Below are 125,394 nucleotides of genomic sequence, written 5' to 3'. Positions count from 1 at the left end.
ACCAAACTATATTAAATATGTTTTAATTATCTAGTTGACATTGTGCTGATTACTTACATAGTCCTTGAGTCTCAGATGCTATAGCTGGCCTTTGGAGGTGCAGTGTCTATTGAGTGTAGAAACAATAAATTATCTACAAGTCATCAGAGCTCTCCATCCAGAGCTGATATGCTCCTTCAGATGGTGAGCAGAAGCATTAGAAATAGAGAAAACATTGCAGCCCTGGTCTAAGGTTTTATTTCCTTTGGGAAATAATCACCATAAGCAGAAATAGGTTCAAATAATTTTCACTAGCATTGGGCTATGGTGCTCTGTTAAGAATAAAAAGTAAATTAACATGTTAAGTTGAGAGGAATTTTCATAATTCTGACAAACTACAGAATGAAGTCCCTGTCCTGACCCTAAACGGACACAACGTTGTCAATAAGAAAACATTATTTTATGTATTTCCTCAATCACAAACTGGGACTTATAGTGATGGAGGTTTTGTAAATAAATACATCAGTTTTTATCCTGTGTTGGTGTTTGTGAGACCAATAAGATTTAAATGGCTACCATGCAGAGGAAGAAAATCCTATTCTTTGATGTTTGTTCAAAGAATGCACAAGAAGCCCAGGCGAGGGATGACATTTGGAAAACTTTTGTCCATTACTCCACTAAGTAATTCAATTTAAGTGGCACTAATTATCTGCTAGCACTAACATGAGAATCCCAAAATCAGGATGAGGTTCCAGTACTCCCTGACTGCCTGTTATTTTCTAAATGACAGGCTTGTTTTTGAGCTTTATATTGAAGTACAGCAATGTTTTGGGTTGTAGTGTTTTTTTTTGTTTTGTTTTGTTTTGTTTCTTGTGTGTGTGTGTGTGTGTGTAAAGAAATACTTATGTCTTCTAATATGCTTCTTCCTTTCCAGAAAACTTCTTAAGCTGTATCTCCCTTTCATCACCAAAGCAGGAAAGATGCTTTCATCTTCCATCTCTAGTTACACTTCTCTCACTTCACCTTTAAAAAGAAAAAAAAAAAAAAAGTCCCCTTTTAGTAGCAGTGCTGTTCAGAACTTTGTTGGGCAATTCTTTGCCCTTAGTGATCCCTCTGCCTCCTAAAAGGAAATGAGTAAACTCTATAATTGGAAATCACCGTGATAAAATAGCCATACTTGGCTTGTGGGGAGCCACAAAAACAAAGAAATACTATCCAATATTGGCCTACATCATGTAGCACCGGCAGAAGAGAGGATGTAAACCAGAAAACAGAGCATCTCTCACAATAGAAAAGTAGCAAATATTCTACTAACACCTTTGATTATTTTTTTGTTTTGTTTTGTTTTACCCCCAAGAGAAATATATAAAGAGTACAAACAACAATGACAAAAAAAAAAAAAATGCAGGGGACTTTTAAGGCACCTTCCCCCCCTGGAGAGCCTTTGTAGCACTGAGGACGGTTATCAAAGGGGTTGTTGCAGACTTAATTTTCCACACTGACATTTTTGAAATTGTTCCTTCAAAGCACATGGCTGTTGAATTTCTTTGGGCTAAATGATGCTTTTCAGTAAGATCATAATTGCTCTTCTGTATTTGCATTGTTGAAGATCTCTTCCTCCAGGGTCCATAACACTTTGGAGGCAGTAAATGAAGAAAGTGCATGGATTTCTTAATTGTTGTTACGTACTAAGGGCATCTCAAAGTGGCTGCAGCAGAGAAAATAATAGAAAAGAGAATAATTTGTTGTTACTCATACAGGTTTCTTTATATTCAAGAGATGCTGTGTTTGTGATTGCTCATCTACCTCTAAAAAGCCTTTCTACGGCTATCTTCCAATTATAATTGTTTATCTTACATCCGTTATATAGGGATTAGCTATGCAAATAACACAGACACAGCTCTTTCCTTAGTATCTTTTAATCATAGTCTTGAAGACCAGAAGACAACTTTATTGGTTTGAAGTTCAGTCATCTTTTTCCATCACTTAAACTTCTGATTTTGGCTCTACTTTATTATTTTAGTTTATGTTAGACTAGGAAAAACTGTGCAAAACTGTTTTTAACTAATAACAGCATACCCAAAATAAGCTTGGTTTCAACCAAAATGAGTACCTAGGCAGCCTTTTGCACAGGCTTGAATCTGTTTTAAATCACCCATCTTCGTAGACCTTGTATATACAAGATAAATAGGAGTTAAAAGGCTGAGTGTAGGATGGGCTCTGCATTTCAGCATGGTGTTGGGGCTACCTACAGACAGGAAAGCTAAAAATGCAACAGCAATAAATAAATAAATAAATAAAATGGGAGGAAAATTAAGACATACATATTTATAGACTAGGTAGTTATTAAGAGTTGGATCTAAATGATATTTTTTTCATACCAGAGAATGATTCTGTATATTCCTGTCTTGCAATTAAATGGTCCTTCTTTCCCACTCCTGCAATCCTTTTTCCTTCTCCAAAGCCCCAGTGCTTATGACCTTGTCTTCAGGAAGTAACAGCTGAGCCTTTTTTAACATCAGTTTAAGTAGCTGAATTCAGGGCTATTAAATCTTTTCAGCTTTGTTTATACAAGATTTATAGACACAGAAATGTTACAGCATATTTAAACACCATGATCAGTTCAATTGTCCTTATATTTTTGTTTAATAAATACACAGTGTTAACTCTGCTTTTTCATGTTGGGGTATGTGAATGCATGTGTGTGCAAGGAAATTCAATGAGCTGCAGTGCTGAGAGCAGCAGATTATTTCTTACTCTTCTCAAGACAAATAGCTGTGATTACTGTTCACACATGGAATACAGGCTCTTAATGTGTGTCAGACTCTGGATTCCCGGTCTGCAGCTTTGACACCTGACATGGATATAACTTTGGTATTTTTAAATTTCTGTGATGGACTTTGAGCGAGGTTCACAGCCACCATGATGCTCCCTTCATGTTGTTGGTTAGCACCTCCATATAGTGAAGACATTCACATGGTGGACCTTACAAAATCATAAGCAGATTTACTGAAAGTACACACCCATATAAAAATATTAAGCCTCTGTTTTGTGTATTGAAATAATCTCTGACCAGATATAACTTCATAATGGGTCATATCAATTGACAGAAAGAATCTTCAATTAGTCTACAGGCTTTGATTCTGACGTAGAAATGATGATGACCTGAAACAAAGTGCTTTTTTTTTTTTTTTTGAGTCATGAAAACCTACTAGAATTTCAGAATTCTAGATAGTGAATTGTTGCTCTGGAGGTACAAAGTGCTGTACAACTGCTGTTATTACATCTTTTATGTATCATTATCATTGTTACAATTAATGTGTTTTTATGTGGAATTTGGTTTGAAAAATCAAGATCTGGTTGATTTTTCTAGTGTGTAGCTGAAAGCTCAGCACGTGGCATTAGTTCCATGATTCAGCTTTGGAGACTGCTTCCTTATATATTTTGCTTCCTTATGTATTCTATTGTAAGGACTGCTTCCTTACAAGCTGACTGACACTTTTGTTTTCGCTGGCTATTGCAGCACAAGCAGCACATGTAGTCTATTTTATTTGGCTATCCAGGGGACCAAGATCTGCTTGACCTCTGCTTTCATCTGGGTTTGTTTGGTAAAAGCAAAACTTGGCTTGGTCCAGTGCAATGTTGAGTCACCCCCTGCCAGTGAAGGCTATTTAATTTTGAGCAATGCTTTCTACATTGTAATGCTAAAATGAAATGTTGCCAGCCTGAAGGATGAAGTGGTATTCTTTTCCAGAGATGGTTACCCTAATGTTGGGGTGAAACATCAGCGGTGATACAGCAGTCCCTCTGTTATCTTCTGCAGCTGCTCTCAAAGCAGCAGGGTGGGCATAGCCCAAGGGGTGCCACCTCTCTCCATCCACCACTGTGGGAAGGGGCTTCCCTTGCAGTGCCCAGCAGCAGTTCGGATCCAACCGTCTCCAAACCGCATGGTCTTGGTGAAACATGAGGGAAGAGCCAGGCAGCATCAGCAGTCAACAGAAATAAGGAAAGCAAGAACCTGAAAGCAACAGATTGAGTTTTCCCTCTTTCCCTGCTACCTGGCTGCTGCTCAAGCCCTCTCTCATATTCTCTTCACATCAGCCTCACTCCACACTTACTTCTCCAGTATAACCTCTCTTTTTTGCTCTAATATCCATGTATCGCTTCACCTCCAGAGTAAACCCACAAAAGGAAAAAGTAATAATCACAGAGCTGATGCTTGCCATCACCTTGCCTGTGCAGCCGGCTGGGCTATAAATGTGTTCTGTGGAGTACTTTGCAAGGCAGGGATCTGTCCCTGAGTGCTTGTTAGGCACCTGAATCCCACCACTCATTAAAAACTTTATGCCATCTGAGGATGTTATTAACACTAATTGGTGTAACTCAGCTAAATTCACTTGACATGAGGGCATCGACACTCTTCAATGCTCAAGAATCACTCTGTGTGTAACAGCACTTTGTGCAACTTCTTCGCATAACTTGTCACACCTGCCAGATGCATTTGCAATGTCATCAAAAAGCCTCCCCTAACTTTTGATCATGGTAATGATTCAGTACGAGTTTCCAGTGAAGAAATTTGCTTTTCTTAAATAGGTTTCAGAATAATGCTGTCATTCATGGTGCTCACTTTACTGTTTTTTAAAGATCACTTTGCAGAACAAATTTCCCTGGGACAGCAATATGTGAACAGAGATTAATGTTTTACATCCTGGAACAAGTTGTTTCAGCTATGCCCAAATCTTGCCAAAAAATAGCAGAGCTGAATGAAAATTATAGTATGAAAATGATAGCACTTCCTTCTCCTGCCAAATGTTTATTTCTAGCCCTGTGTTCTCTTTCCCACAAGCGATGGAGTCCACAACAAATCACATTTCATCTTAACCATGGAAAAAGAGATTCAAAGACATGGCATCTTGTCCTTTTAAAGTACTACTGAGAACAAAGCTTTAACAAAAATGAATGGGACAATACTCGTATTTCACTAGAATCTATGTAACGTATGAAGGATGGATGCACTTCAGCATTAAATAATTACAGGCATATTTCTGCTCATAGTTACCTAAATTACTTGAAAGATGGGTGAAATCAGTACAGTGTTTTTTGTTGTTGTTGTTTGTTCATTTGTTTTTTCTGTTTTGTCTAAATATAACTGATGATGAGCTACTTGAATAGGCTTTTGGTCTGTTCTTGAAGTTTCAGTACTTTTCTCAAGGTGACTGATCACAATTTACAGCAATGGATAGCAGCAATTCCTAGAAAGCAGACATTGCCATTGATTTTGACCTAAGCTTTCAGCTGGCAAGCCACCAATTACTTCTATAAAGGTTTCAGCCTCTTGGCATGGAAGTACACATTGTGCCGGCCCTTTGGCAGTCTGAGATGGCAGGTATAGCTGAGGTATCAATTCTGTTCTCCTGATGAAATTCACAGGCAGTTGCTGCTGCAATGCAACATAAAGGTCTGCTTTGGAGGTTTTTGATCATGACAGATTTATTGAACTTCCCAAGCAGAAGACTTGAAGTGCATATATTCTTTAGCAGTAATACCCATTTGGCAACCAACACAATAGATGCTGATTGATGAGTTTACAAAGAAATCTACTAACTATAAGCTGTGCCCAAAAATTCCCTCTCTCTTTGGCAAGAACTGATCAAATGTAAAGTAACACAAAAACAAAATATCAAAGTGTTATGAGGCAAATGTTGAATGAAAATCTAATTGAAATTCACTATACAATGTTTGATCATATGTGTAGGCTCAGAGATTTTAGTGCAAAGTGAAACATTTGTTTGCACAAGTTTGGAGTCTTTTCTGTTTTGGCCTTTTATTTATTTATTTATTTATTTATTTATTTCCTGGGTACTGAGAAATTTATCTAGCTTACAGCTTCCAAAGATACTGTACAAAGGCTTCTAAAACTACCACTAATCGCAGTAAACAGATTAGCAAAATCCTTTCTTTGCTGTGCAAAGATGTTCATCAGACATCTGACTCAACTACCTGGAAGGCTATTTGTTGTTACCTGGTATCGCTGGGAACTCCAGATAATGTTATTGCTAGAATTAAACTCAACAAATAAACTGCTATCATGCACCAAAACGCAGGCACACAGACAGGATAAGGAATATTTCTATGACACATAGATGAGGCTTTCTTTAGGTGACACAGTATCTTTAAGTCATTTGCTCTTAATTGTATTGGTTTGGGAATTTTCAGTAGAGTGAGCTAGGAAATACTGCTTGGCCTGTGCTCTCAGGAAGACCTCCTAGGAAGATAGTCCAGCTTGTTGCTGCCTCTGCCTTGCTGCCTGATTTTTGTTGGTTTCTTAGACTCTAAGTTCTTGGGGACATGCTTCACTTCTGTTCTGCATTTGTGAAAGTCCTTGCACCATGCAGTCCAAGGCTTGCATTCCTACAAAGCGTATAAAGAAAAAAGCCCAGAGGTCAAGTAGTAGCATCTGTAGAGTGTGTAGAATTCCCCTAGTAGATTTGGGACTTTCTGAAGGAAGTTTCTATATGACCACAGTAACTTTTACATGATTTCTAAGAACTATGAACCTTTCCTTTTATTTTTTCCTGCTTTATTTCCATTGGCTTTTGGCTTTTTCACGTGCAGTGGTTGTTCATAATATTAAGCCCTAACAGACAAGGCAGTGTAATGCTTCTGAAAATACAACAGATGCTTGTAATAGTATTGCCTTCTCTGCAGGGACTTCTATGAACTGATTCCCTGCTACGCTCAGCATGTTAACATCCAGGAGCAGAATATTGTTTGTTGAATTTATAATGGGGCCAAGGATTCAAAAAAAAAAATTGATCCACGGGGCCTTGTAACTACAGGAGCTCCAAACTATATGTTATCAAGCTGCCTTCTCTTTGCTGGTTTTCAAATGCAACTCAGTTTGCATTTATGGCCTCTTCTGAATAATCTTCACCTGGTATATCCTTAGTAAAAGACTGCCAAGAAGAATAATTATCAGCCAAGTACTGACATGTTCGGGAATATTCAGCACAAGGTTTGGAGCGTTATTAAAGTTAATGACTTCTTCTGTCACCCTTGAAATATGCATCGTCACTCTGGAAACTTCTATGTCCTGGAAGGTGTGCAGTGTAATGAGATGTGTAAGCGAACATGAGTCAGGCAGAATAGCATACATGATGAATGAAGAAAATAAGTTCTTAGGAAAGCCTATGATGCTAACAGAAGGGACATAAAAATCTCTTTTCCATGGGTGAGGTGGGAAAATCACAGAATCATCTAGGTTGGAAGAGACCTCCAAGATCACCTAGTTCAACCTCTGACCTAACACTAACAAGTCCTCCACTAAACCATATCACTAAGTTCTACACCTAAACATCTTTTAAAGACAGCCAGGGATGGTGACTCCACCACTTCCCTGGGCAGCCCATTCCAATGCCTAACAACCCTTTCAGTAAAGAAGCTTTTCCTAATATCCACCTAACTTTCCTGGTGCAACTTTAGCCCATCCCCCCTCATCCTGTCAACAGACACATGGGAGAATATACAAAGCCCCCCACCTCACTACAGCCTCCTTTAATGTACCAATAGAGAGTGATGAGGTCGTCCCTGAGCCTCCTCTTCTCCAGGAGGAACAGTCCCAGCTCCCTCAGCTGCTCCTCATAAGACTTGTTCTCCAGACCCCTCACCAGCTTCGTTGCCCTTCTCTGGACTCGCTAGAGCACTTCCATGTACTTCTTGTAACAAGGGGCCCAAAACTGAACACAGTACTCGAGGTGCGGCCTCACCAGAGACAAGTAGATGGGGACAATCACTTCCCTAGACCTGCTGGTCACACTGCTTCTTATACAAGCCAGGATGCTGTTGGCCTTCTTGGCCACCTGAGCACACTGCTGGCTCATATTCAGCCGACTATCCACCAATACTCCCAGGTCCCTCTCTGCCTGGCAGCTTTCCAACCACTCATCTCCCAGCCTGTAGCTCTGCTTGGGGTTATTGTGCCCCAGGTGCAGGACCCGGCACTTAACCTTGTTGAACTTCATACAGTTGGCCTCAGCCCATCAGTGCAGCCTATCCAGATCCTCCTGCAGAGCCTTCCTACCCTCGAGCAGATCAACACACGCACCTAACTTAGTGTCATCTGTGAACTTACTGGGGGTGCGCTCAATCCCCTCATCCAGATCATCGATAAAGATATTAAAGAGGACTGGCCCCAGTACTGAGCCTTGGGGGATGCCACTAGTGACCGGCCTCCAACTGGATTTAACTCCATTCACGACAACTCTTTGGGCCCAGCTACCCAGCCAGTTTTTAACCCAACAAAGTGTACACCAGTCCAAGCCACGAGCAGCCAGTTTCTTGAGGAGAATGTTGTGGGGAATGGTGTCAAAAGCCTTGCTGAAGTCAAGGTAGACTACATCCACAGCCTTTCCCTCATCCACCAAGTGCGTCACTTTGTCATAGAAGGAGATCAGGTTCATCAAGCAGGATCTGCCTTCCATAAACCCACGCTGACTGGGCCTGATCACCTGCTTGCCCTGTAAGTGCCACATGATGACACTCAAGGTAATCTGCTCTATGAGCTTCCCTGACACTGAGGTCAAACTGACAGGCCTGTAGTTCCCCGGGTCTGCCCTCCGGCCCTTCTTGTAGATGGGTGTCACATTTGCTAGACACCAGTCGACTGGGACCTCCCCTGATAGCCAGGACTGCTGATAAATGATGGTAAGCGGCTTGGCCAGCTCCTCTGCCAGTTCTCTCAGTATCCTTGGGTGGATCCCATCTGGCCCCATTGACTTGCATACATCCAAGTGCCGTAGCAGGTCACCTACCATTTCCTCATGGATTATGAGGGCGACATTCCGCTCCCCATCCCCTTCCACCAGTTCAGGGTACTGGGTACCCAGAGAGCAACTGGTTTTGCTGCTAGAGGCTGAGGCAAAGAAAGCATTAAGCACCTCCGCCTTTTCCTCATCTTTTGTAACTAAGTTCTCCCCCACATCCAGTAAAGGATGGAGATTCTCCTTTGTCCTCCGTTTTGCGTTGATGTATTTGTAAAAACATTTTTTGTTGTCTTTAACGGCAGTAGCCAGATTGAGCTCCAGATGAGCTTTGGCCTTTCTTATTTTGTCCCTGCACAGCCTCACAACATCCTTATAGTCCTCCTGAGTGGCCCACCCTCTTTTCCAAAGATTATAAACCCTCTTTTTTCTCCTAAGCTCAAGCCACAATTCTCTGTTCAGCCAGGCGGGTCTTCTTCCACGGCAGCTCGTCTTTGGGCACATAGGGACAGACTGCTCCTGAGCCATTAAGATTTCCTTCCTAAAGAGTGCCCAGCCTTCCTGGACTCCTCTGCCCTTCAGAACCACCTCCCAAGGGACTCTGCCAACCAGTGTCCTGAACAGCTCTGCCCTCTGGAAGTCCAAGACTGCGGTTTTACTGATCCCCCTCCTGACTTTGCCAAGAACTTTCTACCATTTTGTGGTCACTCTGCCCAAAACAGCTCCTGACCAACACATGTGAGCAGAAGGTCTAGCGGGACACCTCCCCTGGTAGGCTCACTAACCAGCTGCATCACGAAGCTATCTTCCACGCTCTCCAGAAACCTCCTAGACTGCTTTCTCTGGGCTGTGTTGTGCTTCCAGGATATGTCTGGGAAGTTGAAGTCCCCACAAGACCAAGCGCTGACAATTTCGCAACTTCTGTCAGCTGCCTTTAGAATTCCTCATCTGTCTCCTCATCCTAATTCAGTGGGCTATAACAGATCCCCACCAGGATGCTTGCCTGGTTGGCCTTCCTGCTGATCCTAACCCATAGGGACTCAACCTTATCATTCCCAGCCTCAAGTTCTGCGACATCAAAACTCTCTCTGATATAGAGAGCCACACCACCACCCCTTCTATGCTGCCTGTCCCTTCTGAAGAGCCTATAGCCAGTCATTGCAGCACTCCAGTCACGAGAGTGGTCCCACCATGTTTCCGTGATGGCAACCAAGTCATAGCCTGCCTGCCGCACGATGGCTTCCAGCTCCTCTTCTTTGTTACCCATTCTGCATGCATTAGTGTAGATGCACTTCAGTTGGGCCACTGCCTTCTCCTCTGGCCTAGTCATTATTCCCCCTGGCACACCTCCAACAAGCCTTATTTCAGCCCCATCCCCCTTCTTACCTAGTTTAAAGCCCTCTCAATGAGCCCTGCCAGCTCCTGGGCTAGGATCCATTTTCCCCTTAGTGATAGGGACCCGTCTGTGGCTATCAGGCCAGGTGCCGAGTAAAGCGCCCCATGGTCAAAAAAAAAAAAAAAAAAAAAAAAACCCAAGAAAAATTCTGTGTTGGCACCAGCCTCTGAGCCATGTGTTTATCAGGTGGGCTTTCTGTGTCCTCTCTGTACCCCTCCCTGCCACTGTAGGGAGGGACAAGAACACCACCTGTACTCCCACCCCATCCACTAACCATTCCAGTCCCCTAAAGCCCCGTTTGATAGCCTTCAGGCTTCTCTCTTCAATGTTATCACTGCCAGCCTGGACTATCGAAAGAGGGTAACAGTCAGAGGGGCAAAGCAGGTTGGGAAGCTTTCTGGCAATGTCCCTGACCCTGGCCCCAGGGAGGCAGCAGATTTCCCTACGGGTAGGGTCAGGCTGATAAATAGGGCCCTCTGTTCCCCTGAGAAGGGAGTCACCTACAGTGATTACCCTTCTGTCTTTCTTGGTGGAGGCAGTCTTGAGGTGTGGAGTCAAATTCCTTGCCCTAGGCATCCTCCTGGGCAGACTTCCTACCCCAACCTTACCCATTGCTCTCTCAAGCTCCAGGGCCTCAAATTTATTATGTAAGGGCACTTGGGAAGGGAGGGCCAGTGCGGGGGGGGGGGGGGGGGGGGGCGGGTATCACCTGCAGCGTCTCCATTCCTCCTCAACGCCCAGGTCCCCTCCCCTCTGCCCGACTGCGACAGGGCAGGGGGCCCACCCCCATTTGGGGTGTCTCACTCCAGTACCTCTCCTTCAGGCCCTGCAGGGAGTCACTTCACTAGTCTATCTCCCACTCACACTCACTGATGGCCCTCAACCTCTCCGCCTCCTCCCTGAGCCCTGCCACCAGGCGGACCAGGTCATCCACCTGCTCACACCTCACACGCACGGTGTCTCCGCCGCCCTCAGAGGGCAGCAACAGGCTCAGGCACTCCCTGCATCCAGAGACCTGAACTGCCGCATTGCTGAGCGGGCAGTCAGTCTGGGTGGTTACAGACTTCCTAGGGAGAGCTCTCTGCCTAGTGTAGACCATTACGCCCTAGCTAGTGGATGACAGCCGTTAGAGGAGTTGTTCTTATGGGCGGGGGGATCGCTCTGCCCTCCCTGCTCGCCCTGCCTGCACTAACTACCACGCCCCGCCCTGTTTGCCCGTCCAGGTCGCCGCGCCCCCCCCGGGGCGACTTCTGAACGGCCGCGGAGGGGGCGCTGCCGGCTCCGCCTACGCCTCGTCAGCCTCCCTCGCGCGGGCTGCCGGGCCCTGGCAGTTCCCTCGGCTGCCTCGAGTGGCCTCGATGCCGGAGGAAAAGCTCTCCCTGTCCCGGTATCCCGCTCCGCTGCAGAACGCGTCTGCCCCGGAGCCGATCGCCTCGGCAAGTGAAAATGGGGTAGGTTTTATTTTCTACCGTCTTGAAAGATTTCTGGGAGTGCAGGCAAGGGCTTAGAGAGAAAATATGCATGAAAAATGTAAAGGTCCATGAAATAAATTATAAACAACTCGTTTCCAACATTCAGTCCTTATATAGCATTGTTTTGTCTTCTCCATCTCCCAGCCATTCTCTCCTGATTTTTCAAACTTTTATGTGAATAAAGTATTACCCCTATACTGAAGCCAGGGATAGAAGAATGGGGGCTTGCTTAATCGCAATGATGATTTCTAAATAAAACAATCGTACTTACTGAAGTGAGGAATGGAAGAACAGGGGCTCGCTTAATCGCATTAAAATAGATACTGCTGAGTGCCTTTGCTTACTGCTGTGCAAATTAACTGAAACAAGGAGTCTTGAGGCCCCTCACAGAGGATGTTTCCTGACAAAATGGGGAACCTGTCTCAAAAACCAGCTGAGACCAACCTTGTGGTTTGGACAAGAGACAAGGAGCGGTTATGTCTGTACAAAGGCAACAAGTGGTGATGAAGAAGAGTTATCAACCTTCATTCCCGTGATCCCCTGATGATCACCACCAGAAGGCACTATGCAGGTGCAGATGGGAGGAGTTTATGGAAATTACTTCCTTGAGCTAATTTTAATACAAAGCAGAGATAGGTTATGAATATGTATAGGTGTATTGGGAAACTTAATGCATATGTAACTCTTTACTGCATATAACCAAAGCAAGTTGCCGTGTTAGGGCACTCATGCCTTTGGGAGCTATCCCGCATGTGCCCGGCTCTAAAATAAACCACATACCTACTTTATGACTCATTTGCTTTGAGTTGTAGAGTTCTTCCACGAATCAGTACTACTCTGACAGGCTTTGTAGCTTCAGTCATTGTTCTGGTCCAGAAAACCCTTCCTTCCCTGAGGTCTTTGGTCATAAAAATAATTCTCAGCCATATAAAGCTTCAGCAGAGCCCACAGTTAGCCACTGGATTCCTGCAGCCTCATTGCTCCACTTGCAGGCATTCTTGAGCATTCACCCTCAGCAGGTTCTCTCCAGTTAATCAGCTCTGCACTGAGTCCCAGCCTTGTCTTTGCACATGGCCTCTACCTTTCTGAAGGGGCATATAACAAATGTATTTGCCTTCATAGCTGAAGGGAAGGGAACACTGCATCCCCCCAGCTACAATTTCCTATTTTTTCATGATTATTTTTTAACTCATATTTTATTCCTTTTTCCTAATTTTTAACTCAGATTTTTCTCTTACATTTGGCTTTTCCTTATTATTTTTTTTCCCAGACTGGTATCTTTAGACTATGATTAAATGGATGCAATGAAATGCCTTTCATGTTTTGTTTGTTTGTTTTTGTTTTGTTTTTAATTATCAAAAACTCTGACTTTTGAAAGTGGGATCATTCTGTAATACTGTGCAACTTGAAATTAATGTTTCCAAGAATAATGCATGATGCTCATTTGCCCTTTGACAGATTGCAATTTAAACATTTACATGTTATAAAATTTTCAGTCCTGTACTTTGGAAAATCTCCACTCCCAGTGTAAATGTGTGCAACGTTTCTTCCTTATTGTGTTTGATTTTTATCTCATCTTGCTTAAATCTGAACTTTCTCCTTTTGGTACATATGACTGCCTCTAGGGTTCTTGAATATGTACAAGGACAATACATGAATCTGGTCTAAAGCTCTATTTGATCATATCTTTTTAACAACCCTAAATACTTTTTTGGAAATCCTGGTCTTTCTGTGATGAAAATGGCAGGGTCTGGGAAGAACACCTTATTCCTATTTGTATCAGCATCCACTTCTAGAAATAGTTGCACAACAGTGGGTATATCAATATAACTAAAGCCTTGCATTTTTCTGGTGTTGTCAAGATGTTAGGTGTCATTTTCTGGAGACACAATTTTGCTTGTTAGGTATATATAAAGTATAAAACACCATAAGCTTTTGAATTTAGCTAGGGCATGTACTTGCTATTGTAACTACAAATAATGCTAGCAATACCAGTAGTACCAGCTACTACATGCAATTATTAATTGGCTACTTACCTCATCCATATGCAATATACTACATGAACCCTATTCATCATGCATTCAGCTAAGACCAGAGTTATTTAAACACTCTGGTGCTTTAAATCAATCCACAGATACACTGGGAGACTTCCACATCCTGCTCATCCTACAGAGACACAGTGTCCAGCATAGCTTTTCCTTGGTCCTTGTTTCTGGCGCTGTTGGATGCTAGTCAAACTGCTTATCAGTCACACACTCAAGTTCCTCATTATCTCAGTTCCACAGCTACAAAATACAAAAGTTATAAAGCAGTCTGCCAGTGCTTTGGCCAACACACACACTATTTAGCTGTAAGTACATACATTCCATTGGTTTATGAATACTTCCTGTCTTAAGAACAAGTTTCTTTTTAATAAAAAAAAATAATAATAATAATAATTAAACATGATTTGTTGAATCTCTGTGGGTGAAATCCGCATTGTGCTCTGATGTGCCTTCCTCATGAGAAGCTGGCAACTCATGAAGAGTGGAGTTCAGGGGCATTGGGCAGCTTGTGAATCTGAGCTTTGTCCTTTTGTATTACATTTGATGCCTTAGCACCATACCTTGAAATTTAGACAATTCACCTTCTAGTAATTTCTTCAGAGTTGTTTGTGTTTTGTGTTGTGTTTTGTTTTTGTTTTTTTTCCTACAACTCCTCCATCAGACCCCTTCTAAGTGATGGTTTTGACCTGTGAAATTCATGAGAGGACTATAGTTTTCCTTTCTGCACCTCAACTCCTCTCTTTTCAGGCTAAGGCTGCGTAGGTCAGAAACTAGTGCCATGTGTGTAAGCATGTGTCCTGGTTTCAGTTAGGACAGAGTTCATTTTCCTCCTAGTAGCTGGTAGGGCGCTATGTTTTGGCTTAGGATGAGAGGAGTGCTGATAACATGCTGATGCTTTAATTGTTGCAGAGCAGTGCTTACACCAAGCCAAGGACATTTCAGCTTCTCTCTCTGTCCTGACAGTGGGCAGGCTGAGGGTGCAGCAGAAGCTGGGAGGGGACAGACTCAGGACAGCTGACCCAAACTGGCCAAAGGGGTATTCCATACCATATGGCGTCATGCTGAACAATATATAGGGGTGGGTAGCTGGGGTGGGGAGGCCGGCTGCTCGGGGATAGGCTGGGCATCGGTCGGTGTGTGGTGAGCAAGTGCATTGTGCATCACTTGTTTTGTACACATTATTATTAGTAGCACTATCACTGCTGTTGTTGTTATTGTTGTTGTTATTGTTGTTGTTATTGTTGTTGTTATTGTTGTTGTTGTTGTTGTTGTTGTTATTATTTTTCTGTCTCAATAAACTGTGTTTATCTCAGCTCACAGGCTTCGTTTTCCCGTTTCTCTCCCCCATCCCAGAGAGGGAGGGGGAAGGGTCAGCGAACCGCTGTGTGGTGTTTAGCTGCCCGCAGGGTTAAACCACAACAGCATGTTCAGCAAAAAATGCTAATAATCCTACGTTGTCTTTTTGTTTTCTTTTTGGTGAGGCCCTGGAGAATCTGCATGAATAGAAAGCCAGGTAGGCATAAAACAGTGAGGAATGGATCCCCTGGCTTGAATACTAAGCAGTAGCTCCAGCCTGAGTGATGAACCTAGGCTATTAAAACGATTCTTTTACAAGAATAAGGTATGTGTTCTCAGGGTGTCTCTTTAGTACTGACCATTATCGCTGTTAATGATGCATTTGCAGGGAAGTTTAGTGGACATTTTGGACCCAGTTCAGCCTAAACACAGCACCATCAGCTTCAGTGGAATTCTGCCCATCGAAATGAAGCCTGAGTTTTTTGCACCATGTTTTACAGCATGTGCTGCTTCGACGAAAGGGAATTGCAGTTGTATGCTGGCTTTTTAAAATGTTTTCACTCTTGAAAGAAGCCTGATTGACAAACAATATGAGCCATTGAATTATAACGCACCAGATTTTACTAAGAACACTCTAAATATGCAAATTTATGGGAGGGGAAGCAATATTCTTGCTCCTATTTAGGATGGGCTTGATAGACAGGAATAATTTTCTTGTCACTTGTTAAAGAGAAGAATTATTAATTCTGCTTTGTCTGTAGAAAGGCAAAAGCCAGCAATCATATTACAAAGTAGGTTGCGTAAATTGGTTGACTTTCAATGCTTCTCTCCCCATCACATCGTATGAAGAAGAAAAGATTTCTTAATGGTGCCAGGTTCCATTAGAACAGTAGCGCAACATAGTTTTAATTGACACATACCATGTCTCAGGAAAATAACAGGCCAACTCCCTGACTATTCAATTACCATATAAATAAGAATAGACATATCTCCCCTCATATCAGCATCATGATTTTTTGTTGTTGATGAAAATATGTTAATAGGTAAAAGCAGCTTTTCATTTGAATAATGACTTAATGCTTCTGTGAACTTCAGAACCTCAGCACCTGCTAGGGTGCTGCTGTGGTATGTAAATCTGGTCAGGGAAATGAAGCATGCAAGTCCTCTGCTGTCTTTTATTCAGAAGACTATCATTGATGGGAGACAGGAAAAAGACCAATGATGCATGCTTTACGGTGTAGATCAATTTTCTTCTTTGTGCATAGCCAGGTGGAGCTCATCCTTCGAAGGTACATGCTTCAGATTTACAAGATCTCTGAGGAAACAACCAACACTACCCACGTGACTTGGCCATAAGAGAGGCACCAGATTTGAGTCAAAACGAATTACATGTGGGGCCCAAAGTTCAAACAGGTATCGCTATTCAAGTTACCGTCCTATTAAGGAAGAAAAAAAATAAAGGCAACATCATGCTCCCCCAACCTCATTTCTGAAATAATTTTATCTTGCACATTGACTGCTTAATAAGAGTTTTGTGCATGCGAAAGGAGAGAAAGTGCTTTGAGGCTGAACCCTGTATCAGTGCAGCATCCCAATCTGCAGCTAGATGCTGTGATAAACGGTAGCATGGGGCTCTGCAAGTAGTGGTTATCAGATAAAACTCACTGTTAAGATTGCACACTTGTGAATCAGCTGTTAAAAATAATGCTTCCACTAGATGGAAGGCTATTCTTTCTGCTATCTCCTCATCAATTCCCCCTACTCAGTGAGACTCGGACCTGAAAGCTACTGTGCTGTAATTGTACCCCTGTGTCACTTGGGAAGGCACTTACATTGCATTGGCAATTCACTCTGCAAGGACCATTTGATTTTCAAAAGGTGTACTTAGCATACCTGTCTGAAAAATCCAATCTGTTAATTATTAGCTCCAGATGATGTATGTGTCACACTGAAAGCAGGAAAAAGCATCGGGCTTTGCAGAACAGTAATTTCACAAGAGTTCCTCCAAGTGAATTCCTCAAAATGTCTATGTCTTTCTATCCTTCTGACCATGGAATAAGAATCTATGTCCATTTGTACTGTGCACTTGGAATGGTTCAGATAAAGGAATGTGTAAATAGATACCTTTGCTTGTATTTGCTGCTGTAGCCTTTGTGTTTCTCTCCTAAGGCTTGTTACTGCAATAGTCCTGCTATAACAAAAGGACCTCTTTTCTTAGTTTGGCTTATGAAAGGGCATTTTAACAGGACTGTCCTGGAAATGGAGTAAGATTCAGTTTACCCGCCATCTTCATCAAATAGGAGAAAAAATAATAGGGTTCAAGCAAGCACAGTACTGATATATGTATGATATATATATATGTATATATATATATATACACACATAAGTGCCAATTTAAGTTCTTTTTACATTCCTTCTGAATTTTTGTTCCACTGAGAGTACACATGGATTCCTAATTTCATTCAGCCATTTCAAAAAGCAGATGATACTCCATAATAGCCTACATGGAGGTTTCAGTGTAATAGATAGAAGTCAACAGAAGCCATATGGAACATGAATGAAATTGCCTTGCTTTGTTGTCCATTATCTAGTGGTCTAGTTCCATATGGTGATTGAGCTCTGTTTACATGACTTTGATGATGTAGGCATCTATTTTATTGGAATTGTTAATGAATTAATAAAAATCTACTGCCATATGTGCTGATTCTACAGTTTGCTGTTTTATTTGCATTGGAAACTGTTTTGGGAAGAACTCTTATCTAAATCCTGTTCTGATTATGATAGTGTCCTTCTATACAGAGACTCAGGTCACAGTTGCACATCTAATTTGTGAGAGAGGAAACTTGATGAAAACTGATACAAAGCTTTTGGTAGAAATTCAGATCCAAGCCGTTCATGACCTGACATAAGCCAGCTCTTTATGTTCCATAACTTGGGGACAAATTCCAGTTAATGAATGCATGTCAAAAAGCAGAGTGCAAGTCATCACCTAATGCATAATTTAGGAAAGTGTTAAATATGAGGTAGAAAGATTCATGAATAGGCTTCTGGACAAAAGCTGAAGAAATTGATAAAAAGAACTTGGTTCCAAGATTATTCATTAGTTGTTAAAAAACTTGGAAAGGGGTTTAAATCTCTCTCTTTGGTTGAAGACCAGATCTTTTATGCCTTCACAAGGGACAGATTTTGTCATGTTTTCCTACCAAGAAGTGTGCAACTTTTTGAACACATGGTACACACTGAGAGGTGGACCAATGTGCTTCTTACTGAATTCTTTGGTTGCAGAAGGTATCTCTCAGAAAAATCCATACCTGTCGTCTTTCTCATTCATTCCTTATTTATCTCTGCCCTCAAGGAATTACCAGATAAATTACATTTATCGTCTAAAGCAAGAAACATATTTGTGCAGCAGTGGTTTAGAGGTACTTGTGGGTCATAAAGTACTACTCTTTCAGTTAATCTATGCATCCTAATTAACTTCTTTCAAAAAAGCACACACTCTATTTGCCAGAGTAAATGGTTTTGCTGCATAATGTGGTAATATTAACCCAGCAACAGAGGATTTGGCCCATATCAGCATTTATTTCCTTTAAAAGGGAGTGACTGAAAAGAGCCTGTGGATTCACCGGACTGCTAGTACCATAGCTCACTAATGCTAATTACTGTGGAATTTCCTGTTTGAGGAAATCCAACTGTGAGTTCATAAACATGTGTGAAAGCAAATGGAGAGGAAAAACAAAATTCAGACAGCTCTTCAGTCACTTAAATCTTGCTTTCGAATCACAGCTTTCTTCCTTTATTCTGTTCTGTTCTGCAGCAATGCAAGCTACATGAAGGAGGGAAGTATTAAAGAAACAAAACCAGAAAACAAGCGGTTCTTTTTTACTGACATGTATATTATTTTTACTCTAAGTGGTATAACAGGAATTTCTTCTTGTGTTTTAAATTATGTTTTTGCTTTATTACCCATACTGTAGTACTTCACTGCCATTTTAGAAATTACAGATTCATTCAAAGAACACTGCTGAATACTGAATTTGTGTATTTATGTTGCATTCATTGTGGTAACTTACAATTATACATCATAAATAACCCTAATAATAAGGAACACAGTAACCCATATTAAGTAATTTTTGTGTTAGAAGGCTCTCATTTGCAACTTTTTTAAAGCAAAGTGTAACAATAGTGAATTACATTCCTTAAGTGAAACTGTATATAAATTACAGATTTGTAGATGACAAATAACATATTTTGTTCTTGTTCATATAAAATGAAAGGATAGGATATACACACATTTGAGAGTCAGATTGGGTACACTCACCCGTATCATATTCTCTTATTATGAAGAAAAAAGACTGCATAACTTAATAAGCTTAGCCTGGTAAGCATTAGCCTGGTAAACATGCCACAGCATTACTTGAAAACATGATTTTGCTGTTTTTGTTGATCTTTTCTCCAGTTCCCATAAAGTCAGCTGCCCTCAGTGCTGAAACGTATCTTAGAGACCCATGATGTAAACCTGTTGCATTTTGAGATTAAAAAACAGGCCATCTTTTACAAAGTAAAAACACATAGCCTGATATTACTACACTATTTTATCAGTCAAAATTGCTTTCTGTGTTGAAACTGTAGTCTATACTTAACTTAATACTTAGCTTTCAATCCTAGCTACGATCCTGGAATATTGATCATCTACCAATGCAGTTAAAACACCACCAGTGGTATACACCTTATGTGGGCATTCAGCCAACATAAGATGATGAGCAGCTGAGACCAAAGTCTTCCAGTGACAATTCTACAGTCACAGAATCACAGAATTTTCTAGGTTGGAAGAGACCTCAAGGTCATCGAGTCCAACCTCTGACCTAACGCTAACAGCCCTCCACTAAACCATATCCCTAAGCTCTACATCTAAACGTCTTTTGAAGACTTCCAGGGATGGTGACTCCACCACTTCCCTGGGCAGCCTGTTCCAGTGCCTAACAACCCTTCAGTGAAGAAGTTCTTCCTAACATCTAACCTAAAACTCCCCTGGCTCAACTTAAGCCCATTCCCCCTCGTCCTGTCACCAGGCACGTGGGAGAACAGGCCAAACCCCACCTCGCTACAGCCTCCCTTGAGGTACCTAAAAAGAGCGATAAGGTCACCCCTGAGCCTCCTCTTCTCCATGCTGAACAAGCCCAGCTCCCTCAGCCGCTCCTCGTAGGACTTGTTCTCCAGGCCCCTCACCAGCTTCGTCGCCCTTCTCTGCACCCGCTCAAGCACCTCGATGTCCTTCTTGTAGCGAGGGGCCCAAAACTGAACACAGTACTCGAGGTGCGGCCTCACCAGAGCTGAGTACAGGGGGACGATCACCTCCCTAGCCCTGCTGGTCACACTGTTCCTGATACAAGCCAGGATGCCGTTGGCCTTCTTGGCCACCTGAGCACACTGCTGGCTCATATTCAGCCGACTATCCACCATCACTCCCAGGTCCTTCTCTGCCTGGCAGCTCTCCAACCATTCCTCTCCCAGCCTGTAGCTCTGCTTGGGGTTATTGCGCCCCAGGTGCAGGACCCGGCACTTGGCCTTGTTGAACTTCATGCAGTTGACCTCAGCCCATCGGTGCAGCCTATCCAGATCCTCCTGCAGAGCTTTCCTACCCTCAAGCAGATCGACACACGCCACCTAACTTGGTGTCATCTGCGAACTTACTGAGGGTGCACTCGATGCCCTCGTCCAGATCATCGATGAAGATATTAAAGAGGACCGGCCCCAGCACCGAGCCCTGGGGGACGCCACTAGTGACTGGCCTCCAACTGGACTTGGCTCCATTCACCACGACTCTTTGGGCCCGGCTATCCAGCCAGTTTCTAACCCAACGAAGCGTGCGCCAGTCCAAGCCAGAGCAGCCAGTTTCTTGAGGAGAATGCTGTGGGAGACGGTGTCAAAAGCCTTGCTGAAGTCAAGGTAGACCACATCCACAGCCTTTCCCTCATCCACCCAGCGCGTCACTCTGTCATAGAAGGAGATCAGGTTCGTCAGGCATGACCTGCCTTTCATAAAGCCATGCTGACTGGGCCTGATCGCCTGCTTCCCCTGCAAGTGCTGCATGATGACTCTCAGGAGGATCTGCTCCATGAGCTTTCCTGGCACTGAGGTCAAACTGACAGGCCTGTAGTTTCCCGGGTCTGCCCTCTGGCCCTTCTTGTAGATGGGCGTCACGTTTGCTAGCCGCCAGTCGATTGGGACCTCCCCCGATAGCCAGGACTGCTGATAAACGATGGATAGTGGCTTGGCCAGCTCCTCTGCCAGTTCCCTCAGTACCCTTGGGTGGATCCCATCCGGCCCCATCGACTCGTGCACATCTAAGTGCCGTAGCAGGTCACCAACCAGTTCTTCATGGATAATGAGGGCCACATCCTGCTCCCCATCCCCTTCCACCAGCTCAGGGTACTGGGTATCCAGAGAACATCCGGTATTGCCGCTAAAGACTGAGGCAAAGAAGGCATTGAGCACCTCCGCCTTTTCCTCATCTCTTGTAACTAATTTTCCCCCTGCATCCAGTAAAGGATGGAGATTCTCCTTAGTCCTCCTTTTTGTGTTGATGTATTTATAGAAACGTTTTTTGTTATCTTTAACGGCAGTAGCCAGATTGAGCTCCAGATGAGCTTTGGCCTTCCTAATTTTGTCCCTGCACAGCCTCGCTACTTCTTTAAAGTCCTCCTTAGTGGCTTGCCCACTTTTCCAAAGCTTATAAACCCTCTTTTTCCTCCTAAGATCAAGCCACAATTCTCTGTTGAGCCAGGCCGGTCTTCTTCCCCGCCAGCTCGTCTTTGGGCACGTGGGGACAGACCGTTCCTGCGCCATGAAGACTTCCCTCTTGAAGAGCGCCCAGCCTTCCTGGACCCCTCTGCCCTTCAGAACCACCTCCCAAGGGACTCCACCAACCAGTGTCCTGAGCAGCTCAAAGTCAGCCCTCCAAAAGTCCAATACAGCGGTTTTACTGGTCCCCTTCCTGGCCTCGCCAAGAATAGTGAACTCCACCATTGCGTGGTCACTCTGCCCAAGACAGCTCCAAGACGTCCTCCACCAGTCCTTCTCTGTTTGTGAAGAGAAGGTCTAGCGGGGCACCACCCCTGGTAGGCTCACTAACCAGCTGCGTCAGGAAGCTATCTTCCACGCTCTCCAGAAACCTCCTAGACTGCTTTCTCAGGGCTGTGTTGTGCTTCCAGGATATGTCTGGGAAGTTGAAGTCCCCCACGAGTACAAGAGCTGATGATTTTGCAACCTCTGTCAGCTGCCTGTAGAATTCCTCATCCGTCTCCTCATCCTGGTTCGGCGGTCTATAGCAGACCCCGACCAGGACACTAGCCTTGTTGTCCCTGCCGATCCTAACCCAAAGGGACTCGACTTTGTCATTCCCAACCTTGAGTTCTACAACCTCGAAAGACTCTCTAATATAGAGAGCCACACCACCACCCCTTCTATGCTGCCTGTCCCTTCTATAGAGCTTATAGCCAGGCATTGCAGCACTCCAGTCATGAGACTGGTCCCACCACGTCTCCGTGATGGCAACCAAGTCGTAGCCTGCCTGCCGCACGATGGCTTCCAGCTCCTCCTGTTTGTTACCCATGCTGCGTGCATTGGTGTAGATGCACTTCAGCTGGGCCATTGCCTTACCCTCCGGCCTTGCCATTGTTCCCCCTGGCACAGCCCCAACAATCCTAGCCTCAGCCCCATCCCCCTTCCTACCTAGTTTAAAGCACTCTCAATGAGCCCTGCCAGTTCCTGGCCCAGGATCCTTTTTCCCCTAAAAGATAGGGACCCGTCTGCGGCCATCAGGCCAGGTGCTGAGTAAAGTGCCCCATGATCAAAAACCCAAGATTTCTGCGTTGGCACCAGTCCCGGAGCCACGTGTTTAACAGGTGGGCTTTCCGTGTCCTCTCTGAACCCCTCCCTGCCACCATAGGGATGGACGAAAACACCACCTGCACTCCCGCTCCATCCACTAACCGACCCAGTCCCCTAAAGTCCCTTTTGATAGCCTTCAGGCTTCTCTCTTTGATGTTATCACTGCCCGCCTGGACTATCAAAAGGGGGTAATAGTCAGAGGGGCATACCAGGTTAGGAAGCTTCCTGGCAACGTCCCTGACCCTGGCCCCAGGGAGACAGCAGACTTCCGTACGGGTAGGGTCAGGCCGACAAATAGGGCCCTCTGTTCCCCTAAGAATCGAGTCACCAACAACAATAACCCTACTGTCTTTCTTGGTGGAGGCAGTCCTGAGGCGCGGAGTTGACCTCCTCGCCCCAGGCATCCTCCTGGGAACATTTGCTACCTCTTCCTCACACACCGGCCTCTCAATCTCTAGGGCCTCAAACCTGTTGCGTAAGGGCACCTGGGAAGGTGGGGCCGGAAGGGGAGGGCATCGCCTGCGATGTCGAGCAGGGACCTGTTTCCATTCCTCCTCAGCTCCCAGATCCCCTCCCTCTGCCCGACGGGGACAGGGCAGGGGGTCCGCCCCCATTTGAGGAGTCTCACCTCGGCACCTCCCCTTGAGGCCCTGCAGGGAGTTACTCCAGAAGTCTATCTCCCGCTCACACTCCCTGATGGCCCTCAACCTCTCCCCCTCCTCCTTGAGCTCCGCCACCATGCGGACCAGATCATCCACCTGCTCGCACCTCACGCACGCAGTTTCTCTGCCTCCCGCCGATGGCAGCAACAGGCTCAGACACTCCTTGCATCCGGTGACCTGAACTGCGGCATTTTTTAACGGGTAGTCGGTCTGCGTGTGTACCGACTTTCTGGAGAGCGCGCCGTGCCTGGTGGCGACCATTATCGCCTAGTTACGGCTGTTGTTAACGAGGTGTTGTTTGTGTGTAGGGGGAGCGCTCTGCCCTTCCTGCGCGCCCTGCCTGCGCGAACTGCCGCGCTAACTGCCGCGCCACTCCCTTCTGACGCGCCACGCCCTGTTTGCCCGCCCTGTTCGCCGCGCTCCCTAGGGGCAGCTTTTGAACGCCTGGGGAGGGGGCGCTGCTGGCTCCGCCTTCGCCTCGTCAGCCTCCCTCACGAGGGCTGCCGGGTCCTGGCAGCTCCCTCAAGTAGGCTCGATGCCGGAAAAAATTAGCCCTGCCTGGCCCGATCCCCCGCTCCGCTGCAGAACGCGTCTGCCCCGGAGCCGATCGCCTCGGCAAATGGCAATCCAGTCCTTGCAGTTATCGCTGCCCTAATTTGAACTTTGCTGTGCAGGAGATCTCAGTGAGTCGAAGTTCCCACTCTTCAAAATTTCTAGATAACCTCTTCTCTACAAATTGAGCTTAGGGTGATAGACAGGTTTCCATCTAAAGTTCTTTCTAACCAACCTGTTTATTGAAACATGCAGAAAGACACAGAAGGGCTAAGGTACAATCAAGGAGAGTTTCATGCCCAGTGAAGGATATAGAAGTACAGTAGACCAACCAAAAATTTGGACTTGCCTTCCTCTCTTCCCATTGGTACTACTGCTCTGAGGAATTAAATGCCACTCCCAGGAATGACCTCACCATAGTCATTACCATCTGGAAGAAGGCAGTTGGAGACTCATATAAATTGGTAGCTAATTAAGAAGGTGGCAAAGTCCACAGAAAGAGATCTCTTTTAGACCAGACTAACATAAGCAAAATAGCTCTCATCTATAGGACAACCTCTCACCCATGAACTTCACTTCTACATCTCATTTTGAGATGGCAGTTGTCTGCAATTGCACAAGCAAAATGATTTTGTTTTAAAATAATAAGGTTTATTCTAAATCCATTGAGTAAAAGTGTTAATAAAGAGAAAACTGGAAGCAGTGTTCTTAGCTGTTCTTTTGTGGTTGCAGACACAATGTTAAAATAGTAAAAATACAAGTATAAAACAATGCATTTGAAACATACAAAGCAATGTCAGAGCATTCAGGTTGCATGCATAAAATTGTTAGAAATGGCTCAATCTTCAAAATAGGATTAAATAAAAAAAATAGGATTCATTAAAAGAATAGAGGTAAGCAAACAGCACTGGGTGCACTGGGAGTCTCCGCTCCACCAGGACGCACACCAGTTACATCAAGTAGCTGATTTTTATGCTCCTAGACTAATACATATTCATTACTACTTCTAAAAAAAACCAGGTTATTATAATTAGCTTCCAGGGTCCAGTCCCTCCTACTGGAGCATGCACATCAGTCTCCGGTGGTCCCTCTGGGGGTCTCTAGGGGTCTTTCATGCTGAAGGCTCGTAGTCTTCCTCTCCAAGTTTTTTTCTCCTCCTTCCCCTTTGTACTCCTTTGGCACCATATCAAGTTTATAGAACATTCCCTGCAGGTCTTGTCTCCTAGCCGTCCTTCAGCTTCTTTTTTCTTCTTCTTAATCTCTTGGCCACCTGGCCAGATATCAGAGGCTTGCATAGTATCCCATAACAGTCACTAGTTGTTATCAGTTGTTCTGAAACCCCCAGACATCAAAGACTTCATACAAACACAAATAGCTTTCTTATTGACACTTCACGAGTAATTAAAACATTCTTCACCAGCCATTCACAGGGACAGTCAGACCTATAGCAGTGTTAAATTAATCTCAAAGAAGACAGAAAAAAGGCTGTAACTGTTAGAAATAGAAGTCTGGAATAACAAAAGCAAACAGGTTCATAAATTTGAGGAGTATTTTCTGAAGACTTGATAAATTGACTAGAATGAGGGGGAGACTGGGACACACTGCATCTGTGGTTCAAGAATTAAATTGCCAGTGCAGGGCCCAGAGGCAGACAGGACTGTTCTTTGTGGACACGAATTGTTAAAACATTCCTAACAAAATCATGAAGGCATGATTGTAAGTAAATCTGGGAACTAGGCAATCTGAATGCACAGTTTTTCAGAAGAAACCTTTGAGGCAGGCTTTGAAGTAAAATAAATAAATAAATAAATAAATAAATACATACATACATACATACATACATACATACATAAATTGGCTTTTTCAGCCTGAGGAGTAAGTCCAAAATCAATCATAGGCCTGCTGTGCTTTAATTTCAGGTCAGACCTAGTAGCAACAACAGCTCAGGAAAGACTCTGAAAAGTCCAGAGACTTCAGGGGGGATTTGGTGAGAAAATGAAGTGATCCAAGCAACTACAGGCTCTTTTAACTGATCTCATTAGTACACAAAGCTTTAAAACAAATGCTGAATGAAAATCTAATTAAAGATGTGGAGGTAAATGCAAAACTAGTTAAAATGCAGCAGAGCTTCACCAAGAATAGAATATACCATACTAAGCCAGCATCTTTCTCTGATAAATCATTTTTTCAAACAATGAAAATATGGTAGATAAAATCTGTCTGGACTTTAATAAAACATTTGAGAGGATGCCATGCGAGAAAATATTAATTAAGATGGGGAGATGTGGATGAATGTAAGGCATGAAAAGTAAGGATAATAGCATGTGCTGAAAGGGAAACTCTGGATGGAAGGCGGTTACTAATGCAGTTCCATAGGGACTGATCTCAGAACTAATCTTAGGTAAACTTTTATTGGTGACCTTGGCACAGAAAACATGAGTGTGCTAATGAAATTTGCTGATGACATCAAGCTAAGACCTGCTGTTACAAAAGAAAAGGACTGGAATACCTCATGGAAGGAATTGTATGAGTCTGTTGACTGGAGAAAGAAATGACATGCAATTTAATGGAAGAAATACAAAGTCATGCACTTAGCAAAAATACTTATTAATTCTAATAAAGTAAGGAGGAGGCTTCTCCACACAGACAGAAGACAGAAAAGAAACTGCATCAGTCAGAGGCAGAAGGGAATCCACAGCGAGCTGCTTTTTGTTTGGAAAAGGTGGCACAAGCAACATGCTAGAGCCATACAAGCAGTCGTTCTGGTCAGAGCTGGCATTCCCATCTCTGACAGCAGCCAGCAGCAGTAGTCAGAGAAAAGGGGAATCCAGCAGTATTTTCCTGGATCTGTGGAAGCAGCCGGCAGTTTGTGACTCAGTGATGTCTTTGTGCCTTTTTTCATGCCCCCTTTTTTTTTTTTTCCCTCCTTCCAGTGATTTAGCTTACTTCTTACTCCCCCCCCCCGCCTCTTGTTGGCAATGACTGTTTCCCAGCATCAGTCTGAGGGAGTAGTTAGAAAATGGCATAATCCAGGTGAAAGTGTGGGACAGATCAACCTAGAGCATTTAATTAGGATGCCGATGGTACTTTGTACCCTATCCTACCTGTTTTGGGACTACATCCACTTGGGTAGCCTAGAGGAGTTACTGGTGTCATACACTTTGGAAAAAAAAGCTATGTGAAAATGATGAACGTCGGTCTTTTGTATACAAACTGGAAAATTCCTTTGGGCAGATGTCTCCTGTTTGTTCTCCAGACAGATGGAGCAGTGCCACTGCACACTCACAGAGCCCCTCGGCACATGCGGGCCTTGCAGCAAGGGGCTGCATTTTTGACTTTTCCTCCGCAGATCGCTGGAGGCGACTCACACAGGTCCGATCCCCCTGAGCTCTACGTCAATATGTTCACTGCTCCCTGCTGCACTCAGATGGTGCTGCTCAAACACTTGATAACCGATTCCCCCCAGTAGTAAAGAGGCAGTAAAAATGTGATTATTTCCATATCTTCCTTCTGCATATGGTTTTATTTTCCTCCTCCCCTCTGGAAATCCAACTAACTCGGATACCGACTACTCTGATACTCGGTTACCCCCAGACCCACGAGCATGCAGGAGGGACGCTGAGGGACCCTGGGGTCACAGCAAGCCCAGCCTCAGCTCCTGCTGCCTCCAGCAACCCTCAGCAGGAACAGAAACCGAAAGGCCCCGGGGCTTTGCCATGCCCCTCGCAGCCCCAAGCCGAGCCCGAGGGGCAACCCCTGTCTTTCTCTCTCCCCTCCTTACCCTCCCTTCTCTCCCTTCCCTCCCTTCCCCTCTGTCTCAGTCTCGGTCTCTTTCGATGGCGGACGCCCCCGCGCTTCCTCCCGGCGGCCGGAGGCGCCCTGCCCTCGGCCTTCGCCCCTCCTCCGGCCGCCCACAGGTGAGGCCGGCCCCGAGGCCTGCTGCTGGCCGGCAGGAGGACCTGCGGCGCCCGCCCGTCGTGCCCCCGCCAGGTACGTCAGAGCCGCCGGGCCCCCGCCGGCCGCCGCCACCTGGGGGCAGCGGGAGGGAGCGGCCCCCGTCTGGCCCCTGCCCCTGGGGCCCCAGAGGTTGCCTGCCGAAGAAGGGAGGGAGAAAGCGGCTTGGGCTGACCAGGGCGGAGGGAAGGAGGATGGATAGGGTTCGCTTTCCAGCCAGCCTCTGCGGTGGTGCTGGCCTTTGGGCGAGAGGTGCCCCGTCGGAAGGTGCAGCGACCCGCTGGTCGGGCTGGGGTTCTCTGCCAGCCTTTCTTCCTTGTGTGTGTATGCTAGGGAGGCAGCCTTGCTGTTCCCCTGTGCAGTGTTTGGTGTGCCCCGCGAGGACACACAAGAGGTTTTTGTGCGGGGCAAGATGACTGTTTGGAAGCTAAAGAAGCTTTTAGCTTCCAGTATGACCAACTGGGAGCATGAATGTGCTCGTTCTGTGGGATGCGTCCATTTCTACAATATCCCACAACAATAGGATTCAAAGTTCATAATGATGGATGGGGTCAACAGTCGCAGGCTTTATATGAGGCTGTTGGCTTACAGCTGTGCTTGCTCCTCAGTCACAGAACTGAGCCTTGTAGCTGTTTACACAGGGATATGACTCAGCCCAGGAGGATTTTCTATGTTCATGCAATGTCATTTTTCCGGTTCAATGGTGGGTGGGTGAATTTGTGCTCTTGTGGTCATGCCCCCTGACTTCATGGAAGGACCAAAAGCTTCTGTGTGGAAGAGCTGTTGGAGAATTGGAGCTCATGTTTGGGTATAAGATCTCGCAATACACAGGGTAAGCAGGGGTAAAGATTACAGTAAACGTTGTGTGGTTGTCTGGACATGACAAACTGAGGGTGTAGAAATTTAACACTGTAACTAGAAGCCATAAAATCTCATAAAGAATGTCTTTAGCTATATACTCATATATTGTTCTTTTAGGGCTTCTTTCCTCCTCTTTGTTACCAGTCCTTTGAAAAATGAATTCCTCTTCATTGCTACTATAATATGTATTTATTATTAGTTTAATTTTTCAGCACTCTTTTTGTATATGTTGCATCTGGCTTTTCTGTGAAATGTGAAGGGGGCTGAATTCATGTTGCACATGAATATTTCATTCTGACCTTTCCAGATGTCTGAGCAATGATCCTGTGACCTTGTTATTGCACAGCAAGTTTTCCAGGTAGGAGGCAGAGCAGGGTTTTGTTGATACAGGTTTAACCTCAGGTGGGCCGTGGTAGCCCAGGAGAGTGTTCTGGAACTGATGCTGTGGGTGAGTTGCCACCAGCATTCCTGCAATTCCTTCCTTCCTGCCCCCCTTGGAAACACACCCTGGTAGAAGTTGTCCACGAAGAGGCTGAAAATCTCCAACAGTGGCAAAAGAGTTTAAGCCCTTCTTTACGTGCTTGCACTGCAACTAAACAGCTCATCTCAATCTGAGAAGAAGCCCATTTCCAAGGAAATACCTTTCCCCTTCCCACAAATGTGACCAGGTGCACAGACAGGAGTCCCCTGTCCTCTGTGTTGTAATGATGGCCTTGCTGGGATGTTGGCAGTTTTTCTTTTTTAACACAGATGAGCTTTTTGCCTGTTACTCAGTCCCTGCGCTGAATGATCACTAAACTGCTTTTTGTCTGGTCTTTCCCCTTTGCAAGTCCAGCCTAGGTGGCTGGGTACAGGAGTGAAGGCTCCTTCTGGAGCAGCAGCCAGGGCCTTTGAAGGTAAGGGCCTCACTACTTTTGAGGAGTGACCTCTGCTTTTGTGAGGTGTTCTGGGATCTATGTGTGATTTTGCTGCATGCTTGTTATTGACAAGCATGCCATATATGTTGTCTAAAACAGCATGCCATTTTAGCCTCAAATTTAGCAGTTTGCTGAAGAGGGTTTTGAATGCATCTAAGAAAGGCTACAATGATTCTGTGACAAAATAACTTTTAAAATAAAGTTGCTTTTACACAAATTAGTTGCTGTTTCGATGGCTTCAGACAAAAATATGCAGTCATACTAAGTGGAACTAAGTGTATTATGTGAAATGAAGGTGACTTCCTTGTGTTGGTTTCTTCATTGTTAGAGCAGGAATTCAAAAAGTAAATAACCATGGTGAGATGTAAACTGGATTTTTAAAGGTATTCTGGTTTGAATAGATGCTTAATAGTAGTACAGCTGGGGAAATGCATAAACAATATTTTTGTACTTATTAAATTTTAAGCTTTACTGTAAGAATATGGATAGAGCCATGAAATCATTCTTTAACTCAGCTGAATGAGTGTTCTGTATGTTCATGTGGCTATCAGCTTTAAATTAATGCTTTTTTTTCTTTTTTTTTAAAGGGAAATTGTTCAGAGTCAAAACTGACCTTGGTGTAAAGTGTTTGTGTGTAGAATAGCTGTAGGTGTTTATGCTGTGCTGACTGGATTGGTTTAAGTTTGAAATTCAGCTATAATTGAACAGTCATTATTTAATACTCATTGAAATTAGAAATCCAATTTTATTTAAAATTGATTTTTGATTAGAATTACCAATGCTTCATATTTTTGTGGCATTTAACAGACCATTATAACTCTAAGATAAGGATTGTTGCCCTCCAGACCATACAAGTGATTGTCCAAAATGTTGCTATGGCTACGGATGTAGCTCTGAGAGGTGGAAATGAAGGAGTCTAGGTGGCCTGCTGCTCACTATGTTCAAAGTTGGGGTTTCAGATTTGTTGCCAGCCTCCACACTTTTCAAGAAGGGCAAGAAAGAAGACCCTAGCAGTTACAGGCCTGTCAGTCTCATGTCAGTGCCTGGTAAAATTATGAAGAAGATTGTCCTTGAAGTTATTGAACCTAGGGGACAATGCAGTCATTGGTCCTAGCCAGCATGGGTTCATGAGGGGTAGGTCCTGTTTAACAAATTTGATTTCCTTTATCATAAGATCACCCATCTAGTCGACCAAGGGAAAACCAGCTGATGTGATCTTTTTGGACTCAGCAAAGCTTTTGACACAGTTTCCCATAGGATCCTACTAGACAAAATATCCAGCACACAGCTAAACAAAAACATCATATGATGGGTGAGCAATTGGCTGACGGGCAGGGCTCAAAGGGTTGTGGTTAATGGGGCCACATCAGGATGGTAGATGGTCACCAGTGGGGTCCCCCAACGCTCCATTTTAGGGCCAGTCCTCTTCATAGAATCATAGAATATCCTGAGTTGGAAGGGACCCTTAAGGATCATCAAGTCCAACTCTTGACACCGCACAGGTCTACCCAAAAGCTCAGACCAAAGCACACTCCCTTCCCCAAAAAATGTTCTTTAAATTAATTTTCTCCTTCTCTTCCCCCCCCTGCACCCCAACCCCTTTCTTGCCAATAGTCAGAAGGTCACTGAGTTCATGCTGTGTTTTAAATTTACACTGTTGCTGGATGATCAGAGCAGATGTTGGTACTATGCTGCTTTCATAAATTTAATTTTATTTCATTTCAATGTTTTTATAAACAATTTGGATGTAGTACTAGAAGATGTTTGAGCAAATTTGCTGATAACACTAAACTTGGAGGAGTTGTGGACTCAGATGAGGTGGAAAGGCCTTGCAGAGAGATCTGGGCAATTACCCGCTGCATGATGTTTAACAAGAGCAAGTGCCGGGTCCTGCACCGGGACTGGGCAACCCTGGCTATATGTACAGACTGGGTGATGGGACGCTGGACAGCAGCCCTGCAGAGAGGGATCTGGGGGTTGTGGTTGACAGTAAGTTGACTATGAGCCAGCAGTGTGCCCTGGCAGCCAGGAGGGCCAACCGTATCCTGGGATGCATCAAGGATGGCATTGTTAGTTGGTCAAGGGAAGGGATTGTCCCGCTCTACTCTGCACTGGTGTGGCCTCACCTTGAGTACTGCATGCAGTTCTGGACACCACAGTACAAAAAGGATGTAAAACTGTTGGAGAGTGTCCAGAGGAGGGCGATGAAGATGGTGAAAGGCCTAGAGGGGAAGATGTGTGAGGAGCGGCTGATGGCACTGGGCCTGTTCAGCCTGGAGAAGAGGAGGCTGAGGGGAGACCTCATCGCGGTCTACAGCTTCCTCATGAGAGGGAGTGGAGGGGAAGGCGCCAATCTATTCTCTTTAGTGACCAACGATGGGACCTGTGGGAATGGTGTTAAGCTGAGGCAGGGGAGGTTTAGGCTAGACATCAGGAAGAGGTTCTTCATCAAGAGGTTAGCTGCACACTGGAACAGGCCCTCCAGGGAAGTAGTCACTGCACCAAGCCTGTCTGAATTTAAGAAGTGTTTGGACTGTGCACTTAGTCACATGGTCTAAAATTTTGTGTAGACTTGTGTGTTGCCAGGAGTTGGACTTGATGATCCTTATGGGTCCCTTCCAACTCGGGATGTTCTACGATTCTATGTAATGATACAGGTGTTATCATGGGAACCACATCTGACTGGCCTATGAGTCAGGCAAGTTGCACAGGTTGGGCACCCTTTGCTTTCAAAGGAAAGAAGAAATGACTTGCATTTGACAGTTTTTCTGCGCATTGCCTGACTTTATTGGTCCAGCAGAACTACAAAAAAGAAGCAGATATGTGCATGTGTAGGCGTGAAAGTTGCAGATAGAATTTATATTTTCTTCTTGAAAAATGTCTTTTTTAAAAAAACAGGCTGTGTGAACAGTATCAAAATTTTAATGGAAAAATAAATACAGCAAAAATGATTTGGAAAATGTAAACACTTTTATTTATTCTTTAAAGAAAAAATAAAAAATAGTACTATCACTCACATATTCTAAGGAAAAGTCTGAATTAGCAATGTCTAATCAAAAGGCAGTGAAAGATGGCAATTGGCCTGGGCTGCAGGCACACTGCTGGTCATGCCAAGCTTTTGGTCCACCAGAAACCCCAAGTTCTCTCTGCAGGGCTGCTCTCAGTGAGTTCTTCTCCCAGTCTGTCCTCATGTCTGGGATTGTCCTGACCCAGGTGCAGCACCTTGTGCTTGGCCTTGCTGAACCTCCTTTAGGCTCACATGGGCCCACTTCTCAAGCATGTCCAAGTCCGTTTGGATGGCATCCCTTCCTTTGCTTGCATCAACTACACCACTCAGCTTGGTGTCACCTGGAAACTTTCTGAGAGTGCACCTGATCCCACTGTATTTGTCGTGGATAAAGGTATTTGTTACTGGTCCCAAGACAGACCCCTGAGGGACACCACTCATCACCAGCCTCCACGTGGATGTAGAGCCACTGTCTACCGCTCTCTGGGTGTGGCCTTATAGCCAATTCCTTGCCTACTGAATGGCCCACCTTTCACATCCATCTCTCTGCAACCTGGAGATCAGGATGTCATGTGAGCCCATGTGGAAGGCCTTACAGATCTGTCAGTCAAGGGAAGTAAGCTAGGATCAGCTCTCCTGAGGGAATCAGTCTGTTCATTTTTCTTATGTTTTCTCTTGGTAAACTTTTAAGTAGTCTTAAAATCATTTAAGAGAAAAGTTTTATTTGATAACTTACAAAGTATCCCATTGGAAATTGTTGGCAGAGGCAAAAATAGTTTCTGGATCTTCGATATTAGCTCTGAGATCATCCACTTTCCTCTTCCATGTGTGCAAGTTTTGCCTGTATGAGTATGTTAATGGGAAGACAATCATCTCTTTGTCAGAAATCTTGTTCTCCTATGCAGCAGCTGGAGCAGGAATACATGGAAAGAAAAATTTCTCTTCTGAGCCTGTAATTAAAAATGTGTCTTTACACATGCATAGGGATAAAAGATGACATTTTTGAGGCAAAGTCATCTCTGGTGTTCCTAAAGGCTTGAATAGTAAGCTTAGGAAGAGTACTGATGTTGTAACAAACTGTTATTTTGTATCCGTATATAGTCCTTTAATTTAAATAAACAAAAAACATGGTAATTCTGTTGTAGGACATGTTATTGACACCAGTGTCTGTCATCATCAAGGCTGAATCTCAAGATTAACTGCACAGCATTCTGTGTGTTGATGTGATGGAATAACTGATAACAATTGTAGGTTGCTGTTTCTGCATCCAAGCAGTGTAAGAGGATGTAACAGCCAATGTGCTGATAGGACGGAAAAAAAAAAGTGAGACGGTGCAATCTTGGGTTTCATTTCAAGCTACATTAGTGGGCACAGATTTTCTGCCTATTATCCCCAGTTGGGACTCATTCAACTTCTCTCCTATCTCATCTCTTCTCTCTTATTTGTTCAAATCCCATTTCTTTCACTTAGCCTTCTCAGTAATCCTTCCTGAATATCAATCTTATGCACACACTTCTTCTGAGGTTGGAAAATTTCAGTCCACAAATCAAGTTGTGAAGAACTGAAAAAAGGATCTCAGACTTGAAAGTTTGAAGTAACATTAATGATAGCGACTAGGCTGTGATACCAATCCTGTCTGTAATAAAGAAAATCAACAGCCATGTAACTTCATTGCCCTTCAGTGATGTCTACCTCAAGGGATGTTTCTTTGACTTCTGCATTCTGAAGATATCTTTTATACTTTATGTTAATATATTCTAGGAATATTTCTTTTAGCTGTAAATTCTTCACCTGGCATTTTATATATGCTGTGCAGTGCATATATTTCACTAGGCTTTTCAAACTTTGAAATTGAGCTTTCTGGAGACTTTGAGCTTCCTTCTCTACGTGGCTGCTGCAGCCAGCAAGGAATGTACTGCCTTTGTCATGATGTTCCAGGGCTATGCTTGTAAGGTGAATATCAGATTTGCAAGAAGATCATTCACCAGGAATTCCTTGTAGGGGATAGTTGGTTTCTCTTTTCACCACAGCTTTCAAAAACACGATGATCCTGAAGGTTTTTTCCAATCTAAATGATCCTGTAATTCTCAGGTATTTAAGTGCCCATGTGGTAGCCCTTGCAGGGGTTTGCTGGCCACTGATGGGCTCTCACAGATGGGCATGTGGAACTTAGGCTAGGTGTAAAAAGGGATGTACAGGAAAATGGTACAAGGTCATTTACAGAAAAGTGGTCTTTTTTTTTTTTTCTCTCTTTTTCTCCAGTGAATAATCTCAGTAAATATCCAGATCTTGTTGGTGTTGTTTTGATAATAAATGACCTACACTATTTCTGTTTTGTCTGATGTTGCTGTCTTAAGTCTCTGCTGCTTTATACAACACATTCTGAAAGTAAGGCTATTGAGTCGATTTTTACTTATAAGAAGGCATCAAATAATTAGGGAAGAATGCATAACCAACATTTAAAAATTGGAAAGATTGAGATGTTTCCCATCATATAGTTTCCACATCCATCTTTTGTTTTATCATTCTGTATTTTAATTTGCTGTGCAAGGCAGAGAAAAGCACAAAAATGATTTTGTTTACTATATACATGGGCTTTAATATGTTCATTCATACTGTGCATTAAAATTAATAAAAGCAATGAAAAAAGTTTAATGGGCTTTTTTTCTCAGAATCTGTCTTCTCTTCTGGTAAATGTTGCTAACAAAAGTGTGTAGTGTCATTGGAAGTTCCATTTTTGGAAGCTGCCCCGATCTCTAGAAGCTACCTGCTTGAGTCTGGGGCTGAAACTCAAAGATTTGGCATGTTCCTTATAAAGCTGGCTTTAAACAAAGCCTTTACAACTTAGGCTGATTTCTGTAGCTTCAGAGAATACCGACGCTCACAGCAACTCATCTATATCTAGCTTTAGTATGTGGTAGTCTGGACACCATGGTAGCTTCAGCTCTAAACCTCAGTTCAATATAACTATGAACATTTGCATGGATATGGTGCTTATTTACAACTATTGGATGAACTATGAACAAATGTAATCTATTTATTTTATTATTTTCTGAAAAATATACCATTGGTTTACTGGATTTTACCCTGTGTTTTAGAAGATGAGAATTGAAAGCTTCAGCATGCTTGTTGAGTCTTAGCTGAGAGTATGATGGGATGCTACAGGGTCCTCTGCTGAAGCTGAGCACCATGGGGGAAGGAAGATGACTCACAAAAGAAGGTGGATAATTCTTGTGTTCCTCAGAAGAAAGTTTTAATATAAGAACTGATCTTCTGCTTGGGAGGAAAATGCCTGAGGAGATCTTACCCCAGTTCAGCTGAGGTCAGTGTGAGTTATGGTGCTGATTTCCCCAGAGACAGAACTTTGCGCAGTGTATGCAAGAATGCCATTAAACAGGTAGACAAGCTTTTATGTTAAACTTGGAACTCAGAAACAGGTGGTACCCAAAGGCTTTGTGTTGTCTTACCTGCTCCGGTGTGTCCACTGGGTGATGTTGTTTTGGCAATGTTTTTATGACCCTGCCTAATGGCAAAGAAATTCTTCTGAGACAGTGTTCAGGTAGCAGAATGAGTTGCAGTTGTTTGCTGCTTTATTTTTCTCAGCATCTGGACCTGTGATACGTGCTGTTTTGCTTGACAGAAAGATTAAGCGGACTTGACAAACTCACAGTTGTAAACTTACCTTTACAGTCAGAGCCCTACAAGTCAGGATAAAATGTATGTTGTTAAGAGCTACAAAGGAAAATTCTGAAGGAAAAAGGAAAAAAGGAAATTGTGTTTGATTCAACAGCTGTCTTGTGGACTTTGGATGTAGTGTAGTACTGCTGGTGTTACAAAAACACAAGTAATATAGGTCTTTTTTATGAGTGTCTTAAATTTTATTCTGAGTATGTTGGCCTCGTTGATTGTTTACTGTTACCAGCTGACATCCTGTCTGTAAATATTTAATGTTGTATTGCAGTTAACATAGAAAGAAGAGCTGCACTGATAGGAACTGAAAGCTAGTGGTTTTTAAGCAATTTATTATAATTAGCTTCACATATTTCATTTGCTTCTTGTTCCCTCTGACAACCTGGTAACTGTTCTCATCCCTTATTTTCTTGTCCCTTAAAAAAGATTTCTCTTCCTTTTGTGAAAGACCCATGCAAAGGAGCCAGTAAACTACTGAAGAGATGGTGAAGGTGTCTCAGTATAGAATGGTACCTACCAACTAAGTACCATTAAAAGTATCAACTAAAAGAAAGAAATTGTAAACCGGGTGTGGTGGTTTTACTCAGGTGAGCAGCCAAGCTCCACCACAACCACTCTCTCACTCCCCCTCTCCTCAAAGAGGAAGGGGGAGAAAATACAACACAGAGAACTCGAGGTTTGAGATGAGAAGGTTTAATTAAAGGGAAAGGGAATGGGGAGAAAAAGAAACAAAAGAAACAATAATTCTGCGTGGAAGCACAGAGAGAGGGGAAAAAAAAATATTCTCTACTTCCCATCAACGAGCGATGTTCGGCCATGTCCTGGGAGGCAGGGCCTCAAAACGTGTAGTGGTTGTTCAGGAGGAACAGCCCACTCCCCCATGAGAGCCCCCCTTTTTATTGCTGAGTGTGACATCAGGTGTTATGGAATATCCCTTTGGTTGGTTTAGGTCAGCTGCCCTGGCATTGTTCCCTCCCCATCACTTGCCCATCCCCAGTCTGCTGGCTCTTGGGGGCTTGGAAGGAGTCCTGATGCTGTGCCAGCACTATGCAACAATAGACACAACACTTGAGTGATATCAGTGCTGTTCCAGCTACGAGTGCAGAGCACAGCACTGTGTGGGCTGCTGCAGGGAAAAGGTGACTCCAGCTCAGACAGACCCAACACAACCTCCACCCCTTATTCCATAACATTTGTGTCACAATCAGGTACAGTTTAGTATATAGATGCTCTCATCACCATTGTTCTCTGTCCATTGAAGTATTTATATGTCTGTACTTCCTTTCATTCCATAGGTCTTTTCCCAAAATGTTCATAAAAACTGTTGATGGTTTCAGCTTCATCTGTCAAAGTGGTCACTCAGGGCAGGCAAAGTTGGTTTTCTTGACACCAGCACCAGCTTAGCTCATCACTGTTGCACTTGCCTGGTTCCTTGTGAAGTTGACCTGTCATTGGTTCTGCAGTGTCCTCCTACAACACATAACTTGGATTACAGATTAATTTTCTCCCAGTGTTAAATCTCCTTGAGGCACACACTTGATATCCCCATCCTTCTGCATTACCCACCAGGTATACCCTGGTCCTTGGGTGAAGACAATCCCACGAGTGGGTTTGCCTTTTCCCATGGCAGGGGAAACCCACACCTCCTTCCCCTTCCACTTTTCCACATGCACTACAGTGACTTTAGCTTCTCCCACAGTGTGTAGGGGTTTTGTTTCAGCAGGACCAGGACAGCTGTCAGACCCCCTGTTGTTAACTAGCCAAGTGGCCTCTGGTAGATTTATATCCCAATGTTTCCACGTCCCAGCACCCAATGCTCGCAGCATAGTTTTTAACAGTCCATTGTACCTCTCAACCTTCCCAGAGGCTTGTGGGTGATAAGGGATGTGATACACCCATTCAATGCCATGTCTCTTGGCCCAGGAAGTAACCAAATTGTCTCGGAAGTGACTCCCATTGTCAGACTCAATTCTCTCTGGTGTACCATGTTGCCACAGCACTTGTCTTTCCAGGCCCAAGTAGTGTTTCGGGCCGTGGCATGGTTTACTGGATATGTTTCCAGCCACCCAGTAATTGCTTCTACCATGGTGAGTATGTAACATTTACCTTGGCGGGTTTGTGGGAGTGGTCCGATGTAGTCAATCTGCCAGGCCTCACCATATCGAAATCCAAGCCATCTCCCCCTATTCCAGGGAGACTTTACCCTCATGGCTCGTTTGATTGCAGCACAGGTCTCACACTGATGGGTAACCTGTGTAATGGCCTCAATGGTCAGGTCCACCCCTTGATCATGAGCCCATCTGTATGTGGCATCCTTCCCTAGATGTCCTGATGTTTCATGGGCCCATCGAGCTACAAACAGCTCACCCTTATGTCCCCAGTCCAGGTCCACCTGAGCTACTTCAATTTTCGAAGCTCGATCTTCTTCTTCATTGTTTTAATGTTCTTCGGAGGCACGATTCGTAGGCATGTGGGCATCTACATGACGTACTTTTACAGCCAGGTTTTCTACCTGGGCAGCAATGTCTTGCCACAGGGTAGCAGCCCAGATGGGATTACCTCTGTGCTTCCAGTTGTTCTGTTTCCATTGTCACAGCCACCCCCACAGAGCATTTGCCACCACCCATGAGTCAGTGTAGAGATACAGTACCGGCCATTTTTCTGTTTCAGCAATTTCTAAGGCCAGTTGTATAGCTTTCACTGCTGCATACTGACTCGACTCACCTTCCCCTTCCATGGCGTCCACAACTCGTCGTGTGGGACTCCACACAGCAGCTTTCCACTTCTGATGGCTCCCTACCACACGGCAGGATCTGTCAGTGAACAACACATACTGCTTTCTGTCTTCTGGCAACTCATTGTGTGGTGGTGCCTCTTCAGCACGAGTTACCTCTTCTGTTGGTGCTCTGAAATCCCTGCCCTCTGGCCAGTCCATAATCTCTTCCAGGATTCCCGGGCGGTTGAGTTTCCCCATTCGAGCCCGCTGTGTAATTAACGCTACCCATTTACGCCACGTAGCGTTGGTTGCATGATGTGTAGTGGGGATTTTCCCTTTGAACATCCAATGTAACACAGGTAGCTGTGGGGCCAAGAGGAGTTGTGGTTCTGTACCAACAACTTCTGAGGTGGCTTGAATCCCCTCATATGCTGTTAATATTCCCTTTTCAGTTGGAGTGTAATTGGCTTCTGATCCTCGATAGCCTTGGCTCCAGAACCCCAGAGGTCGGCGTCAAGTTTCTCCTGGGGTCTTCTGCCAGAGGCTCCAGGTGAGCCCATGCTCCCCAGCTGCAGTATAAAGTATGTTTTGCACAGCTGGTCTGGTGTGGACAGGCCCAAGGGCTACTGCACGATCTATTTCTTGTTTAAGTTGTTCACAAGCCTGTTGTTGCTTGGGGCCCCACTCGGAAGAGTTCTGTTATTCTGAAAAGAGTTCCTCTTTCAAGTCACTCGATATAGAGGACTCACAAGCTGACTATAGCCTGGCACATGCATTCTCCAAAATCCCACAAGGCCTAGGAAAGCTTGTGTTTCTTTTTTGCTAGTTGGCGGAGACATAACTGTTATTTGTTGATCACATCCATCGGAATGTAGTGACGTCCATCCTGCCATTTTACCCCCAAGAACTGGATTTCCTGTGCGGGTCCCTTGACCTTATTCTGTTTAATAGCAAAGCCAGCTTTCAGGAGAATTTGAATTATTTTCTTCCCTTTCTCAAAAACAACTTCTGCTGTGTTACCCCATACGGTGATATCATCAAAGTACTGCAGGTATTCGGGAACGTTCCCCTGTTCCAGTGTTGTCTGGATCAGTCCATGGCAAATGGTAGGGCTGTGTTTCCACCCCTGGGGCAGTCGATTCCAAGTATACTGAATGCCCCTCCAAGTGAAAGCAAATTGTGGCCTGCATGCTGCTGCCAGAGGGATGGAGAAAAATGCATAAGCAATATTGATTGTAGCATACCACTTGTCTGCCTTTGACTCTAGTTTGTACTGGAGTTCCAGCATGTCTGGCACTGTAGCACTTAGTGGTGGTGTGACTTCATTCAGGCCCCGATAGTCCACCATTAGCCTCCACTCACCATTAGACTTTCGCACTGGCCATATAGGACTGTTAAAAGGTGAGTGAGTCTTGCTGATCATTCCTTGGCTCTCCAGATGATGAACTAACTCATGGATAGGAATCAGGGAGTCTCGGTTGGTGCGATATTGCCGCCAGTGCACAGTTGTAGTTGCAATTGGCACTTGCTGTTCTTCAGTCCTCACCAATCCTACAGCAGAAGGGTCGTGTGAGAGACCAGGCAGGGCAGACAGCTGCTTAATCTTCTCTGTGCTCAAGGCAGCTATGCCAAAAGCCCACCGGTACTCTTTTGGATCCTTGAAGTACCCTTTCTTGAGGTAGTCTATGCCGAGGATGCACGGAGCCTCTGGGCCAGTCACAATGGGGTGCTTTTGCCACTCATTCCCGGTTAGACTCACTTCAGCTTCCAAGACAGTTAGCTCTTGGGATCCCCCTGTCACTCCAGAGATAGAGACGAGTTCTGCCCCTTGGTGGCCTGATGGCATTAGGGTACACTGTGTGTCTGTGTCCACTAAAGCTTTATATTTCTGCGGTTCTGGTGTGCCAGGCCATTGAATCCACGCAGTCAAGTAAATCTGGTTGTCCCTCTCCTCTACCTGTCCAGAGGCAGGGCCCTACTAGTCCTGGTTGGAGCATCTATCAATTAATTCTTCCAAATGTGAAGCAGAGGTTTCTTCATCAGGGTCAGAAGTAATACTAACCCTTCTACTGCCTCTGGGGGACTGCCCAACAGAAACTGGGGCAGCAATCCTCCTAGGGACCCCCTTTGTTGCTGCTGTATCTTTCCACAGCTCATGTACCCAAGCAGGTAGGGCCAAGGTTGGTTCACCGTCCTACTTACACGTATTTTCCCCGTGGTCACGTAAATAAAACCACAAGGTACCCCGCGGTGTGCATCCTGGATTCTCCCTTGTTTGAGCTGGGGAGTGCTGGCGCTTGATGGCCAAAAGATTCTTCCGTCTAGGTGAGGAGGAAGCTATGTGTTCTTCTAATCGTTAGGACAGTCTCTCCACAGCTGAAATGCAGGCCCATAATGGGCCAGAGAGATTTTATTCATATTTATGAAGCTGGTTGGACACGTTATCCACAGTTGGCCCCATCCCCTCCTCCCAATCCATTGCTGCCAGTATGCTGGCATGTGATGAGGGTGCAGCCCGTACAAACTTCCGCCACATGGATGTTGCGCATTGGACTTCATTAGGGTCTTTAGGTGCCTGGGCGTTGTTTAAATCACTATATAGCATCTCCAGCACAGCTAATTCCTGCAGGTGCCGGAGGCCCTTATCCATAGTGGTCCATTTGCTTACTTGGTATACAATATCTTCCTTGTGGGGATACCCTTCTTTCACAGCTGTTAGGAGTCACCTCCAGAGGCTGAGAACTTGTGCCTCTCTCCCAATTACTCTATCAATGAGCCTTTCTCTAGAGAGGGATCCCAGCTGCTTGGCTTCATTGCCTTCTAGCTGTTGGCTGTTGGCCCCAGTGTCCCAGCATCAAAGCAGCCAGGTGAGGGTGTGCTCACCTGGAAGACGACTAAAATCTTTTCGTATTTCTCGCAGCTCACTCAAGGGTAGAGACTGAGTAGTTTCTGATTCATCTATGATTTCGGTCTCTTCTCCCTGCTGTTGCCGTGATGACGCTGCTTTAGAGCTGCCTGCCTTTTCCTCTTCTCCCTCATCCTTAGGAGGAGCTTCTTCCCTTACTAAATGACCTGATTTCTGTTTCCATTGTTTTGTCTTTACTATAGGGGCGACTGATACCATAGATGGTTGGTCCTCTGGAGTGGTCACAGTCTGTGCTGTCTCATCATCAAATTCAGGAACTTCCCTATCCCCTTGAGGGTGCTGGGCAATGTTAATTGACATTTGATAGGCATAAGCCAGATCCCAGCGGAGTGCAGCAAGCTGGTGGAGTTCTCTAGTATTGCCAGGGTCAGGGCATATGTCTTGCAAACATTCTACCAGTTTTCTTGGATTTTGCACTTGTTCAGGGCTGAAATTAAGAACCACCGGAGAAGAAAACCATGACACTGGGGAAAAGTCTTATTCTTAATTTCTTGCAGTTTTCTTTGCTTTTAGTTGTACCAGCAACAGGTAAAATGCCTTGGATAGAAATTAATTTTAAGTATAAAATGCCTTTGAAAGATTAAAATAGCTTCTTGTTCCAGCCTTAAATCTAGTAGGGTCCAATCATTATAAACAGGATTATAATAAATTCACCTTTTGGTTTCTTTTTTATTTCCCTCTCTTCTTTCTTTGCCAGCAGACAGGAAACATGAATGAATTGGCTCTGGAGTCAAACAATTCATATTTCTTATTGGGGTAACTTATTTGAAACTTTTTTGGTGAATTTTGAAGTCAGATGATGAGAAAAAAGATACGTTTAAGAAGCCTCATGAAACCCTACAGAAGGCTGACTAAATTTATGAAGAGAGAGTTGTTGTTAGAAGTCATATACCAAAGACTGGATGAAAAAGCGATATTACTTTACTCCTGAAGTACGCTTTTCAACAGAAGCTAATGAAGAGCTCTGCTGTGATACCATGACTGACAATAAATGGCATGCTTTGCCACAAGGAATACCATTTATTTTCACTGATTGTCTGCCAGGTGGGCACAGAGTGGGGTGCAAGTGGAGGGGTTTTGATTTCAGCAGCTATGGCTGGGGGGAGTGAAACCCAATTTCATTGTGATCCTGGTATCTGCAAAAGTACTTTGAAAGAAGATCTATCACAATGTGAGCTAAAAGTAGCAAGATGTGATCAGGCAAAGGGTAGCAGAGCTGCCTCCTGACTGATCAGGCCACTAAGACTTCTTTGAGGCATTGATTCAAGAAAACCTTGAACGCATCAATCATTTCAGCTGGGCTTCTGTGCTTTTGTTTTATGGCTGTCCCAAATGCTTTCCTCAGTCTGGGCCTAATGGGGTTGTATATCTATTTTACATTGAGGTACAGCAAATGACTTACAGGTGTTTGTTCTTAATAGCTAATTTAAAATGAAGAAAAGAATAAAATCCATGTTTGGATTGTACTGTCACATGCTTTGTTGTACTGATGGGATTCTCAAAGTTTATGTCAGTGTGACACTGTAACTGAAAACTTACCTGGTAAGCAGTGTGGAGGGTGTTTCGTGGTTTATGTTTGTTTGTTGTTGTGGTGGTTTTTTTTTGGTCTGGTTTGATTTTGGTTCTGCATAGTTTTAATTGACCATCTGAGAAGAATGGAAGGATTTTTCTTGCTGACCCTGAATTATTTTCAGGGTTTGGCATCTGAGCTACTTCTGGGAAAAAAAAAAAAATGATGCTGGCTTAAGAAGCATATGGAATAGGTATAGCTACAGCAGAGACAACAACAGCATATACATTAACCACTCTAAGCAAATACATTTTTCTTGCCAACCATTTTGGTAAATCAAGTGTGTTATGTAGCATTTCAGGAGAGGTTAGCAAGGTCTCTACATCCTTAGGAAGAGAATAAATATTGTTTAAGAAAACTCAAGGTTTATTTAAATGGTTAAATTATAAATTATGGCAGATAGAGGAGAAGAACCTTACCTGACAACCTTATACATTTCCAATTATTGCATTTATGAGTGGTTTGCATGTTCTTCTCCTAGGCTATGTCCTTGCTGTCTTCCACAGCTGCCTTAGGGTAGCTTTGTCCCCTTGCACCTTTCTCGAACTCTGCACTTCATTGTTTATATACTGCTTATTAAATATTTATTAAATATATCAAAGTTGTTGGAAGGTGCCTAAAATGATAAGCTGTTGGGTGCACAAGCTTCTCTTGGAGGTCACCAGAAGGGCTTGAATGCCTGAAAAGTTACCAATTGTTTTTCAAACGGCTGCATTAGTTGGTCTAATAAAAAAAATCAATAAAAGCAAACCAACCAAACAAGCAAAAACCTCATCTTTCCCTCTGTTCCTTGCTTAATCACAGACCTTCATGTCACTACTGTTGTAGTCATATTGTAGAGTGTAGCAGCACCAATGACTATTTCAACATGGAAGAAATATAAAATTTCTCTAAAGTTTCCATTTTTGTGATGTGCTGCTAAGAAGAAGAATAAGCAGTGTGGTCTTGTTAAAGTTAGCATAGGTTTAGAGAAGTGTGCATACAAGTGATGTATCTTTAGGTTTGTCTAGCAGTTAGCATACGTGTGTTTGCAAGTTCAGAAAGATATGGGTACCATTGCTGTTAAGTACCTCTGAAGAGCCTTCTAGTAGTGTTTCATGGACATTAGTGGGCTAGAGTGAATCATTCCTGCAGAATGTTTCCGTTGTTAGACTTACTATGTGGGAAATAGGATATGTTATCTTCCAGATACTAGAACTTTGTATTATTTCCTAGGATGATAATTTGTGAATGTTTTGGGGTTGTAGGTAAGAAAGAGAAAGGTAAGAAACCAGGTGCAATGATGCCAAGTAGTTTGTGATATCGGGGAATTGACAAGTTTTCTTGGACTTCCATTAAAGTGTTGAAAAGGTCTGATAGCAGAATCCACTTAATAATTGTAAGCCATATTTTCAGCTGTTGTGCTAGTCCTTCATTTTTTTTTTCCCTCCAGTCTCTTACCTGAAAACTGCTCTGTAATATGCATGGATATAGGCAAAGACCTTTGGATAAGGTGATGATGTCTTCAGGGTAGAAGCCTTCATAATGGGGCAATGGTTTCACAGCCACTATTACCAAATATACATGCAAGCAGATCACCCAGTGATAAAAATTTGATCCAGCTCATGTAGTGATGCACAATCCCATTTCCATCAAGTTAGTCAAAAGTACATAGGGGAAGCAAAAAGGCATAAATCCTTGTTTGTTAGCTTTTCAAGGACAGGAGATACTTGATAACACACAAATCTTTCCAACAGAAAAAATAACCTGCCAAAATTTTTTGAACAAATTTGAATTCAGAGTTCATTCATGCTCGGCCATTTGTTACTTTCCTGTGACCTCAATTTTTCTGATCCTGTGCAGGGAAGTTAAAATCCACATGTACTGTATCATTGAACCGTGGCATGAGATGCTTCTCACGTAGGTTTTAACTAGTCTTTTGAAGGTCTGTATGCTATACCAGGCAGGAGAATTACTTCTCTGTAAGACATGGGCATAGTGAATAAGACGGAAAGTGAACAGGAAGCATTTTAGCCACATTTCAAACTTTAAATCTAATTATTTTTTCCAGCCTTTATAATTTAGTGTGGAAAGATTCTCCTCCCTCTCCTTTCCTTTTCTATTTCTTCGTCTTCCTCTAGTTTCCTATACTCCGTAGTCTTTGCTGACAAAAATATTATTATTTTATTTCTCAGTTTTCCACATATAAGGATTCTTTGTGCTCTTCCACAAACATTGCCCATCACAAACTAATAGCTTTGCTCACAAAAGCCAGCAAAATAATAAAGTGTTTGTGACTTTGCAGTGAGTTTTAATTTTGGTAGCAAGATAAGCTACCAATGTAAATGTCTTTACAATTCTAACACCAAAAACCAGTCAAAACTCTGGAAATGTTGGATCCTTTCTCAATTTCTCTTCAGTTCTAACTACAAAACATTTATTGATTATCTAGCATAGGATGCAATTTAAAAAATAAGGTTCTGGTGATGGGATGTACTGATGTGAGTAGAGGGGAAGTTTGAGGTGGACTAAAAATGAGGATTATAGAAGGAAGTTGGTTTCAGAGTTAGGTTTGAAGTGGCCGTTGTTACTGCTTGATAATAATGAGATTATCAAACATGAACTGTTTTGGGCCCTACTAGGTACGTTGCCACATGCGGATCAATGACTGAATTCTCATTTGAAACGCGCTGGACTGCTTGGGCAGCTTGCCTTGACATTATGCATTGAGCTCTTATTGCAAAGCCTGGTGGTGTTTTACTATACTGAATTTTTTGTTTTGCACAGTAAGTTATGGTAACTCACAAATTTGCTGGGATGAAAATGTTTAGTCTTAGCACTTGTGAATTAAGGGAAAAATAATTATTTTAGGCAAACAGACAACCAGGTCTTTAGTGCACTGACTAAGGACAAATCCAGTGCAAATGGAGAAACAGTGGGACAATAGGTGTGGTTATCATCATTTTGCTTAGTTTTGAGTTAAGATTTATATCTAAATATGGGCTATACATTGCCCATATAAAATGGATTTTGGAACGGAACTACTCTTCTCTGCTATAATGCACTGTTTCATTTTGGTGCAGCTAGGCTACAGGAGGGATGGTGCTAAGCTGGGTGAGCTGCAACTATGTCTTGACAAGAGCTAGAAACAATGGCCTGAGTTACTAAAAAAAAAAAAAAAAAAAAAAAAAAAAAGAATATTAATTTCTTATACAAGTCCTAATTTATTCCAGCCCGAGGAATCCCCAGTGAATAATTATACATATTAAAAAAATATATGATAATACACCAACTCTTTGTCCAGTAACTTGTCAGATTAATTTTATTAAAGAATACAGTCTTAAAAGTGTACTTGTCTGCAATTGCAAGTGTTTAATCCCTTGAGATGGAAGCACTAATTAAACATGAGTTCAGCCTGACATAATTCTGCCACATTAGTGTGCATTACAGTATATTAATTTAGAAAGCAAGTTCCATAGATGACTTTATAGTTGATCATTAATGCTTATTATGATTACATTATCGTAATCTTTGTTTAGCCAATAAACACTTACATTGAATCAAAAAAATGGTCTTGTAGTGTGTCATAATGCAGCCACTTATCCATGTTCACATAATTTTACTCTAATGATACAAGAGGCTTACATGGATTTCTGTTAATAGGTTAAACATTAGGCACTTTTTTCCATGTACTTGCACTGTGCCAAATGAATGAGTGAATGTGATAAGAAAATAGCTACACTGTTTCAGACAACAAAAGAGTATTTCCAAAAATCTCTGTGCTAGTAATGGGTAGAAATAATCCCGTTAATTCAGTGCTTTCAAATGGGAGTAGCTGATACATACAGATATTTATACATATTAGGGAAACAATTTCTGTTTCACTCTGATGTATTTAATTCTTCCCATAAATAGATTTTTGACTGTCCAGCAGGGAAGGTATGGTGAGGGCAAAGAGACAGTGCTTATGTATTTCATGGTTTCCTGTCTTTTTTTTTCCCCTTTACCATGTGTCACTGGTTTCCTAATTGAGGAAATCTCGTGATGGGTGCTCTGTAGGTTGGAAGTATAGCCTCTGTTAACCTGCCTGTTCTAGTCCTGCAACAGAGGGGATCACAAGCACTATAGAGGCAGGTACTGTGCAATACAGTTGTTGGAGATTGCCAACAGTATGTAACTTTGGGAAAATATTTTACTAGGTTAGTGAGGCCTTCATGGCAGCCTGCAGGCCAGAGTCAGCTCATGGGGTAGTTCCTTCTTTCAGAGGAAAGACATGAGGGACAGAGTCAGGTTTAGGCATCCTGCTTGGTTGCTCGTGGCCCAGAAAAGGCTGTGAAGTACATCCCAAACTGCACCATAACCACTGCTGCAGGAAGGGCTTGGTGGTCCTGCACTGGACAGTCATCTTGCTCTTTCATATCTACCCCACTCCAGCATCTGTACTGTTAGGTAATTATGTTCTAAATTTTCATATATGTGTGTGTAGCAAAAAATATGTTTCTTTTCTCTGACTTTCTTTCTGGGGGAAAAACTGTTTTGGGAACAATTCTCATTTCAGGACTATGCTATGCAGTGTTTACCATTCTTTCTGATGAAAATTTGCTCTCTTACACAGTGTAACACGTTTTGCTTTATTTTATATACAGTGGATGTTTACTGTAAATGAATGCAGCACTGGTTAAAAATTACTCACTAAAGTCATCAAAAAATGCAGTCTGATTTATCGTTGGCACAAGTACAACATAGAACGTAAGCACCTCCTTTCTCCCTTCAGCATGAATAAATTTGTGTTCTAAATAAGGTCCAAACCGTGGGGGGGTTAAGAGGATGTTTCAAAACTGCATTTAGCACCTTTGATAAAAACGCTTACTATTTCTGTTTGTCAATTTACTGGTCTTTTCTGTCTTTGCTGTCTCATGCCTGTAAGATGAACATAGAGTAAGCTATTACTTAAGTAAACATAAGAAATCCATGCTACTAATTTAGAGGTGATAACTGTCTGCATACCAGGTTATTGAGCCATCAAGCTTCCTCAAAAACTAGATCACAAATGAAGAGTTTGTTGCTTAGAAGATTGCAGTTCTGGCTGCCAGTATAATTTTAAGTGGTAAGGAAATAAAAATGCACTTATTAAGTCAAGTTTCATCATTAACAGTTTAAGCAGTAAAAGCATAGAGGGATGAATTCTTAAGCTGTGATCATTTAAGGAACTGCAAAGTAAGAAAAGATGTTTCTGCAAGTTTCAGACAGAACTCTGCTCTAACAGGTAACAGGGAAGATGTAAAAAATGCAGGGGACTGAAGAAGTGCCTTTTTTTGCAGTTACGGTCTTTGCATTCCTTTTTCTCCTATAGCCTCGGAGGGTTGTTAATTCCTGTACAGCCTGAGAGCTCAAAATGAGTTCATGCTGAGAGAGCTGAGGAGAGAGAGGAGTTTAGGCAGGAGAAGTTGGACATCAGCAACACAGAGGAGTGTGTTAACCAGTGGATTTGGTGGTAGTTGCAGTTTGCTCTGTTGAGAACAAAAAGATGTACAGAGGAACTAAGCCAAGATGAGGGAACTAGAGAGAATGTGGAAAAGGTTGTGGTGGAAGGGAAAACAGAGATGAGCAAGCAGAGAGATGAGCAAAGGGGAAAGCCAGACAGGGAAAAGGAGAGAGCTTGGTGGATGGGAAGACAGAAAATGAGGTGAGAGCTAAAGAAGGAATTGATCAACTTGAATGGGCGCAGGAAAGTATGACTGAAAACACTGTTGTGGAGGGAAGACCAGTAGCAGATCCCTGGCTCTCCCTCCTTCCCCGTGCCAGCAAGATCCAGGATGACCAGGACCCAGGGGTGAGTTGCCAGCAAAAATCAGTATCGAAATCAGAGTCCCTAGATCAGAAAGGAGTAGTGCCTGGGAGTAGGGGTGGGCTAGGTGGTAACTCTATACCCCCCCCCCATGCACTGTGGAGGTGAGGACCATGGGAATGCCAAATAACTGTAGCACTCTCTCCACAGTCATTGCTCTGCCAAGTTGAGACACCAGCCAGGATTTCTGCACGGCGCTGTGCTGTGGGGCTCTGCCGTATTGTGTTGCTTTCTGTGGCCCAGAATAGCAGTGTGGACGTGCGGGGTGGCTCAGATGTTAGAAGAGCAAAGCCCTGTTTTCAGGGTGGCATCACAGCTCCAAAGAAAGAAAGAAACTGAGATGACTGGGGGCTTCACATAGTTACAGAATAACGCTTCAGTACTTATCCAGGCATAAACACTGGGAAAAAAATATAGCTGCATGAACTTGGGCTTCTTTCCAAGTTTAGGACAATATTTACCATCACCAAATAGACAGTGTTCTCCTATTTTCCAAGCACTGAATGGATGAGACTAGTAGAAAATTGCTTTTAGAGAAATCATTGCTGTTTGATCAGTATGTAACTTGGTGTGATAGAGCACGGAGACTTGTGACAGGGTGACTGTCTTCCTTGCTTTCTGATTTTCAAGGCTGTATCTCAGTCCATGGCAGGAATTAACCTCTGTGTGTGCTTCTTCTCTGATCATTACATAAAAAGAAGCTCAAAATCCACCAAATTAATGATAACAAAGGATGAAGTGTTTGGCATATTTTTAAGGCTATATGCATTTAATTTTTTATTTTTACTAGTCCATCTTAGCATAATATTTTTATCATAATATTTACAAGCTAGTTAACTTTCTGTCAATATAAATATATCAACCTGTGTATGATCATCATACTTCAAATTATTTTTTTTTTCAGTTTGATAAACTACTTTTTCCTTTTAAAATGAATTTTTCATGGAAAGTTTGGTTAAAAATATTTTGACACTTCAGGGGAATGTGGCCACATCTATGAATTTATGTGTATTTATCTTTACTGCACTGAAATCAATTAAAGTTATTATAGTAGTAAAATTAATTTGGGAATAGAGCCTAAATGGAAAATGTAATAAAATTAAAGCTGTTTAAATTTTTCTGAGTTTCAGTTCAATACAATTTTTCATCAATATTGATGTGTGGAAGTAATAATGGAATATTTGCCTTCACAGGCTTCTCAGTATTTTTGGTTTGGGTATTGCAGTGTTGTGCGAAGCCTGAGACGCTGGCAGGAGGCTCTGCTTTTTTCTTGCGAAGCCTGGCTGCGTGGCTGGCATGCTGGCAGAGCTCAGGAGTCTCAGCTAGAAGGTAGATCTCCACTGAGTCTGTGGACTCGATGGAGAGGCACTGTAATGAACAGGAGACCCACTGCATTTTAAGAGCAGATTGATCCATCTGTTCCCATTTCTGTTCTGGTCAGCGTGGTGCAGTTGGATCTTACACTGCAAGTCTTCACAACTCTACTGCAGGGTGTAGGCCTGATTTTGGGACCTTGAATGTTCTCCAAAACGCGCGAGCTGCTGCCAGATACAACTGAGAGCGTGCCTGTTGGTTACAGGCTCTCATCCTCCTTCATCCCTTGGTGTTGGCTGAAAGCACGGCAGCAGGAGGGCTGGCACAGGCAGGGCTGTGTAGCGGTGGCAGTGCGCTGTCCAGCCTTGTGATGCCAGGAAGGCAGATGAAGTAACAGGCCTTGCAAGAAAGTGTGGATTTTCTTGAGGGTGAACCTCTGCTATGAGGTTACGCCAACAATATATACAGTATATTCAATATAAACAGCAGCCTGACACAAAGGAAGAAGAGAAGCAAGAGCTCTGAGCAAACAGGAGGGCTGAAAGTGTTAGTATGACAGCTGTAGATTTAAAAGTAAATAAATCCCAAAGCCCCACCTGCTGACAAGTGAAACTTTAACAGGTTGTGTGGTGTGATAATTCGTTAAAGCTACAAAAAGGAAAGGATTTGCTATATTTTCATCTGTGACAGATCTTGATTCTGGTGTTGGTATTTAAAAATGAGTCTGTGTGTGCTCTGTACCCTCATGTGGCTCACCTCTGCAGGATTTTGCACAAAATCAAGATCAGAAAGAGGGAGAAGAAGAGTTGGAGGGGGATCAGTGCTGCTGCAGGATTTGGGGCAGGGAGGTTGTTGGAGTAAATGCTTCCTGTGGAAGAAACAGTGCAACGAAGGATGGCTGTGATAACCTGCACTGCTCATGTTCCTTGCCTGGGTGTACAGCTGTTCTGCTGCTGAACCACAGTTTCCTTTTTAAAAGCTAATCCTTAAGTTATATATGTGAAAATATGGTGATCCTCTTGAATTATTTTTTTTTTTTCTGTCATAGAAAAATTTATCGAGAAGTGACAGCCTCTGAGAAGTAAGGCAGGCTTTTGATGTTAGCTAAACTAGACCAAATTCAGTCATTAAACTGATTAAAGTATCTCTCCTATGAAGAGAGGCTGAGAGGGCTGGGACTGCTGTGCCTGGAGAAGAGGAGGCTCAGGGTGTGAGCTCGTGAGTGTGTATAAATACATGAAGGGAGGCTGCAAAAAGGACAGAGCCAGGCTCTTGTCAGGGTTGCCCAGTGCTGGGACAAGCGGCATTGGGCACAAACTGACGGACAGGAGGTTCCCTCTGAATATCAGTAACCCTTTTGTGCTGTGTGGGTGTGACGGAGCACAGAGAGTTTGCCCAGAGAGTTCGTGGAGTCTCCTCCTTGGAGATCTTCTGAAGCCACCAGGGCGTGGTGCTGGGCAGCCTGCTCCAGGTGGCCTTCCTGGATCAGGGGCTGGGCCAAATGGCCTCCAAAGGGCCCTTTCCACCTCAACCCTTCTGTGGTTAAACTAAAGGAGGCCCGAAGAACTGCGGCCCTGTGTGCTGTAGCTGACAGTCAGTCCTCTTGGTGTTTGCTTCCTATGTGTGGTCTAGCTAACTTTCTTTTATGTATTGTCAATAAAGAGTGGTACGTTCATACAGAATATAAGTGTCAAACACTTGAAATATACTGCTGATGAATAATATGGACTTTGGGTTTGGTAGACATTGTGGGAGGAATACACTGAGGAAAAATATGTAGTAGAACAGACAACATATGGGAGGAAAAGCAGAACGTGTTGAATACACTTTCCACAAGCACATTATGCAATCAATTGGTGTGGTTCTGTGTTTATAAGTTTCATAGCAAAGTTACCACAGCATTATAAATAATAAAATAACCTTCTGAAACCTCTTTACCTGGTTTTGTCGACTATACTCCTTAGCAAATGCTGGTCTATGCAGAAGCATCTAATCGAAATGTAAATTGCATACTGATGCTGTGTCACACCTCTGAAAAGTAACAAAGAATATCTGTTGAAGGCAACAACATCGCGAAAAAATGAAGAGAAGCCCCACTGTTTAATTTTGAAGAATAACATTTCTGACAGCTGAATGAACAAAAAGAATAGGCATCAAATGCATTTGTGCCCAGACAAATGTTGTGAGGGATCCCTCACCTTTGTTTGGACTATCTGTAGATGCGAGTTCATTACTGAGCAGTTCTCTGGGTGACTGCCTTCATTTTTGATAAAGTAATGCTCTTTTAGGGATGTCATTAAATAATAACCTTGCCTGTGGAGGGATGTAGGATGTGGTATTTTGTAAAATACTTCCAAATGTCTGTTATTAATAAAAGGCTTGTAGTTCAGTTCTATTGGATGCTGTTTTTTATTACCTTTCTAGTGGGGTGAGGTGGGGGAAGGTACTAAATCTGATGGTTTACTATAAACAGCGATACATGGCAAGGAGCACAGTTAAGGAGATTGTTATCTCCCAGGAACAGAGAATGCTGTGGTCAACAGGAAATCAATTTCTGAGGGTGCTACAGTAAATTTGTCTTGTAACTGGAAACTTTCTAATTGCTGCCCCAAGGGAACAGTGAGCTGAAAAGCAGGCAGATGGTTCCTTCCCTATTTCCTCCTCCTTTGATTCCATCTGAATAATTTCTAGCTTCCCACTAACTTTGTGCATTAAACGTTTAAACTATAATAGTTGCTTTCACTTGTACAGTAACTTGGCTCTTCAAAAGCCCGATATTCTTCAGCAGGTTCTGGGAGATATTTAAATCTGTTCTCTTTAGATTGAGCTGCTACTCCTAGCCTGGAGTGTTAGCAACTGATGTGAAGGAGAAATTGTTTTTTATTTCATTCTATGCAGTGGAAAGATGGTGGTGTGTGTGGTGTTTTGTTTTGCCAAGAAGAGGCATAAGGAGGTGGCATTTTTTCCCCCATCATTACACTGAGATTTTATTATTCATGAGATTTGAAAAGCATTGCAGCACCAAAGATATAGGCTGTGTTTTTTTTTTCCACTTATTTATAATTAATGTTCAATAGGATGGAAGAGCCTGGCACAAAGAGGCACTGAAGAAGCAAGGTAGTGGTCTGTTACATTATAAGGGCTTTTGGGTGTATTTGGTTGGGATGAAGAGTCTACAGAGGTAAAAACATCCATCCTACCCATTGTCTTTCTTTGTTCTGAAAGTTTGACTGGGTGTAGGTGGTGGTCTCTGGACACAGAATGGAAAAACATAACAAAAACAATGTCTGTGTTGTTACAAAGAGCTTATTGCGGTCAAGTTCCAGCTTCAGCAGAGGGTTGAAAGTCTAGCTTTAAATGCTTGGTGGCATTGGAGACTTTAAAATTAGTAGAACACAAGTGTGAGCTCTGTTTTAATTTGGAGCTCCTTGAAAACTACTCTGTATTGAAATAAAACATGCCTACAAAATGTAAATACTTCATTTAGGAGGAAAAGCTGGGAAGGAAGTGTTCAAGTAAGGTAGAAAAAAAGTCATCTTTCCTGACCTTACTTTGAAACTGCTTTTTGCTTCAAAAACACCTCTTTGGTTTGGCCAAATTACATACATACCAATTGCTTCTCACCATCACAGGCACACATGATCAGATAATATACCGATTACTTATGAGCAAACTGCATCAAATAGCAATTCATCTAGAATACCTGTCACAAATTAGTTGCTAAATAAAACACACTTTATCACACTAGTTGCTAATTATTAATTTTAGAAATGTCAAAATACCATTCTCAATAGTAATGAACAAATTAATCACTGGTTGGAATATCAATCACGAAGTGTTTTCTTTGCATCATAACTTTAAAACAATAACAGTATTTTCATTTTGAATGTCATGTGAAAAAAAGTTAACACAAAATGAAATATATCTGGCCAAGAATTAATTTATTTTTTTAAGAAAATTGTTATTTAGTGGGGATTTTCTCTTGAAAATATTTTTTTAGGTCTTTTTCCAGTGTATGTGCTTTTAAATTGGGTGTAAATAATTGTAAATTGCAAATTGTGCTTTTAAATTTGCTGAAAATGAAGATGATAATTTTCAAGAAAAAATGAATATAATTTTCAAGAAAAAATGAAGAAAAATATTATGAAATAGTTGGTTTGTGTTAAAAATCTACAAAGTAGTAGAGCCATATCTAAAGTGCAGCAAGTTATGGAAATGCATGGTTGCCTTTGGTGATAATTACTACTACATTAGTATCAGATCTGTAAAATGTTATGAAATTTTTAAAAAAGCTTCACTAGCCATTAGAAGCTCTTAATTATTGTGACTGTTAACAGGTACTTGTTTTACTGTAGTACTTGGGAGTTGTAGTCATACTAGGATGCAAATTCATTTTTTCTGCAGAAACTTGAAACCGAAAGTTAAACTTTGCATCAGCCAGTGAGATCCTGACTCTAGTTCACACACCCAATAGCTGTGATCACTCTAATGACTAATCCCTCTGCAACAAAATAGGTAAACATACGCCTATAATTAAGCAGATGTTCACATCAACCAAGCAAGCAAACATCTATTTTATTCCTGGAAATCTACTTAGATATCCATTCTCTGGTTAAAAGAAAATAGATGGTATCTAGTCTGAGGACTTAGGGGTCTAGAACAAGCATCCTTAAGCTGTGGGATATGCAGGGTGGGCAGCAGTTAGCAGGCAGACTGGCCTTTTAGCTTGTGTGTTTGTTTGTTTGGCATACGGTAATTTCCCAGTTTCAGTGCTTTGAAGTAACAGTACAATATGTAACCTTCTGGGAGAGGAGAGAAGAATGTGCTTGTATATGCATTTTCTCAATAACTAGACCATAAATTTACCTATCTTATTTTTAACATGCGTATATGGAAATAAACTGGTATGAAACAGGGTATTGAAATTAAAAGGAGAGTTTGAAAAGCTCCATTTCTTTCTCACCTCCCCATCTGAGTCTGGATTTTTAATTTAAGGGAAGTACCCTTATTGCTGCATGGAGCAGCTGCTTGGGAAAACAGAGCTTCTAAATTGTATTTTTAGTTCCTGATGTTCTCTTTGGGTGTGTTACTTAATATTCTGTTTACAAAGTGCTCTGCAGAGAATTTGATACAAAGCAATGATTAGCTACAGGAAGTGCTGTTTTTTTCAATTTTATGAATGTTAATGCTCACTTGAAATTTTCATGAAGCTGTTGCATGTGCAACGTGAAGTATACAACATTTTCCTGTAATAAACCTTATGACTGCCATAGAAAAAGTGACTTTAGTGTGAGGGTATGGAGTATGTATCTTCATCAGAGAAATACAATTAGGAAGATATAAAGAAGATTAATGTTGTTTATAGAAGTGAATTAATCCTAAATTCTGTTGTTTATCATACAAATGTGTATAATATATTTTGTAGAATAACCCCCCAAATAAAAACATGTAAATTGGTTGGTAGTCTTGTTATTATATGCAGCTTTCTTTTTGAACTGCTCTTTTAAAATTCTTTAGTAGTACTCTGTGTTCTAGGAGAATGGTGCCTAAATGCAAATGAGTTTGTTCCTGAGCCGTAACAGCAAGAGGACTTGTGTTACTGTTATTTTTTTATGTTCTTTTTATACCTGTGTAGTGTGTAAAATATGGCATGCTGTACTCACAGCTTCTGTTTATTTTTGTAGGGTTGACCTGACAACCATTTCATCGTGCAAGAATCAGTTAGTAAGATCTGCGCAGACTTCCTCCTAAGGGGAAACATGTCTGAGATTGACTATGAGAAGTTAGCTGAAATAGGTAAATATGTTTTATTATACTTCAAATGACATCTGTGTAGAGTTACAGGTGATTTAATAGAGCATCTTCAGTGAGAGGCTTCACTGGCATTTTGTAATGCTTCTTGGAGCAATCCTGTATGAGTTACAGCCACTGTACTAATAGGTACCCTATTAAAGCCATTAGGGTTGAAGGTTAGTTTAATGCATGCTTCTCTTATGAATTATTTTTAAATGTTCCCAGTGCAATTCTAGGCTGTTGGAATATCACCATCATCACATATTGTGGCACAAATGGGAGTCATTACTCCAAAGAGACACGTATTGAATGAGCACAGTGATTGCTGTATTGCGTGTTATCTCCAAAGATGTTAGTCGACCTGAGCAATATGACCATGGCATTTGACCATGATCTTTCATTTTGAAGATCAGCATTATGTGTTTTTTTTCACTGAGATTTTGAGGTTGTCAGGCTGAACTCCAGAGCAAGTGTCTTTCAGGTTTTTTTGTTTGTTTTTCCCCCTCTGCCTCAGTCTCCCTGACCATCCATTTAGCTTTGATTTCTCCATGTCATGACTTTCAACTGCAGCTGGCCAGCTTTCTATTCTTAAGGCGTGATTCAAAACCCATGGAAAGCAATTTTCCTCTCAGCCTTGGCAATCTCTGGATCAGACCTTTTGTGGTGTCTCCCAGCAAGGGTTGAACAGCAGTAGCAGTGTGATTGGTAACAGATGATTCTCTGCTATGGCTCATGAAGCAGGACAATAAACTCCTATCATTTGCAGGAGAAATATGAAGCTCAGGTCTTCCTCAGTTTGGAACAATTAATCTTCTTTTTTATTTGTGTTTATTTGGAAATGTCTCTTGAGATTCAGTCCTCTTGTTCATGTATGGGGAGAAAACTAAGGGAAAGAAAAAGAATAAACAAATAATTATTTACTAGGTTAGAGTTAACTAGCTTTTCAAGTAATTTGTGATTACTGCTGGGACTGCTTTAGTCCCTGTGAATAACTGCAGTACAAATGGTCATGGATATTTTGCTTCTCTAGTTCTTTGCCATTTTTCAAAGCCAGATAGCTGTCTGTACTTGGTTACAAATCCTGCTTTTTGGAAGCCTATTACTATATGTAATAAAAAAAATATATATTCACAGGAGGAATTGGCATCCACCTCTCTGTACTAAAGGCTGTAGTTGGAATATTAGTTGTTTCTGTTTTTAACTTTAATATACATTTCACTTTTAATAAGGCTTGTTCAGTTTCAGTGGATCCTGGTACATAGTTTCTGTTTCCCACTTCACATTCCCACCCAGTCACGTTCTCTATTTTCTTTGCAAGTTTTTGGTACTTAGGGTGGTTACAGTGCTCAGACATGAAAACATACTAAACAAAGCAGCGCTTTTGTTTTTTGTCATTTTAATGTGACTTCAAATATATAAATAGAGGGGGGAAATGGTGAAATTCAGGTATTGGGTTATATTTGTATTGTTCTTTTTGGCTTTGGGGAAAAAATAATTCTTTAAAAGGAAAGAATACTTTTCCAGTTGAGGTTAGTGTAGCTCTTTATGTATGATACACTTTTAAATGGTAGAATGATACAGATTTTGGAGACAATAAAAAAAATTAAGTTTTTGTGTACGTGGAGAACTCTAATGGTATATTTCTAAACACAGGTTTCTTTTTTTTTTTTTTTTTTTTTCCCTGAGACTAATAGGACTGTTGCTTTATTTTCTGAAGAAGCTTTGATTTGAATTCAAACATAAATAAACTTAAGAAAAAATATAATTTGTGACTGCTCTTTGTCTTTGAGAAGCCCAGCCATTGGTTACAATCTTCATCCTTTTGAAATACAGTTTTGGTACTAACCATGTTAAAAACAAAAATGAGACAAGATTTCATATAACCATTTATAGAATAGAAAGATACTGGGAAACTGAGTGTAAAGCATTCAAAAATATTTACTGAGAGTTTTTTCTCTGACATGTATTAGCTACTAGTACATAAATCTGGCTGAAATCAATACCTAATATATTCTGTCTGCCCTAGTGTATCTTTGGTGGTGGTTAAGGCATATAAAATGATCAGAAGGCAAAACATTCTTGAAGGACTTAAAATTAAGTGGCACTAATAGTGTTATAGATAAACCTGCTGATTCCACCTTATTAAAACTTGTATGATAAAAGAGATGAATGATGTACAGGATGTGGTGAATCTCCCCCTCTGCTCTGCTCTTGTGAGACCCCACCTGGAGCCCCAGCACAAGAAGGGCATGGACATATTAGACCAGGTCCAGAGGAGGGTCATGAAGATGATCAGAGGGCTGGAGCACCTGTCCGATGAAGAGGGGATGAGGGAGTTGGAGTTGTTCAGCCTGGAGAAGAGAAGGATCCAGGGAGACCTTATAGCAGCCTTCCAGTACTTAAAGGGGGCCTACAGGAAAGCTGGGGAGAGACTCTGTTAGGGAGTGTAGTGATAGAACAAGGGGGAATGGTTTAGAACTAAAAGAGGGAAGACTTAGATCAGATATAAGGAGGAAATTCTTTACTCAGAGGGTGGTGAGGCACTGGAACATGTTGCCCAGAGAAGTTGTGAATGTCCTATCCCATGCTCGAGATGTTTAAAGCCATGTTGGATGGGGCTTTGGGCAACCTGGTCTAGAGCAACATGTCCATGCCCATGGTGGGGGGGGGATGGAATTAGATGGTCTTTAAGGCCCCTTCCAGCCCAAGCCATTCTATGATTCTGTTTTCTTCTCTTAAGCCACCAAGACACTTGTGTGTTGATGGGTTAATATAATGTTTATTCTTGTCATAGAATCATAGACTATCCTGAGTTGGAAGGCACCCACAAGGATCATGGAGTCCAACTCCTGGCTCTGCTCAGGACCACCCAAAAACCAGACCCTATGCCTGAGAGTGTTGTCCCAATGCTTCTTGAACTCCATCAGGCTCAGTGCTGTCACTACTGCCCTGGGGAGCCTGTCCCAGTGCCTGACCACCCTCTGAGTGAAGAACCATTTCCTAACATCCAGCCTGACCATCCCCTGTCCCAGCTCCATGCTGTTCACTCAGGTCCTGTTGCTGTTCTCAGAGAGAAGAGCTCAGCGCCTGCCCCTCCGCTCCCCTCTTGAGGAAGCTGGAGGCCCCCATGAGGCCTCCCCTCAGCCTACTCTGATCTGGACAGAACAAAACGAACAACTTCAGCTGCTTCTCATACGTCTTCCCCTCTAGACTCTTCACCATCTTTGTAACCATACTTCGGACACTCTCTAATAGTTTTATGTCCTTCTTATTATTGTGGTGCCCCAAAATGGAACACAGCGCTCAAGGTGAGGCTGCACCAGTGCAGCACAGAGCAGGACAGTCATTTCCCTCTAACCCGCTAGCAACGTCATGCTCAATGCACCCCAGGGTATGGTTGGCACTATTGTTGGTCCCTAGTCAGTTTCTAGGAAGCATTCACTTGGATAGTGTGGCAACCTCAGGGCCAGCAGTTATCCCAGAATCTGTGTTTATCTGGGAAGGTACTTAGGATCATCCTTTCTTGAACTGTAAAACAATTTGTAAAAAGTTGGGGGAAAAATTAACCAAACCTTCAAATAAGATTGATTGACTTTGTATTGTTCATTTTAGTGCAAAGTAGATTTTAACTTGAGGACCTAGTCCAGAATCTACTAAAGGGGGGGGCGGGGAGGGGAGAGAGAGAAAGATGCCTATTGATTTCATTGGGCTTTTGAGATGATCTTTTGAGCAACTTAGCTTGGCCTCTAGCTGGACTATATGATGGATCGACATATGGCTGCTTTGCTTATTGCAGGTTCTGAAGGTTGAAGGATTTCAAGTAAATGGTGGATTTTCATGCAGTTATGGTGAAGGCTTTTTTGCACTTTGATACCTTTATGCAAGGTATCCTTTTGAAAGTCTGCTTTCAGACAGTGCACACATGGAGTAGTTGTCAACGCGCATTAGCATACTGAAACTTTGATTTCCCCATTTGGACAACCTTGAAGTAAAAGACAAGAAGATGTAGATGGATACAACAAGCAGATTGTGAGAGTCTAGGAAATAATGAGACAACAGCAGTTGTGCATAGCAAAGTCACAGTATGCCAGCTGTCCAGTCATTGTCAAGATTTTTATGAGCACTGCAGCAGATACTAACTTTAAGTAGGATGCGAAGGTAGCTTTGAGTAATTAGAAGATTGTTTTTTCCATACTGGAGAGTGGAGAAAGAGCAAGAACCTGAATTGAAAATGAAACAAATGGTGATCAAGGCCTGTGTTTTTGATTGAGGAAAAATTCACCCCCTTAATAATTCATCAGAGGCAAAAGTTTTTCTTTGTTCACTAGCACTTAAGCATTCTTGCTTGCTTTTTTAGAACTGCAGAAAGATGAAACAGAAGACGCACAGTCAGGACAGGAAAAAACATTTATGTCTCCACCATTTGAGGATACTGAGTTAAATATCAATCACCCCTACTATGATGTTGCAAGACACGGCATCATCCAATTAGCAGGTATGTTTGGAGAAAGATTCACATTATTAAGCCCCTTATCATATTTTTCTCACTGTACTCCTTGATGTAATGCATTGTAATCATGCTAATACTTTCAGCCTTAATCTTGAAAAGTAGTTGCATAGTAACGTGATCCCTTGCTTTTCTAAAGGTGACATATGAGCCAAATATTTGAGCTTAATCTTGCTTTAAAATATAACCATAACAATATATTATAATCTAGGTCCTAACTGTGGCTGTAACAGAGCTGTACTTTATTTCAGTGATAAGTAATTTTGTTTTGTGAATAATCTTAAATTATTCACAAATATTGTGAATATCTGAAGTGTTGTGAAGCCACACATGTAATCATTTTTCTAGTCTGCTCAGGGAAGGGCATGCAGCTAAAGAGATATGGGTTACTGCATAAAAACTAATAAAAGGCAGAAAGGAAACTGTTGACATAAATGTTAACTACATTTATCACCTGACTTTATGTTGTGATATGGAGAGAAGTTATGGGTACCTAACATATTTGAATATTGGTTCATTTGGTGTTTACAGTTATTTAGTTTTAAAACTTTCTGGCAATATACAGGACACGCAAGCACATTTATGAAATAAAAGCACCTCTTTAAAGTATACATTTTTTTTTTAATCCATTTGGTTTACTTTGGGAATTAACACACTTGTTAAGCTAATATTAATAACCAGGGTACTGAACTAAAAAAAAAATACGATAAGAAATAAAATTTTTTAACACTGCTCATTCTAATGAAGCTTAAGATTACTCAATATTACACGCTTTTTGCACTTCATACTTTAGTGGGCATGATGGGCCTGTGGTTTATCTGGAAAATGATGAACTCAAGTTATAGGTATTCACCTTCCTGAATTTGAGCCATAAACAGAATGTCATCCAGATGAGTATGACCTTCAGCTGAACCAGTCCTCTGAAAAAGTTTGATTGAATAGGGTAGGAAAAACTGTTGTAGTTTGACTTCTGACTGTAGTGGAATGAGAATTGTACCCATACTAATGTCTTCTTGAAGCTAGTTATGCACTGGATAATAATTACTTTTTAGCTTTATAAAAACTTACACCCCATCATAAGATTCCTATCCATAAACAAGGGAGTAACATCCACACTCTTGTGAGTAAAAAGCTACTGTCTACTAGACCAGTAGGATGTTTCGTGCTCAAGCACCAGTTTGGGATGGAGGAAATACCAGGAGTTATTAATGAAAACATTGAAATCAAACTGACGAAGTGTGAAATAGTGTGTTAACAGACACACTGGATACTCCAGAGTCACTCTAAGAACTTCTCCCATCTGCTTTATTAGGCAGTGCTACTGAAAGAGCTCTCTTTTAAAGCATTATTAAGAGGTTTTTTTCTCCTTCTAGTATACTCAAGATCCAGTTGTGGGTGGGCCACATATTTACTGCTTCAGCTTTAGTCATGCACAACTATTTAGTAAACATTTATTGTTAGTCCTCATTTTTCATTCAGTCAAAGCTGCCGTGGAAGTCAGAAGCACTTGGTATTTGTCTGGTTTAGTGGTGGTAATTCTAAAGTGTCCTTTTGTGTTTATCTTGCTGGGAGGAATCATTATGATTTTTACAGCTATGGGCAGACATGCCTGATGATGAGCTGAAACCCCTGGGTCTGCATTTTGAAAACTTTTGCTTTCTCTGTCCCTTTGTACTGGAGGGGAAGGGAACAAGTTGGCAGTCCTAGTAATCTCTGCTTGACTGACCAATAAGACATTCCCAGCTCATTTTAAAAAGTGAGTAAGTAAAAGTTCACTTATTGCCTAGGCAAACAAAAAACACAACTTCCATAGCTGCAGACTGACACTACCATTTGACTTGGAAAAGTTGAAATGGTGGGGGAACTCAAAAAAGGGCTAAGTTTTAGGTGAGATGGTGAAATATACTGGAACAGCTCCTTTTAAAAATCATCACTTTTACTGATGGTGAAACGGAGTACATGTGGTGGGAACAGAGTGATAAACAACCTGTCCATTCTAGATCAGTCTCAACTGCCTTCATTTTATGTGTATGCCTTTGCATTATTCCTGTATTAGAAAATGGGAATGTGCTTAAGTGTAGTTGAGTGAAAACAATAGTGTTTTTTAAAGAGACCTCCTGGTAGTGGTAGCATTCATTGATTCTTCTTGGAACTTCCTTCATATCAGTGTATGCTTGGAGTACAATCCAAACATTAGGTATGCTCCTGGTATAAATTTGCTGAAGTAAGTGGGGGTATTCACAAGATGAATCTTGGCTGAAACACTGGATTTTTTATGTTTTTCATCTTAATATAGCGGTCTTTTGTAGGGAAAACATGCCCCTTAGCCTTTGTCTAAGCTTGGAAAAAAGTGACTTTAGCTGCCATTTCGGTCAGAAAAATTTGATGGGATTTTGCAAGTCTACTGGTCAATTTAAATGCAAAGCACAAGCCAGGAACTGTGCTTCAGAATGCAGTATATGTGCATGTAAAATAATTCTGATAGTAAAGTGTAAGATGGGAACACAGAGGTGTGCATATGCATGCAGAAACATGTAGGAGGTAAAATACCATCCAAAGACATGCTTCACCTCCACAAAAGGAGACCTCCCTATCCCCTCTGTGAACTGGAGTGGAGTCAGGTTTGATTGCTTTCTGGATTTACATTCAAGTGAGGAAAGGATGAGCTCTTCAGATCTCCTTCCCATCTTGCAAGAGGCCCATCCCTTTTGAAACAAATCATTTTAAAATGATTTATACTTGGTTATTATGATTTTAATAATCTCTTTGAAAAAGAAAAAGTGTAATTTCAGTGTTTGGAATGGCTGTTTTAAAGCAATTTTAAAAGCTGTTCCTTCCGTTTAAATTCTGTCATTGAAAGACAATGAGATGTATTGTTTGAAGTGAATGAAGAAAAAAAAAAAAAAGAATTCAGGTGAAAATATTTGCAGTGATTTACCCATCTCTTACAATGATCTAATTTCCAAGTTATTAAAAAAAAAAATAAGATTCCTCTTCGCTTTTTGTAAATTGACTAGCACATGCTTTCTGTAACAATAGGTTTTACTATGTGCAAAGGAGATATCTGAGTTGTAGTTATACAGTATGAAACAAATAAAATCAGGGAACATTTTTAAAAGGTGTAAGCTTTAATTACTTTTTATTAATTACATTGGTTTATCTCATTAACACCAAAGTGCAGCTGACTATTCTAAGCACATGTAAATGGAACAGTTCTTCAGTGCTGGTTCTTTTTATTTCCATCTTGAATGAGAAATTTCAATCTGTTGCCTAAAAAGAATGTAGAGTGTTTTTTTGTGGCAAACAGGAAGGGACATATAAGCATATAAGATGTACCAAGCTTTCCAGTTTTCTATGGTTTGCTTTTATAATGTCATTGCTGATAACTTTACATAGTACCTTTTTTTTTTTTTTTTTTTTTTACTATGTGATGATTTTGAATGAGTCTGTTCCCAGTACTTATGCTTTCATTAACTACCAGTTACATCTTCTTATGTGTTTGATTAAACTTTTTAATGGAAGTAAAGTGTATTATTGTTTTAACGCTGTATTTTGCTCATCATTTTTTTTCTGCTTTTCTGGTTATATTTAAAGATTTGAAATGTTAGTTCTTTGGGAGAGACTGACTGTATTTTTCTTCGAGCTTCATTTCATGCACATTTACGATTTTAGACTTGTGCATTAGAAACTGATTAAAATTGTGCTACATGGATCAGGCTGTGAAAGATAATGGTAACAAAGTTTTTGTGACATGTAAGGAGAAACAGTAGTGAATTACCTAATAAGACTAAGACATGGGTCTTTATAACATTCAGGCCATATCATTGACAGCTTTGCCGCTTCTTGCAATACTTTCAGGAGTAGATTTGTAGTATATAAATTGCAGTGCAATAAGAAAGAGCTGTGTTTAATACTTTTCTTCTTAAAAGAGAAAAAAAAAATGGACAAAGAAAATCATATTTCCAAAGGGTATTCCTGAAATTGTTATCTTTGGCATTATATCATGAATAATACCCTTCTGGTGAAAACAAAAAATCAGCTGGAGAGACCTAAAACTTGGACACTTTCCGAAAAGGAAACTGAGGGTGTTGTAACTTATCTGCAGTACCAGATAAGATGTTAATGTGGGCTTTGCACTTTAGGAAACCTGTCCTAACCATTTGGTTGTTGTCATTTTAAATACATGGGTTCAAATTCTTCAGGGAGGAATTGAATTTGGATTTTCCACATTGAGATGTTTTTTCTGTTGCTTCTTTCTCCAACTATTTCCTTCTCAGAATGTCAAATAAAACAAATCCTTTTCTCACTTTCGAACATCAGCCTGCAATGCTGTCACTTTTAAAGACAGAGCAGAGTTAATTTCATCAAAATATATCCACGTATTTTCTTGTTGAATCTGAGAAAACACAGAATCAGCCAGATGTACCTATATTTAGAGGTTAGGTTCAGGAATGACTAACTCACTGGTATTTCAGATAATTTTGCATGCTTTAAGAATAGCACAGACAAAATGTAAATAATTAATTACACCAAAAAACAATCTGTCCCTTTGCTTTCATCTGGCCTGAAGAAAATGTGCTGTGACAAAGGATTTCTCTTAGTCAAAATTTAGAAGAAAAATTTTCCATGGAGGAATCTCTGCTGAGGAATATTTATTTTCCAAAGGGAATGTATAAAGGTTTTGATGTAGGAAATCTCTGAAATATTCACTTACAGTAGTTCCTTTTTAGGAATCATCCTGAGCATATACTTGATTTTAATTACAATTTTAGCACTTTCCAGAGTTAGACAGGTAGAGTGCAGGTGCCATCCTCTCACAGAAAATTGGTTTCTAAATAAATGGGTGAACATGAGGAGCATTCAGAGGGATGAATACAAAAAGAGAAGTTTGTGAAATCAAAATGGGTTGACTTGGCATTTAGAGTTGATGTCACTCCCAATATCTATTTGGGGAATCCAATCTCTGTCCTGAAGGATAAACAGCTGGCTCATTATCACAATTTTTGACCATCTTAAAGCTGAAGTATTAAAATATCCATTGTAATGTGCTTTCGTATGATCAACCAGGGTGATCAGTGCCACATGAAAGAGGACTCAAGGCTCTGCATGTAAAGGTATAAGCTTTTACTGCTAACGTTGAGACTCAGCTGTTATCTCAAATGTTGAGACTCAAAGTTATCTTGGCTGTGTATTTCTTAGTCAAGTGAGAAGTTTGTCGTTATTGATGGGCAAAGACCCATGTGGTATTAATTGTGGGCGTATTTATTGTCCATTCATTACTCAGCCTAGGCAAAACATAGAAGTTTAATACTGGCTTTTTCGCACCCCCATATTTCTCTGAATCATAGAGAGCAGGAGGAGGTTAGAAAGCACAGTTTGTCTTACCATTTATCACAGTGTAATTGAGATTTAAACTCATTTTCATTAGTTTAATTTCTGTGAAAGAAACAGATACAGGAGCCAGTCTTTTCACTGTCGTAGCACGTCTCCTGGATTTTGACTAAGCTTCTGCTCCTGCTGAAACCAATGGCAAAACTTCCATGGACTTCAGGATCTTGCTTTGTTTTATTATAATTGATAATTTGTGGTGTAATTGTAACTGCAATTGATAATGACAAGCTTCAGTGAAATAAAACGGTATTTCACTTTTCACTTATAAAATGGTAATGTTTAGGATCATCAGAATAAAGGCTTTTAAAAAGTCATGCTAAAATTGCAGCATTCAATGGATCTTGTTTGCAAGTTGGAATGATCTGTATCATTAGAAAAAAAACTTAATTTGCAAGAAGCAGTAAGTGCTGTGCCATCCAAATTCTTAATTAAAAAAGTAGAACAATACTTTTTCTCATGTGCCCTTCTTTGTCTCTTACTGTAACTGTTTTTTTTGGTACTGCAAAGTTTGATATCAGAAGTGATGTATGAATCATATCTGATTCAGAGAAATACACACAGTCTATTTCTCTGAATACATAGGATATCTATTCAGTGGATATCTTGTATTTTAATGGGCATAAATATTATTCTGGACACTACACTTCTCACACTCCTCTTTACTCATCAAGTGTAGAGGAGGAGGTTGGTTTTGCAGGGCTGAGCTCACAGAAATGACTCAGCAGTGTGCACAGTCCTGAGACTGCCTGAGATTTCTGTATTTACATACCTTACCTGTGAATGTGTCTGCATGATAACACGGGACTGACATCGAGGCAATATCCTCCTGTCCATGGGCAAGAGAAGTCTACCAGATGTTTTTTGTGCATGAGGGCAGAATTTGAGCCAGGGGATTTGCCAACATGAAAAAAAATAAGAGCAGGAAGATAGAGATAGTTGGTTAGAGGAGTATGGGTGCAGTTAAGATACTCTGTCTTTGGGAATGCTTCTGGAATGCTTGGAGCTCAAAAACGGTGTAGAAGGATAAGGGGAGGAGCACATTTCCAGGGACTGTAGAACAGGTTATCATCTGAAAGTGTTTGGTAATGTGGAATAAAGTAGATTAATACAAAACTATATTTTTGACCTGTAAGTAAAACATCAAGGAACAAAGCTGAAATTGCACTTTTTCTTTCTTTTTTTTTTCTTTTTTTTTTCTTTGCATTGTCCCCTGTAGAGAGTTGAGGCATCTTTCAGTTCTAACTTGTTTTATTCCAAGTACTAGAAAAATACAGGTTTTGTGGAACAAATGCATAATCTGTTGCTCTGTGCTGGTTTAAAATCAGCATACTTCAAATTGCGCTCTGTTAATTATGACTGCTGTTCCCCACTTTACCCTTCAAACTGCACTTTCACATGGTTGGGTAAAAGTTGTATCTCCAGAGTCTTGGGCTTCAAACTGTTTTGAACTGAGAAGCAAACACTCTAAAGCAACAGGAATTTTGTAGGGTGCTTGGTCACAGCCCTTCTGGTGGAGGGCAAGGGAGATCTGCTTGGCTTTGCATCAACGCTTCATGTGTCTTTTTAAAAAAATATGTTTTTCAAAGCATTATTGATGCCTACGCAAAAATAGCCATCTCTTTCCCTTCATTATCTGTCATCAGTAGTGGGAACCTGGCACTGCTTAATTTAGTTTTTAGTCAAGTTGAAGTTCTCAGTCAGTGTTTCAGCTTTGTGGTTGTTGCCCCGATGGCTCTATGTGATGGGAAACCAAGATTCTATTCTCTGCTCTGCTGGTAGTTTTGACAAAGCTACTCTGGCTTAATTTTCCCATCACTGAAACTAGGGAACGGTGTTTGTATATGTTCTAAGTGTATCTGCTTGCACTCTTTTATAAAGGTAAGTGTTTTTTTTCTGCCTTTTAAATCAGACAGTTGAATGCAACCAACAGTAACAATTAGTGACTCATTTAGTAATTTAACTGGAATCATTTTTTAGATTTATTTTGCTCATAAAAATGGTTGTCTCTAACAAATAAAATATTCCACAGTGTACTGTAACACAGCAGTTTTTCCACAAACAAGTCATGATTTAGAGAACAATCTTTTATTAATGTTTTAATTTAAGTACATCATTTATATTAATGCTTATCACATTATAATGCCTTTATAAGTACTCTGAGAATATCAAATAAGACACTTAAATATAACTTCAGGAAATAAAATTATGGCCTATTTAAGAGCAATATATACATGTACCTGAGTACATATAATTGTGTTGTTATGCATATCTTTCCTTGAGTGGTGCTTAAGCACCTTATTTAACACAGGAGTCAGAATTTATCATTAATGTGGAATGGGGCACAGGACCATGGGGGATGAAAAAGCACCTTCAAGAAAAAATAAAAATAAGCAGCCAGCCTAAAAGGAACAGGAGAAACTCATCATCCAGCAGAGAAAACTATGTTGTAGAAGTCGAAACTACAGGACTAAAGTGTTGATTGCCAAAACAAAAGCTGAGTTAGATCTTTAAGGGATGTTAGAGCAAATAGCAAAAGTTTCTTTGGTTTTACAAAGAGAGAAAAAGGAGAAAAATGATCTGTGAAATGGGAGTGGAGTGGACATCAGAGATAATCCAGGTATAGCTGTCAAATTAATACTTCATCTTGGTTTTCAGTAAAGATGATGTTGATATTATTAGAAAATCTTTTAAGTTCTGTGTGTGATGTTCATCTACAATTTATTACCTAACTCTTCACCTGATACCTACCTAACTCTTCACCTTGAGAAGCTAACGCCCCCAGGTGTAGGAAAGATGAATTCAAGACTGTAGAAAATATCTAGATAATATCTTAATATCTTAAAAGACAGAGATCTAACTTGTTTGCAAACAGTAAAATGCAGGCTGAGGGGGGATGTGATTCTTGCCTAGATCTTCCTTCAGGATGTTAAACAATACTGGAGAAGAGCTGTTTCACCCAAGTCATGTCATTGTCCCACAAACACATTTGTTCAAACTTGCTATGACTTTTAGATTGGAATTGAGAAAGAAAGGCTCCATGTTGTCAAAGCATTGAGCAGCATGAGCAAGAACCAGAAAAACCTCACTGATATTCAAGATGGAGCTTGACAAGTCAATGGAAGGGATATGGGTATGGTTTCTGGTGATAACGCAGGCTTGGAAATTATAATGCAGAAGATGTCTACCAGTTGGCATTCATAAGTGAAAAGTCATTAAGAGTTAATCTCATCTCTTCTATCCCTTTTCTCCTCCCACACCTAAAACAGAATTGCTTTAAGAAGAAATAATAATACAAAATAAATAATAAAAATAAAAAAAATACTGTCCTATTGTGACCTCTGGGATGCATATTACTGTCAGTGGTGGGTTTTCATGGAAACTGTGTGTGTTTTCAAAGCTGGGAAATAGTCTGTTCATTCAGATCATGTAATTTGAATTAACATCAGTAATACAGACTAGGACAGGTGAAGCTTTTCTATCCAGTTGTCAAAGAAATGCAAGATTTTTTTTAATTCATTAAGTTACTATGCTATAGAGTTAACTTGCCCCTTTTTACTTCTTGCTTATTCTTTCCAGCTACATACATAATTAGAGGAGGAAGGAGAACAACAATTATAAAGAATATCTAAAAAAAGGCAAATTATTAACTTTATTGTACTCCTACTGATGTCAAAGCCAAACTTCAATGTTTTAATGGGAATAGAAGCGAGGATTAAATATAGCTTAGTTTGGATATTGAAATTACACCAATAATGTCTCAAATATTAATTCAGTTGAAACATCCTGGTCCACTGAAGGGAGGACCATTCAGTGTATAAGGAATTGGCTTGAATGCTGCACCCAGAGAGTGGTGGTCAACAGCTCCACTTCCAAGTAGAGGCTGGTGACAAGTGGTGTCCCTCAGGGGTCTGTACTGAGACCAGTTCTATTTAATATTTTTATTAATGACATAGGCAGTGGCATTGGGTGCACCCTCAGAAAGTTTGCAGGTGACACCAAGCTGAGTGGTGTGATCAGTACAAGAGAAGGAAGGGATGCCATCCAGAGAGAGCTGGACAAGCTCGGGAAGTGGGCCCACCTGAGCCTAAGGAGGGTCAGCAAGGCCAAGTACAAGGTGCTGCACCTGGGTCGGGGCAATCCCAGACATGAGGACAGCCTGGGAGAAGAACTCACTAAGAGCAGCCCTGTGGAGAGAACTTGGGGGTTCTGCTGGACCAAAAGCTCGGCATGAGCCAGCAGTACGCGCTTGCAGCCCAGAAGACCAACTGCACCCTGGGCTGCATCAACAGAAGTATGGCCAGCAGCAGGTCAAGGGAGGGGATTGTCCCCCTCTGCTCTGCCTTGTGAGGCCCAACTTGGAGTGCTACAGCCAGCTCTAGGGTCCCCAGCACCATAAGGATGTGGGCCTGCTGGAGTGGGTCCAGAGCAGGGCCATGAAGTTGATCAGAGGGCTGGAGCACCTCTCCTATGGAAGAAAGGCTGAGAGAGCTGGGGTTATTCAGCCTGAAAAAGAAAAGGTTCCAGGATGACCTTATTGCAACTTTTCGATACTTAAAGGAGTCTTATAAAAAAGATGGAGAGCAACATTTTGCTTGCTCAGATAATGATAGGACAAGGGGAAATAGTTTTAAACTAGATGATGTTTAAAGTCCCTTCCAACTGAAGCCATTCTGTGACTTTCTGATATTTCTGAATTATTTTAATAGAATTGATATCGTTCATATAGATATATGTTAAAATCTTAACACCTCACAATCTTCAGTGCAGTTACCTTCAGTATGATCATTGCTTTACTTCTGAGTCTGGATTTCCAGACAGCAGAACTTGAGTGCAACAATACACGCTTTGCCAGAGGGGCTAAAGGATGGAGTCTTATTGATTTTCATGGATCTGAATGTAGCAGTGCTTTTGGAAAAGTATCTAAGAAAGCTTTATTTGGTTAAAATATTGACTTATATGTTCGACAAAGCAGATGCCAAAAGTGTGTGTAGCAGAACAGTATTTTTATAAATTCCAGAATTAAGGCATGAAGACTTTAAAAATGTCACTTCTAAGACTACTACAGAAAGCCAGCGTGTTTTTTTCCATTCCTGAATTCTGTGAGAGGACTTAACCGTTCTCTTTCAGGAGCTGCGTACTACCAGCCACCCTTTGAATGTGACTTTCTCAGCTTAGTTGCCTCAGTTGCCCAGCAGCTGCTTCATTTCACTAAAGTGGTGGCCAAACGGATTTCTGTAGGTGACACTATTTGATTGTGGAGTTTCACAGGGTGTTGAGTAGAGCTGAGAAATACAAAGGTAGCCCCCAGTATGAGAAGATGCAAGCCTTTCCCTCAGATCACTGATGTCTCACTGCATAAGTGAGTGAGTTTTATCTTTACTAACTGTTTTGTTCACTAGGTGATGACAATTTTGGAAGGAAGGTGATTACCTTCAGTTGCTGCCGTATGCCCCCTTCCCACCAGCTCAATCACACCAGATTGCTGGAGTAAGTTTCTCTCAATCTTCTGTGTGGACTACTTTACATTTTATATGTGAACTTCTATTAGCTTGTTTCCAGATGAATGAGCTTTCAGGGCAGAGAAGCAGGAGTTAGAGAGTGAAAAGAAAAAAGAATGCACAACCTACTAGTGTTAATACTAAGTCAATGAAATGTGGATGAAACTGTCAGTTACTTCACCTGGAATATTGACTAGCAGAAGCAATGCACTATGTACTGAAATTAACTTGGTCTCATAATTTTATTAATGAATTCTGATAGTATTTTAAAATGGAATTTATGATGAGAGGAGGAATTCTAGTATTTTAATGCTCAGTATATATGTTCTCACGAATAGCAAGGTTTTCCTTAATTGGCTACTTCAGCTCCTAAATCACTTAACAAGAAGTTTTTGTTATTTATGTGTTAGTGTTTTTCCTCTTTGTATAAAATGGCCTGCATTAAGTACAATATTATTATACTTAACTCTCTTATGTCTCACTTTGTAATATTCTTTTTGTTTAAAAGAGGATATAACTAAAAAATCACAACATTCTTCCTTATAAACTTGCTGCAGCAAGGACATGTTTCTGCTGGAACTCACCGTCCGTCATTGCAATGAGATCTATTCTGCCATGAAATGCTTGTTCTTATTAAGTATTTTAAAACTTTTTGGAGTTCTTGTACAGCCACCATTACCAAAATGTTTGAGCACCTTTCAACCATCAGTATCCATCACCCTTGTAAAGGACAGAAATGTTCTTATCTCAACTTTTGAGAAGCAGAGAGGAGTGTTTGAGACCATATTGCTTCATTTGTGTGCTCATCACACCTAGCATATCTCCACAGCCTTAAGCCAAAAGTTGCTGTGTAACACTTGGGGAGCGTTAGCACCTAGGAATAAGAGCCCCACCAGTCAGCACCTAACCTAGAGGAGTTGCCTGCACAGATTAATAGGAAATGCCAAAGAAAGGAATGTGACAAACCACATCATCAGATCTAAGAACCTTCCTCAGTTCTGCAGGGAGGCACCTTGATGAAACTAGGATTTCCAGCCCTAGGACTCTCCTGGACTTGAACACTTAAATGTTTTTTTGTACCTGAGCCTACATCAAATTCACTTTGAAAGTCTGTGCTAAGAGAGAGAGCTGAAGGAAAATGTCTGAATGTGAAGCTGCCAATATAACTATCAAGTGATCTGTGTTAGAGTAGATCACTTGGTAGTAGTTAGACTAAGATGTTGAATTTTGAGGAAGAAACTGTGGAGTAGATCCAATTTGGCAGGTGTTTTGTGATTAAATTACTTAGAGAATTGATTTGGTAAAGCTTTTATAACGTCCCTCCAATTCTGTTACAACCATGGAACAGTTAATTGTTCAGAAACATTGTTTATTTTATGCCCACAAAGCTCTCAATTATTTTTAGAAGTACAGGTTTTCTGTATGCAATGTGGCAAGGAATTTGCATACTATAAAATAAAACATGAGGCTCTCTTTATGTAAGAGTATCTGTTTAGGTATATTTTGATTTTAGACTCTTTTCAGACTATTTTTTTTTCCAAGTCTTGAATAACTGTTACCACTACTTCCATTAAAATACTATTTAATACTCAAGTCAGGGATCAAAACAGCACTATATTAATTGAAGTGGCATTCCTTGTCCCAGACAAGGAATCTTAAGATTTACGGTATGATGGGCGAGTAAGTAGATCAGTAAGACTGTGGGAGTGCAGTGTAGCAGTGAAGTTACCTGCTTTTGCATAGGTGAATATTCAGTGTCCTTCATACTTGCAATAGCCACAGCCTAATAAATGTCACAGGAAACTATATTTTGTTGAATGAAAAAGGCTTATTTGCAATTAAGAACAATAGCTGGGGCTCTGTTGCAGAATAATAAGATAGCATTGAGAATGACTTGAGAAAGTTCAAATCTGACACAGCAAGAAATGAGGCCAGATTGCATTCCTCCATCATTGCTTTATTTGAATCACTGAGCTGTGTAATAGACGATACATTGTTTTCAATTGTAGGAGAAAGGGAAGACAAAAGCATCTTACGCTATACCATAAAAGAATCAATGTACAGAAATCTTCTTATAAAACATGCAGTATTATTTCAAGATGGGATAAGTAGTGTAGTTCTTTAAATTAGTTTTAAAGGAAATGATCTATGAATGTAGTCCCTGTATCACAAACAGGGGAAAGGTAAACATATTCAAGAAAACAGTTTACTGTAACCAGTTGTAATTAGCAGTAATTAGGGTTAATTGATTATTTTATTTTTATAATTTAAAATGGTTTAAATTGAGAGGAAAAAAAGACTTATTATTTTAAAAAGTAAAACTTGGCTAATAGAAAGGAATTTACAAAGACCAGAAAAACAGCAAAAATAGAAGTCACCATCTGTTAAAATGCATCCTTTAAAGTATTTCTTGGAAAGCACAGTCCCATATTGTCTTCTTCATCTTTTAGTGATTTGTGAACACCACCATTTTTGTAATTAAATATGTTCTTTTAAATTTCATGCTTTGTACTGAGGTAGAATTATTGACAACACTGTCACTAAAGCAAGACAAACTTATTTGATAAATACATTGAAGCAAGCATGAATCTGCAGTCATGAGTGTTCAGAGCACATTTATTTCTTGGTTAAGAATCCCATCCAGTAAACTGTCTCAAAACTAAAATGTTCTCTTTCTTCTCAGGTACTTGAAGTATACTCTGGACCACTATGTAGAGAATGATTATATGGTTGTCTACTTTCACTATGGCTTGAAGAGTCTGAATAAACCATCTTTGAAATGGTTACAAACTGCCTACAAAGAATTTGACAGGAAGTATGTCTCCAAAATATTTGGTTTACTCATTTGTTTTTGTAATGTCTGTAGCTAACTTCTGTGAAGGAAGCATATTTATCCCAATACACCCGCAGCTAGCTGTTGAGTTTATTTTGCCATTGCAAATTTTTGTAATTATCTCAGTCTGTTGGTTCTCTTATAAATGTCTTCTGTGAAGTACTAACAAATGTCCTAGGTGTTGGAATGGTCATACAAATATATGAAAAGCCTTGGGAACAAGAACTGAGAGGTGCTGCCTTTATGTGCACTATTTAACAAGAAGCCCGTGGCACTCCATTAGCCATCATTCTCTGTTATCTCACAGTTGTGTGTGAACCTTTAATCATCTTAAGGCTAGGATCTATACGAAAAGGGAGAGATTAGTTTCTAACAGATCATTTCACACAGCACTTGTGGCATTCATTGTTATATGTAAAGCCTGAAGTGACCCCTGTGCTTTGTATATGCCTGTCCTTTGGAGCAACAATGGCTACTGCTGATGACTTCTTTTTGAGGGGGTTGGATGTGGTGTGGTCTAGGCTAAAGCTTCTCTATATATAGCATTTCAGAAGTGAAAACTAAATATCTGATGTTTATTCTCTGAAAATGAGTACTTATCAATGGAACTGTAAGTTCCTATTGAAATGAGTTAGGCTTTTACTTGTTTGCAAGTTGTTACTTGTTTTACTTGGTTTTGTAAGTTGGCTTCAAGAGAGCAACATGACTGGAAGCAAGAACATACATAAATGGCTCTTTGCTGGTAGTGGAAGTGTACAACTGTGTGCGTACTGGGGAGATGGTTTGTACATGTCTGATTTTTTTGATTTGGGAGCTGGAGCAAGAAGTAAATCTCCAAAAAGACACTGTGAAAAAAAATTATTGGGTGTTTCTAGACTAAGCTGGAATGTAAATACATGAGAATTTCACACTGCACACCACCCTGCTTTAAAAATGGAAGTTGAGATGTGTACAAAAATGTTTGGTTGTCTAGTGCCAGAGCTCAGTCTTTTGAATCTTAATAGCATCCTGAAACTCTAAAATCCACTATGCAAGAAAATGCGGTTGTGCATAGAGCTGCAGTGGGAAGGAGTCATCTGAAGCATCTAACTGTTTTCATGAGAGACTGCTCTTGGCTCAGCAACAGACCAAAAAAGCTTATTTTTTTTTTTAGGTTTCTGAGTATGTTTACTAGAATGCATCTATTGCTTCTGTAAATAGGGTAAGGGAGAATAAAGGCAAGGGATCTCCTTGTTATAAATGAAGTCTCAACTCAATCTGAATTTAGTAATATTTATAAAAGGAATATTTCTAAAATGTATAAAAGGCAAGTAAACAGCACTGGGTGTGCAGGGAGTCTACACTCCACCAACACGCACACACAAACATCAAACATTCTAAATATATAGAACATTGCTTTACATACTAAACCCGAGTATGCCTATACATAGGTACAACTAGAAAGGGTAACAAACAATCCTTTAAGTTCCATGACTTAACAGTCTCCATTTTCCATTCCTTTTCTTGATTACTAACAAGTCTCCATTTTCCATTCCTTTTGAACAATATGTCTTGCTTTAAGTTGTCAAGCAACTCAGTCTTCGGGCCTTACGTATCCCGTTCTTCCCAGATTGAAGAAAAGCATATCCATCTCCTCTTCAAGGCCAATAGGCCTGGGTCAAAAGGCAAGTGCAGGTCAGCAGGGGGTGTAACAGCAAAAACCTTTGATGGCTGTAGCAGCAGAGGGGCCATGGCGTAGCAGTCGGATCAATAAAGGAGCCCACAGCTCCCTCACTGTCTGGAAAGCCACACGTTTGTGATTGTGGCCCCACAGGGCTCTTTAAGGCCTCAGAGATTGCTCGCCAGGTGCCGAGCAATCCCACTGCAACCTTGTCGTTTTTAGTTGCAGAGTCCCACACCTTGACCTCAATTTGGTCCCATATTTCAGGATCATAAACTGTCTGATTGTTAATAAGGAGAATAAGCTGTAAGGTTACCAGGACAGTCTTTGTTCTAGGGACGTATGATTCCCCATAATGTGCAACTGCTTACCAGCGAGAGGCAGTTGTGTGCGCAGGTCCGCTTCTCTCAGCTTGAGCTTCTCTCCAGCTCCAGTGCACCCATTTCCAGTGACTTTCAGTAAGAGCTTCTTTGAGCAGTTTGCTGAGTTTGGCTGAACCTATCTTCGTGAGGCGATCAAAGTGCCTGTTCCCGTCCTGGTCTCTATTCTGCTAGCCTGTTCCTTTTCATTCCTTCTTTCTGCTTCTTTATTGATGACATAACTTTATTGTGTTGCCTTTTTTTTTTTTTTTTTAACTTGAGGACAGGCTCCCCTCTTAAACTCTTCTGCCCACAGCAGTCATTTTCAAAAACAAATTTTCATTGTCAAACAACTTTGCATGTAACAGCAACAGCAAACACCCAGAAACTTCCATGCCTTAATGGCTGGAGAACAAGAAACCCCAGACTGCATGGAATCTCCTGAATCACCCTTCTTTGTCCCCTCTAAACTCTTTTACATTCCTGATGGCCTCATCATTAAGAGTCTAATGTTATCATGAACCACAGGGCTTTCTTACCCCCATGGCCATGCTCCCACATCTCATCCTTTTTTTATTAATATCAACCATTTTCTCAACACGAATTACCACTCCATATATAACATCCTGTATTTTATATTTGGTGAAAGGTTTGGACTACAATACTGTTTTTTTGTTGTACTCTGACAGTTCTTGAAAATAAATCACTGTAAGTAATTGGAAGCCTACCCTATTGTTTTCTTTTTCTTATAAGACAAACCCAAACTAATTTACAGCAGCGCTATGGGGAGAGGCATTATGTGGGGCAATATCTTCTTCAGTTTTGCTGCCTTCTGACCTGCGAATACCTCTGGTGTACAGTGTGACTGGGTTAAGCCCGAAATCTGTTTTCTCTGTTCTCCCATCCCAACCCTGAAAACAGGAGAACCAGAGGAACAGATAAAGACAGGTAGCTGGGAAAAAGCAGGCAACGTTACAGTCAACTTTACACTCACTCATTTTATACACAATGAAGTTCTTAGCATACTGTCATTGAGAAGCTCACAGCGGTATTTACAGCACAACATAAATATTCAGCTATACTAGCCAGATGGGGGGGGGATGTGGAGAAAGCACCTTTCAGATTCTTGCATGCATGTGTTTTGGGGGTCAAATGAAAGAAAGAAAAAAAGAGAGTACAAAGGAATATAGTAATTAGCTAGCATCATGAAAGTAAATGCTTAACTGGAATAGTTTCAAAAGAATAGGTCTTGTTTTTAAGCAGAGGCTCAGTAAGTCTTTTGGGCATTTAATTGCAGCTCAGGAAAATGTGAAGTATGTAAATTTCAATAGAAGTAATGGCTTATGACCACTGCTTCAAGATGCAAAAAAGACTTAAAATATAAACATCAGTAAAACACCTCAGCTGCTCTGCTTGTTAGTTTTTATCATTGATTTTGAGTTCTTATCCACAGTGGTGCCTGTTGCACAGGAGGGTAGTTCTTGCTTGTGTGATACTGGCTTTGTAAAAACAATGCTATTTTTATTCAAAGATATACGGGTCCAGTTAAAACCCAAAAGGAAAAACTGTTGTAACTGCTGAGTTGAACCCTTTTTTCCTCTTACCATAACCTGTTACATGAAGATTTTTCTTAATAGTTAAAGATTATTTTTTCTAGCAATGAATGGTGAACACCAGAGAGGCTTCCCTACTGGGAAGAAAACTTGCAATTTCTAAGAAACAGTTTATATAGAAAAGCAGGGTATTTGATTATGTGTTTTGTCAATCTCATTTTGCAGTAAGATTGAATAAAATCAGAGTCTTTTTGTGCAGCCTGGTTTCCATTTCAGTTTCAGCCTACTAGAATCTGTTGAGTACCGTGATATAACACTGTAAAATCAGGCAATGCTGTAATAAAGTCTTTTGTTTTAAATGAAGGGGACCATCTGATATAAAACAATGTGTAATTGGTGTCAACTTTGGTAACAATGACCAAAGATAAGACAAAAGTAGTAAGAAAGAAAAAGATTAGGTGTAGATTTTACATCTGAAAATTTAGAAAATTTCTCTAGTATGAAACTCCAATGGAAACTTGCTGTAATAATAGCTTTCATTCAGTTGTATCTATTCAGTTCTACAGTCTGTGATACTGAAAAATATTCTAACAATTTCATTTTCTTCTACTAGGTATAAGAAAAACCTTAAAGCACTGTATGTTGTACATCCAACCAACTTCATAAAAATTCTGTGGAATATTTTTAAACCTCTTATAAGGTACTTCGCATTTTATTCAACACATTTTCCTGTTTATTTAAGGATGATTTGTTCTCTAATATTTTGCTCTTAAAAAGCTTGAAGTAAAATATGTCAGGTATGTTATAAATGAAGTCTCAACTCAATCTGAATTTAGTAATAGCTATACTGATAAAAGGTATGAAAGCTATAAAAGGTTTAAAAGGCAAGTAAACAGCGCTGGGTGTGCAGGGAGTCTACACTCCACCAACACGCACACACAAACATCAAACATTCTAAATATATAGAACATTGCTTCACATACTAAACCCGAGTATGCCTATACATATGTACAATCAGAAAAGGTAACAAACAATCCTTTAAGTTCCATGACTTAACAGTCTCCATTTTCCATTCCTTTTCTTGATTACTAACAAGACTCCATTTTCCATTCCTTTTGAACAATATGTCTTGCTTTAAGTTGTCAAGCAACTCGGTCTTTGGGCCTTACGTATCCCGTTCTTCCCAGATTGAAGAAAAGCATATCCATCTCCTCTTCAAGGCCAATAGGCCTGGGTCAAAAGGCAAGTGCAGGTCAGCAGGGGGCATAACAGCAAAAGCCTTCGATGGCTGTAACAGCAGAGGGGCCCATGGCGTAGCAGTCGGATCAGTAAAGGAGCCTGCAGCTCACTCGCTGTCTGGAAAGCCACACGTTTGTGATTGTGGCCCCACAGGGCTCTTTAAGGCCTCAGAGATTGCTCGCCAGGTGCCGAGCAATCCCACTGCTACCTTGTCGTTTTTAGTTGCAGAGTCCCACACCTTGACCTCAATTTGGTCCCATATTTCAGGATCATAAACTGTCTGATTGTTAATAAGGAGAATAAGCTGTAAGGTTACCAGGACAGTCTTTGTTCTAGGGACGTATGATTCCCCATAATGTGCAACTGCTTACCAGCGAGAGGCAGTTGTGTGCGCAGGTCCGCTTCTCTCAGCTTGAGCTTCTCTCCAGCTCCAGTGCACCCATTTCCAGTGACTTTCAGTAAGAGCTTCTTTGAGCAGTTTGCTGAGTTTGGCCGAACCTATCTTCGTGAGGCGATCAATGTGCCTGTTCCTGTTCTGGTCTCTATTCTGCCAGCCTGTTCCTCTTCACTTCTTTTTCCTGCTTCTTTATTGATGACATAACTTCATCGTGTTGCCTTTTTTATCTTGAGGGGAGGCTCCCCTCTTCTACCCTTCTCTCCACAGCAGTTCTTTTCAAAACAACTTTCCATTGGCCAAACAACTTTGAATATATCAACAACAGCAAACACCCAGAAACTTCCATGCCTTAATGGCTGGAGAACAAGAAACCCCAGACTGCATGGAGTCTCCTGAATCACCCTTCTTTGTTCCCTCTAAACTCTTTTACATTCCTGATGGCCTCATCATTAAGAGTCTAATGTTATCATGAACCACAGGGCTTTCTTACCCCTATGGCCACACTCCCAAATGTCCTCCTTCTTTATTAATATCAACCATTTTCTCGACACGAATTACCACTCCATATATAACAGGTAACAGCACAACACCCATTTAAATTGCTTTGACCTACTGTGTAAGATGAGTTTAAGCTTGGTTATGAATAATAGGGTAGAGGGTTTTTTCTATCTAAGAAAAGGCAGTCTTGATTCATAGTAGGTTCAGTGGTATGTTAAATTAAACACCACTTTAAAATGTAATTATTCTGTGGCCCATGAATGACTTTTTTGTCCTGTTTAACAGTACTTAGCACAAGAGAACTGGGTCCCTGACTGGAGTTACTGGGTTGTATGGTGAAGCAGATAATGAATGCTTAACCTTTGATCTGATCTCAAATGCTGGGATGAATAGGATTGATGCTACTCATGTGTTCAGAGTTAATAGATAAGCCCTGAAGTACCCCTAAGAATTTGAGATGGAGGGTATAATGTTGAATGTATTTTACTGGTAGATTCTTTTCCTTTGTGTAGTAGAAACCGATGGTAGTAGCTACATGGAACCCACAACAATGGATGGATACTGATAAATGCTAAGTTGGTTGGGATTTCTTAAGATTTTGCTCCTGAACTTCTATCACTTTCAAATTCTAACATTTTGCAAAATATATTATGAATGTCCTCAGGGTTAAAGGAATAAAGCAACGTATCTCGAGAAAACCATAACGAACGAACAACTCATGTCCGTTATAGCAGCAAGTTATTTAATTGTAAGGGAGAAATCTAAATTCTAGACTGAACAGAACGTGCAAGAAGTGTGTGAAAATAAAAAAAATAATTAAAGCTTGAAATCATTCTGGAATCTGTTGTTCTTGAAACAAGAAGAATTACTGTAGATATTTATTTTGACTGATATATTATTTGTCTAGAATAATAATTGGCTGATAATACTTAGAAAAGAAAAAGTTAACTTTTCAAGTATTCGTTTTCTCTGGATATTAAGATGATAAATAAAATTAATAATTTTTTTTCTTTCAACAGTATGTTACATTGATACACTGGCATTTAAATCCTTGTTTACTTTGGATGAGAAAATGAGTGATATTGACAAACTTAAACATCTGTATCTGGCATAGAAAATTCAAACCAGGGCTTGTAACCTTAGATGCATGATCATCTTTTCCTTCTGAACACCCTGCTTTCATCGGGATTGGGTATTCTTGGTTGTACTCAACTTTTACCACTGTATACCTGGATACTTGTTTTGACTCTGATCTGGTAATACTCTACTTGTTAATGCAACCAACCAAACAAAACAACACCACATGACCAACAGAAATTTGTACACTGGGAATAATAATAATGATTATTATGACATGTCATATGTCATAATAATACTAAGTATTATGAGAAAATAATTGAAAGTATGAGTAAACTCTGAAAAGTTCCTAAGTCACTCACAGAGAATTCTTTGTTAGCCCTGACTTATAATTTTGAAATCACAGGCCAAAAAAAATGCTTGGAAAAAGGACAAGCTGAAAAGCTCTGAAGTTGTACACACAGGGACAGATAACTATCAGATTACAAAATCACTTGTCTACTAGCAAAATTTTGCACTTTGCAATTAAAAGCCCCTAAAATTCTGAAGCAACTTTAATTTGTACCATCTCCCACTAGAGGGACAATGTGTACATATGTTTGACAGTTCAGTGACAAATTCATTACTGTGAGAGAATTTTTCTCCAGTTTTGCTATCAAAGTAACTTGCAGCAAAGTGCAGTTTTTATTGTAAACACCTACTACTTTTCTTGACAATTCATTACAGGACAGATATTTTGTACTGCAGAAAAATATGAAATTATTTTGGACCACCTGTAACTGAAACTCAAGACCCAGCTACTAATAGTTGGTACTTTAAAATTGAAAGTCTGTTTTGTGCAGTTTGTCGAAAGAGCCTTATTATTCAAGTTGTTTCCTAGAAGCTATTCAGCCCTTTCCAAAACAGATGGCCCAACACTTCAAGGGTATACACTGTCCACTCTTTGAAAGTCTTGCCTGTCGATTACTACTTTATAGTTTTTGTCTATGGTGCCATTATTCTGTCTTTTGGTAGGGAGGAATACCTAAATAACACAAACATAGTCTGTTGGCCACATAAAAGAAGTTAACAGTTCTGTTAGCAAGCCTTGTAATGCTATATGAAAGCTGTTTTTCAGTGTCATTTAAAGCAGTGTTTTTCATATCTATGCAAATCACAAAACGTTCAGATGGAAGTCAGTTATTTTTATTCAAATCAGACTCTCAGGCATGAACTGTGTATGTTTGATCATATGAAATGAAATACATCATGTCTCCTGCTGCTTCAATTACAGTCTAATTTTGAGTTGCATCAGCACTTACATTTTTGTAATGGAAACTAAACCCTTCAAAAATGTTCTTCTCATGCTGATTTTTATACTTCTTTGCAATTTTTTTCAGCCATAAGTTTGGGAAAAAAATCACCTACTTGAACTATTTAAGTGACCTGAGAGAACATCTCAAATATGACCAGCTTAATATTCCTCAAGAAGTCATCCAGTAAGTGGCAAGTTTCAAATATTTGGTCTCACCTTTTAACAGGTAGAGCTGTGTCATGTTCATTGTATTCCAAGCAGAATCTTATCATATTTCTTCAGTGATGAATTTCTTCAGAGTCTAATTTACCTATCTGTGCTTCGCTGGATTTAATTCTGAAAGCTGCAATGTCATGAAAGACACGCTAAAGTTTTTCACGTATTTACAGAGGAGAACCCTTTATAGTTTTCTACAGATCTGAAATATCTACATCTCAGTTGTGGAGCATTTTCTTCATATAATTGCAGCTTCTGTGTGAGTGTTAACAAAACCAATCCATATGTCGTTACTGCTTGTGAGTACCTTGTAATGTTTATGGGCAAAAATAACAATCCTGACATCTTCGCTTGCATATTGTAACAGATCGAGTGACTTCCTTTTGATAAGAGCATTCACAATCAGCAAAGAGTTGATTGATTTTAAACTTTATGGATACATCTATTGTTAGCAGATCCATTTTTATGAATGAACAGAACTTTTATGTTGTGTATGTATGTGTGTTAGGGAGGAGTAATGGAGAGGGAAAGAAAAAGACATGCACAGGGTATATATGCCAAAATTGTCAAGTGCTGGTATTAGTATCAATAACAGTATTTAGGACTCAATGCTTTACATGGAAATGCTTTGATATACTGACAGGAAGTGATTTTATGTCACTGCTGAATGAAGGTAACTGGAAGCTTTGATTTTGACAGTTATTGATGCCTGTTGTGTTTTTACACACCTTTTTTGTAAATAGGGAGTAACAGAAAATACCTTACAGCTCTAAGGTTATAAATTGGATTGCATGGCTACAAAAGAGAGGGAAGTTATATTTTGTGTAGCAAGTAAGCTTTAAATTGTAGTGCGTTCCTATTTTTTGGACATCTGGACACATCTGTTAGTGCACTCTGTTGGCTGAAGCATGCCTTGCTTAAGGATTCTGTGCCTTGCTTAATGATTCTTCTGCAAATACTACTTTAAAAATTCCCTAATTCTTACATTAAATTAAAATGTAAATTCTATAAGACCTGCAGCATATAGAGTATTGTCAGGAGATTAGTGTTATGAACAAAAATGGTACCTCTTCGTACATACAGGTCGTCAGCTGTGATGCAGAGAAAATCAGTGATTTCTTGATTTTTGCAGACATGATGAAAATCTTCGGAGGAAACAGAAGGGAAAACTGTCACCTGTTGTTAAAATTCCTCCACCAAGACCACCTCTACCTACCCAGCAATTTGGAGTCAGCCTACAATAGTAAGCCATGAGATTTATATAATACAAGATTTCTATATCCTGCAGCCTTCTATAATGTGCAAATTCACTGGTCGCAAAGTCAACAGATGTTTCATTTAGTATATGTTTAGTTTCTTGTTCTCTTTGAAAGCCATAAAACTACAGAGCTAGGCGGTAGCTTTTATGAATCCAAGACAGGCCTTACTCCCTGTGATGGTGTCCTTCTCAAGAGTGGCTGACAAATACTGTTTGCATTCAACAAAAACAATTCAGTTTGTCTTATCCATGGACATTTGTCGGATTTCTTCCCACCCCCAACTCTGCTCTTTTGGTTCTAATGATTCAGCTTTAAATTAGATATAAAATATATGTAATTTTCCCCTGGTTAAATGTTAAGCATCAGTCCTCTCTGGAAGGCCTGATATTAGAACAATCCATATCTATTGTGTAAGAGCTACTATGACATTAACTTTTATGATACCTCTTTAGAGTCTAACCTAACACTTGAAATGCGACTAACTCACTTTCCTAATTCAGAAAATATGTTTTAGGTGGGCTTCATTGGGACATTAAGAAGGACAATATTTTAAGCCACTGCTTCAATAGTAAAGGTGGGACTGTTGTCTGGCATCAGGGCATGCTATCACTTGCCTCCAGCCCAGCCTGGCTTCTCAAGCAGCTCTATCTAACCTCTCGCAGGCTTATGCAATCAGACAGCATGTTGTGTGACACACTTACCATCTGCTACTGGTATTTTATTTCTCTGTGCCTGAACAGTGTCTCTGAACAGTGTGTTTGACTGAGTTGCACATGATGAGTGTGCAGGGGCTATCCTTCCTGGCTCTGCTGCTTTCCAGTTGTGTTACCATCAGCAAACCACATCCTTCTTACATGCCTCAACCTTTGCAAGTATATAGAGGGTGGCTGCTTTAAAAAGAACTTTTCTGTGGAAAGTCTGTCGGTGGAGGATCATTGAGAGAAGCATTACTATCATTTTTGGTCTGGAGAGTTCTACCACTCACTAAGGAGGCTCCTTGTGTGAGTTCAGAGCACTTTGATGTCCAAAACTGAAGCATTGTGGATATTCATTATCGTTTGCCCACATTTGTCTAGATCACTTCTTGCAGAAGAGGTAGTGCTGCATCACCATGCAGAAATTACAAATAAACAAATCCCCTACAACTTATAAATGAGTAGATGAACTGATTTTTACTGGATTTAAAATGCCTTATGCTTTTTTTTTTAAAAAAAAAAAAATAAATAAAGCTGATGGAGCAAAAAAATAGTATTAAATTTGTTTTTTATTAGCTTTTAATTTTCTTTTTTTTTTTTAACAAAAAATAGTATTAGCTTTTATCTTGATGAATTAACTGCTCTTGCTGATTCCTTCTACTTTTATGATCTCTATAGTCTGTAATGTCAAAATGTTCAGTGACCTCCCACCAAAGAGACAGGTGAGGTTGTTTCTGTTTTCTGAAGAGGGCTGCAGGGATAGCCTGATTTTATTTTGTACAGGTTTATGGGAATATATCTGCTACGTGGTTCCTATTTCATCTGGGAATATATCTGCTACGTGCTGCTGAGAGAAAGCTACTGTCATTAAAGGACTATTTCTCTGTGGAATCTTTTTTTTTTTTTTTTTTTTTTTAATAATAAAGACCCATAGGTTTGAGGTTTTGCCAGTTTCTGTACTTCTGGGATGATGATCTTTATTCAGGCAGTTAAAGGATGGTGAATGAGATTATCCAAAGCCCTCATAGATGGCCTAATTTTGATCAGATATTTCACAATGGCATCCCAATAACTTCTGGCTATGGAAAGTGGTAAACCCATATCCTTTTGAATGTTTCTCCCTAAAAGCAGCAGACAATGCTGTCTTAGGTAACACTTCCTCATTTAACTTTTTTCTCAGTTTGTATTTGTTAATGCATTTGTTTTTTGTAGCTGTAATTAAAAATTAGAACAGCAAAAAGTGACTAAGCATTGGTTCAAGATCTCTCATTTTCATCCAGTGGGCAGGGGAAAAAAATCCTGGTTTGGTAGAACAGCAAGACAAAACTGAAGGAAGTTTCCATCTAGACACTGAGAAATAGCTGTTTGGAACCAGTGTCTCATCTTGGACTAATCGGTTAAATCACAAAGACATTTTTAACCTTGTAGAGTTGAATTTTCAAAATGACATCAGGCAACTAGGCATTTAAACATCGTGGAAAGTCTGTGAGAGCTGTGAGTGTAATACTCGGAAATGTAATATATACTGAATTGCATTTAATTTATGAGTTAGCTGAAGGACTTACATGTATGATCAGGTTAGTTCAAAACTTTTATTTCTTATGTTACCCTTCTCTGCTTATGATCCAAAATCTGAGTTTAAGTCTTCTTTTGATCTCTTTAACCCCTCAGTGTCAACTTACGCTCTATGTGGGGGGAAGAAACAAACACTACGCTGACTTTATATCTTTAAAGTGCAGAATTATATTTATGTTGAATCCTGAAGGTGATTGTTTGTGCAGAGGGGAAGAAAATAAAGCTATAAATACCTGAAGGAATCACTGAAGGAATATGTGATGACATTGGAGGGTTATGGGCCACAGTTAGCAGTTACTCATGAGGAATACATACAGGCAGAAAGCATTTTTGGTCATTTCAGCCATGAAATTCAGCAGCACACTCTCAGGCATTTTATTTGTGTCCCATAACTTAAGATAGCTATTTTAGACTTTTCCAGTGTTTCAAAAATATGCATATACTAGTTTTTTTGTGTATTTCTGTTACTTAAAGTATGTAATTATAGAGGGATTTTCAGAAATATTTGTCTGTTTTAAAGAGCTTTTCTGTGAATCAAGGTGCTGTTGCTGCACAGTGCAATGAAATGAGGGGAGCTCAGACTCAAGTGCAGAGGGAAGTCTGAACAGTCATAACTTTGTTTTTACTCTTCAATGCATGCACTATTCTATCTAGGCACAGATCAAGTGCATGCTACACATGCTATACGTGCAGAAAGGAAGACAGGTTAGGTAGTTGTTCCCAGTTGCATCTGCCTGTGGTCCCAATTTTGCGAATGCCTGTTAACAGACCTGTGAAGGGACCCAGAATCTTGTGTTGGAGCAGACTTAATTAAAATAACTATTTTTAAAGCAAAAAAAAAAAAATCATTATAATTAACTCCACTAATGCACTTAACCCGGTAAGTATTCCTGCACAGTATGCTTGAATCTTACCTAGAAGAGCAAGACAGCAAAGATATGAGACTGGGCTTTGGGAGATCAGAGATCTGTTCTGGACTGAGTGACAGAAATTTATGTTATCCCAAGCCAAGTGTTCACATTGTGATTCGGCAAAGAATCCTACTTTATTTAAATGTAGTTCTTTGTAATGTAGGTGTGTTTATTGTTAGGCAGAGACATGAAATAGAAACCTGCATCATCGTGAGCTCCTGTGAGTTACAGGGTCTTTGCAGCTAGAACTTAAGTCTGGTACCAAGTTGTGCTGAAGTTTCCATGGAGGGCCAAATTGTATCATTGTCCTCTGCTGTATGTTCAACAAGCTCCTACAAACCCCTGTTGCTGCACCCTATTGCCCCTGTAATCAAGGATGGCTACAGCTGAGCTCCACCACAGAACATAGTTGACCTTGACTAGCTGTTGACATTGTTCTGTTTTCTCCAACTGGTTTTAAAATCTAAAATTAAATAACTTTTGTGGGAATATAGGAAATGCTTTCATTTCCTATCTAGTTGAGGGCAGAGAAAAAATCACAAAATTGCAACAACCGTACAGCTTTTGCTTGTTGAATTGTTATCATAAATATTTCAGGGTACTTTCCTTTTGGTCATAATCTTCTTGTGCATGCTGTGCATGCGTGACCATGGAGAAGAATGCATTTGAAACCGAATCTCAGCATGTCTCAGCAGGGAAAAAATGAAAATGAGAGGAGGAGAATAGAGAGATTATCAACCAAGAATACTTAATGACACTTCAGAACAATGTGTGGAGGCCCTTCATGATAACTGTCCACAGACTAGAAATGAGTCATTGGATGTGTAACATGTCACAGTAACTAATCATATATTTCTATAGTGAGGAATACTCAGTCTCCCTGGCTACTGTGTTTACTGAAATAGATCCCTCTTGAGTCTGACATATTGTTGCACTATGATTCAGACACCTGAATCAGTTACAGAAAACTATACTGTGCACTGAAATGCTCTGTTTTGCCCATGTCTTAAATAGAAAGTGTAAGAGACCTTGCATTTCAAATTGCCTGTCGTACAGCCTGATCTCCAGTGGCAGTTTCCATAGTCCATCACAGAGCACAGCTGCTCATCATACCATCCTGACCATCCTGAACAAGAGGAGAAAAATGCAGATTACTTGACAGGATCCACAAAGAAAAGATAGAGGTGTAATTTCATTGACCTCTGAGCTGGTCTGATTTACATTAGCTGAGGTAATGTCCCTATTATTTTCTGTCACCTTAGGTCCAGTAAACTGAACACTATCTCCCACATTGTGAAATGTTGTGAAAGTATGCATCCAGACTTTCTCTGGTATTGGAAAAATAGAACAAACTTGGCATGTGACTTTCTACACTATTTTAAAATACAGTTTATCCTGAGGTCCTCTTTCATGTGCTTGGAACAGAACCTTTCCTCAAGAGGAAAAGGAATCCTGTAGAAAGTGGCAAATGTGCAGAAACTAGGGTTTTCTTTTCCTAGAAACAGAAAAATAATGTGTAGGTTTTATTATTACAAATTATAGCCCAGTTATTTGTTTCACCTCTCTGACAGATAAGCTAGCACTCAGCAGGTGCAAGTGCTGTAAATAATCAGTTTGCTATTTATACCCTGAAATGGGGAAACACATTTATGGGAAACGATAATAATTAGAAAACGTTTATAAAAAGCTGCCGGGCTGCTATTTGGTGCCTCTGGAGTGAACAGCTGTAAGAAAGCAAAAACAATCAATGCAACTTCAGAGAGACTGAGAATGGATTCCATGAGCTCAAATTGTCAATAAAGATGTAACAGCTTCCAAACAAATTAAAGTCTTGATAATGTTCTCATTTAAGTGAATTAGACTTTCAACTAATTTTAATAAAAGTTGTCCTAAAAGTTTAAGGTACTGACTTGAATACATGAAATAAAATTATTTGGCACACAAAGAATGTGTCATAACTGCCCTATGAGAAAGGCTATAATATTTTTTTGTCTTTGTCTTGATCTGCTGCAACCTTTCCTTCACTGGTATCCCGGATGGTGACCTTGGAATTGACCTAATCTCCCAACACTTTTTCTTGTTTAATACATGTCTGGGGTATGTCATTTCACTGGGGATTTCAACTTTGCATGTAGTGCAGAGAACCCCTAGAACCCCCTTGCTTTTTGGTTTATTAGGAAGGTTAATTTGTTAGTGGGGCTGCACAGTCACTGCCTGTTCTCTCCTATTTTGTTGCATCAGGGTTGTTAGACAACGGTGATCTGCTGCAAGAGAAAACAACTCCCATTCAGAAGCAACCTTTCAGAGCATAGTATGTGGTTCACATGTTTTGTGTTTATGTGGCTGTGTTCCTTTTGCAGGGGCTGGTATAAGAACTCATGGCACTGCAGCAAAGCTGCTTTTAAATTTTTCCTCCCAAGGGTCTAGGTGGATGTTGGGTGAAGGGGAGGACAACCTGGCTCTCAGAGCTGTTCTGAGAGCATTGCATGTCTCCTGCATGGTTGTAACACTGACTTTCTGTGCTATGGTGTCACCAGCATCTGTGAAACTGCTGGAAGTTTGTTGAAGGTAATGCTGAAGCTGGAAGGAGAGGGAGAGACTTAGTACTTAGGAGTAACAGAATTCATATCCTGAAAGCGGCTAGGAGGATTATGCTGCTGGGAAAGATATTTTGCTCAGGTTAAAAAAAAATCGGGTATTCAGGTACCTGATTGTCACCGTGGGTAGGAAGAGGATGCTCCTCTGAGGGCAAGGTCATAAACCTGGCCCTGGTAGCATTTCAGGCCATGTCTGTCTCTAGTCAGTGAGATTTTTCGTGAAGCATTTCTGGCCTCTAACGTAGCTCTCACAAGATGTCTGTGGTAATGAGAAAGGTGAATTTGGACTTACAAGTCAGGTCATAAATCTTCTGGCTATTGCCATGTTGTTATGATATTGCAGAGAGTGATTACTCCAGCAAGTCCAGTAATGCTTCATATTGAAATTAATGTTGCCTTGCCAGTGTGTAAGGACAGGAATTTGTATCATTTGATCTTAAGATCATACTTGCAAGCAGCAGCAAATGATGAGAATTACTGATACATAAAAGGTCATACTTTAGGATTATCTGAATTAAACTCAGTCCTTACTGTTGGTCTTCCTGCAAGTGCATTGCACACATACACAGAATTTATTTGGTCAAATGACTAAAATTATCATGTTGTGAATGTGGTAGGTAAAACTGGAGTATATTTTCTAGCAAAATTCCTATGTCTGCTTACATTACAGAAAATTCCTCTCTCCTACAGTTCCTGTTACATATAGATACAGCACTGTCTTCACAAAATAGTATTAATACATACATACATCTGAATTGAATTTTATACACTTCAGGTTCTGGTATGGGTACTTTGTTGAAGAAGAGCAGGAAAAAAAAAAGTTCAGTGGATTGATTTTTAGTCAGGTTTTGTAGGGAAGATACAGACATATGTCAACCACATTCGGCAGAGGAAAGGGCTCTCACAAATGCTACATTTCAACAAGCTTTTAAAAATCACTGTCTGGAAGGGGGGGAACTATAGCACAAATTTAGGTTCTTTTTTTGTCTTTGGTCTACTGATACGCCAGTTAGTGTTTAGGTGGTGATTAATTATGGGTTGCTCCTAACGTGAGGAAACCTGAGGGAAAGAGATGAGGGGAGGAAATGAAAGTACCATGGAAGGAAAGTGAGTTTATAACATACGGAAACTATCCACAATCACTATCATGAGGAAACTGATAGGACACAGGATACAAATCCATAGCAGATCAACTTCATTAGGTCTGTGGCTGAAGGGAAAGCTTATTTCCTTTTGAACAGCAGGGTGGTCTAGGGTATTTGAAGTAGTAAAGCAAGATGTAGGAGCTGGATAAGCAAGTTTATCCCAATTACCTATCAAGTTGTATTGTTTTACGTAGCACCAGGGGAAGAGACACACTAAATATGCACCGTAGAGGAAAAAGAATATGGTCTGAGAAGATCTGGATAACATTCACAGACATGAGTGCCTAGAAAGAGGTTGGATGGTGAAGACAGGAAAGAGGAAGAGCAGGGCTGGGTGGACAGTAAAACTGTAACTGGAAGAAATGGCACTGATGGCTCAGCATTGTGTCACTGGGGTGATGAATTAGATGAAAACGTTATAAGGGTGAATAACTAAATGGTGTGAAGTATATTCCTGTCAGTTTATGAGAGAGGCAAAACCACACGGTGGGTGTGTGTCTAAGGCAGGATCCTGCTCTGACTCTTCCCTTTTGAGGAGCTCCCTCACCAGCCCTGTGTGTGAGGCTGGGTGGGCAGCCTCCTAAGCCTAGAGAACCTAGATCAAACAGTCTACATGACCTCTTCTAACTCACTTCATAGGCACAGGCAAATAAACGCGAGGTGGAGGGGGAGATTTCCTTCACCACTTTCCTTACCCCTCCATGCTGACTGACGTAGCTGTAATACTTATTTTAAAATATGTTTTTATGTGTAGTGTAAACACAAAATAGAATATTGGATTGCTCATTCCATGCAACAGTGTTACAGAAGTTTTATCAAATACATTCCAGTTAGTATCAGTTGCTTTATGCTGAGAAACTAAGCCAGCCTAGACAAAAAGAAAAGAAATCACAGTGCTTTGAAAAGAAAAACTCTGTAAGAATCTTTCCTGTCTACAGGTGCAAACCTCAGCTAGGTTGAGGGTATGTTTAACACATTGTGTATATCATCTTCTGTAAGCATCTCGCATACTCTGTAGATGAGCTGCAGAAGTGGCAGCCTCCCTCTGTACAGTCACAGTCTCCATGTTGTGTTGCGCAGGTGCTTTAGAGCTTGTCAGTAAATCTGGTCACCCTTTAAATATGACATATAAAATTGCTACATTTAAATCTGAGATGTGTCCTTTATTTTTTTGTTGATTACTATATGAATGTAGCAGAATGCTCAGCAGATACTGTCTTTTTTGTTATACTTCTAAAACTGCTAAATTCATTTTTTTTAATAAGATAATTGTGGATTTTTCCATGCTGTCTAGATCAAGAAAGTGCTATGTTTGATTTTTGCCTCGGCTGCTCACTCATGAAAGAGAAAGAAATCTCATTTCATGGGAATCATTCAAAGCATTAATAACCTCAATCTCACTGCATCAATCACTGCATCAATCACTGCCTTCAAAATAAATAGTACAATATCCTTTTAATTATACATACACTGTGGCTTGAAAAGAAATGACAAAGAAAAATCTGCATGATAAAGGGCTCCTAAACTTGCAGCATCCCTTGATCAAGACTATTAGAAAGCATTCATTGCAAACTCCTTCCTCATCTGCCTCTAAGCTGCCTTAAAGCCACATTCCACCAGGGGCATACAACCGAATACAGTCAACGCAATCACCTCTGTTGTCACCATGACCTCTTGAGCACTGCCCAGCTGGGGCGTGCCAAGTGAGGGGAACAAAACTAGAGCAAAACCAGCCTCAAGTGGGGGCAGAGTTAGCCTGGAACGCCATTCTGCCACTGTCCTTGACAGTTTCAGCACAGCAAAGATCACTTCTGTCTATGAATCGCCATTGTGGTCATACATCCTTTCTAGCAGGAAAAAAAAAAAATTAGGAATGGCTTTTTGACTGAAACTCCCAGTTGTCTCTTTCAGTGGCTCATTCAGCACTTCCTGCAGTTGTGGAGGACTCTTGTAGTTGGTGCAGGCACCAAGATGTGGGCTCCTTTATTTGTGGAAACAAATGTATGCTTTCAGTCCAAGTTTTTTCCTGAGACTGCTCTGTCTTGTGTTTAACTTTTCTTTCAATACTGTTTAAAGACCATTACTTTTTTTTTCCTCTTTCTAACAGTATCAAGGACAAAAATAAGGGTGAATTAATCCCCCCAGTAATGAAGGAAACTGTATCCTACCTAAAAAGAAAAGGTGAGTTTTATTTTAAAGGATGATATGTTTTTCAGAACAAGGTCAGTAGCATGAAACTGTATAGCACTCAGTGCCCAATTCACCAAAGTTAATATCCTAATTAATAGCCTACGATTGAAGGTTGTGTTTAAATCCTGAAAACTTGAATGGCAATTGGGCACTGCTTCAAAATCTTTGATAGGAAGTAGATTATTGTCCCACTATGGAAAAGAAACAAACAAAACAAAACACCTTCTTGCTCTGAATATTAGATTAGGGAATAGCAAGTGAGAAAAGATGTCTTGAAATCCTCATCATGAACCCATATCATATGGTGGATTTTAATTAGCACTTACTTTTAAAATCAAGGAGTAGTTCTGTATTTACAGAACCAGTGGGCATAAAAACTCATTAAAGAAATTGCATTTTGCAGGAGTAAACCTGAAGTCTTCCCTTCACAAAATATTTTTAATGGCAGTTATATACCCTTTGACAGGAGTTCCTATCTATAGCTGCAGTATGTGGGGAAACACATTACAACGGCCCTTATTTAAAATGGAAATGTCCAAATCTGAGCTCCTAAATCACCTTCATGTAACAGAGTGAAGAGGGGCAACTTTGAAATGTTGACTGTACCAGCTGGGCTCCTCAGTGCATACCAGAGCAATGTAAAGTAGCATGCAGGGAGAAAGATACAAGGCTAAAGTTGTGAAATTCCTTTTATTTTCTCTGTATAATATAATTGCACATTTTGATCCCTGTTTTTGAAAGCCGTGACAGTAACATATCCATAGCCCTTCATGTTCCAAGGCCTCAGAGTTTCACAAGTGTTAGAGAGGCTTACCCCAAACCTACATCCCCAAATATTCCCAATTCTTAACTGCATTATTGAACTGCTGTTCTGAACAAGGTAATTTTTCCTTTCAGTATTCAAGTATGTGCATCATTGTTTTCTGTTCGTTTTAACTGTTGCCAGCAGGGTTTGTTTCGAGTTACGAGTTTATTTGAATCCTGAGTGAGAAATTTCAAACATTTTTAAAACCTGCACCGAATAAGCTTCACGTTTGTGAAAACAAAGAGGGGGTGTCAAGAAAAATGCTTCTCAGTTGTATTGCTGACTCTCATGAGAAATCCTGGCTTCATTTAAATCAGTGCAGTATCATGCCCTCATTGCTAGCTAAGCTCCTGCATAATTCAGTTTATCCTGTAGAAAATAAGAATATTCAATAACTGCCTTTTTTGTTTAGGTTTCATACCTTGAGTGATGCTTAATGATGTGTGTAGGAGATTGAGAGACAGATCCACTGCAGTGGATACCTTCTTTCAGTTCACAAGCAGAGCGTAGCATCTATAGGCCTGCTTGTGTGCAGAACAGCTGGCTCCTTGCCTCTTGAAATTGCTGATTTATCTTCAAAATACCTGCAGCTGCCGAAGGCCAAGTATTGGAGTGGGGCCAGTTCTGCTATTAAAGGTATCTACTGATCTGCAGCACATGAAGGGCCCCCAATGGACTTTATTGAAGGCCTCTTGGTCCTAATTCAGAATTTCCACTCAAGCTTATAAAATTGTTTGGATGTGCTGCTCCAAGACATATTAAAGATGAAAACTTTGCAGGTGTAGCTTGTTTCAAATGTATTATGGGTGGATACAGAAAATGTAAATAGTTCACTACTAGGGATGTTGAAGGCAAGTGACTGGCAGCTTGAGACAATCTCTGTAATTATAATTGTAAGTGGATAATTAGAGCTTGCGTAGTGTATCAGTGCATGCCCCATCTGCAGATGAAAGACAGACTTTTTCATGTTTTAAATTGTTATGAAACAATCATCCTTACATCTATTTAGCTTATCTTAATAGGGAAATACTTCTTCCTCGGTAATCCACAGGAGGCAGGAGAGCTGAAACAAGGATGAATGTGCACTATGATTATTTCTCATAGCTGTTATTATTAAGAAATTGAGTGAAAAATCAGTCACTAAAATTGTCAATTGTTTTAAACTTATGGCTGCATGGAGGAGGTGTTGTTTTCTCATCTGGCATTTACTTGGACCTATTTAAAGATTTTAAAGAAATCTTTAAGAAATTTAGAGGGTTTCTTGCTGTCATTGTATTTTGGTGACTAGTGTTTCACTAGCAGTTTGTTGTACTGATCAGACTCAAAAGCTCCCCCATGACCCGTTTTTCTTGTTATTTTGTCTCATCACCACTGCATTATCTCAGACCCTTCCCTCTCACCAGTCGTTGGATCCAGATCAGGTGCCCTCAGTTTTCTGAAAACACAGCATATAAAAACTTGCCCTCCTCCCTCAAAAATAACAACAACAAAACAAAGTAAAAAACAACCCACAAGTTTCAGCTTTCAGGGTTGAAAAAAAAAAGGGGGGGGGGGGGGGTTGTCTCAACCTTGTCATTGCAGAATTTCTCCTAGATTAATGTTTTTTATTCTGAAAGCAGTAATCATCCATTTTCTCCAAACTTAATCTTTTTTTTTTTTTGGCTAAAAATTCATCTGTTCAGTGCAGTATCAGCACCATTTGTTAAGGATAGTCTCTGAGGAATTGTGATGACACTTCTGAACAAAAGCCTTCTTTGTGCATCTGTGCAAGTCAGTGGTATGGTAATGCTGACCACAGATCTGTAGTCCAGCCAATGCGCTTGCTGGCCAGACTATCACATTTTTCCTCAGCTCTCTGTCCTTCTGTGTCCCCAAGAAGGCAGGACACAGGCTCTGCCAACATTGGTATCTTCCAACCGAGCATAGGTTTGTTCAGAGCTGACATATTCCCTATCATAAAGAGATCTCCTCAAACCAGATTTCTAGGTTAGAGAGATGGCATGTCAGGTAGAGCATTTTCTGACATTCTCAGCCAGCTGATGCTTGAAAGCCAACTACCTGCCATGCCAAGGCTGTTAAGCAGTAGGTGATAGACATGCAGTTTTTTGCACTTGATTATAAGTGTGCAGGTATCTGTTGTACCTGCTGTCTGCTCTGATTTTAACTCTTTATCTAAATCTGGAATGTCTCAATTCTACCATCAGCTTCAGCGAGTGTCGGTCTCAGTGCTGACAGCCCTGGAGGCTGACTGGCAGCGTTCTTTGCACTCCAGATGCAGTTCTGAGTGTGGCGAAAACTTCAGTTCATCTTCCGGAAGTGACAAAAATTCACTGTCACTACCTTTTCCACTTGATTTTTGGCATAGTTTTTGTCCTCACAGAATTTGCAGGGGGAAGTTTTGTTGTCGTTGTTGTTGTTTTACACTAGGTGAAGTATTTCCGCTCTTTCTTCCCATTATTACATCTCCCCATCTATGTATCTGAAATCAATTTCTGAAACTTAGATCACAGAAACTTCTCAGACACCCTTGTTTGCAAGTGAGCCACAACTCCCCTTCTTTTACCACATTACTGAGTGGACTCTGAAGGCAGCAACTACATCCTTATCCCCAGCAGCCAAATTAACAGTGAGTGCAGGTTTCTTCCTCATATATTTATCCAAGAAAATATTTAGATAACTGTCTCTGAGCAAGGTGACTCTGAACGGATCCATAGTAAGTCACCCAGTACTGTAACAGCTTAACAGACACTAAAGAATATACCATAAACAGATGTACATCTGTTTGTATCATGTAAATGAGATCTGTTACTGCCTGATGCCTCAGTTGCTGTTACAATAAACACAATGAACTACGTTTCTTAATTTCTATAATAAAGTTCAGGTTATTTTTTTAACAAAGGAAGAGAAAACAGACATTTCACTACTTTCAGTCATTCTAGCTTGACTTTAGGGTGAAAATGGTTTTGATGTTTTTATTACTGAATTTTAAAAATGCATCATATCGGTTCTTGCTAACCTTCATAGAGAAGAATTGGTTTCTCAAAACAATTTCTGAGTGTCTGAGAAGATCATCATCTCATTAAGACTAAGTCGTAGAGTTCATCTTCTGGACCAAAATAGAGAAGTTCTCTTAATTTAAAAAGTGAAAGTATCATCCTGAAGCCAGATAATGATTTAGTCAAGCCAAAGAGAAAGGATAGGTTTAACAAAGTATGTTTGTGAATAGATCTTCATAGCCACCAGCAAGCCACAGAATGTTTTTTTTTCTTTGCTCAGACTCAAAACCTCAACCTGTTCGTCTGTCTAGTTTAAAATGCAAGGCTTGACTTGCACTAAATAAGATTTCTGTGTACTACCTTATCTCTACCATGCCATGAGAAATTACCTTGCTTAATTAAATATTCACTCTCTTGTCAGAACAATTCATAAGTGTTTCTAACTTGGTGTCATTCCTTTGGTGGCAATGATCTTGATGCTTTGCTCACAGGCCCTTTGCTCAAAAAATCCTAGCTTATGCCACAGGGTAGTAATTTTTTCTCTGGTTAATATGTCCCCACATGTCCTTATCAACCTATTTTGTGCTGAAGTGAGATTGCAAATGGGAGCTGTCACTTCTAGCAGACTGTTTTGATAACCAGGGATGTAAGTAATGCCACGGTACAGAGGATGCACCTTTGTGTGTCCCTAATACTCAGGGATGTGTAAGTAGCTACAGCTGCAGGTGCTGCTCACTGCGACCTGACAGGACATAGACGGACCTGATGGCTTCAGAATGGTTCAGCTTTGCTGGTGGTTTTATCCACTGAAGGATTTAGGATTCAGACATGTACTTCTGCCTTTAAACTTAAGATGTCACAGCAGTTCCCTTTCATGTCTTTTGGTTACGTGTCTGTTTTTTTTTTAATGTATTCTTTATTTTTTATTTGTTTTCATAGAAACCAGTTTACATACTGGATATAAGGTATCAAGAGAAATTAAAAGCTGGATGGAGTGTGGCTTGTGGTTTTGGTGTTTGTTTAGAGCAGTATTAATACAATTCACTATGCTCTCTTGGTTTTTAAAGTCTAACCTATGTTTGAGTGTACTAACTGATAAACACTAAAAATAAAGCTGCATGGCAAAATCAATACTCTGTTTGTAAGCAGATCAACTTCTGGAGGTCAGAAACCAGCTTTTAAAGGAATTTTTATTTGATGCATTGTAAAGGAAATGGATACAAAAATTATGTAGAAAACTTGGGAGAGCTGATTACTAAAGAGAGCATTTGAGATCAGTAGCAGCTCAGAAGTGATGGAACAGACCAATAAACTCACAGTGAAGGAATCACTCTACAGTAATAAAAATGAAAAATAACAGTCCCCTAAAGAAAAATTGTCTCCCAGTAGTCCCCATTACTGGGACTTTCTCTCTTACTTCATCTCTTTTGTTGACTGCAAGTGCTTTGCAGCACAAATTTTCTGTTCCATGTTGACTTGTGACACAGGAGAGTCCTGGGTAATGACTAAAACTTCTAAATGCAACGGTAATAACTATACTATAGAAGTTTAATGACAAATTAATAAATGTTATATAGTATGATTATAGTGACAACTAAAACTGTCCTTTATCTGTTCAATAGCAAAAGCAGTGGTAAACAGTGATTAATCTTTCCTTCCCATCCCTTTCATGAAGCACAACAAATCTTGCTGATGGAGGAAGTTTGGTTTCGTTTTTTAATGTGAATGAATGCATCCTGATGGTGATAGTCAGAATGGGTAGAGATGGATAGTTATGCGTTCTGAGTACATATGGAGTGCTGCAGCTTAGTGACTTTGCCTCCTGGTCTCCACTTCTTGTGATCACTCAAATATCTTTTAAAAATGCAACACTGGGAAAGCTTGACATTGGCCATATAAACATTTCTGAGTTCTTGGCTCTTTCTGTTTTCATGAGAATGTTTTTACCTGGGGTTCATGGGGACAAGATAAACCTCAAGACTGGTTCATGTGTCATCAAATAAAAATGAACCTTGTAAAAAGCAGTTTGTGTTTTAGATGCTCAGTAATTGTAAATAAATTATGTTCAGGGGTGCCAAGTGTAAACTGAGAATATTCATTCATAAATCCAAAGGCTAGACTGTACATTTCAAAACTGCAAGGACACAAATACACTTTGAGTTCTAGGGAAGATGCACTGTTCTAAATTCTTGTTGCCACTGCTCAGCTTTTTTGTAGGGCTGAAACTGTGCCTTCTCTTTCCCTCTGTCCTTGATTTTCTATGGACCTTCTTGCTGTGCAAATCATCTTTGCAAACTGCAGACATCATGCTCACTTGTTCTGTATTCATTGCACAGAGTACAAGGAAAAGGAAGGCTGTGCAAAATTTGTACTGTATTCTAGCCTTAAAAAAAATCTCAAATTTTATCCTAAGTATAAACATTTTTAATTGGTACCACTTTGGACAACTAAGATATTACTCGAAATATGATAGGAACTCATCAGTTTCGTGGTAGAAATAAATCAGTTTGGATTTTTAAAAGGGAATCTTGTTAGAATTAGTTAATCTGCAAGAAGATGCCTGAATCAGTTGTATTAGTGAGGATGAAAGCTGATTCCAAATCAGAATGGACACTTCCTGAGACTTGGCAGGACCAGCAGTAAACAGAAGCATTTCCAAACTCAATATGGGACAGAAGGAATTCAAATGCTCACTCTTTGCTGTTTCTCTTGTGAAAACAGACAAATTAACAAAGGTTTTTGATGCCAGCAACCCTCAAATCAAGGATGATTGAAAGAAAAAGAATGTAATTTTCTCATCTCTCTTTCTTTGACAAGTTTTCAGCAATGTGACAGCATGTGTTGCTTTAATTTATCTCTATGTGTTTTGATTTTCTGTGTATTTCCTTTAGGACAACTGATCAGGGAGGCAGAAGGGGGTTAAGTATTTTTAGCAACAATTTATTAATTCACAGTGTGACACAATTGTGTCATTGCAGTGTAACATTTTGTCTACTATGGTAAAACACATCTTATTTCAGTGTGGAATGAAAAGCCTGTCTGCTTTCATTTATGATTACTGACATTTAAATAATTACTCAGTTAAATTCTCAGTCTAATTTTTGTATTTTCAATGGACTGGGATACCCATGCCTATAATGGCAAAATAGTTCAACTTGTACACCTCTCTCTCTCTATATTTTTTTTCTGTTTAAAGAGATAGCTGACATAAATCATGCTGTAAACAGAACTTGATTGGAGAACACTGCTAACAAAAAAGTAAATAGGCTACATCAAAATATATTCTCGAAAGAGCAAAAACGAGTATTTTGATATTTTCAAGTGCAATGACCAGGATTGTCTGCAACCAATTTTGTTTCCTCATCTCGTAACTCTGGTAGCTCTGGCATGTATGTTGTCTCCAAAACCAAAGTGATTAATTTCACTTCAGTGGGGACACCTAGTGCTAAACGTTGCTTAATTATGGTAGTTCCAAGAACTGTTTCTCTCTCTCTCTCTCTTTTTTTTTTTTTTTTTTTTTTTTTTTTTTCCCTCTAGTGACTGAAAGGGATGAGTCAGGCTTGGCAAATATATTTCCTGGTTGTGTGTAAGGCTGTATATTTACCCTTCCCAGTGGAATAACCAACAAGAGGCATTAGGTCCCTTTTCCCTTTCCTGTCCCATATTATGAGACTCCAGCTAGGGGCATATGCTAATGCTGTTCAGGCTATGTGACATGGCAAATTCCATGTAGCACCATCATTCAAATGATTTAGGTAGCTTTCCCTTACTCTTATTATGCCAGGCCCATCTGAAACACAGAAAGCACTGAGAGCAAATACTAAGCCTGCAAACTTCTTAGTGAAGGATCCCGCTCAGTTCATATGTATCAAGTCAGAAAAATGTGGAACAGAAGGTCTGTCTTTGTGCCCAGGCTCATCATTTTCCACATTCAATAGCATAACTGCTGCTGACTCAAATCTGTTTACCAGTGGGCTGAAGTTATGACCCATGATTTGTTTAAAAATCCCTGTAGTATATTATTTTCTGTTCTGAGCATTTTTAATGAAAAAAAAGGCACAGCTATTATGCAGTTGCTGTTCTTTTACTTTAGAAAGAGTTTATCTTTTTCTTTATTCCTAAGAATTGTTGCATTAATCTGCATTTAATTAGTCATGTCATTTGACTAAGTTGTACATGTGGCTGTCCACAAATGTAAGAAATGGAGATACATGCATTGGTATTTGGCTTGTTGCCACTATTGATCAAATAAATTACTGTATATTTATTCAGTTTTAGCTGTCCAAGAAAAGTAATTCTAGAAGTAACAAAGTTTTCACCCATATTCCCCATTTCTGCAGATGAGGAGGAAAGATGCTTTTTCCCCCTTAAGACGTCCAAACAACATATCCAGAAAGAGCTTGGTGTTATGTGCCATTACAGTAACATTGATGGGATGCAGGGCCAGACAAGTACAGCTGCTGTCTGCACTACAGATTAATGTCTTTAATTAGACTCTTGAAAGCACAGCCAATAAAGGAATAAACATGTTAAAAATGGATATTTATTACACTGTAGTTTATACAGTGAGTTTCACATCAGATTAAAGCATTAACTATTCAGGGAATTCCTGCAAAGCAAATTGTAAGCATTTATGATGTCCTCTTCTGAAATGTATTTCTATGGAAAACCTCTGACAGCCAGCATAAAATTCTACAAATTTTAAGAAAATTATTGCATTTGTTGTTTGCTGAGGGCAATGCCTTGACAAGCTAGCTGGTCAGACCTGTGTTTCCAAAGCCATGCCTTTAGACAAGTTGCGCTATAAATCTAAAGCAACAGTTTTAGTACAGTGATGTCATTTGCAGTAACTTTATCCAATTGAAACATGATGTGGTTGGGAATAAACAAGCCTTCAAATAGATCGTAATTACATTCTATTGGGTTCCTTTAGTAAACACACACATGTTCTTCTCAGATAGTATAGTCTGAGATTTCATACTCCTTCCAGATTTGAAGGCATGAGCTAAAGTTTTAATATTTAACCTAGGACTTAAAAAGAGAGCGTAAGTGTTCAGAAAAACAAAACAAACAAAAAAAAAATGAAAAACAAGGGGCCATATTCAGCTAAACTCCATCTAAGCCTCTAAATCTTGTGAGTGAGGAGCTTTTAAGTAGAGCTTGTGTTTCTTTGCAAAAGCCTCTGAGACTTGTCTTTGAAAATTTACTTCAATATTACACTATCTATCCTTTTAGTATATTGTTTTAAATTCATATGTCCGATACTAAATGGTATTCTGTAAGGAATGGGTTGATTAAGGAATATTGTATTTATTAGTTTTTCAAGTAAAAAAAGTTCTCTTGCATGTGACCTGGGTGAATTTACAAGAATGGCAATATCTTTCACTAGTATATGACTCAATATTTTTAGAATAGCATAATAGTTCTTGATCATTCAAATAGGTATGCACATACTTCAGTTGAGATACACAAGCATTGCTTTCAGCCTGGCTACTTAGCTTCTGCAAGATTATAAAGAAAATAAAAGTTCAATCATCTGTTGTCACACATTCATGTAAAAAAAACACACAGCAATCCCTTGAAGTCAGTGGGTAGTCTGCCACCCTTCTCAAAATGCCTGCAATTTTATGTTTTGTCAGGCAAGGGTAGTCTAATATTTTGCATAGCTGTGATTCCAGTAGGTATCTCAAAGTTAGACTATGTGTGAGCCAAATCGCATTACCTGCTGGGTGGAAGGAACAGCACAAACCAGAGAGGGAAAAAGAGAGGGAAACAATGATTTTACCAAACTCAAAAGCAGGAAGTACTGCAAGTCTCAATAAAAGTAACACTTCTTGTCCAAATCCCATTTTGCGTAATAATTCAGATAAATAACTTACCTTGAAAGCTGTTGTCCTTAGATCCTACTTAGATCCTACTTAGATCCTTGACTGTATGAAGTTTTTCCTCTGTAGCTGAAAACGGATTTCAGTTAGTCAAAGTCATAAAATGAAACTAGATAGGAACCCTTCCTGAAATTTATGATACGTATTTCAGAAGTGCCTCAAGACCAGAATCAGGTATTTCAAAATACCATGGGCAGGCAGAGTCTTAAATCCAGCTGACTTTCAGAGAGAGGTGGAAAGAGCAGTGGTCTGCACAAACCTGCCTTGAAGCTGGGGAGGCTAATGTCCCTCCAATGATAAGATATAGGCTCCTCCATCCAAAGATGCTATAAAAAATTCCTCAGCCTAAAGGATCTTGTCTCTCCCGCTAACAGAAGAGGGAGCTTAGGGAATCTTTGCAAATACTCTCTTTAGCTTGCTAAAGGCTTTAAGGCATTTAAAAGTAGAATAGCAGATTACAGGCATGGTTTGGGGCTCAGTTTGCAGATACGCTTAGTGAGGGTGAGGTCATAAGCAGCCTGGTGAATGTAAATATGTAAATATGCAGCTTCTTGTCATGAGGCACAATTGAAAGCTACTTCTAAAGAAAAAAATACAGTTGGTACAACACATTAAAAAACTTAAGGAAAGGTGGTAGTATTTCTGTGAGACACGTTAAAGAAAGTGATATCGGCACTGCTACAACATTATTTGATTCTCCCAAAAATATTTGATTTGAAAGACTTTATTACCACCTTGAGTGTATCAAGTGGATTTGTTCCCAAACCTTCTCCCTCTGTTCTATCTTCAACTGAACCTATGTGGAAAAGCAAGAGAGTGATGGCTTTTACAGATGGGACATTAACTGTTTTTCAGGACTACAAGTAGAGGGCCTCTTCAGAAGGTCAGCCAGTGTCCAGACTATCAAAGATGTTCAGAAACTCTACAATCAGGGTAAGCTGCCATAACCACTGCCACAGATTAATAGTGTGAGGGCTTATTGATCTTGTTTCTGTTTGTGAAGCAGAGATGCTAGTTTTTTTTTATAATTAGTTAATCATGAAGTCATTTGTAAACTAAAATAACATAATAAGAGCACTAATACAGAAGCTTGAAAAATAGCAATAGGCACTTAAAGCTTGCTGAACAGCAACTCAGCATCAGTCATCAACTGATGTCAGACCAAAGCTTCTGAAAGCCGTAGCAGCTAATGAGTGATAAAGTTTGAGTCAAAAATGGTCTGTTTTATCATAAACACCCCTATTACTTCTGTGCAGTTTGAGTTACCAGAGTTAGTTAAAAATGCCAAGTACTGTGTCTGTGTCATTTTGCCTTTGGTGTTTTTCCTTGACTATGGCACCAAAATGTAATTTTACACAATAGTTTATGAAATACATTGAAGTCATTTTGCAAGTCATTGACTTCCCTGTAAAGTAATTTTATGAAATGCCTTAATGGGGAGAATCTCTTACAGCAAGATGAATAAAACTCCATGAAAAATATTAAAAGAAAATGCTAGGAGTTGCCAAAAGCAGGAAAGACAGAAGGTTTTCTCTTCTAACTGTGGTGTGAAACAGGTTTTAAATGGTGGTTTAAAGAATAAGTAAAACATATGATTGAACACCTTTTTCTTTTTTTTTTTCTTTCTTTCTTTTAGGCAAGTCTGTGAATTTTGATGACTATCACGATATCCATATTCCTGCTGTTATCTTAAAGACTTTCCTTAGGGAACTCCCTCAGCCATTACTAACCTTTGAATGTTATGATCATATCCTTGGAATCACCAGTGAGTATTAACTCAGTTTTAGAAAAATTCATACAGCATTTTGAACCGGACCAGGCTAATTCTTAATCACCGTTGTTTGCTAACCATGACTTAGTTGTGGGTACATAAAACTATTAGTGCTTTCAGTGCAGCCATTAATGGGCAACCTCATAATCTGTACCAGCACAAGGTGGGATTCCACCCAGAAGAGGACAGTGGTGTAATTTCCTTGTCAGAAGTTTAAAACATGGGAATCAGAAGCTCTTTTGCTTTGTTGAGTATCATGGGCTGTTCAGAACACTGACATGTAGCTCCTTACCAGGACATATGAGGGACAAATTTCTCTACCACCACTACTGTTCTTTTTGGAGTTTGGCTTAACCTTCAATACAAAAGTACAAACACATTATATTGTTAGATAATGTTTTGTAGACATTAGAGACTCTGCTGTAAGTACGGTAAATAGGCTGTTAATCATCTTTATAATTCTTCTTGTGTTCCCTGTATTTGCATTTCCTGATACCAATGTCCACTCTCAATCTTTTTCACTGTTTGTGCATACAGAGGACTCTAAGAACAGCTAGTCCTATGACTAGCAGAGCTAAGGAAGCATGTTTTCCTGTGGATTTGCATCACAAACATGAGCTTTCTTTTGTCTCCTCTAATGCCTAGTGAGAATTGATATCACACAGTAGCATGTTTTCAAAGCAGGGACAGCTTTAGGGTCCATCTTCTTTACCTGGTTGCCTAATTCCACAAAATGTGTAGGCATATAATACATTGACATTGATCTACATCTCTATCAAATCTAATCTAATTGTGCCAACAGTTTAAATGTTGGTGGGGACCAGAAGATGGATGGCAGATAGCACACCAGAAGTCCAGTCTCTGCAGAAAAGCAGCCTGAAAAATCAGTACTTTAGACACTCTTCTCCATGTCCCCCCCCCCCCTTTTTTTTTTCAATGCATCCTCTTTACTGGCAGTCTGGAAGAATAAAAATCTGCTTTTACACACACAAAAATGCTTTCATTTTGAAATTTCTTTTCTTACGGCCTTTGTGGGATAGAACTTTGAACCTTACAGTAAATTGGAAAGTCCTTTTTCCAAACTGTAGAATCATAGAAAATGATCATAGAAAAAAAAATAGGTGGTCATTTGTATGCTTATTTTATCTTTTGTTACGGTTGTTCTTGTGTGAGGAGAGGGACAGGAACATCTTTTGTATTGGAACTGTTATCTGGGTAACTGCTGTGGTTTAAGCCCAGCAGCTAAGCACCACACTGCTGTTCACTAACCCTCCCCCCTCCCTCTCTGGGATGAGGGAGAGAATTAGAAAGAGATGAAGGCCTGTGGGGTTGAGATAGAGACAGTTTATTAGGACAGAAAAGAAAGGAAAATAATAACAATAATGATAATAGTACTACTACTATTAATGAGTACAAACAAGTGATGCACAATGCAATTGCTCACCACCTGCTGACCGATGCCCAGCCTATCCCTGAGCAGCCATTCCCCCCACCCCAGCTAGCCACCCCTATATATTGTTTAGCATGACCCCAGATGGTATGGAATACCCCTTTGGCCAGTTTGGGTCAGCTGTCCTGGGTCTGTCCTCTCCCAGCTCCCACTGCACCTCCAGCCTGCCCGCTGGCAGGATAGAGCGAGAAGCTGAAAAGTCGTTGGCTTAGTGTAAGCATTGCTCTGCAACAAGTAAAACAGTGTGTTATCAACATTATTCTCATCCTAAATCCCAAACACAGCACCATACCTGCTACTAGGGGGAAAATTAACTCTATCCTAGCTGAAACCAGGACAGTAACATATTAGGGAACCAAGGATCTAAAACCATGAGAATAGAAGGCATTGATTATCTAAAGATCTGATACCACATAAATGTATGAATTATAGAACTTTAATTGTGTGGCCTTTGTCAGGAAGTGAAAGTTTATAATGTTAGCAAGGCAACCCCCTAATAACAGAAGTTGAAATCTGAGATTTATTATAGGTGTACTTGTTCAGGCTGGTATTTTGCCATTGCGGCTCTTGTCAATTTAGCAGAGAACCAGTGGGGCTTTCAGTGACAAATCACAAGCACACATTTTTCCAACACCTGTTTTTTGAGGAAATTAGATCATAATGGAGTAGAGTTTCCAACTGAGTCTGGTAACATACCTCTGGTAACCACTGGATGATGCTGTTGCAAAGTGAAGGTTATCATCGTTATGAAGTCCATTGCTGTTGGGGTAGCTGAATAAAATAATTAGGGCTGGGCATAAATCTCAACTGCACCATGTTGGTAAAGTGTAGTGAAGACTCCTTCTGAGGTTTCTATGTTTTGCTACTATTCAAATAACAGTACAGAAAGTTTAGTGTACCTAGATACACTTCATTCTACGTAAAATTCTTATACTGTGCCCATCACTGGCATCTGCATGTATTATTTAATATCACTAACATTATTGATGTATTTCCATTAAAAATAATAAAGATAATTGTGTTCAGAATCCTCTGAAGTTTCATACTGTTTTTTATTTGCAAGACTAAAATCAAGGATTCATACATCTACACAATAAATATCTCAGGGTGTTAAGAGAAATAAGTCTTTTCACAAGGCAGTTGTAAAAATTAAGGAAGTAAGGATAGTCATTCAGAATAGAGTAAAGAATAAGGGAATTTCAAATTGATTGCTAGTTTTTACTGAATTAGTCTGCTGACTTTCTGGGCCTGATGTTACTCTGTGCTAGAGCTAAGTGAAAAAAAAAAAGAACAAATCTGAAGTCTGAGAGCAATGCATTGTCCTAGGAATACTAAAGGTTTTTTTTCATGGCAAAGTATCTGTGAAGGTCTAAGTCAATGTTATTTTTGTTTATTGGTGTTTTAAATGTTGACAGCATATGTTGAAATATGGAGTTTAAAATAATTTCTCCTTGAGCTTTTTTGTTATGCAGTGTGATGTCCACTATCTTTTCTTGATGCTATGGTGATATCCTACTTTTTAAAGATGTTAAGCCTGAGAGCCAAGCTGGACTGCAGCAAAGGCATATTCTCTGTGAATACAGTGCAGAAGGGAGCTTTGAACAGGTCTGATCACAGACAGCTGTCTTGGGATGATTTGAAAATTCTCATTCTGGCTTCTGGAAAACACCAGAGCAGTGTGTGATGTATCTATTACATCTCTTAACCTGCAAACCCAGAAAAACACTATGCCTACTTTACAATACTTTGAAATAATAGCGAAGCTTTTCTCTTTAGTGTCTCATCTGAAATATTTTTTACTAGATTTATTGACAGGAGCTGAGAAATAAATTAGCCAAGTGACTGGCAAAATAAAATAAAAAAAAAATAAAATAATAGAAACTTGAAGCTTGACATTTTCAAAGAACTTCTTGTTTGGTCATGAAAACTACTCAAGTTACTTTGCCTGGTGTTGCTATACTTCCTGAATTATTTACTCTGCAGAAGGCTGACAAGAAAATTCTTGTGACTCAGATTTTTGTGTCTTACAGGCTAGCTTTGCAGTAGTAAAAGCTACTAGCTACTAGCAAAAAAAAAAAAAAAAAGCTACTAAAGCTACTAGTAATAGCTTTGCAATAGTAAAAATATCAACACAGCTCACCAGGGTATAGCTTCGTGTATTTAAATCAGAGCTTAAGGGAACATTTAACATGCTGGAATTTTGTGCATGCATAGATTCTTCTGTACATCTCTAGCAATGTCAGGGAGAGAAAGAAAAATTGAACAAATGGAGAAAAAACATCAGCACAAATCAGCCGGTTAGGTCAGGCATGATTGTAACAGTCAGACCTTTCTCCAAATTGATGTTAAACTTCCAGTACTAAGATAATTACAATATTACAGGGAAAAAAAGAAAAAAAAAAAGAAAAAAAAAGAAAAAAGAAAAAAAGTCACTTGGAATAGCATTCAAAATGCATTCTAATGTTTGCATAATTCTTACCCAGACTGTCTAAGTGAGTTTGGGGTCTAGTTGCAGATTTGCCCATCTATAGAAATGAGTTAATGAACCTGCTTAAGCTTACCTCTACAAAGTTCTTACCCATTCAAGTGGCTGCCTCTTAAATCCTTGTCCAAGACTGAAAAGTTTCCTGCAGAATCACAGAAGTGCGTTTGAAGTTAGTAGAGTGCCAAAAGAGCACTTTGATCAGCAAGCATAAAATCAAGGCATGAAAGGTAGACATCTGGATTCAGTGCATGGGGAGATAATGGGATTCAAAACAAGACCTTGGAAAGTATTTTCTAGCAAAGAAATTATTTTGGCTCTTTCACTGAATGGAGAAAATACTCTGGAAGTTAGTCTTAGCCAGATAAATACTGAATATGATCGGCTTATACAAAGAGATAGCCCAAACTGTTACAGTGCTGGTGGAAGTTAATAGGGCTGATTTCTGTGGTCAGTTTTACAGATGAATAGCCAAAGTAAATCCAGATGATATAAATAAGGTGCTAGTTCTTGGTAATATTTTGATGTTTTCGAGTTAAATTAAGACTGACTTTGATATTGCAGGTGTGGAGAGCAGTTTACGAGTAACGAGATGTAAACAGATCATTCATGGACTTCCTGAACATAATTATGTTGTTCTGAAGTATCTGATATGCTTTCTCCATATGGTGAGTATAAGCAAAATTTCCAAAAGTAATGCCAATCTTTAGTGCCGCTTCTAACAAAAGCCAGTGCTAAACAACAGTCTCAGACGTACCTTAACCATGAAATTCTTTAGATGTAAGAAAATCTACTGTGTAAATGAAACTCTGCCTGCACTGAAATATTTAAAAGTCTTCTGTCCTCCACTCCCCATTCACAAATATATGTTTTACTCTTTTTTTTTCCTAATTTGCAGTGAGAAAGATTGACAATGGTGAGTGTGTAATTTTTGGTGCCAGAATAAAACTACATAAAATCACTTTTTTTTTTTTTTTTCCAAGGCATAAGTTTTGGACAAACAAAACACTACATTTGTGTCATTTTAGTGAATGGTAAAAATATTAATGAGCTTTGGAACAACAATCAGCAAAGTATTTTCTATATAATCTTTAAAATAACATTTTCCTGTGTAAAATAGCCTCTAATTCTGTAATTTGAATTTACTGCAATGAATTTACTACAATGTTGAACAAAAGCTTTGGTCGTGCCATTTTGCAAGGACGGTTGGTATACTTCTGAATAAACTAAATAATTTGTGTTCTGTTTTACTTTACAGCTTGCTGATTATTTTTAACCCCACAAGTGTGAGGGTTTGGGGAACTTCCAGTACCTGTCATTCTCCAGTCATCCTAGTGACATCCTTTTGCTGCCAGTTTATGTGCAGGAAAAGACAGTAAGGAGGGTGTTAGTTTCCCTCCTTTCTGCCTTATCCAGTGCATTACCTTTTCTAGATTGCATTTTTCAAACCTAAGTGCCTAAAATTGAGGATCAACTTTAGCTGACAACTAAATGAAGTGACCCATCCTTCAGAAGTCTGAAGAGCCCACTGAACTAATGACAGATACAGAACAATGCTGATTTTTACCACTGGAGGAATTAGCCCTCTGTAACTATTCTTGGGCTATAATCCATATTCTAGCATGTAGCGTATTTCATAAGCAGGTACATTTCATCCCATATTACCTCAAAACACTACAGAAAAGCAAGATTAAAGGAAAGACCCTTGATATGACCCTTGCTCAGACAGTGCTTTCAAGGTTCCTGTAATACCTACATGCTCGTTTACTGTTGCTTAGCTGAACTCTAATGCTTTTAAGGAACTCCTGTTACTGGCTATTCTTTTAGCACCTGATATCTCTCCTCAGCATTATGAATCATGTAAGTGACTTTGTTCCAGTAATAGATGCACCATCTCAATGCACTTCTTAAGAGCTAAGCACTTGAGGTGTTAATGAGGTGTGCAAAAGTACTATATAGTGTTTTCTGTAATTGGGCAACAGAACATAGCATTATTTTTGAGTGTGCCTTGTTATGTAAAGCACAGCATCAAGCTGATACTAGTGCTCAGCTCTGCAATTTTTGCTGATTCATAGCTTTTCGTCCTTAGTGTCCTGGGGAATATTTGCATGTGGAAAGGTCAAGGGAATGTGAAACAATCTAGCAGCTAGAGATTTCTGTTCATTGCAGATTGGTGTGCGGCGCAAACTGACACAATTCAAACTTAGACCTCTCTACCAATAATCCTAGTTCTTACCTGCAAGCATCAACCTTCTTACGTATAAGAGGCAATTTAATTCTTCCATGAGCTCAGCCTTGAGTAGTACAAGAGGCACTTGTGCTAATTTCATGAAGTGGGATGCGTTGTAATCACTAGATACAGGTTTTGAATACTCTAAGTACAGGCTGATACAGGCTTGTGGAAGAAGAAAAAAATCTCCATTTTCTCTGCAGTCTCGACCCCCTTACTTAATGAAACAGCTCCTTCTAGTCCAAGAGTACTACATCAAGACATTACAACTCCTACAGAAGTAAAAGACTTGCATTTTAAAAATAGGCCCAAATTCCTTAACCTTAGACTGGCAGGGATTTTGCCAGTAAGGAGCCCAGCTGACTGTTAAAGATCCACACTGTCCATCTCCACTTTGCAGTACAGGTGGCCACTAGTGAGGGATCTGCAGGCCCCTTTGGATTCACAGAGAACTGAGGTCTGTAGACAAAATCAGACAACCAGAACAAGTGGCAAAACAGCACAATACAGCCCCTGTCACTATACTTACACACCTTCCCATTCTGCTGCATCTTTCTGTCCCTTTAATCATCACTGATGCAGGGAAAGGGTGGCTGATTTGCCTGAGGGAGCTACTGCAAAAACCTGCCAAATTCAAAATGTCTACCTGGACCAACTGGAAAAAATAGATAAGATTTTGTGTCACTGAGCTATGCTTCAGATCCAAAACCGAAGAAACAAACCTAAGAATTGATGTTTTATCTCAATCACTTGTCCAATTTAAAAAGTGTAATTAGCACCAGGAAAGCCTGGAGGGGGCTTGGGCTATGGGGCACGTTGGGAAGATTAGATGACTAAACCTCGTGGAGGAGATACAAGCAGTGGCACATATGTGCGGATAGCAGAGAGTAGGGATAGAAACTTGCATTTCCAGTCAGTTTGTGGGAGTGTTTTAATATTTAGTATTTTTCATCTGGAAGTGGCTTGTCAAACTTCCCTTAAGCATTGTGAGTACAAAGACAAAAGATGGTGATGTCCTTGTATTTGTAAAATGTGATGGTAATTGGTTGTTTCTACCTTCTATCATTACACTGCTGAGTTTCTACCTTCTATCATTACACTGTTGAAGTTCATTATGCAGAATAGTGGCAGACCTGGGGTCATTCCTGCAGTATCCATCAGGGTGCTGGATGCACGTTGTGGAGTCCCAAAAATTTTTACTGCTTTGCTGGGGGAAACTGGATATGCAATCTGGAGTGGTGGAGATGTATATTTTGTATTTGTTGATGTGGCACTAAATCTTCAGCATTTACTTCCAATGATGAGTTAGCAATTTGCAAGTTTTATTTGAAGGTAAATAATAAGATTTCTAGAGGCCTTTCTTTCAATATAAGTTGTCATTACATATGATTTTTTATACGTGTTCCATATAAAGAAGGAAAAAAAAGAAGGTCAAAGAAGGAAAAACCCAGCAAGCTGGAGTTGTGTAGTTCTTTCTTGCTACACTTTTTTGTGATGTTCAGATGATTCCTTTGAAGATAAATCTAGGTCCTTGGAGAATTGTCTTTTATTAACATGTCAAATTGGCAGAGCAAGTGTATTCTCACTTGAAACAGGTAATGGTTAGTAACTTTGTGATGGAATCAAAGAAAGAGTCTAGGAGAGTTAGTCCAAATGCTAAAGATGCCAATTGTATGGCCAAAATCTTGTATTCTTCTTGTAAGAAGCCAAATCCCCTCAGGGAGGGATAAAGCTGTTACCACTGTTATGAAAGGGCTTCCTTGCTTGCAGCTTTTGATGAGCAGCAAAGATTATTGTGGAGAAAGAGTAGGATTCAGCTGCACACTTTTTCTGGGATCTGCTGAGGAAGGCATTGCTGCACACTGCGGAATGAGAACAAGGTAGAATGAGTGCAATGTCTCCCTTGAATTCCTGAGCATCTACCTAATTGATGACTCACAGGCAAGGCTTAGCATAGCTCTGCCTCAGACATAATCACTGGTTCATTTTATGTTAAGAATTGTCTCTCTCAGGAGAGAGGCTGTGTCGTGGTATTTTTGTTGATTGTTTTGACATGGACTGCCTCCTTGAAATGTTCATGAAGCGGTAACAGGAAAGAAGAGGTGGATTTATCTCAGAGTTAGAAACGGTCTTTGAGACAGTGGACCTGAAAATAAAAATAAATAAATAAAAAAAAAAAAGAATTATAATGCAGCTCTACCAGCACAGTTGCAGTGTTGTTGCTTTGGGCTGAAGCACTGGCATTGAGGAGATGGGTAGTTTGATCTAGATGTGTTTCAACAAGCACTCAATGACAGCACCTGTACACCTTGCAGGTGAGAGTATGTCAGGAGTACCCTCAAAAACCATGGGAGAGGCACCTGCAACAGGTTTTGGCTACTTCCACCCTCCACTGCCCTTGGGTAATACCATAGTGCTTTTGTGCCACCACAATGTAGCTGACCCATGTATGCTTAAAGTACCCTCCTTAGGGTATGCAGCAACATGGTTTTAATTTCATGCTGTAAAAGCACACCAATGTGATAGGCTGCAGCAGAGCTCTCACATTATTTTAGAGACTTCAAAGTGAAAGAAACACCAAAAAATGATTTGTTCTACTCAGCACATTGCTCATGTGGATGTAGCCAGTGTGGGTCTCTTGACCTGAGAGCCAGAACACCAGTCCATAACCTGCTGCATTTACTTGAATCCAAAGGCAAGCTTCACTGTCCATCTACCAGCAGGGTTATACCTAGGTCTGTGCCACATTGTTAGCAGGGTAATTGTCATTGTCCTGATTGTTTTTCCCTCATCAGTTACTTTGGTGGTAGCTTGCTACATTGCTATATGTGGTACATAGTCCTAGAGAGAATGATGTGGGTTTTCTGTAAGGTCATGAAAGCAGGCATCATTGTTTAATCTGGTGACTTTTTAGTCTTGCATTGTGAACTCAATCCTTTGAAAAGGTAGTTATGGCTCCAGTATGTTCTTATTAACAGCCCTTCCTTTATTCAGCCCTGCTTCATGACCTTAAAAAAAATTGGACCCTTTATATTGGCAACATCATAGTATCTCTAATGGCCTAGGAGGGTAAGGAAAGATTGGAAGGAAAAATTGTACCTCTTTTGGAAAAAAGTAATTATGGCTAGAGAGAAAATGCTAAGCTTTTGGCACGTGTGCTTCTTCATGTCTCCCAAAGAAAACATTCATCCTGCATGTGTGTCTAAAGGATTTTATATCCCTGATGGCTGAGCAAGAAGGCTTCTCTCTAGGTAAGAACACTGAGGAAAGTGGGGTCATTCAATGAGGCAGAAGGGAACAAACCTTCGTTACTGGGTAGAGGGCACTGGACTTTATGCATGTACTAAGAAGTGCTCACATGATTATAGTGGTTTCTTAGATTTTTCCTTTACTGCCATCAGACTTTTCACAATACTACTAAGCTGCCTTTTCAGGAGGCCTTATGGCAAAAGGCAGAAATTGAGAGGCAATGAGAAGCAAAATTTTTGTTTTCTCTTCTACTTGAAACTCTAGCACACCAGGATTATATAGCCAATTCTTCCCCATTCTACTCCAAGGCGACAACTTCAAAGCAGCCTGCATGTCACAGTATGTGACTGTATGGTCTTCCTATGACAGATTACTGCTTAACCAACAACTGCAGCCATCAGCCTGGGAAGAACTGGCTGAATTACCTATGTCAGGAAGAACAAACTTTCAACTAGCTGGCTGTTTGCAATAGCAGGGAACCTGTCAGATATTACACCTGACCTTATTGGCTTGGATACCAGACATGCAATGCAGGAGGGCAGAATATACACAATTCCTTGCCAAGATCATACAGGGAAGAAAAATTATTTCTGCTACCCAGTTCAGGGTTCACATCTAGACACACAAAGGATACATCATGCAGGTACAGAACAGATTTCAGTGCTGAATATCTCACCTACAGCCCATTTACACCTCAATAGCTTTAGAGGAATTGGATGAATGTGGAGGTACTTGGAAGTGAAGTCATGCTTCAGTGGAAGAAAAAAGTTCTTTTGAACCCTCACAAACAACTTCAGAACTTTGGAGGTTTATTCTGTAAAAGATGTAGCACAAGCAGATGGAATAGCTGTTTCTGCTGTCCTTCTCTGCCCTCCAGCACAGATAACAACAGATTCCATATAGAAGACTCAACACAATTATTTTTCCTAGCATAAGGAAACAGTTCAGTCTTTTTGCTTGAGTCGCTGAAATCTTTTCTTGTGGGACAGAGACCCTAGTAGTCCCCTGACTCTCAGCTACATGGTCAGTCCTGTTAGAAATGGCTCAGTCTTCAAAATAGGATTAAATAAAAAAATAGGATTTATTAAAAGAATAGAGGTAAGCAAACAGCACTGGGTGCACCGGGAGTCTCCGCTCCACCAGGATGCACACCAGCCACATCAAGTACCTGATTTTTATACTCCTAGACTAATACGTATTCATTACTACTTCTAAAAAAAACAGGTTATTATAATTAGCTTCCAGGGTCCAGTCCCTCCTACTGGAGCATGCGCATCAGTCTCCAGTGGTCCCTCTGGGGGTCTCTAGGGGTCTTTCATGCTGAAGGCTCATAGTCTTCCTCTCCAAGTTTTTTTCTTGTCCTTCCCCTTTGTACTCCTTGGCACCATATCAAGTTTATACAGCATCCCCTGCAGGTCTTGTCTCCTAGCCGTCCTTCAGCTTCTTTTTTTTTTTCTTCTTAATCTCTTGGCCACCTGGCCAGATATCAGAGGCTTGCATAGTATCCCATAACAGTCACTAGTTGTTATCAGTTGTTCTGAAACCCCCGGACATCAAAGACTTCATACAAACACAAATAGCTTTCTTATTAAAACATTCCTCATCAGCCATTCACAGGGACAGTCAGACCTATAGCAGTGTTAAGTCAATCTCGAAGAAGACAAAAAAAAGGCTGTAACTGTTAGAAATAGAAGTTCGGAATAACAAAAGTAAACAGGTTCATAAATTTGAGGAGCATTTTCTGAAGACTTGATAAATTGACTAGAATGAGGGGGAGACTGGGACACACTGCATCTGTGGTTCAAGAATTAAATTGCCAGTGCAGGACCCAGAGGCAGACAGGACTGTTCTTTATTGACACGAATTGTTAAAACATTCCTCACAGTCCTGAGGCTATTAAGAAGCTACTGATGTACCTGTGGTCAGGGTCTATGCCCGTCATTGGCTCATCCTCAGTATGGGGGAGTCTCATCTCCCAGTCACAGGGCATGCATCTGCATATACCTATTTATGTTTATATCTTTTCAGGTTTCACATGAGAGCATATATAACAGAATGACAGCATCCAGCCTGGCCTGTGTCTTTGGCTTGAATTTGATCTGGCCGTCTAAAGGAACAGTTTCACTGAGTGCTCTGGTACCTCTGAATCTCTTCACTGAACTACTGATAGATTTCTACGTGAATATATTCAACTCCCGAACAGTGCCTGGTGAGGTCTTACCTTAATGTTCCCAGAAAGGGAAATGACGTTAGACTGCCTAAGGAAAATGTCTCCGTGCCACGGAAATGTGCTCCGTGGTAGGAGCTTTATATTCAGTTCCCTCTCCTGTAAAAAACAAACAAACAAACAAACAAACAAACAAACAAACAAAACCTTTCAATACAGAGTAAAGTTTCTATAACTTTCCAGGTACCAAAGACATTGAGAGAAGCACAGTGCCCCATGTGTTCCTCTCAAATGGGAGAATATGAACATTCAAAGACCTATAGGTCAAAGTGAATCCCCTTATTAAACTTGAACAGTTGACAAAAACAGGTATGTTTAAAAAAAAAATCAGGACAGTAGGTGACACTGTATTTGTTTAGGGATCTGAAGACCTTACTATATGACATTATTTTCTGGGGCCATGCAGAGCTAAATTCTGGACCACACCTGACTGTACAGCTATTTTGTTGTTATTTGTTTGTTAGAAATTTCTCTAAGTTAATAAAGATGGAATCAATTTTTAAGATATTAAAATGTCTAGACCTATTTTTCCCTATATTTAAGTGTTTTGTTTATACAGAAAGGTGTGTGCAGTTGTGGCATGTCAGGCTTGCTGCTGCTGTGAAGTATTTCCTGATATATGAGCTGTGCAGACAGCTAGCTAGTTATGCTTGCAGATTACTAACTTATGCAGTTAATCACTGTACCTACACATGCAAAATGTGTGGAAGGTCCTTTTATTGTAGTTTAAATGAAGAACAATAATCTTACATTTTTACTCTTGGTACTTGTAACCTTTATCAGTGGAACATTAGTGAGTGCATAATAGATAATACAGAATAACTTTGAGAAAAGTACTCCTTATGTTTGGGCTGCATGCCTTTGCAGTTTTAAGTTGATGGAAATTTGTTCTTCAGATTGATTCTCTCTAAAAAGCAGTAACAGCAATAAGTTGGATTAATATACCTAATGTCATTATTAGACATCTAAAGTCTGTTATTAGACTCAATGTGAATAATTAGCCAACATAAAGGGAGATTTTTCAGTGTTTCCCTTCTAACTATGCCATTGATATTGCTCGTATTTGATGAACTCTAAACCATTACTCTTTCATTGTTTAACACTGATTAGTGTGGGTTGGTGTAATGAAATTATTGGTGTAACAAATTTTTGCTTGCAAAGCAAAAGAAAATGGTTAAAAATAAAAGGTAAGCAGTATTTGCCCTAATGTTCACATCTTCCTGCTTCTACAGAACTATGGAAACAGACTTCAATAGAACTACTTGCCTCTGGAGGACAATTAGACATCCCCTCCTCTGCAAACAAAAGCTGCTTTTATCCTGAAGGTTCTAACTAGTTGATGACTTGTACTTCTCACCTTCCTCTCAGCAGTTATGAATTGCCTCCCTATGTAATGGGTGCAATAAAATCTTATTGCAGTGGGTAAAGATGATTTGTTTTTTTCAGCAATTTAGGGAAATAACCAAACATTCTGAGGGCTGTCATGCTGGATGTGCCAGGCCTTCATTTGCCCAGTAGGTGTCATCTATAGCATTAGGCAATGATTTGAAATTTGAAAAATACAGAGCCTTTAGAGCAAGATCCGTTAGGACCAACTTTCCACATCATAGTCATGTGTTTTTGGTAGTTCATCCAGTGTCTTAAGGACAATTTTTTGGCTTTTGAATATTTATGAGTAAGAACCACATATGACTCCTATTTAAATATAAAATTATGCATAGTACAAAGAGAATAATTAATATTTATTCATGATTGTTGCATTTCAGCAAAAGGAGGTTGCAAAGGACACAACTGTCTAGATTTTGTATTGCAGTTAATATTGGTTTTGTCTGAGTTATCAGTAACAGCACCATAGCTTTGTGTTATGGAAAACACACGGTTCTGCTCAGTGCTGTTCAGTGATTTGGCATAGCATGGTTCTGTGAATCAGCAGCGTGTGTTCTTAACATACGAGGAATGTGGCTTCAAGCCGTGGCTGAGGCTGGGAATCAACAAAACCTGAATATTTTTCCACTTTCTGACCTTGGTAAAAATACATATGTATAACTTTTAGACTTGCCGTCTGTTAAAATGAGGTAGCACTTGGCATTAGAAAAGTCTTTGAGATTAAATGCTGATAAGCAGTATAAAATAATTGTTTTCCATTTCCTTTGTGCTCTTCCAAAAATCTAGCGGTATTAAATGGCATTTTAAATGTAGTAGTCTTAAGGCTACACTGCATATGGGAATGTGATTACTGGATGGGTTTAAAGGTACCAGATCCCAATGGGGTTGAAAATCCCTAGTTCGTGGAAGCCAGCTTTGCTTGCTGGGGGGAGATGGGTCTACCTCACTTTGAGAAAACACTCCGTAGCCAGTAACTTAGGCTCAGGCGAGGATCTCAGTGAAGTAGTAATTTATTCGCGATTACAAGGGCGGGCATCCCACAAGCAGGAGCGTACCTACTAGTCACACAGTACTGTTTATATACTTTATTTCTCAATGACCAGGAGGCAGGAGAGCACGCCTACTAGTTCCAAAACACAGTTTATATACTTCTTTGATGACAGGACCCTCCCCTGTTTTCCCACTGAGTGGGTATCCAGGTTCACAATCTATCTGATGCTTCACAGACAATTGCATGGCCTTCAGTTGCTGGCCTGTTAAACGTCAAAATTTCTTTTGACTGTTTACTGCTTGAAGTGGTAATGTTTCTTCACTTACCTGACTTGACACCGTGATTTTCACCTAATTGTTCTAAAGGAGTCTGGTTGCATTTTACAAGGTTGCCTGCTAAGTTTTCTTATCACTGCAAGCATATCTCATTACCACATTTCTTACCCCTTAAACGATGTAACTCTGCAAAACATTATATTCCCACACTCACAGACATAGTTCTCCAACTCATCCTAGGTTGGGAAAGAGCAGGGATTGCAAAAAATGAACATCCCCTCAGCTAGTTTGCCTGGCTGTAGACACACCACGTGCTAATTAGAAGCAGTCACTCCTTGTATTGGTCACATGCAAACTGTAGGTCTTTCTTTGAGTGCTTTGTAAGCTACCATTTCCCAGCAATTTATAACACTCATTTACTGAATGAAGAGCAAAGTGGCGTTTTCTTCTTTCGAGGTGGCTTCTTTCTTTAAAGAACAGGTAACATCTGTTATCCCTTGGTGTGGATAATTTGTTGCCATGTAAGAAAAATAGAGGCTGTGGTTCTGGTTGCCACTAGCGCTGGTGGGGGCAGAATGGGGCACGGGATGGTGCGCATCCTGCTCCCCATCACCTTCCTGCCTCTCCAATTGGCAGCAACAAGAAGCACCAAGTGTGGCTGTGACTTCTACCCCAGTCTTTCCTTGCCAATTTGTTCATCACAGGTAAGGAACTTCCCCAAATCAATTCACACCTCAGTAGCCAAACCCTCCTGATGAGATCCCAGCTGGTCAGACCTCTCTAACCACCCCCCCCAACCCTAAAGGAGCTGGCAAAATCCTACATCTGCCACAGAAGCCCCTGATCTCTGTCCTGAGTGCCAGATTTAACTATGACATTAAATCTGCTCTCATGATTATTCAGAAGGGTTTGGAGTGAAATTCATGTTAGAGAAATATATGTTTCAAATTTCCTGACTTTAAGAGGAGTCCTGGAGGTGTCCCCTGCAGTTACTTTGATAACAGTTTCTCTTTACAAATGATAATTGCACAATTCGAGCTTTTGTACAGTGTGGCCTTGTGAACTCTTCTCTCATATCAAAGAACAATTTCAGATCATTTCCATAGCAAAAAGAAAGTGCTTATGGAGATAATCTGTTGGAAACACACATGCTGGATTTCAGTTTAAAAACAATAAAATGCAGTCATGGAATGAGAAATCAAGTGTTGCCTAGCTGACAATATACAGAGAATAAATTGCCTAAGTATTTTAGTTTACTGAGCTGTTAGGAGTTGAAAATTGGTCCCAAGATTAGTCTGATTATCTGGATGCTTCTAGCAACAAGCACTGAAGGGGGAAAGGAGTACTTTTCTACCCTGAATCTATGAAAAAATGTAGGAAGATCGAATAATATGTCATTAACCAAGGGGGGTCTTTACAGTTCTTACAAAAAACTTCCATGTATTAATATCACTTACGTGTGAGCAAACGACCTGCATGTGCATGCTGTACTCCTTAAGCATCACAGAATCTCTCAGAGCCTTGCAAACTTTAATATTGTTATAAATGAGGTCTCAACTCAATCTGAATTTTGTAATATTTATAAAACAAATATTTCTATTAGGTACAAAAGGCAAGTAAACAGCGCTGGATGTGGGGGGAGTCTACGCTCCACCAACACGCACACATGAACATCAAACATTCTAAATATAAAGAACATAGCTTTACATACTAAACACAAGTACATGTATGCCTATATATACGTACAATCAGAAAAGGTAACAAACAATCCTTTAAGTTCCATGACTTAACAGTCTCCATTTTCCACTCCTTTTCTAGATTACATACAAGTCTCCATTTTCCATTCCCTTTGAACAATATGTCTCGCTTTAAGTTGTCAAGCAACTCGGTCTTCAGGCCTTATGTATCCCGTTCTTCCTAGATTGAAGAAAAGCATATCCATCTCCTTTTCAAGGCCAATAGGCCTGGGTCAAAAGGCATGTCCAGGTCAACGGGGCATAACAGCAAAAGCCTGCTGACAACAGTCTGTGCTTCATGCTTGTCACATTTTGGGTTGGGGAGGTTTTGGACTGAACATGCTCTGTACAGAGTTAGTTCAACCATAATGCATTAAATCCTGTGTTCGTTTCGTGTTTAAACGCAATCCTTAGACTGAGTGTGCAGATCAGTGTATGTGTATGTCCATCACAGCAGACAGCCAAAGCTGCTCTGCTACAGTCTGCTGTTGCCAAATATTAGGACTTACTGCATGCCAAGTATGAGTGGGCTGACATATTCAGTGCGTCAAGGTCTTCATAAACCCATCTTGAATCACTTCTCCTTTAATCTGGCCAGCAGGGTGTCCCAAAGCTGAAGAGCAGGAGGGGGGGAGCCACCTAGAATATGTCCCAAAACATGTCCGACACATTGTTAGACACCAGCACTTGCATACTGGGTGCTTTTCTCTTGCTTCTGTGCACTTGGGCATTGCTCAGTGCAAATCAACTGCTGATTTGGTTTCTGTGAGTAAATGGTCATCACTTTCAGAGGCAATTCTCCTGGACCTTCCCAGCAGTGAACTTATCCATCAGCCTGTTATAAATGAGGTCTCAACTCAATCTGAATTTTGTAATATTTGTAAAACAAATATTTCTATTAGGTATAAAAATGCAAGTAAACAGCGCTGGGTGTGCGGGGAGTCTACGCTCCACCACACGCACACACGAACATCAAACATTCTAAATATACAGAACATTGCTTTACAATACAAAATGCAAGCATGCCTATATATGCTTACAATCAGGAAAGGTAACAAACAATCTTTAGAGTTCCATGACTTAACAGTGTCCATTTTCCATTCCTTTTGAACAATATGTCTTGCTTTAAGTTGTCAAGCAACTCAGTCTTCAGGCCTTATGTATCCCGTTCTTCCCAGATCAAAGAAAAGCATATCCATCTCCTTTTCAAGTCCAATAGGCCTGGGTCAAAAGGCATGTTCAGGTCAACAGGGGGCGTAACAGCAAAAACCTTCGATGGCTGTGGCAGCAGAGGGGCCCTTGGCGATGGCATAGCAGTTGGATCAGTAAAGGAGCCCACGGCTCCCTCACTGTCTGGAAAGCCACACATTTGTGATTGTGGCTCCATAGGGCTCTTTAAAGCCTCAGAGATTGCTCGCCAGGTGCCAAGCAATCCCACTGCAACCTTGTCGTTTTTAGTTGCAGAGTCCCACACCTTGACCTCAGTTTGGTCCCATATTTCAGGATCATAAACTGTCTGATTGTTAATAAGGAGAATAAGCTGTAAGGTTACCAGGACAGTCTTTGTTCCTAAGGACGTATGATTCCCCATAACGCAGAACTGCTTACCAGCAAGAGGCAGTTGTGTGCACAGGTCTGCTTCTCTCAGCTTGAGCTTCTCTCCAGCTCCAGTGTGCCTATTTCCAGCGACTTTCTGTACAAGCTTCTCTGAGCAGTTTGCTGAGTTTGCCCGAACCTATCTTCATGAGGCAATCAAAGTGTACCTCTCACTGAGCATGCACTCTGAATTTCTCAGAGCCTATTACTTTAAACGGAGACAGGAGAACTTTTCACCAATCATAACTAAGATATGCTTGACTAGAGTCACTCAAGCTCCACCTAAAAGATAGAAAATAATATAAATTGGCCTAAGAGAGAGGGGATGTTAGGGAAGATACCACCGTCAGGGGAGATACCATCCCGAGGAAATACAACATCCTTAGGACCTCCTGACTCCTGGACCAGTCGATGGGCTGAGCCTCTCTTCCCCCCCCCATTGGGACCCTTTGGGTGAGATTTGAACACTTGGTTATAAATCTTTCTAGAGTCTTTGATCCTTTTAATGCGTTAATTTCTAGGCTGCGCACCTGTCCACAACCTGTAACACCTGTGTATTTCATGCATGCTAGCTTGCTTTGCAGACAGCCACTATCGCCGGCAATCCAAAGAACCTATGTACCTGTTGCTGTAATAAATCACACTTGATTGCATTGCTATAGCTCTCATTAAGTGCAACTAGGGTAAGGGTGGTTATTGGTGAATCTGTGACTGTGATAGGTCAGTGTTCTGAATCCAGCCAGACCCCTAACAGTTGATGCATTAATGGTGAATCTGACTGGACCCCTAACGGTTAATGCATTATTGGTGAAATCTGTGATTGTGATAGTTCAGTACCCAGAATGCGACTGGGCCCATAACGGTTAATCAGCTACACCCCTTAACGCAACACTATTTCTTTGTCTTTCTTTCTCCAAGCATACTCAGTTGAAAGGAATTTCATTTCATTTCATTTCATTTCATTTCATTTCATTTCATTTCATTTCATTTCATTTCATTTCATGCTTCATTTATTTTAATTTTAAAGATAGGCACAAGACCTGAGAGTCTGAGCCCTTGGAGGCTCAGCCATTACCAGTGCCACAGGCTCTGCCATCATCCCTGCCACCAGCCTCTCACTTTGTGCTTTCACACAGCAGCAAAGAAACCCAAGAGGAAAGGGCTGCAAAACTGCGACAACATCAAGTGGTTCAAATAGGCAGAGCACTGTGGGGACAGAGTTGGAGCTACTATTAAACAGAAAGATTTCATCCAATGTAGTCTTCATGTGCTGCTCATTGCCATCAAAAACTTTCTCCTGCAGCCTTATTTTGGAAGTATAGAGCCTGGGGCTCAAGGAATTAAGCCAGCTGAATTATATTTTATTTCCTCAGTACTTGACTTATGTCCTCAGGCTTGGCTCAGTCCTTGTTCCTGCTGACCACATTACTCTGTGGATGCCACCTCAAACCCTAAGGAACGTGCTTAAGCAGTGAATTTTATCTTGAAGGGCGGTGTAATGGTGATGGTTTGTGGACAGCAAATCCTCCATTTTGGCAGGTCTGCAGGTGGACACTTGGATCTCCAGTGTTGGTAGCTTTCCCTGGTTTAATGATACGACCCCCAAAGTCAGATCCCTACAGACCGAAGTCCTGCACAGGGCAGACTGCAGAGGTGATGATAATCACCAATACTAATCCCATTCTACAGCCTTCTCCAGCAGTCCAAGTGGAGAGCAGTGGAGGAGCTCAGTTACAGACCCTGAAAAGTTGCCCCTGCCCAAACATAGCCTGGAAGGGGAGGGCTTGTGCTCCAACAGAGAAATAAACATTTATGTTACTTGGAATAGTTCATCTCAAGGGTACACAGAGACCCAGTGGCATTTGTACAGGGATTTATTTGTATTTACAGTTCTACAGCACTGTAACAGGGACAGAAATGTTTACCCAGATCTGCTGTGCTGTTAAATTCAGCGTGAGGGGGTTCACCACAGAGAACTGCTATTTCTGCACTGGGAGGTCTCTGTTTTTTTTCAGGGCAGATTTGTGGAATAAATACAAATCAGAGATCACTGAGTCAATGCCCCTGGCAGCAGTGGCATCTGCCTGTCTTTGATAAGGATTTTTTAGTGGAGCAAAGGTACGTAGAGTGAAATTAAAAGCTCCGCTTTGTCTTTTTGTCTCACCATTATTTCATGTCTGCGTGCACGGCGGGGGGCGGAGGAAGGGGGGGAGGGGGGTCCAAAACATGGATGGATGCTCAGCACCATGGGTACTCAGCACCCTTGCCCCGCTGGGGTGCTGTCTTGGCCAGGCATGAGGCAGGCAGCTTGGTGGAGGGGGGTCAAGTTTAGGCTTCACTGCTTGGACATGTACTAATGCCTCCACTTTGAATGCTGGTGGGCGTCGAACAGGCCTTTGTGCTCTGGGTCTGCAGATGGTGCTTGCCTTGTGGATAATTAAATACTTTTTATTTTTAGTTACCCCCACCCCCACCCCCCAAAGGAAGAAAAAAAAAAAGGAAAAGATTTGTCTTAAACATTTTGTCAGCTATTAAAAAAGTGAGGGGTAGGGAGGGACCCTCAGCTATCAAGTCTGTGTTTCTAAGGGCCTGGCAGCCTGACACCTTTGAGAGCAATGCCTCTGCCTTGCACTGACTGTGGAGAGTGGAGGCACTGCCCCGAGGCTGCCTGTAACAAAACCAGAGCCCGTTCAGCAGCCACAGACCTTCACAGTGGCTCCCTTTCCCCTGCTCTCACTGCCCTGCTCCCCAGCTCACTGTGCTGGCACATCAGCCTGAGCTCAGCACGGCCA

The 125,394-nt window shown here is 40.6% G+C and overlaps 1 protein-coding gene across 4 annotated transcripts; it reads left to right on the top strand.

The window, feature by feature from the left end:
* Nucleotides 1-27,988: 27,988 nt before the first annotated feature.
* ARHGAP8 (Rho GTPase activating protein 8) lies at nucleotides 27,989-118,401 on the top strand. Of its 4 annotated transcripts, XM_032188949.1 has the most exons (13): nucleotides 27,989-28,044; nucleotides 56,521-56,632; nucleotides 60,987-61,124; nucleotides 71,927-72,014; nucleotides 74,709-74,840; nucleotides 79,044-79,130; nucleotides 83,021-83,119; nucleotides 84,284-84,394; nucleotides 93,441-93,514; nucleotides 104,065-104,142; nucleotides 104,846-104,974; nucleotides 109,477-109,580; nucleotides 116,420-118,401. In XM_032188949.1, exons 2-13 carry the CDS (start codon nucleotides 56,596-56,598, stop codon nucleotides 116,615-116,617), a joined length of 1,275 nt encoding a protein of 424 aa, XP_032044840.1. In that variant the 5' UTR covers nucleotides 27,989-28,044; nucleotides 56,521-56,595; the 3' UTR covers nucleotides 116,618-118,401. The 4 variants fall into 4 exon arrangements, with proteins under 4 accessions (XP_032044840.1, XP_032044857.1, XP_032044849.1 ...); XM_032188966.1 differs by lacking the exon at nucleotides 56,521-56,632; XM_032188958.1 differs by lacking the exon at nucleotides 79,044-79,130.
* The last annotated feature ends 6,993 nt before the right edge of the window (nucleotides 118,402-125,394 follow it).

This window comes from Aythya fuligula, chromosome 1 (assembly GCF_009819795.1).
Source record: "Aythya fuligula isolate bAytFul2 chromosome 1, bAytFul2.pri, whole genome shotgun sequence".
In the NCBI taxonomy this organism is placed as follows: domain Eukaryota; kingdom Metazoa; phylum Chordata; class Aves; order Anseriformes; family Anatidae; genus Aythya; species Aythya fuligula.
Note: the sequence above shows the minus strand (reverse complement) of the source record. Positions and strands in the feature narration are given on the sequence as shown.

Coding starts and splice junctions, on each gene's coding strand:
- ARHGAP8 (XM_032188949.1), top strand. CDS start 56,596: ATGTCTGAGATTGACTATGAGAAGTTAGCTGAAATAG. Junction 61,125..71,926: donor CGGCATCATCCAATTAGCAG/GTATGTTTGGAG, acceptor TTTGTTCACTAG/GTGATGACAATTTTGGAAGG. Junction 104,975..109,476: donor TCATATCCTTGGAATCACCA/GTGAGTATTAAC, acceptor TTGATATTGCAG/GTGTGGAGAGCAGTTTACGA.